The 144,179-nt window shown below is 29.9% G+C and overlaps 14 protein-coding genes, 1 long non-coding RNA gene and 3 pseudogenes across 30 annotated transcripts in view; 10 read left to right on the top strand and 8 right to left on the bottom strand.

The window, feature by feature from the left end:
* The first annotated feature begins 8,368 nt into the window (after positions 1–8,368).
* Positions 8,369–10,865, top strand: LOC149881695 (uncharacterized; annotated as a pseudogene). The gene has a single exon (XR_016445217.1). The product of XR_016445217.1 is annotated as an uncharacterized LOC149881695 (transcript).
* Positions 10,866–14,277: 3,412 nt separating this feature from the next.
* Positions 14,278–16,364, bottom strand: LOC149881696 (uncharacterized). The gene is made up of 2 exons (XM_090067531.1): positions 14,410–16,364; positions 14,278–14,327 (listed from the first exon to the last, which is right to left on the bottom strand). The coding sequence occupies exon 1, from the start codon at positions 16,200–16,202 to the stop codon at positions 14,424–14,426; it is 1,779 nt and encodes a 592-aa protein (XP_089923657.1). The 5' UTR covers positions 16,203–16,364; the 3' UTR covers positions 14,278–14,327; positions 14,410–14,423.
* Positions 16,365–20,641: 4,277 nt separating this feature from the next.
* LOC145191437 (succinate--CoA ligase [ADP-forming] subunit beta, mitochondrial-like) lies at positions 20,642–28,899 on the bottom strand. Its single transcript, XM_090066770.1, has 12 exons — positions 28,767–28,899; positions 28,145–28,328; positions 25,294–25,393; positions 24,643–24,733; positions 23,996–24,067; positions 23,689–23,791; positions 23,367–23,531; positions 23,005–23,166; positions 22,766–22,908; positions 21,442–21,562; positions 21,155–21,243; positions 20,642–21,029 (listed from the first exon to the last, which is right to left on the bottom strand). The coding sequence occupies exons 1-12, from the start codon at positions 28,878–28,880 to the stop codon at positions 20,955–20,957; spliced, it is 1,419 nt and encodes a 472-aa protein (XP_089922896.1). The 5' UTR covers positions 28,881–28,899; the 3' UTR covers positions 20,642–20,954.
* Positions 28,900–29,975: 1,076 nt separating this feature from the next.
* LOC149881697 (uncharacterized) lies at positions 29,976–32,624 on the bottom strand. Of its 2 annotated transcripts, none has more exons than XM_090067027.1 (4): positions 32,174–32,624; positions 31,960–32,089; positions 31,676–31,837; positions 29,976–31,467 (listed from the first exon to the last, which is right to left on the bottom strand). In XM_090067027.1, the coding sequence occupies exons 1-4, from the start codon at positions 32,414–32,416 to the stop codon at positions 30,059–30,061; spliced, it is 1,944 nt and encodes a 647-aa protein (XP_089923153.1). In that variant the 5' UTR covers positions 32,417–32,624; the 3' UTR covers positions 29,976–30,058. The 2 variants fall into 2 exon arrangements, with proteins under 2 accessions (XP_089923153.1, XP_089923154.1); XM_090067028.1 differs by having other exon boundaries at positions 31,676–31,780; positions 32,174–32,623.
* Positions 32,625–34,672: 2,048 nt separating this feature from the next.
* Positions 34,673–37,919, bottom strand: LOC149881698 (uncharacterized). Its single transcript, XM_090067085.1, has 2 exons — positions 35,811–37,919; positions 34,673–34,809 (listed from the first exon to the last, which is right to left on the bottom strand). The coding sequence occupies exon 1, from the start codon at positions 37,664–37,666 to the stop codon at positions 36,668–36,670; it is 999 nt and encodes a 332-aa protein (XP_089923211.1). The 5' UTR covers positions 37,667–37,919; the 3' UTR covers positions 34,673–34,809; positions 35,811–36,667.
* Positions 37,920–38,291: 372 nt separating this feature from the next.
* On the bottom strand, positions 38,292–39,233 carry LOC149881699 (uncharacterized). The gene has a single exon (XM_090065835.1). The coding sequence runs from the start codon at positions 39,231–39,233 to the stop codon at positions 38,292–38,294; it is 942 nt and encodes a 313-aa protein (XP_089921961.1).
* Positions 39,234–40,361: 1,128 nt separating this feature from the next.
* LOC149881700 (uncharacterized) lies at positions 40,362–42,756 on the top strand (annotated as a pseudogene). Its single transcript, XR_016445086.1, has 3 exons — positions 40,362–41,407; positions 41,591–41,844; positions 41,933–42,756. The product of XR_016445086.1 is annotated as an uncharacterized LOC149881700 (transcript).
* A 2,046-nt stretch (positions 42,757–44,802) lies between these two features.
* Positions 44,803–49,726, top strand: LOC149881701 (adenosine receptor A2b-like). 3 transcript variants are annotated; one of them, XM_090067561.1, is made up of 4 exons: positions 45,140–46,410; positions 46,552–46,700; positions 48,185–48,250; positions 48,342–49,726. In XM_090067561.1, exon 4 carries the CDS (start codon positions 48,383–48,385, stop codon positions 49,370–49,372), a length of 990 nt encoding a protein of 329 aa, XP_089923687.1. In that variant the 5' UTR covers positions 45,140–46,410; positions 46,552–46,700; positions 48,185–48,250; positions 48,342–48,382; the 3' UTR covers positions 49,373–49,726. The 3 variants fall into 3 exon arrangements, with proteins under 3 accessions (XP_089923688.1, XP_089923687.1, XP_089923686.1); XM_090067562.1 differs by lacking the exons at positions 45,140–46,410; positions 46,552–46,700 and adding an exon at positions 44,803–45,072; XM_090067560.1 differs by lacking the exon at positions 46,552–46,700 and having other exon boundaries at positions 45,141–46,410.
* Positions 47,223–47,981, bottom strand: LOC149881702 (uncharacterized). Its single transcript, XR_016445228.1, has 2 exons — positions 47,466–47,981; positions 47,223–47,332 (listed from the first exon to the last, which is right to left on the bottom strand). It is a non-coding gene; the product is annotated as an uncharacterized LOC149881702 (long non-coding RNA).
* An 11,321-nt stretch (positions 49,727–61,047) lies between the features above and the next one.
* LOC145199139 (uncharacterized) lies at positions 61,048–65,060 on the bottom strand. The gene is made up of 5 exons (XM_090065836.1): positions 64,292–65,060; positions 64,138–64,193; positions 63,685–64,021; positions 63,112–63,456; positions 61,048–61,069 (listed from the first exon to the last, which is right to left on the bottom strand). Exons 3-5 carry the CDS (start codon positions 63,774–63,776, stop codon positions 61,048–61,050), a joined length of 459 nt encoding a protein of 152 aa, XP_089921962.1. The 5' UTR covers positions 63,777–64,021; positions 64,138–64,193; positions 64,292–65,060.
* Positions 65,061–72,028: 6,968 nt separating this feature from the next.
* On the top strand, positions 72,029–72,942 carry LOC149881703 (receptor-interacting serine/threonine-protein kinase 1-like; annotated as a pseudogene).
* A 115-nt stretch (positions 72,943–73,057) lies between these two features.
* LOC149881704 (uncharacterized) lies at positions 73,058–82,000 on the top strand. Of its 3 annotated transcripts, XR_016445220.1 has the most exons (12): positions 73,058–73,171; positions 73,337–73,605; positions 73,756–73,977; positions 74,112–74,253; positions 74,407–74,466; positions 74,641–74,746; positions 75,040–75,226; positions 75,338–75,382; positions 75,604–75,639; positions 76,815–76,935; positions 81,509–81,674; positions 81,822–82,000. XR_016445220.1 is itself a non-coding variant. In XM_090067549.1 (10 exons), exons 2-10 carry the CDS (start codon positions 73,384–73,386, stop codon positions 76,824–76,826), a joined length of 1,032 nt encoding a protein of 343 aa, XP_089923675.1. In that variant the 5' UTR covers positions 73,058–73,171; positions 73,337–73,383; the 3' UTR covers positions 76,827–77,040. The 3 variants fall into 3 exon arrangements, 1 of the variants encoding a protein (XP_089923675.1); XR_016445221.1 differs by lacking the exons at positions 81,509–81,674; positions 81,822–82,000 and adding an exon at positions 79,280–79,928; XM_090067549.1 differs by lacking the exons at positions 81,509–81,674; positions 81,822–82,000 and having other exon boundaries at positions 76,815–77,040.
* LOC149881705 (polyadenylate-binding protein 1-like) lies at positions 81,989–88,276 on the top strand. Its single transcript, XM_090067550.1, has 8 exons — positions 81,989–82,114; positions 83,839–83,952; positions 84,283–84,382; positions 85,369–85,595; positions 85,928–86,027; positions 87,070–87,302; positions 87,498–87,603; positions 87,953–88,276. The coding sequence occupies exons 2-8, from the start codon at positions 83,918–83,920 to the stop codon at positions 88,100–88,102; spliced, it is 951 nt and encodes a 316-aa protein (XP_089923676.1). The 5' UTR covers positions 81,989–82,114; positions 83,839–83,917; the 3' UTR covers positions 88,103–88,276.
* A 7,420-nt stretch (positions 88,277–95,696) lies between these two features.
* On the top strand, positions 95,697–97,163 carry LOC149881706 (uncharacterized). The gene is made up of 2 exons (XM_090065837.1): positions 95,697–95,855; positions 96,438–97,163. Exons 1-2 carry the CDS (start codon positions 95,697–95,699, stop codon positions 97,161–97,163), a joined length of 885 nt encoding a protein of 294 aa, XP_089921963.1.
* Positions 97,164–97,764: 601 nt separating this feature from the next.
* LOC149881707 (uncharacterized) lies at positions 97,765–98,439 on the top strand. Its single transcript, XM_090065838.1, has one exon. It carries the CDS (start codon positions 97,765–97,767, stop codon positions 98,437–98,439), a length of 675 nt encoding a protein of 224 aa, XP_089921964.1.
* Positions 98,440–111,115: 12,676 nt separating this feature from the next.
* Positions 111,116–113,170, bottom strand: LOC149881708 (uncharacterized). Its single transcript, XM_090067756.1, has 5 exons — positions 112,624–113,170; positions 112,222–112,386; positions 111,939–112,016; positions 111,408–111,709; positions 111,116–111,281 (listed from the first exon to the last, which is right to left on the bottom strand). The coding sequence occupies exons 2-4, from the start codon at positions 112,370–112,372 to the stop codon at positions 111,429–111,431; spliced, it is 510 nt and encodes a 169-aa protein (XP_089923882.1). The 5' UTR covers positions 112,373–112,386; positions 112,624–113,170; the 3' UTR covers positions 111,116–111,281; positions 111,408–111,428.
* Positions 113,171–113,604: 434 nt separating this feature from the next.
* LOC149881709 (uncharacterized) lies at positions 113,605–116,391 on the top strand. Its single transcript, XM_090067032.1, has 3 exons — positions 113,605–113,964; positions 114,182–114,368; positions 114,592–116,391. Exons 1-3 carry the CDS (start codon positions 113,631–113,633, stop codon positions 116,324–116,326), a joined length of 2,256 nt encoding a protein of 751 aa, XP_089923158.1. The 5' UTR covers positions 113,605–113,630; the 3' UTR covers positions 116,327–116,391.
* A 13,800-nt stretch (positions 116,392–130,191) lies between these two features.
* LOC149881710 (polyadenylate-binding protein 5-like) overlaps positions 130,192–144,179 on the top strand; it is a 16,193-nt gene continuing 2,205 nt past the window's right edge. For 2 of the 9 annotated variants that reach the window (XM_090067539.1, XM_090067540.1), the window contains exons 1-7: positions 130,192–130,402; positions 132,432–132,528; positions 136,517–136,731; positions 140,915–141,011; positions 142,937–143,005; positions 143,111–143,337; positions 143,665–143,764. In XM_090067539.1, coding sequence (XP_089923665.1) covers positions 130,221–130,402; positions 132,432–132,528; positions 136,517–136,731; positions 140,915–141,011; positions 142,937–143,005; positions 143,111–143,337; positions 143,665–143,764 — 987 coding nt within the window. In that variant the 5' untranslated portion in view covers positions 130,192–130,220. Of the gene's footprint in view, positions 130,403–130,572; positions 130,818–132,431; positions 132,529–136,516; positions 136,732–139,142; positions 139,394–140,060; positions 140,161–140,914; positions 141,012–142,936; positions 143,006–143,110; positions 143,338–143,664; positions 143,765–144,179 lie in introns of those variants that run through there. The other 7 variants (XM_090067543.1, XM_090067544.1, XM_090067546.1 and 4 more) reach the window with 7 other exon arrangements.

Raw genomic sequence — 144,179 nt, forward strand, 5'->3', positions numbered from 1 at the left:
TAATGCAAATGAATATGATTTTCAGTTATTACACATAAGTGTTTATTAGAAAATGATATAGGGCATATGTGTTGTAAAAAGTCAACACCTTACTAAACATACAAGCAATACATTGTTTCTGTGAAATCTCATTTTTCTTATCTGTCATATCATTTGTTTCAGTCTTACTCAACCTTTTCATAGCCATCTTGCATGTAGGTTGTGGTGTAAATTGGTGAAAAGATTGGGTAGTGGGGATTGTTAGAAACTCATCTTACATATTGCTAAAGTGTTTCTAGCATCATGTATTCTTTCTTTTGAAATATATGTGATAGTATCTTTAAAATGTGATACACAAAATTCAAACACTTGCAAAATTTTCGAATTTTGTATATCTAATGGCCTGTGAAGGCTCTTACCATCTTCACCATCACATAGTGACTTAACATGGATTTAAGATGGATGGTAGCAAAAACAGTCCATTGCGAATACTAACTTCATCCTGATGCATGCATTAGTTTTTAAATATTTGTTTTTGTATTAGGCTGCATAACCAACTGAGAAATACTCTATCTTTATTTGCAGTATTTCAGTTTTGATATTAATTATAATTATATCTTGTACATTGTGGACCATATCAACATTATGTTTCATATCATCAGGAGAGAAAAGAGCTATCAGTTGAAAAAAATGCTAGATAGTTAAAGGATGAGTTGAGACTTTCTTAGCTCTTCCCTTAATTTTCCCTTGCATTCAGTAATCTAAAATTAAAATTTATATATAAACTCTTTTATGGAAGTTTCTTAAAACTTATTTTTCAGCTTCTGATACAAGCAATATTTTTTCTCACTGATATGTTAGGTGTAGTTTAGTTATAAATAGTGAATTTATCATCAATTTCTTATATTAGATTTGTCACTGAAATTATGTTTGATATACTGTCTTCCAATTATGCTATTCTTTTTACAATTTATATTAAAGCTAGTTATAAAAGTTAGGTGAAAAAAAATATTTATTGATAAATGAAATTTCTCATTTAGGTTTTCCCAGATATGTTCAATTAGTTTTTTCTAAAGTCCCTCCAAGTGTAGTTTCTGCTTTTGAAGGATCTTTAACATCTTTGGATTGGGAATTGGCATCTAATGATCTTCAACAACCCCCTCCTTACTATTTGAGTTGGTATTTTAAAGCCAATGATTCGCATATAGCAAGTTTGGAAGTTGCAGCAAGTGGTAAAGCTTACATTAATAAACCAAAAGGTAATTATACTATTACTTTATACTTATACTTATAGTTATTTTTGCACTAAAGTTTAATAAACAGAACAACTAAAAACATATTACAGAGTCAGAAAGCAGATGCTAAAAATGCCTGTTTAATCTACCAACTTCAGTTTAGAAATTTATTGAAAGGTTGAGGTGTATCATTGGTTGAAATTTATTATTGTGTATTAAAGACAGCAAATATTCAAAATTGCATGATTTCTTTGAAATAGCGAAAAAGGATTTGAATGAGGATATGGTGATCTTTGCATCTTGCCAAATGTGAAAGAAAATGTATTAACTACAGCATGAAATATCTAAAGACAGGTCTTCTTGTTTTCTGCTGAGTTTAAGAATTAGGAGTTGAATCCCATCAAAGAACATGATGTTAAAGCCCTAAATATAGTAAAATAAGTTAGAGGAGCAAAAATACTGAAGCGTGGCTTGAGTTAATGATCTATTGAGTTACATTTTATTAGTCTAAACTCTGTATTTTCAATAGCAACCAAGTTTATGCAATTTCAATAGCAACCAATTTTATACATTTTTCTTTTTCAGACAAATTCCTATATGAATATTGAATTGATACTCTGGGTAAAAAAGGTAGACTTAACCAACAAGTTGAAATACGCATTGTAGGATTAAAAAAGTCCAGTAAAAGCAATTATTTTCTCCAAGTATCATAAACATCTTACTATTCATCTCAATATGACAAATATGTGATTCTTTGCCATTCAGTATTATTGGATCCCAAGGAGTTGAAAATTAGTAAATATAAAATGAACTTTATTCATTTCTTAAAACATGTAAGGTAGCAGCCAGAGGTAACACTGACATCCTACTCTAATAAAAAATCTAACTAAAGAGCTACTTTACCTTGGGTCAAATTAACCTTGTTTATCTATTAATCTCTTGGTTGTGAGTACTAGCCTAGAGATTCTTAACACTGAGATAGGAAAATAATCAAATTCTTAATTCTTAACACAGAAAAATTCTTAATACCAGGAAAATAAAAACTATAGCATCAAATTCTTAATTCAGAAACTTGTTATTAAGTAGATTTGAAAGTAGATACAAAATTGTAACACCCAAACAACAATTCAACCAAAATAAAAGTAATAAAAAATGATAATTTTTTAAGATCATTTGTGAAGCAAGTTACTGAGACCTCTAATGCTACTTCTTGTAGTCCTCTGTCATTAACATGCATTGATAATTTAATTGTTTCTTTTATACTGTACTGTACATTTAACAAAGTATCAAAAAAAGTCATTCAAAAATAAGACTATGCAAGTTAAAATCTCTTCATTAAAAAATTTGATAGCTGTCAAGAAACATAAAAGTAATACAATATTGGTTTATACATGCTAATTTATCATTTTTTAATGCTTGTTAAAAATAAGCTTCTAGTAACCATAATATGCAAAATCTACATCACTATAACCTGATTTATTAGTATTTTTAGATAAGTAAGGTATGGAAGTTTTTCTGAAAGTATAGCAAGTTTGATTTAAGTTTTTAAGAGTTTAAAGTTGATAAGAAGTTAATCTGAGTTTTTCTTTAAATTGTACAAGTTATTAAAAAAAGTTTTTATGGTCAATACTAAAAACGGTTTAACTAGTATGTATTTTTAAAAATTTTAAATTTTTAAAAAACAGCCAACTACTCATCAATGCTTTTAAAACCCAATTTTTTTGCTTGCAGCTTTAATCATGGAACTTTTATAAACATCTAGGTTCTTACTTTTTGGGTGTAATTAGCTGATCTGTTTTTTGTCTTCTGCCATTTTCATATGATTTCAAGGAGATTTAACAATCATTGGAATGTTAAAGTGAGTCAGTTAAAGATGAAAGAAAAAGTGACATAATAGAGTTACATGTTGCATTGTATTTTTTCTTATGAAACTACCATTTTAAAGAAATTTTAGTCCTTCAACTCAGTGCTCTTACATTCAAGCTATTGAAGAATGTCTGAATGACAAAAGCTATTAATATTAAAATTTTCAAAAAAAGTCAGGGGCAAATTTACCAGCTGCAACAGAATATGACAAGTAAAACTCTAAATAGTTCTTCATCCATGTGAGATTAAAATCCAGTTTTGTCCATGAAATGTGCTGCACCATTTTTACCTACATTGACTAGACTGATTTTTAAACTGTGTATCTAAAAAAACTTGCCAGTGAGCAGTGGTTTGTACCAGTGTACCAGGTACCAGTGTTGTGGTTTTACCTATTTTTTTATAAAGGCAGTCAAACTAATTCTTTAGACCAAGGTTGGAAAAAAAACAACATTTTTTTAGGATAAAAACTTGGCCCTGTGGGTTTAAATGGGTTTACTTGAGTTTTTATAAATTACACTTACTTTTACCCCTAATTTGATCTTCAGATCTAAAAATGATATTTTCAGATCTTGATGATATCTTGATGATAGAAATGATATCTTCAGATGTTCTAAAAATGATATTTTTAGGTTTTTATTTTTAGCAAATCTTTAAGCAAAAAAAAGAATGCCATTTTAAGGTGGAAGAAAATTGGATTGCAAACTGAAGGAAGTTTCAGAGGTTGCACAGTGGGCCAGAATTCACTTTTACTGGAGAAAATTTTATAACTAATTTAATATTAAGGCTATATTGACTAAAATTAGGATGAGTAATAATATGATGTCTGCACTTCTTATGAAGGTGTTATTTTTTTAATTCGTTGCTATGGATACCTAATTTTGGGTAGCTTTGATCCTCGCTCGCAGAAAGCAAAACTTTTTTCAGTTTAATATGATTAACTAGTGTTATTACACGTGCTATTACATGTTGCTAGATAAACTTGGTTTCCTGTAAAAAAATTATTTTCTAGCTTAGTTAATTAGTTTTTCTAATTAGCAGATTTTACAAGCATCTACGAAATTTTTCAAATTTGTATGGGTATTATTGTACGTCATTCATTCACAATCACCGAAAATCTTTGACAATGTATGCTACAAGTAGTACAAGCTTAGTAAGTGGTAGGTCTATATATTTAAAAATACAAAATAATTATGTACAGTATAATTCAGGCGAAATTACAAAATAAAAGAATGGCTTTCTTTTAAGAGTTGCACAACACTATCTGGAAAATTTTCTTTTAATTTATCGGCATCAATCATAAAACCAGATGACAAAGTACACAGCACAACATATATTCTTTTAATTAAATGCGCATCAACATTGATAATTGCTGCTGTTTTTTCAGCATTTCTGAAGAAACCTCGCGCAGTATTGCCATTATTTGATGATCCAGAACCAACAGATCTAGGGATATCAATCACCAGCCCAACTTCATTTCTGAACCGAGATTGAATTAAATTCTTTTTAGCTTTAACTTTTTCTTTGTCTGCATCTGACCTTGATGCCCATTTCTTCACTTCAGCTTTGTAGCCGACTTTTAACAAACACTCCATGCTACAAATCCTTACATGAAGTTTTGACAAGCCATACTTCAATCCGGTTGGAGTTAATGGCAAATTGCAAACAATATTAAGTTGGTTCATTTGACTTGGTATTGAACTACAAACTGAGCAGCACTACCTTCAATTAGTAACTGTAGATAATGCAGTGGCTACTTTTCCATCTATTATACTAACATCAACTATGTGAAGAACAGTTAAGTAACTTGTGTATAAATGTTTTGCCCAGTTGACCCATCAAAACCTACCTTTGAGCGCAGAATTAGCCTATCAAAAACAAATGAATCGATAACATCATGTTGTACTTCCTACAGCCGCAGCACAATATGATCTACTAATGCTTGGAAATTGATGCCTGCATAGTAATATGTTGTTGTCCATGATTCAGTTCATGATTTTTGCCTCACGTACATCATTGTATGGTGGGTATAAATTACTTTTTTTGCTTTTCGCATTGTTTCTTAAGCGCTGATATTGAGATTTGCTCATCTCATTATCTAACAAAAGAGCCAATGCTTCTTTAGATGAATTATCAGAATGATCTAATTCAGCATCTTTGTTATCAGCCAACTTTATTGCTATCTGAGCATCTTTTCTTCTACCTACTTTCCATAGGTGTGTGCCACTAGCAAACAACAGCTCACAAGAATTTGAAGCTGACAAAGTTGCAACTTTTCTTTTATTTGTTTTTGAAGACGAATCTTCAAATGGTAATGTAGGTCTGCCGAGTTGTTTATTTTTACTCTCCTTCATTAATGTGGTATTAAAATCATTTTCATCCCAAGCTGAATTCTTCCTAATAAACTTTGCATCGGTTCGTTTACTTCGAGTCCATCTTTTACCATATTCAGAAATAAATAAATGAAATTGACTCTCAAAGTTTTTGCCAAATCATGTTCTTTAATAAAGTTGTATACAAGTATACTGTCTTCTTTTTTATGTATTGACAGACTGTTGAGTCTGATAAACTGGTGAATTTCGTTACATTATTATTCAGTACAATATTTAGTATGAGTGAGATCGTATTATATGTTTTCCGCGTTTTTTAAAATTTTGTGCAAATAAAAATTTTTGAGCGCAATTACAGATATTTTGTTAGGTAAGAGATGTTCAAATGTGAAAGAAAACCAAAGTGGCACCTAGTGGCAACCATATTTATGAAATTGTTAAAGAAAACATATATAAGCTTCAAAATATCTAAGTATAAAAGCAAGATGAAGCAATAAAAAAAAATACTTTGTTAAATAAAAGCAAAAGTCATACAATAAAATATAAAATAGTAAGCGTGTTTAAAGTTGCTGGAAATATGTTAATTACATACAAATTTTAGTCAAACAACTTTTAAAATCCAGATAATATATAGTAGTAGGAGAGAATTGCGAATTGACCCGGACAAAAATAGTATAAAGCTGAAACTTTGCACAGAGGAAGTAGACAGTCTCTGGATGAGCGTAAAAAAAAGCCCCGTTGATTGCGCTACGGGAACATCCCTTTTGGGGCAATTTGGGGCAAAAAGTAGGCTAATTTTGACATTACCAAAATATGATTAATTATATATCGTTGAATTGAGAATTTTATGCTGATCAGTATTTATATAAGAACTATGACTTGAAAACAATTATTTTTTAAGTTATTTACGTTTGAAAAGTGTAAAAGTGTTAAAAGTGAATGCCGCGCAAAACTTCATTCTATTTTGTGTTTTCAAAAGAAAATTTTTACTGCGAAAAACTTAATCATTTCTTTTGTTTTCATAACAAAAGTTTTCAATGAAACATTTTGTATGAGTGGATAATTAAGTTTTACTCCGAAAAAAGGTTGCGTCTTATTATATTGAAACTATTATATGGAAAAGTAAAACTTACAAGTTAAACGTTACGTGTAGTAAAAGTTTTTACATTTGAAAAAAAAAAGAATGCTGTTTGTGTATTGTGTAAGCTTGGGTTTGACAAAGAAAGTTATGTCAAAGTATATGGAAAAGGTCTCAAAACATTGATTCGATTAAGCGAAGAACGGAGTATGAATGAACTATGCAGGTTAAAATTTGTTTAAATATACAATCTTATAAAAAAGATTTTTCGCGCAGTTTGTTAAACTAATTAATTAAGTTAAATTAATAGTTCATTAATTTTTCGAATCATTTCAAATTAGGGGCTGCCCATTATTTACGTCAACAAAATAGGGAGGAAGTGGGTCTTACTTTTTTGACAATTGTGACACTGGGGAGGGGGAGGTCAAGTAAAGTTGACATCAACAATGTTTTGTTTTTTTTTTTTTTTTGTTTTTTTTTCAATTTTATTACTCAAACAACATAAAATTAGGTTAAGTTTTAATTCTAAACTCAATTGTAACGTAGCTATAATTTGAGAAAGATTTTTGCATATTTTTAGTTTTCTTAGAGACCAGGGTGCTTATTCACAACTCTTTCGTAAGTCAAAAATTTGCGTAAGTTTTGGCGTAAGTTCAAAGTTACGCAAAGTCATATTCACAAACTTTGCCTAAGCAAAAACTTAAGTTTTTGCGTAAGTTTTTACTTACGCAAAAAGTCTAAAAAACGGTATTCACAACATTTTCCTAAAAAGTGCTCAGCGAAGTTTACGCAAGAAAAGTTACGTCTGCTATTTTCTGACTTACGTTTGGCGTAACTTTAAATCATCTAATATTAAAAAATGGCGTTTTAATTATTGTAAAAGATTTCAGATTTTGTTTGTAACTGCCAATAAATTATATACTTATATTAATATTATACTGCTATACGTAAGTTATTTACTTAAAAAATACAGCTATAACCTTTTTTTTAACAACAACAACAACAATAGAAATATAATATATTGCTATTGTTGTTGTAAAAAAAAAGGTTATAGTTGTATTATTTAAGAAATAACTTAACGTATGTTAATATATGGAAAATATATTATTATATTTACCAAAAATACAGAAGTACTACATAAGCTTGTTTTAAGGTGAAAAAAATATATACATAACATTTTATATAATGGATGGTTCACTCTAAATTGAACCATCTATTAGATGGTTCAATTTAGAGTGAACCATCCATTATATAAAATGTTATGTATATATATATATATATATATATATATATATATATATATATATATATATATATATATATATATATATATATATATATATATATATATATGTATGTATATATATTAATATATAAATATATATATATATATATATATAATATTTTTAGTAGATACCTATCAAAACAAAAGAATTTAGTAATACTAACTACTTATTCTATACAAATAGTTTTTAAATATTTGCGTAAGTTTTTGCGTAAGTTTTGCGTAACTCATGCGCAACCTTAACTTTACGCAAACGCTACGAAAAAGTTGTGAATACCAAATAGTTACGCAAAAAATAGTTTGCGTAAGTTTTTCATAACTTTTGCTCAGCTACGCAAGAGTTACGGAAAAGTTGTGAATAAGCACCCAGTTCCGACAGAACACGCATAATAGTACAATAGTACTAGTCCATCATAGCTGTAGAAGAAAGTTTGTGGATAGTCGTAAAGATCAATCATTATCTGTTCCAAGAAAGAAACTACGATCCTCATTTGAAGAGGTATTTGATTGGAAATCAAAATGTTTTCTTTGTACTAAAAAGGTAGATCACAAACATTCCCTGATTTCTAAAGTTGAGACCATACCATTGATTAAAAAAATGATTGAACGTTCATTGAATCGAGAGGATGATTGGGGAAATGCTGTACATTCTCGTTTGATGTCTTGTTATGATCTTGTAGCGGAAGGAGCTATTTATCATATTTCGTGTATGAACAACTTCAGGCTTAAAACTAAAAGCGACAACCAACGTGGACGCCCATTAGATCTCATTATGTTTGAAAATTTTGAGAAACTCTGTTTCTGGTTAGAAGAAGAAACTGACTGCGAACTTTATACTCTTTCAGATGTGCACATTAAAATGAAAGAACTTAGTAATGGCTATCCGTGTTACTCGAAGAAATCTTTAAAACAAAAATTACTTGAACATTATCGTGATCATATTTTTTTTGGAGAACTCTCTGGTCAATCTAATTTAGTTTGTTTCAGAGATATGGCTTCTTTTGTTATATCAAAATTTCAAAAGAAGAAAGATCACACTAAAAATGATATTATTTCTGCCGCTGCAAGTATAATTAAAAGCGAAATCAGAGAAATGAATGTCGATAAATCTGTATATCCGTCACTAAAGGATATGGGTGATATTGAATATGGACTCAAATGGGTTCCAAAGAGTTTACAGCTTTCTAAGCCATTTAATTTCAGTTGAGCTTCGACAAATTAGTTTAGGACAATGCATTGCTCAAGCTTCGCGACCAAGATCTATGATAGCACCGATTCCATTTGGAATTGGAGTAGATATCGATAAATCTTTTGGAACAAAATGGCTTGTGGATCACCTTTACAAATTTGGATTTTCAATTTCCTCCGATGAAGTTAAGTTGTTCAAGTTATCTGCTGCAGTTAGTAGAGTAAATGCCGCGCAAGAACAAGAGCCGAAATTCCTACATTGGGTCGCTGATAATGTAGATCACAACATTCGAACATTGACCGGAAAGGGAACGTTTCACGGAATGGGTTTAATATCAATATGTTCGTCTTCTAAATGCAATTATGAAAGCATAACACGTTTGAAACACAAGTCTATTAAAAATTTATCTGATATGTCTTTAAAAATAACGCCTTATCACGGATCAAGCTATCAGGGTTTTTTAAATGTAAGTTTTAAACCAATAAAAGATATTGTATCTGAAGTATTCCGTGCGCTCGAAATGAATCTTGATCTTATTTGGCATGTAGCATGGTTTTTTAGTTCAAGAAATAATCCTCGCCCAAACTGGTCAGGTTATATGATGCATACTACATCACAATCAAAAACAGTTAATGAAAAAGCATCCATAAAATTTTTACCTATTACTGACTTAAATTCTTCAGATGAAACATGCATATATTCTACACTATTGTTCATTATTGATGAAGCCAATAAATATAAAATAGTTACTCCCTGCTTTACGTTTGATCAGCCATTATGGCAGAAAGCGTTTGGTGTTATAAAAGATCAGAACCTCAATATAGTATGTCGACTCGGAGGGTTTCACACAATGATGAGCTTTCTCGGAAGCATTGGAAAACTAATGGCAGGGACTGGCCTGGAAGAAGTTTTAGAACAAGTTTACTCTGAAGATACAGTAAAACATATGCTTAAAGGAAAAGCTGTTGCAAGAGCTTTAAGAGGTCACATGTTGGTCCAGAGTGCATTGATGAGTCATATTATAGATATTTTAGTTGATGAATCAAATATATGATATATAAGATATATCCGGACTTAAATGCACTTATAAAATCGCAATGCAAAATGGTATGAATGAGGGAGAGTTAATCAGACTTGGTAATACAGATGCTTTCAAAAATATTGAATGTGCCATATTAACCTATACGGAAAAGAAGTCATATGAATCACGCACTGCAAAACTTTGGATCTTGTACATATACTATATTAGTATCATAAAGGAATTTTTAGTTGCAGAGAGAACTTGTAACTGGTACTTGCATCTTCAAACAATCTCAAAAATGCTAAACTTATTTGCCGCATCAGGGCATTCAAACTATGCCAAGTGCTCCAGGTTATATTTGCAAGAAATGCAATACCTTTCAGAAACGAATCCATGGTTACATCAACAATTTTTAGATGGTCGTCACGCAGTGCGCCGATCTAAAAGGTATTGGGCTGGCCTATCTTCTGATCTTGTAATAGAGCAGACCCTGATGCGGTCTTTAAAATGCAATGGTGGTTTAACTAGAGCTAGAGGATTTGATGAAAATGTACGCAACCTATGGACAATGAGCATCTGTTATTCTGCAAGTGTTCATGAAGCAATGCATAAATTATCTGGATTTGACATCGGAGTTACGGAAAGCAATAAAGAAATGGGTATTAAAAGATTAGTATGTGATTATGAACATTGTAAGTTGTTTTATGACTGGTTTTCTGTAAGAAATCCATTCAATACTGTCGATAGAAATCTATATTCATTATCTACGGGTCTTGTGTCAGTCAATGGTGAAGATCTTGTCAATTGTGACGAGGCTGAGAGCATAGGTGTTCGTCTACAAACATTTCTCAACGGCCTTAAGTTCAATGAAGCAAAGTTTAAAAAGAAGAATACATTTTTTTCTTTAGATGTTTTGACCAATAGCGTAAAACTAGACAAACAAACTGATTGTTGTGTCGATCCAACACTCCTTTTTAATAGACTTGCAGCAATTGCAGAAAGAGAGGATGACGTTGAACTATATTTTGATTATGAACTTACTCATCTCCCACAATCATTATTTAAAAATAACCTAATGCTGAAAGCAAACAAATCATCTTTGCGCAAAGTGATTCTTCCTGACGACGAAATTAAAGCAAGTACAAATGTCAGTTTGTGCAAATATGTCCTTGATGGAGGTTCCTTACTCCACAGAGTTCTTTGGAACAAAGGTATGAGGTTTGTAGAAATTGTTGAGACCTACATCAGCTATATAAGAAAAAATTATGCCACCACTTATATTATATTTGATGGTTATGATAAAAAATCTTCAATTAAATCTAATGAACACATCAGAAGAAAATGCAAAGATTCTTCCCAAAATCTTGTTATAAGAGAAAATAATCAGGTTCCGTACTCACAAGAGCGTTTTCTATCGAATTCACACAACAAGGCACAATTAATTTTACTTTTGTCAGATTACCTTAAACGAGATGGATATGAAGTATATATTTGCAAAGGGGATGCTGACACGAAAATTGTCTCTAAATCGTTGGAAGTTGCAAAGGAAATTTCACCATGCATTGTTGTTGCTGATGATACTGATATAGCAGTTATGCTAATGTATCATTTTTTTATCAAGAAAGAAGGAAAAAACTCTGGAGTATTAAAGACGCTCAATCTCGAGTAACGGATTTTAAAGAACATCTGTTATTTGTTCACGCATGGTCAGGATGTGACTCGACATCTTCAATACTGGGAAAAGGAAAACCTAGTTTTTTAAAATTACTGCAAAAATCCAATAATATACAATCAGTATCTGAAATTATTTCGGATTACTTGGCAACCAAAAAAGAAGTTGGAGAATCTGCAGTAAGGGCTTTCATTGAACTTTTTGGTGGAAATGCAGAATCTTCGTTAAGGAAAATGCGGTTGGTATTTGAAAGTTTAGTTATAATTTTGTGGATTTAAGTCACTCATTTAGATTTAGAAAGTGTCATATTTTCATAGTATTTTTCTTAGGTATTTAAAGTATAAACAAATGGTTTGTGAAGGAATTATTAAGCCAGAAAAGTTACCACCCACAGACCGTGCTGCTTATTTTCATGGTCTTAGAGTTCACCTACAAGTTGTTGAATGGAAAATGGTAGATGAATCTTTTAACTTGGATCCTAAAGAATGGGGATGGAAGTTAGATAATGGTTTTCTTCTTCCAATACCAACAGACAAAGATGTGGCACCACCCAATATATTAAAAGTGATTCGCTGCGATTGTAAAATTCGTCAAGAAATATGTGCGGAACTAATATGTGTTCTTGCAAGAAAAACGGATTAAAATGCATGACTGCATGCGATGGCTGTCATGGGCAAGACTGCAGTAATAAAACGGTAAATTTTATTTTTTAAATATACTCATAATCTTTTTTAAATATTTTTGTTTTTTTTTGGAATACAAATATTTTGCATTTTTAGGATTTTGAAATTGAAGAAGATTCAAGTGATGAAATTGAAAACGAGAGAAATTTATTTGATGATTTGTTTTGAGAAAAGTAAGATATCGGACATCTAATTTCAAAGAAATTTGCATTCAAGCCTTAAAGTTATTTTAAAAGAATATATTATTTACTAATTTTTTCCCATTTAAAATTGCGCACAGACAAAAGTTATATTATTATGTTTTGAAAACAAAAAATATAACATTTTAACGATTTTACACTTTTCAAACGTAAATAACTTAAAAAATAATTGTTTTCAAGTCATAGTTCTTATATAAATATTGATCAGCATAAAATTTTCGATCCAACGATATAAAGTTTATGATATTTTGGTGCTGTCAAAATTGCCCCTTTTTTGTACCCCAAATTGCCCCAAAAGGGATGTTCCCGTAGCGCAATCAACGGGGCTTTTTTTTACGCTCATCCAGAGACTGTCTACTTCCTCTGTGCAAAGTTTCAGCTTTATACCATTTTTGTCCGGGTTCGACCCTATTTTTCGCTAATTCTCTCCTACTATAGTTATATAATATTTTAAAAAGCACAATATTTTATGTAAATTTTTTTTATTTCCATCAATTTTTTAAACATTTTTCTCTTAATTATTTTTTTCTAATTTACATTCGCGTCTACTTCAACTACATCATTAGTATATTCATTAAAATTTTAAGTGTATATAAACGGTTTTAAATTGTTTTATAATATCTATATAATTGTTAAAAACCATTATGACATTAAAATTCTGACTTTGGTTTTTATTCTTTTGTTCAGTCACTGGCCCACTGTGGCACTATGCGTCGCGCTGATAGAAAAAAAGGAAATAGCCTTATAACTAGAGAACTGTTTAACATTTTGAAGTAATTTTTTTAACAAAGCATCAATTATGAGATATTGTTTGTTTTTATATATATTTATAAAAAAAAGTCCGGTCTTTTTTAAAACCGGTTTCATTCCGGTTTTTTAGTTGGTTTATCCGGACTAATTCGATTTTTGATTAAAAAGATATAAAACCGATAGTTTTTTTATATTTAAAACTGATATATCAGTTTTAAGTCTCTATTTAAGTCTGATATATCAGTTTATCTTTTTTAGGGGTTACAGGCATTTTTAGTCTCCATTTATATTTTCATGTTAAATAAAAAAGGAAATAACATAAGTATTTTATTATAAATAAAAGTAAAAAAATTCTCCAGTAGTTCCATTCCCCTCAAATGCAGAATAGAGGTTCTGATGCTAAAATAGGTTTTTAACAATATGTGGCTATGAAAATAGCCGTTTTTTAAAAGTTGCTTATCAACTACAGCTGCATGGTTTAATAATGCTTCCTTGATTTCTTTTCTTAATACGAACCATTACTCTTTATCTTCCCAAAATTATTAAACAACACACATTAAAATTTTAAAAAGTTTTGTTATTGTAATAAATAGTATAGTTTAAGATATAAACTATTTATTTTAGAAATTATCTATCATCAAATTCTAATTCTAATAATTATACATTCAAGAAAAAACTGTATTCACTGTAATAAATAGATACAATTGAAATATAATTAAAATTTTTACTCTAAACGTATCTCAGCAATCCTTATGTGGAGCAACATTTAATATTTACAACAAGCCTTCAAGAATTGCACTATGCATCACTAAATAGAAATAGGACTTTAGACACATCTTTGAGGAAAACAAAAATATGGCAAAATTGAGTCAATTTGAGGCCAATTGATGCAATTTTTCCTCAAACATGAAAGTTTGGGATTCTTATGTTTCAACTTTTCTAATTAGTGTCTTTTTTTTTTTTTTTTTGCAAGCATAAAAAAAACATAGTGTTTGATTATGTAAAAAGACCTCAGAAATATCAGATTGGCTACCACCAGCACCTAAAATGTATCATTAATAAAATTAAACAATAACATTAAATATTTAAATTTAAAGATATACATAGCTTTCTCCAATATTTACCTTAAGAACAGTTATCAGCTTAATCTTCTTGCAGTATAGCTTTTATACCTCTTGCATTTTTTTTTCTTACAGTATAGGTACATGTCAGATGTCATAAATAAATATTTAGCTGTATCCCTAGTATTTTCAGCAAAAGAAGTTAATCGTGCATGACCTACTCGTGCAGTTTTGTTGGCTTTGTTCCTGGCTTCAATGGCACTCTCAGATAAAGAACCTATTGGATACTTAAAATATTTAATAAAAGAAACACCATGAACTACCATTCTATGCAAGGACTGTGACATTGGAATGGCTTTTAAAAACTGATCATTAGAAATGAGACCAAACAGACGTTCAGATTTCTGCTTGAAAATTTTCACATCCGGTCTTGCGGTTGTACTATTTATATCAATGAGCAGGTCCCTAAATAGTTTGATCATAGTGGTATTCAAATTTAAAATTCTTCCAGTCACAGATGGATTATTAAAGAATTTTCGTGCAACATTGCCAGTGTTGTATGTACCACTTCCCTTCCTGACAAAAGATACCCTTATTTTTAATTGTATTTTGAATAAGTGCTGAAATTTTTTTTTGTTTTCAATAAAATCTTGGCTTTTTTTTGCTGGAATTTTTCTTCCTTGTTTCACTGCTGGAAGTTTGCAAGCAGTATTGAAAACCCACTCCATGCTGCATATCCACAAATGAAGACTGCAAATTCCAAGTTTCAATATATTTTTGTCTACATCTTTATCTTTATTCCAAATGGTTTCCAAATTAAACTCCTTAGGACTTGCTTGACATACATGACAGCACTGAGATGCTATATTTTTTTTGAGCATTTTTGATACCACAGCATTAAGTGTTTTACCATCATTCATTGTGGTATAAATAGTTGACAAACTTGAATTTATAACAAAAGTATTGTCATGAAGTGTTAACCTAATATTCTCTAAAGACAAAATTTCATTTTGTAAATGTTCAAACCTCTCTTGAATAAAACTAGTAGTCTCTTTGGCAAAACAAAACATAAGATGACGGGTTGCATCTGGACTATTTGGATTACAATTTTTCCATAGTATCTTTTTTCCACTTCGAATCTCCAACAGTACAAACACTATACTATACACAGTGGAATCATCCACACCTCTCTTCATAGTTGCTGCATTCTGAAATTCAGATTGGTCACTCTGACCATCACCACCCACTTTGCAAATAACATATATGTTATCACGTTCCTCCTGTGCTAAAAATTTAATAGAATTATCTTCATCCTCCAAAAGATACTCAAACACTCTAGAAACTGAATGTTTGATCATATTGAATAGACTACATTTTACTTCAGTTTCTGAATATTTCACTTGCTCTGGATATGTCAATTTTTTGTATTCTTTTAACTTGGTTAAACCTGGAGGAACAAGATGATGCTTTTGTGTAATAATTTTTTTAAGTTCAGCCCATGTTCTGTCTGTTAGTCTCAAATTGCAAAAAGTATGCAATGATAAATTTGGACCATATAAATTAGACCTGGGTGCAGTAGAGGGATTAGATGCAAACCTTTTTACAGCATGTTGAAGTTCTTTCAGTTCTTTTCCCTGAAGATTATCAGTTCTTTTACGTTTCATCCTACTCATAAGTTCTAAAAAAGATTTTCTAGGTTTTGGTGCTTCAGGTGTTCCCATTGTTACAGTATTTCTCCTAAAACATGTATAAAATGTGTGTACAACTTTTAACTTTATATATATCTGTACCTCGGAGGGATACATCACTATGTCCATTTTCACAACTTTACAGGAGAGTCCACACCAAGTCCACATGGTGTTCTATCCCTTTAAATGAAAGTGGACTTGGTGTTGTTTTAAAACATGCTATATCCGGTTCTAACTGGTTTTGGACATAGTGCTCTATTCCTCTAAGAAATATGAGAAAATCTGATTTTAACTCTGTAATAAAGTCAATATGGAAAAAAATGGACATAGTGTTGTATCCCTCCGAGGTACAGATATATAAATATATATATATATATATATATATATATATATATATATATATATATATATATATATACACATATATATAAATACACACATAGCACCTGTTTAACCTCAGTCTAAGACCTTCAAGTATTAACTGGCCCTCCTTCATTTTTTGTTCACCCTGCTGAATCAGCTTTTCACCCTCTTTTAAAATAAGTAGTCCCTCCTCATATTTCCTTATCTGTTGCTCAGGATCTGTTTCTAAGCTACATATATATATATATATATATATATATATATATATATATATATATATATATATATATATATATATATATATATAACATTTTATTTTAGAAGTAATAAAAAACTTACCAGACATATGATTTGTATTCTATTTTTTTATCCAGAAAATCTTTGTATTTAGTGAAGAACAAACTGCTTTTTTTTCCACATTTGTTAAATTTTTTTATCAACTCAAAAGCTAGTCTTCGAAAAATTTTGAAACTAACCATACAACCAGCATTATTTAGTGCAATAAACTTAGACTCCAAAAATTTTGCACAGGCTTTAAAATTTTTTCTTAAAAATATATGCCTTGGGGGAAATGTATGTATTAAAAGTTGACGAAGAGTGAATGTAGCCATTTTGATAGTTAATAAAAATCATCGCAAGGTAAAACTGAATCAAATAAAAACTTACCGGAAGTTATTGAACAACGGAATTTTCATTTACTTCACAGAATTTAGTCGGTTTTTGAATAAAATTCACAGTAGTAAAAATGATTTTTAAGCATGAGGTCACAGAGGTCGCCACAATTTTTTTGCACGGCAGTAAAGTCAATTCGCAGTAGCTATATTTTATTCAAAAAAAAACGAGGCGACCTCAGTGACCACATGCTCAAATCAATCAATGTTTAAGAAATCAAAAAATCAGCAAAAAAATGCTATGCCAAAACCCTTTTTTTCTATTTCTAGTTTTACATTCAATTAAATACATAATTATTTTAATTTCGCATAAAAATAATATAGAAATTTAACACTTATATACTTTCAAAGGATTTTAACAAAAATGCGAGTTTTTTAAAAACTCAAAAAAACCCTTAAGATGTCAAAAGTTTAAAAAAACTTATAATAATTTTTTTTTTATAGAGAGTTAAAAATTAAATTCAAAAAAAAAAAAACTTAAAAAGTTTAAATGTGAAAAATCACTAAAAAATATGTACAAAATCGTATTTCCGCTAAGCGATGCATAGTGTGTGGGTTGATAAGAACACAGTTAAGTGAAACCAATGTGAACTAAAAACCAATAATAAAGTGTGGTGTGTTCGTGCACATCTAGAAAAGTGCAAGATAAGGAAAGCCAACAATTATGAACTAGAATATGTTAGAAGCTCAATGACCAGTAGTAGCGTTAGGCACCGCCGATTCGATTCGTAAAATCCGCAAAAAGCCAATCCGACTTAATTTGCGGATTAAAACAGTCAGTTCGTAAAAATTTTTCGGATTAATAATCCGAAAACTAATTTACGAACCACTAGCAAATTTTTTTTTTTGCGGATTCACTTTGTTGTTCGGATTAATAATCCGAAAAATTTTTACGAATCAATTTAACTTTAATTCGCTTAGCGAATTATACGAATCACAATCCGTTCGCGTCACCATTAAATGGTGTGGTCCAAACAAATTTCATTTTTATTATGTGCGCGTCCTATAAATAGTGGATTTCTTTTTTATTTTCAATCAGTCCTATTTGGAAATCTTAACCTACAACAATTCGTTCAACAGATCAAGCCTACTATTCTTCACTTACATTTATTACGGAAAGCCATTATTATATTATTTTGATTTAAAAATTAAGAATATTTCAAACTGAATTTTTGCGGTTTTTTATGTTTTTTTTTGTGGATCGAATTCCTTTGCGAATTATTTCGCTTTGCGGATTGCTTCAATTAGTGGATCGGCCCGATAAAATTTAAATTGTTATATTTCTTCTACTTAAATATTAACAGAAATAAAAATAGAAATAGAGATAAAAACTAGTTTGAAAAGTTGTTACGTTCATTTCAACAATTAAGGCAAATAACCTTTAAATAATTATTTCTTTTATTGAAAGCTTTATGCATGCCTCAAAATTATCACTTTTTGTTAAGACAAATATAAAGGAAAAACTCAAATAATCTGATTTATTCCATTTTTATGTTATTTCGTTTTTTTTCTTCTTTTCAGATACCTAAGCTATCTAATATTTGAGAATTCTTCAACAAGGTGAAGGAAAACAAGGCAAAATGTAAGGCCTGTGTCAAGCCAAAAACCGAGGTGTCATTAGAGCTTGCTCACTAATTCAATGAAGATCTTAACAAAAGATTCAAAGGGGAGCTGATGAATATTGAATTTTCTATAGCTCTTTTTTTAAATCCTAACAGGAAGGGCATGTGCTTTGTGGGTGAGGGGAGAAAATTTGAAGTAGTCAAAACTGCAGTAAAGAAAGCGATGGAAGAACTGTCAAAAAAATAAATTTTGGCTAGCCAAAGCCCTTCAATGTTGGATGATGAAGATGATGAATACTTTGATTTCACTGAACAACTGAGGAAGAAAGTGTTTGGTGCAGGTTAAGCAACTCAGTAAAATTCAAGACATTGTGTGGCCAGGAAATGAATTTCGAAAATGATTAACTTTCAGTGTGATTTTGACTTTTTTTATTTCTTAACAAGGAAATCATTTCGTTTCATTGTATATTTGAATATTATAAATAAATAAAAATGAATCTTATTTCAAAAGCATTTTTTATTCTGAATCCGTATAAATCCGTAAAAATAATATCGATTCGATACTTTTGGATCGGATTGCAATTCGAAAAATATTTTTCGAATTGCAATACGATCAGAAAGTATCGAATCGGATTGCAATCGGAAAAAATAATCCGAAAAAATTTTAACGAATTTTTTTCCGATACATTTTTTTCGGATCAAATCAATCCGTAATTTCCCAAATTTCTTCCACATTTCTATAAATCTAAAAAAAAATCATTTAGACTCATTGTTTTTTGTTAATGTGCTTTTAAAAAGTTTAACATTTACAAAACAATTAGGTCTGTACATGTAAACAAGTTTTAGTTGGTAAATGTGACTTTCTCATATTACTGTAGTATAAAAAGTAATCATGTTAGAAATTATCTGCGTATTATCCCAACACTTTTAGAACATGTTAAATCAAACTTATATAGTGTGGTCTGTTTTTTTACAGTTTAATTTACAGGTACAGTCTTATAAAAATAAGTTAGCTGTTTCTCTAACTTGTTTTTTCTATTTATGATACACTCATTTTTAATAAATTTGTAAAACAAATAATAGTTAAAAATATTTTTTTTTTTCAAAAAGTATGTTTCAGGCCTTGTGAACAACGTTCTAGAAAACAACAAAGTTGATCAAACTGAGTTATTATTCTCCAATTTCTAAAGTACTCCTACTAAATTGGTATATAACTTTGTTAAACTTGCATCATTACCCAAATTATAGTTAGAATATACATATATTTTTTAATTTCACCTTGTTAGGAAAAAATTTATTACATACTTTGTGTTAAAGTAAGTATTAATATTAAGAAAAGAGATATATTGAAAACATTTAAAAGTATCTATCTTAGGTTGGTCTTTCGTATAAACAATTAGTCAACCCAAAATATAAATTTTTAAATGTTTTCCAAATATTTCTCTCAATTCTTATAAATTTAAATAGCGCAAAAATTCCTATATAAAATTATAAAAAATCCTAAAAGTATTTTTTCTTCAAAAAATAACCGAGTCAGAAACTAAAACCGTTTTCTCTTACTCCATTTTTCCTCTGTAAAATTCAAAAATTTAAACAAATTGCAAATAAAGATTTCTTTTAGTGGTGTAACTCAACCTAAACCCATTTTGAAAAAAATAGATTTAAAATTCCTTTTCTTGTCAACTTCAAACTTCTGCATGATAAGGTCAAAAAAATACCATTTTGTTTTAGAAGTCTATTAGAAACTGTTGTATCCTTTTACAGATTTTGCCTAAACTACTAAAAATGTTCTAAGATAACAGTACCTACAAGTAGGCTTATTATCAACCAAATTATATACCGAAATCAAAATACTGAATTAGTGGAAATGCTTTCTTAAGTACTTCTGCAACTAATGTGTATTGACTATTACTAATAAAGGGGGGGGGGCTTGCTTGATCAAATAGAAAAGTCACCACTATGAAGTATCTCCACTAGCTTTGAAAGATAAAAAAAGGGAAAAAATCTTCGATTTTTCTTTTGAGAATTATTATGAAAAACAGTCGTCTTGAACACATTCAACTGAAATCTATATTTCAGACAGTTTTCGGCACGACAAAATTTAAAGACCATTTTTAAAACATTCGACATGAGCATAAAATTTACAAGAAACCCGAACATATTAAAAAATGTTTGGTTGCGTAATTCGTTAAAATCTACCACATTAAAACTTCGCTTCGAAAAAGTAAAAATACTTGCAGTGAGACCAAGGTTCAATCATATATACATGGAAAGGACGGAACGAATATAAATATAAACAATTCACAAAAAAATTATGCGATAAATTAGATGGGCAGTTCAAAATTTACATGCACATCAGCTTGTTGCGCCATTGTAACGATATCAGATAGTTTCACAACCTATAACGAACAGTAACAAACTGAAACATGAACCAAACTAACAAAAAAAAAAAAATTAAACAGTAGCAAATAACAAAGATCGGCAAAAAACAGGACGCGATTATTTATATATAACACTAATATACCATTCGAGCAGCATCATCCAAATCATCACACGGCAAAATGCGAAGACCACTGTTCGCAATCAATGCTTTCGCATCTTCGACATTGGTTCCTAAACATTGAATAAGTAAGATAAAAGTGTGTTATTCTTGGTCAAGCAACAAAAAAGCAAAACATTGTAAAAGCCGTTTGGTTCTAAAGAAACCCAAATATTCTATAGAAAACCATTCTTTTTAAAGAACACAAATCGTCAGGCGAAATTTTATCAAATGGCAACATGCAGTTTTTTTTTGTTTGTTTGAGTGGTTACCTTGAAGTCGCACGACAAGAGGAATTTTCAAATGAAGAGCTTTAGCAGCTTCAATGATGCCTTCAGCGATAACATCACACTTCATGATTCCGCCAAATATATTGACAAGAATAGCTTTTACCTACATATACATATACAGTATAATATGCTGCATATTACTAATGTTACTAATATACAATTATTGACAAACTTCATATTAACTTAATACATCTGAAAACAGAATAAAATTCTCATTCTTTTAATAGCAAAAATGAACAAACATCTCAGTATTGAAAAAAGCTTTATAACAATTATAGAAAAAATAATACAAAGTTTCAAATTTCCCAGTGATTGACTGCTGCATCTTGTGGCAAAACCTTTGTTTTGCAGCCCAAATAACACGATTTGTTCATTTGTTCCCTCCCCCCCCCTTCATCCCCCCATTCATTTCATTTTATTTACTCGTCTCGCACTTTTAAACAAACCTAATAACAGTTGTCTCTACTTTTGAGAAAAATAGAATTTTCTATTTAAAGACTTTAGAAACATTTCGATAGAACCTGACAACGGTGGTTTTTCGTTTGTGTATTGTGAATAGGTAAGCACAAGTACATGATGAAAAAGGCGCAAACGCAAAAATTTGCTTTTTTTTTTAAAAAAAACTTTATATTTGCTTCAAAATTAGTTCATTAGATTAAACAAAAAAGGTTGCAAGAAAATGGATATGAAATAGCGTGATATAATTTTCATATCCTTTTGGAATATATTTACATCAACACTATGTAGCAAAAGTACAAATAGTACCAGGCGCGGATCCAGGAATTTGTAACTGTGTGGTGATATTTTATTTTCACCGTTGAAATTTCGATAAAAGATCAATATTTTAATATTTTTCCAAAGCATTTATTGATTGAATAAAACGTTGGTAACGTATAAGAACCGTTTTGGCCATGGCAGGAATCTCTATAGCCAAAATCCGTAAATTACGGCAGACAAATTTAAATTTTCAGGGATATTCCTTAAGCGAAAAAACCCAAAACTAATGTGAAAAACCCAAAATCAACGTCTGCCGTTAAATTTAAACTATGTGGCCATTGCTGCAATGGCCACCCCTTAGATCTGCACCTAAATAGTACCTCTGCCCACATAAGTAACAACATCAATTTTTCCTTTTATTTAGGAGCGTGCTAGAGTGCTTTTTATTATGCTTGTTATCGTTTATATCAAATTAAAAATTAGTAAGAAGATTCTGTCTTTATTGCACTTTGAAAGTCTATTTTAAGAAATAATGCTTTTAAAATTAGTTTTTTTTTCTCCATAGGTATTTAAAAGTTACTATACTCACTCGTCTGTCCGAACTTATGATACGAAATGCAGCTGTAACAGCTTCAGCTGTTGCACCTCCACCAACATCTAAAAAATTAGCAGGTGCACCACCATTCAACTTAATGATGTCCATGGTAGCCATAGCTAAACCAGCTCCATTGACTTAAAAAAAATGTTTGAACTTATCATTACTATAAAATTATATCACATTACAATTATGTTTTCAAACCAATATCCTTTTTTTCAATTATTTTTTACCTAAGCAACCAATTGAACCTTCAAGACCAATATAGTTGAGGTTATAGCGTGATGCTTCAACTTCCCTAATATCGTCTTGTGTCCAATCTTTCAAGGCAATTAGCTCTTTGTGTCGAAACAGTGCATTGTCATCAAAAGATAACTTGCAATCCATACAAAGCACTTAAAAAGAATTACCTAATTTATAACTTAAAAAATTTAAAAAATTTCATTCTCATATAAACATTTAACAAAAAAGCAATTTTTTATTTTTTATTTACATTTTTTTGAGGAGATTAAAAACACAAACAGAAAATACAGTAGATAGGACAAACAAAAAATACATTAGATTGGTTAACAAAGTGAAGCAGAACTAAATCTACCTTCCCCATTTGCAAGCTCTGCAAATGGATTTATTTCCAGTAACGTACAATCTTTTTCTATAAAAAGCTTGTACAACTTAACTAAAATACTAGCACAACAAGTTGCTGAATCATTTGTAAACCCTAATCGACCTGCAATTGTCAATGCTGCTGTGTAACTCAAACCTAAATGAGATTTATATATTTTACATAAATATTAAAATTAATTAACTACATTTACACTTTTATAGTTATTTGTAAACTAATCTTGTTAACAAAATTGAAAACAAAAAACAGACAGCCATATTGTTTTTTTGCACAAAAAAAATGCAAACAAAGCAACCTTCATATATATCAATTGGGTGTTTAATAATGGCATCAGGATTCTCTCTTGCCACATCTTCTATACTCATGCCACCTTGAGAACTTGCAATTAATAATGGACCCTGCAAAAAAATATCTTTAAATTGCACTGGTTATTCAATACAACTGCATTTGTTAGGTATGTTATTGAATGCTAGTTTGAAACAAACCAAAAATTTATCTCTTACATAACAAACATGAGTCTTGAACTTTAAACACAAGTTAAAATGTACTTAAAATGATATATGAAGGAAGAATTTATTTCACTTAAATTTGTTGTAAATTACCTTTGCTTTTCTATCAAGAGTTATAGCAATATAATATTCACGCCGAGGATATAACCGTTCAACTATAAGAACCTATAAATATGTAAAAACAATTAAAAAAACACTATAAGCCATCAACAGCAAGGGGTAAAAAAGAAACTACTTTAAGCTTCAAATTTTTTAACTTCAAATCAGGTTTTTATGAAAATAAAGGTTACTTATTTGAAAAACCTTACAATTATTTAAAGTAATAAGTAAATTGTAATTGTTAACAAAATCCTTTTATTAGAATTTTTTGCTATCATACTCAACAGAGGGAGCTGAGTATGAGTTTATTTAGAACACAAATCAAACACTTTGGATTTAAAAGAACAAGTTCAAAAAAAAAAAGATTTTGAAGTTTAAATAAATCTCATTGAACTTTTATTATAATATCGAACAATTTTTATTCTTAATTATTGATTAAAGGTAATAAACTTGTACTTTGAATCACATTCAGCATGTAGCTAAGTTCATTATGTTCCTTTCTTATTATTTCAACTAAAAACAGTATTAATTGACAGATAGTATTAATTTTTTTTTTTCTCGTTTAGAATCTTCTTCAGGCACCATAAACACAAAAATACACTAAGCAAAACACGTTTGAAAAACTACAAAGAGATCTTAACCTCATTGCATGGTCTACCATCACTTCCAGTTTGCAAAGTATATAGTTTCTGGCCCAACATTTTATCTGCAATATCTGCAACTTCTTTTGCACTAAACATTAAAGAAAGATTATGCTAGAATTAGCAGCTTGTGCAAATTTTTTGGAATGAAAGTTAATTAATAGTGAGAAATTCTGAAAATTTTTTCTAGACCTAAAAAATGATATTATGTAACTTGAAACGAAACTAGAAACAATTACTACCAAAGTTTAACAAAAACATTACAAAATAAAAGAATCAGCTGCTGTCTCTCAGCTAAATAACAGCTTTTAGAAACTACAAATAAAATACTGATGAAGTTTTAATATTAGACTCATTTATCTCAACTCAAGTTTTTAATTGTTTCATTATTACATGGCAAAAACTGAATTGAAAAAAGTTGATTTCCATTGGAGATAACAATACTGTGACAAAATCTGGCCTGGAATGTCAGTTTTTCCTCCAAATATTATCATAACAAACAAAATACCTTATTTATAATTTTATAACAGATTTCATCACTTGACATCAAGGCTTATACTTACAATGCAACTTGAAATAAAAATTATATGAAAATAAGAAGTCAAATGCTAAAAAGAGTTCATCATTATATTATTTAAAAAAATAACATACGAGTATGCAATTTTAACTCCTCCCTTCAAGCCACTATTAAAATGACCTTTCCCACGACCACCTGCAAGTACTTGGGCTTTTATGACAAAGTCATGTGTGCCTAAAGAAAACAGTGAAATATCAATAAAAAAAAAAAAAAATTAAAAAAAGTAAAATTGAAGAAACCAGAGTTTTAATCTAAATATATAACAAACAACAACTTTTTAAATAGTTAAAGTTCAAATGGATGAGACACTTAAGTACAGACTACTTCAATTCAGTGCCAAATTTGAATAATTTTGTTTTGCTAAGTGAAAATAAATCTATGCAATAAATCTATGCAAATTGATATTAAAAGTAAAGTAAAGATATATTATGAAAAAATTATAACATTTAATGAAGATGAAGTGAATTAAATTCTCATTTAGGTATATCAAAGACAATACACCCCAAATGTATGTGTTCTGTAATTTGTAATATGGTCATTTCTTTTTATGCAATAAAATTATTTTGAAAATCTTATAACAATCCTCTATTCCTGATTATGCAGCTTTAAATATTGAATGTGATAAAATAGATTTAATTTCAGATACCAATACTTTAAAATAGAGATCAGTAAAATACTTTAAAATATCAGACAGCTTGCAGTTTCAGAATTCAGGTATACTAACTCAAATTAAACTTGGGTCTGATGTCCTTAATTATCTTTCAAGTTTTTACCAATTGTTTACTAAAAAAAAGTATTTCCTGAAATATTAAGTTTTACAGCTTAATCTTAACTTTAAGTGTTTGCAAAATTTCCATTTGTTATATTTCTTATATCTTCATAAGGAACATTACTTCAAAAGATCTTTATTTTAAGTCTCAGTAAAGCTATTTCCCAAATATGGATTACAAATTCTAAATCAGTTATGATAAAATACAATAAATTAAGTTTAATTTATTTAGTTTTTTACTTGTAAACCGAAATGTCACACTAGGAAGTCCAGAAAGTTCTTTTAGTACTGGGATAGTTATTATATTTATAATCTAATATTGTAGTTATTATTATGTAAGTTATCCATACTGGGAGCATATGATAACTGTCCAGGGAAAGAAATTTTGAACAATGATAATGAAATTGATGAAGTCAGTTTTTACTTGATGATAATGAAATTGATGAAGTCAGTTTTTATCAGCAGCAAATGTCAATTTTACAATGTACTTTAGCCCCAGGAACTTTTCCTTTATATGATTTTAATGAAATAGCAGAGTCAAGTTGCCTATATGCAACATTTAAAAACCAACCTAAAATAAAAGCAAGCTTTATTTTTCTTTGACTTAGCAAAAAACTATAGTTTTTTAACACAAGTTGCTGAACAATCCATAGGAATAACAGCCATTGCATTCCTTTATTCAATTTCGGAAAGATGAAAAACATAAGTGCTAAAATTATTGTGTTTACCAGACATTTGAATCATGGAACTAATACTGTCAATTGCTTTATCACTAATCTTATTGATAAACTTAAATATTTAGGAATGTTTGAACACTTGACCTACTTCAGTGATAGAGCTGCATTGCACCAAAAAATTACAAAACTATAATATAAAAAAAAACTCTTTCAAAATCATTTTTAGGTCCAAAACAAAAAACCTATTCATGCTGTTATAAAAAAGATTTAAACACTACTGCTGAGTGCCATTTTTTTTTAAAAATGCTCATGACTAAAATCCATGTGTTATTGGGACTGTGAAATGCTATGTGAATGCTTCTACTTTATTAGATGATAGTGATGAAATAACATGGTATAACACAATAAGTTATGCACCTAACGCATACATCATCTGACAGCAAATCACTTAAAGAAAGCAGACAAAATATATTTGTTATTTAGCGAAATTTAAGAAATTTACTACGTTACATCTTTTAATAAATAATTCATGAATGTTTTTTGTTTAACAAAACTGAAATTTGAAAATCATTTAAAAAATTTTCTAAAAATGCAGTACTTGACTTGTATGTTGTATCGCAATATTTAGAATAAAATTTATCTTTAATTTTTAAAAGACTTTAATATTGATGCTGTAACAATTTATTATAACCTTTTATTTTTGAATATTTAGTTTTACAATTTATGTAATTTATTGTTCTTTGCTAAGATTTATGATTTTCAAACTATATTTTTATTCTTTTTTGAAAATATAACCTGACTTCTACAATCTTTGAGGGAGTTATAAATGAATCCCCACTTATTTTTTGACCATTTTTGATAGAAACCATTTAGATTCAAAAAATTTCAAAAATAAATTGATGTAACAATAGGTAATGAACATTTTGAGTCTGAAATATAACTTTTAAAAAACTGGACAGGGCACATTTTTGATAACTCATAACTTTTGAATAGAGAGCTTTCTAGTTACCTAAATTTATCCAAAATGTCTATCCAACATGCGTAGCTAAAAATATAATTTAATTTGCAGTTTTTTAAACTTAGTTTTTAAGAATGAACTCAAAATCATAAACTTTCTACAATTTAACGAAGAAAATTTTAAGATTAACCTGCCTTTGGTTTTCGGTCATCTCAAAGTATCCACATAGTACTTAGTAGATTAGAAAATTTGAGGTATATAAACAATTTTTGAGGTATATAAAAACAAAATTTGAGGTATATAAAAAATTTGTTTAAATGTTATTTACCTCAAAAAATGAAAAGCAGTATTTAGTTGAAGGGGGAGATTTCATGCAAAATGGCAAATTCAGATTTCATAAAAAGTTTCATTCATTTGATATGAAATAACCCATTTCTGGTTTCCTAGTTTAATTTTTCTACCAAAAAACATCAAAAATTACAAAACAAAATATTAAATAGAGTACAATAAAACAAATTTACCTATGATTTTAGCAACATTCAAAGCTTCGTCACGAGTTCGAGCCACATCTCCTCTAGGAACTTTAATATCTGCTTTACGAAGCATATCAATAGCGATGTATTCATGTACTGAAAGTTTTCTGAGCTGCTGTTGTGAAGGAAATTTGTTGCCATACTGGTATGGTAGTTTAGACAAAGATGATGCCTTAAAAAGGAAATACATTTTAACAAGATGCATATTGTAATAAAGTAGCAACAAGTTCTTTCATATAACTTTTACCAATATAAAATCCAGTAGCAAAAAAATTATCTGCTATTTTTGGATTACATGTTTACTTTTCCATCTTTACATAATATGCAGCTAAACTGCAAAATTCAGTGTTTAAATTAGTTAGATATAAGCTGCTTAATGATCAGTCAAGCAATTGATTGTATATTATCAAGGAGCGGATGGCAAGCTTATGTTCCACTGCTATGGTCTGAAATTGGGTAACTATTATTGTGATCAAAAAAATAATCAGCATTTACGGTAGCTATGGATAGGGTTTTATAGCCGGTATGTGGAGCGGCTGCCACTAAAAACAGATTATTTAAGACTCATATCTCTATATATTAACATAAATCATATCAAATTTAGGATTACCCGTGCATTTGCAGATATAAGAGGAGTTTGCAAAGACGATAACGCTCTAACCCATTTTGGAAAAGAGCGACCTTGCAAAGCTGCCATTTTGGAACTAGTTTGTTTTAAATTCATAAATATCGAAAAGTTGGTAATTCTGTCAAATATTAACGTTTCATCACAGATAGTAGTTAAAACGGGCGAAGAGTTTAATTCACATATATTGTAAGATTACAATATAGAAACGAAACTAAAAGTTGATTTTTTCATCTACAATTATTTTGCGTAAAATATTTTTCAGATTAAAAAAAGAAGTATTTTATGATTACTATGGGGAAATTTTTTATTCCAGAATATTAGTGAGATTTTTAAATGTTTAGATTCAAATAGAGACTAAACAGAGAGTTCTATCGAATCAAGCTCCCTGACCTAAAGTTTTTTCAACGTGCAATGCGTCTGTGTGACATTTGCCATGTAAGGAATCGCTCTATTTCACACAGAAGTAGAACAGCTTCAAAACTGGCCATTTGACGAAAGTAATAATGGGGCATTTCGAAATAATTTTTGGTGTTAATGTATAAAAGAAATTCTGATCCTTTTTTATCACTTGTTTTGGTTAGCTTAGGGTTGACCATTATAGAACCAATTAATCAGCGCAAACCGTTTAGAAAAAACTTGCGCAATCGAGTCCTTTGAGCACGCTTCACTGAGAGAAATTAAAATAAATAATAAACTTAAAAATCCAAAAATCTTAAAAATCTAAAAAAAGTTAAACCTATTCTGCTCACCATTTAAACATATATAAGTAATAATTGTCAATATGTAGGTAATATTTATCAATTATGTGCATTAACATTTTGATAAATTCACAAAAAAAGTATTTGTTGTTTGCAACATTTTAGTGAGCATTCATCAGCTTGTTTTCACTGTGAGCCATAAAGACCGCCAGGTTCAACTTTTCCCCACCTCTAACTTTTTTTCATATTAGGATAAGTACTGGTTAGATATTATATTTTTTTGTATTGGACAAATCTAAAGTCGATCGGAAGTCACATAAAAACTTACTTTTTTACCCTATTTACCCCCCTTCAAGTGATAAAGTTACCCCCTTTATGATGATATTACCTCCTTTCAAAAAAAAAATTTTTTTTTTGATTAATATTTCATTATCCTCCTTAAAACAATCCTTACTTTTTCTTACTAATCTTAAATTGAAGCGATTTAAACTCCTTTTGCACCATTATAGCAATAATTAAAAGAAAAAATACAATAAATGCAACAAAAATAACACAACTACTTTTATATTACAATATTTACATCTTATCTAAACAAAAAGTGGCAGTAGCAGATTTCAATCGTTTAGCATAATCTTTATGTTCGATCCTTCGCTTGTATTGAGACCAACTTGGTTTGAAGGCACTATGAACAGCTTCTCCAGTCTGTTCAGCATATGATCCCAGAGAACAACAATTAAACTTCACAAATGGGAGAATATGACAAACAACTATATGGACTTTCCAGGTAACCTTCAGTTCTGTATTTAAATGTATCTTTGCATACTGCTGTAGGTCACAAAATGATACTTTGAACTCTTCAATAACTGAAGAAGCATTGCTGCCTAATTCGTATCCAAAGGTGCACTCTTTAACCTTTGCAAACTTTCTGAGGCAATGAACTATAGGCAATAAATTAGTTTGAGATGCTAACACATCTCTCTCTAAAATATCTACCTTTTCCAGAAGTTTATTGGAATTGTTCCCATCAAAGCCTATCCCATGATAACCTCGAAGTAAGATATAATGTTCTTTTAGCCAGTTTTTAAAAAGAGGCCAATGATCTAAAAGTAGTCTACCAAGTAATGTCACGATCCCTATAAGAAGATGTAACTCTGGTGGAGGAACTAAGTGATTAATTTCATCTTCAGCATTTTTATCTAAATAAATGAGTCGAGGACTAATAACATTTTTAAAATCTTTCATCTCTAAGCGCTTTGCCCCATTTTCAACAAATAAGTTGTACCAATGATCAAAAGAACCTAATGTTCTCGGAGTACCACTTTCTAGGGAACATTCGCCTTCACACCACAAGCAGGCATATTTACCTGAATGAGAAGACAAACCAAAGATGCTGTTAGCACATTTTAAGTCAAATGCAAGGTGATATGTAACATCATCCAGATTTAATCTACTCAAGATTTTCTGCAAATTTCCATTGTCTTCACAAACATCTTCAACAATAGCAAGAATAAAACACCTTTTAACTCCACTGTCAATGTAAATCTCATTTTTATTGGTTTTATCAAAGACATTTACAATTACTTTAAGAAATCCTTGACCTCCATCAATTGATATACGTACCATACTGGAGAGAGGATCCAATCCTCTTTCCATTAAAATACTAAGAATAAATTCAGAAGTGTCATGGATAAATACTACATGTCTTGTTACAATTTCATCATTCCAAATAAAGTTATCTTGTTCTATATTATACTTAGATTCAATTTCTTCTTGTAATGATGTCATCATACTAATTACATTATTCTCCACAACAGTAGATGATCCCAGATTCTTACGGAGACTTGATATCAGTTTTTTTGTTTTATTTTTTGTCAATTCCAGTACAGAAGTTAATTCCATCACTGCTTGAAATGATATCTGATTAAAAAACTTTCTAGAAGATTTATTGTCTTTAGTTCCAACAGTTAAAGTTAACGAATTTCCACCTTAAAAATAAAGTATAATTAATTATATGTATCTTTAACCTACCCCTACTTTAAATTTACAATGCAAACATTTTGAAAAAGTTATTAGCAATCTATACAATTGCTTAGTTAAAAGCCTCTACTGAGTGTTCTATATGTGCATTTAAGTTTTATCTGAACATATAAACTGTTTTTAATTATTTAAAAATGAAAATAAAAACTTACACACCTGTAGATATTTTAAAGGACTGGCCTCTCTCAATGCCTTCTCGTTCCATCTTGTTTTTTATTATGCCTGAAGCAACTTGCTCACATGATGTGGGATCAAGAGTTTCTGACAAATTAATCAAATTCAAAACAGCCTGACTAGAACAATAGTTGTTATGACATCCTGAAGAATAAAATTTACTCTTAAATTAATATACACCTAAAGGTTTTTTTATTGAAGTTTATAAATGATTATTTGATAACTTTTAATTTACTTATCAAGTAACTTATTATTTATTCTTTAACCTCTTGCAAGGAGAGTAAAGCAGCAGCTGCACATATTTTTTTTCAGAGATTCAACATCTTTTGTATTAATATGAGATGATTGTACAATATCACTAAGCTCAGTACTACGTCTAATTCTTGGTCGGTCAACCTAATTCAAAGATGGTACTTTATAAAAAATCTATATCTTTATATGTATTTATCATTTAACTTAAATAAGTTTTAAATCATATACTTGAGAAACTTTACTTATCCAGTTTGAAAGATAAGTGCTTTTTCCCTTTTCCAGCAAAAAGATGTTTCTTCTACAACTTGAACAAATTACATCCGGGCAGACATTAAACTCTGCATTGTACTCAGGCCAAATATACTCCTTGATTTTACTTGCTACAGATGGTCGTACTTTTACTAAAGATTTTGAATATTTACCTTTTTTTTCCAAACAAACTGCACAAACAGACTGTTTTAAATCAGCCATCTTTACCGTATGATGTTTTTTACTTAAATCATTTCAAAACTATTAAAGAAAAAGAAGCCAAAGTGGCGGATTGGATTATTTTTGAAGCTTAATTTTTTGGTTTTTCTAATTTTTAAAACTTAAAATACTAACTCTTCTGATCGACTTTAGATTTGTTCTGTACTTGAAAAAGACTTACAAAAACTGCATTTACTTTTTTAAAAAATAAAATTAGAGGTGGGGAGAAGTTGAACCTGGCGGTCTTTATGGCTCACAGTGTTTTACAAATTAATAAGTATTTACTAAACTACTTAAGAAACTACCAAGAGAACTTAATAAAGATGAAACATCATTTAAAATCGAGTTTAAAGTGGCAAAAATGTAACTATAAACTCTAAGAGCAATTTGGATGGGGCAAATAAACCACCACAGTTTATATGATTCTATGAATTCCTTAGTTTGATTGTTAAATAAATGGTCAGTAAACAATTTTTAATCCAATAAAATTTGTTTTCTAGAAAGGTTATGGAGTTTTTAATTAAGAAACAACACTACAAATTTCTTTCATTACTTAAAACATTTTTCAACTTTCAAGAAATCCGCCTCCACTTCATCGTCCCTGTAAAAAACGACTCTGAATAAGTTCACTCTTTTAGCGGGCTTTCATCAATTAGTTATACCCATCATTTAAGAGTTCATCAAAAGACTTGCGGAGACAACGCATTACAAATACTAAGACAGATTGAGTTGTCACGGTAAACGCAGGTGATTGACACAGGTAATCAATCCACTTAGTGGTCTGTTGAATATCATTTTTGAGTTGGAAAATAGCTATTTAAATCAGCAATAACTGTTTTATGCAAAACTGCTATCGCTAGCAATACATTTTTTTTATTATTTCAAGGTTATAATATTTCATTTGTTTTCATACCTTTAAGAACATTTCTAAATTCCTAAACTTGTATGTTATAAAACTATTTCCAGCAACCAGTTCTGTTAGTTCGTTGTTTTCAGAATTGAGAATTGTATTTTATTTAACATGATCAAACTTTTTATGAACATCATACTCCAGCAGTCTTTGCGAAACTCTTCTCTAATCTTCAGTAGATATCACCAATATCTTCCAGAGTTACAATCACGTGATTCGTAACCACAAGTTGCAGAGTCAATATACCATATATAGTCAATCGAAATCTCGTATACTACCTAAAAGATGGGTTACATTTACGTTTTGATTTTAATGAGCTCGAGCTTTTACACCAATAAAACTTTTCAAAAACCAAGGAATAAATACGATGGTTTTAAAAGTACCCGCATCCCTTACTTGAATTCTTTCTACTTTATTCATGAAAATATGGATGACTTCAGCCATGTGCAAAGTTAGGATATTGATAACATCAGCTAAAAATACCGGCCATGTCATAGAGATCCACTTCATCGAGAACAGAGCCAACCTATTGCTTTCAGCCCTCCCTTGTTTAATTTTTCTCCCGATTTTTTCTTAAAACAAGTTGCCAGAATTTAAAATTTATTACACAATTTGCAATAAAATACAAAACGGGAGAACACAAAATGAGCGCTAAAAATAACAATTAAAATAAGTTGCAGTTAAAATTTACACCCTGATACAATAAATTTTATGTCGGTAAATTATTAAGAAGAACTTTTTAAAAATTATTATAAGAAATAGTTTATAACAAATTTCATGTGTACTGTACATCGTCAATTAAAATATGTAATTAATAACGTTTCTCTATAATTTACAATAATCACTTGTAATCGTCACAGAGACATTCAATTTTTTTAATTCCTGATCCTCAAGAGCTTTATCATTTTTTTTTGATTACATCGTTTTTTGAATGCTTAAAGTTGATAGATTAACTCTTGAATTGTCATGGAGACATACAATTTTCAATTATTGATCCTCGAGGCTAGGCAGTTTTTGGGATTAAATAGTTTTTTATTCATAAGTTTTAAGTTCTGCGCTGTAATTTGCATAGTTTAATGATTCTACCGTTAGATAACACTTTGTGCATGAAGCGATGTGTATTTTTGAGAAAGACACCTGGTGTTTACGTGTTTCCAGCAATATTTTTAAACTGTTGTTTATACCAAGTAGATTTTAGGGTAAGATGTTATATATATATATATATATATATATATATATATATATATATATATATATATATATATATATATATATATATATAATATATATATATATATAATATATAAGTTAAATTATTAACAAGTTTATATATTGTTAATAGGTTTATATATTAGTGTATAGTTTGCGTATTCTACTATATATTTGTTTATTTAAATACTTAACCGAAAGACTTTTTTTTGTAACATGGTGCTTGTGCTTTGAGACATTACATAGCATGCACTTCTGGACTGTCCAACGCTACAACCTTTGAAATAAAATAATTAAAATTTGAAGTAATTTTAAAAAAATTTTTGACGCCAAGAACATATCTAATGCTGTACTTTCGTTAAGTACCAAAGCGAATGAATAGAAATATTTATTTTTTTTTTAAATTTTTTTTTTAAATTGAAGTGTAATTTTTATAGTTGAGTAATGGTTGTCTCGATGTCCCGAAGTCTTCCCCCAAATAATTTCATTCAACAAGTTTTATTGCCTGTTTTTATTACGCGTTTTTTAGTTCAATAAATCCGTTTACTTTTGATACTAAAAAACTTGTTAAAAATTAATAGAAGCAACATTTTTAATTTTTCAAAGACGTCCCTGATCATAAATATTTATATTTGTGTTTTTATCAAGAAATTGTTGTTGAAAATTACTTTTTCGCAAATTTAACATTTTTTATATCACTATTAAAAAACTCGATCAAGCCTCCCTCTAAAAATCCCCCAAATAAAATTCCTTTTTGTAATAACAGTTATAGTAACAGTAATACTTTGTAAATAATGTTTAGAATTTTGTTGCAGAAGATACAACAAAAATCAAACTGTTTACGGAAGCCGATTAGACTCCAGGGAAATAAGTTTACGGAAGCCGATAAGTATTCAGGGAAATAAGTGAAGAAAATAAACAGAGTTATTTATGAAAAGAATGCTTAACGTAGAAGGCAAATAAGTGAATTCTTTAGCCTAATATAAGTCTCTAAACATTTTTCGGGATGTTTTTCTTTTATAATTGCTGTTCATGAGTTGCGTAATAACAAATTTGCAAAATTTAAAATTGCGATCGTTAACAGAACTGCTTATTGTAAAATATCGCAAAGTTGTTCATAACCATATCTCGTAAAGGCCGAAATCCGCATTAAAATATATTCTTTTATTAGAATAATTCCGAAAGTAAAAAGGGAAAAAAAAAACAAAAAAAAAAACGGACTAAAGCATAAAATTGTCTCATTACTGTTAATACTATTATTATTAAAATGTTTCTTACTTTAAACAATACACCACTTTACAAGACCAGTCAATAGCGTCTGTAAATCTAAAAAATGTACAAATATTTCTTTTCAAACCTCAATTGTTAACTTGTTTTTTATTCTTTGTCTCCTCAATAAAGGTTGCATTTTTTACATATTTGTTTTAGCCGACCCAAGTAATATCGCAAAAGGAAATTAAGTATGAACTAATATCCGTTTTGAATATGATTTATAAATCTGTTCGTGACAATTTTATTAACATTTCCTTTCTTAACTTTTGCTTTAAGCATCTTGTTTGTTGTTTTCAAGTTTTTATATATTCTTCTCTTCAAAAGGTTAAGGTGGCTTCACAGGAAATGTTTTTTTTTTAGCAAAATAACTTAAATCTGTTCTAAAATCAGTTTTATAAATTCAATTTAATGAAAATAACAATAAAATATAAATGCTTATTGAAAAAAAAAAAAAAAGAGGACTTTATTTATAAAAAACGCATAAAAAAGCATATATTTATTTATTTTTCAAAACACGATTAAAACAGAATGGCTAATTAAAACAACTCGCAACTTTGCAATATTATTATCTGATATATGAGCTAGAGGATGAACTAAGATCAATATATAAAAACAAAAACATTTCTTTTAAGTCCCTAAAAACTGAAAATTGACTAATTTTTAGGGGGTAGGGTTCAAAAAAAGACTTAGCAATCAATTCAATTATCAAGATTCTAGTTCATTCTCTACATATATATGTATTGGACAATTAGGGAAAATTTGAAGGTCTAAGCATTTTTTAATGTTGAGATATCGTGTTTTGAGTTTATAAATTATGTTAAAATCTTCATTTTTAGATATAAGGCAAATAAGTTAAAAAAGTTTTAAAAACATCCCTTTTTGTAGCTATTTTTTGATAATTGTTCTTGATCTTTATCAATCCAACCTTTCCTAATTCCTCTCAACTCTTTTCTTCTTTTTTTTTTTTTTGGTTGTCCTTTTTTCACCATATTCTGTAACCGCTTTCGGTCTTTTTTTACTGAACTGGTTATTGTATTTTTTCCAAAGTCTAGATTTAAATGTTTAAATACACGATAAATACCAGATGAACCTTCATTAAAAGAAAGAACTGCCGAGTTTACTCCCATTTCAAGAACATCTGTCTTTACATAAACATTTTTAGGACATCGGGACCAGATGATATTATTTAGTCCTTCATTACAATTTTGAGTTTGCCCATGAAGACATTTTTTCAATAAACTGTCATTACTCAATTCATCAAAGTCTTTCTTAATAATTTCATAAATCCATTCAGGCAAGTTTAATTTACGAGAATAGTTTTCATCTGCATCTGCATTACTACTTATATTGTCAAAAGCATTTACAGTTAAACATGACATGTTCATAAGTCGTGAAAAATTAACCATTGGTTGGTGTCCTCTTCCAATTTCACGGAATCCAATTACCATTCTCAGGTTAACATCAAACATGTTTCTACCTTTTTTATCATTTTTCACAATGTTTGAAGTAAAATTACTGTATGTAAAAGAACATTGTGCATTTGTACATGTTAAAATAAGTTTATGGGAGAAACCCATTCTGCTAGAATAATCATCTGTGATGTTAACTTTACTTTTACAATCAGGACATGCACTAACCAAATCAAATAACTGTTTGATAAAAATAAAATTAACAAGAAGAAAATAATCATTTGTGTTGGCATTACTTGTATCTTCGACATCAAACTTTAACTTTTTAGAACTGATACATGAAACATTTTCAGACAAGTTACCAGTTACATTCGTATCTTTAATACATTTGGTGTGCTTGTTACCACTAAATTTTCTCTTCTTAGATCTTGAAGTATTCTTATAATTACCCATTATATATTTAATTTATTGGCGCTACTGCAGTTTCTCCCCCCCCTTTTTTTATGATTGATTATGATAGAGAATTTTATGCTGATTCAGAAAAATATAAAAACATGGACCTGAAAATCAACGGAAAGTACTCTAATTCGAAGTCAAAGTTGTAAAAAATCACACTAAAATCCCTAATATTCGCCATTTTGAGAGTAAAAAGTGAATAATGTTTTAACCGGACGTGGACAACATGGTTTTTACGTTGAAAAGTCGTTAAAGTACGTTTATCTTGCGCAATTTGCGCAAGTTAAACCTGCAGTATTTAAACCAGCGGTTATTGCAATCAAAATTTAATTATGATTTATGTTATATATAGTACGTATTAACAACGATGAATTTGTAGGCTAAATGCCTGACTTAGAAATTGATTTTAACTGTTTTTTTTAACTAACTTAGAAACTGCCAGCAGGTAATACGAGTGGTAAATATTAAAAACTGTCCAACTTCACCCTCCCTAACCTAAGTTCTTTGAAAAAATGTTTTAAACAAATTTGTGGCTATGAAAATAGCCGTTTTTTTGGTTTACTAGAGCATAAATTGTAAATGCAAGTAATGTTCTCTATGCACACAATAAGAATCATGCTGATCACACAGGATATGTTGTTGCAACTTGGTCCCAAAAATGAAAAAAACGATGTTCGTTAAACCTTTGTGCCCACATAAATTCTGATAGGTAGTCTCCAATCATCTCGCGATTACTTGAACCCATCATAGATTTAAATTTCGCTTTAGCTCTAGACCACATAGCTTCCACGTGATTTGTGGTCACTCCGGTCTGCGGATCTACGAAGTTGTAGGAGTGGTTAACTGTGCCGTGTTGATATAAAGGCCCCTGCAAACCATTATAAGCTGCCCACATATCGCTCCAGATAGTAGTGCCAGGAAGGATCCACTGTTGAATAATTGGAAGCAATGTTGCAGCATCGCGATTTTGCACTGGAATTAAGAAACCTTTCTTGGTTGCAGGTTCGTAACCTCCAAATATCCACTGCTGCGGAATTATGCGACCAACGTGGTTCTTTCTTTTACAAAAAACGGATTCATCAATTTCAACAATGCACCCAGGCCCGCCTATTGGGTCAGGGTTATTGATGAAATATTCAACGCAAGTGTCTCTGCAATATTGATTCCAATCAACAATGGTGTGATCAGATTCAATGCTGAGTTCTTGCCTGATATCGTTTAATGAGAACCCTCGACTTTTACCTGCGCCTCTACTCCAAACGTATGTCAAGCCTAAAACCTGCCATAAATGCAAATGCGATTTCTCGAAGAAACTGCCTTTTCTAATACTAATAGTTCTTTTACAGCGCTTAACGGGACATCTCCAAATTACTAAATCGATCGTGCTGTTTTTTACTTGCTGTGTGCACGGAACGCCACATACACTACAGTTCATGCTTTCGGCCAGTAAACCATGAGTTCTGCACCAGCGAATAGTACCTTCTAAGTTATACTTAAATCTTGCTCCAATTTCTGTTAGAGAAAGAGAATCAAATTCGTTCATTATCGGTCTTCGAAGAGCCATGTTGCTTAGTACTTTATCACTCTTTGAAAGTGTTAATTTTATGTCGGTATTTGCGTATTATATATATATATATATATATTAAAACAGGGGTTATATAAAAATGTAAATAAAAAAAACAACTTTCAAAGAAGAAGTTTACAGTTTTAAATAAATTTTTTTTAAATTAAAAAATTTTGTTGCTTAATTTTTTCCTAATAGAAAAATTTTCAAAATTTAATTCTTAAAGGGTTTTCAAATTTAAAGTTTTAAAAATACAACCCTTACGCCGTCTTAACCATTTTATGATACGATCATTATTTACCGATTTGTCTACATTCTCACGTTCTAAATTCGATCTTTCTTTGAAATTTTCAATTGATTCAATTTCATTGTAACATTTTAAAATGCTGATAAAAACCAGGTCCATTTATTGCGCAAAGCAACGGTAATTAATTTTCGTTAACAATCTTGAAAAATGGCGAATATTAGGGATTTTAGTGTGATTTTTTACAACTTTGACTTCGAATTAGAGTACTTTCCGTTGATTTTCAGGTCCATGTTTTTATATTTTTCTGAATCAGCATAAAATTCTCTATCATAATCAATCATAAAAAAAGGGGGGGGAGAAACTGCAGTAGCGCCTAATTTATTAATCTAAAAAAATATTTCAAGTAAACATTGTATCAACACAACTTGTGTTAGTATAATGGTTTTGTCACAAGAAGTAATTAAATGATCGTGAAATGATGCAATTTTAATAAGTGGAACGGTTTTATTTTTAAAACTGAACATGGTTAGCCTCTAAACTAAATCTTTTATAATTGCAGAACACGAAAACATACCAAAAGAGTGGTTAAACAAAAGTTTTCATACTACTTTTTTCTGTTGCTATAGGCGTTGCTAAGGAAGCTACTTTATATCATACCTGCAAAATGCAAAATTGTTGCTTAAAAAATTAAAATTATTAAAAAATAATTGTACCATCATTTTCAGCATTGTTAAAAGTCTCAAAAATCATGTTTTTCAATTTTTTTTTTTTTTTTTGATTTTACACCTTTTATTTCCTGTGAAGCCACCTTAAAAGTAAGTTTTTATTCATTCCCCATTTTATCACTCAAAACTTTGTTAGTTTACTGGTTATTCTGTACACTAGGGTACAGTGAGATTTATATGTTTTTGAAAAAAATAAATTTCAAGCTTAAGAAAAGGTGTATTCCTATGTAAAATTAAATTTCAAGGTAGGTTTGTTATGGACCACTTTTTGATAAGAAAACGTCTTGATACCCAAATTTTCATATTTACAGATTATTAAAATGAAAAAAATTTAAATTATTATAAAGTAAACAAAATCCGTTTTTATGTAATAAACTCTCCTAATAAGCGCAGCGCCGAATTAATTTTAAAAGATATTTTTACTTGGCTCTCCGCTGTATAAAAGCTTTATACAAGATCGAAGTTTGTTACTATTTTATTCATTATTAGTTATTTAATTGAGATATTCATAAATGTCAAAAGTTAAGACTAGATCATCCACCACTGCAATTTCAGATTTTATTGGACCTGGAAAAGATTTTATTCCTAGTGAGCTGCCTACAAACAGAGCAGTTATTCAAAAAGGGATTTTACTAAAAGAACAAAAAAGCATGACATGCAATCTACACCATAACAAATATTCTAACAAAGATCTTGCTAGCGATCTGATTCCATTTGTTCTTGCTCAATGGAGAAAAGCAAATGATAAATTTCAACAGCCAGTTATTATTGGTGAGAAATCACTTTATTATAGAATTAAAACCCTTTGGGAGAAAGTAGAAAACGTTGCATGGGGAAGAACTAAGGCAAAAGTAAAAGAAGAACTTATATTGAAGTTAGATAAGCTAATGGACCTCATAAAATGTCCTCATAAGATTCTTCTGTGTGAACATGATATGTCTGGGTGTTCTTCCCCCCAAAATTGTAAAAGTAAAGCACATATAAATTGCACCTGTATTTTTTCTAAAAAAATTCCAACTATGGAGCTCAGGTGGTTATACAGTCAAAGAAATAAGACAGGTGAAAAGTCTGACATGCAAATGGGACATGCTGATAAAATTGAGACAACGAAACTTAGAAAAAAATATAAGAGAAAAATCAGTGACGAAAAAGCTTATGAGAAAAGAATGAAAAAGCTACAAGATGATCAAGCATCCTTTGAGGTAAATATAATTTCATAATAGTAAATATTTTCTTTGTTTATATAGCAAATTATATACACACACACACACACACACACACACACACACACACACACACACACACACACACACACACACACACACACACACACACACACACACACATATAAAACAAAAATAATATTTGTAAAAGTTTGGTTTTAGGTCACAGAAAAACAAGATATAGAATTATATGAAGAATATCAAAAAAGTATTTCTCCTGATATTTCACTCAATGACAACTATAATCCAGTTAATGTTAACTTTACTTTAAAACAAGACAATGAAATTAAATTGTTGGTTGAAAGGCTTCTAAAGGATAAATTAGGTGTCTATGCTTTCCTTGTAACACGATTTTTAGAAAAGAAGTCAAGAAAAAACACTATGTCAATAAAAAACACAGCAATGGCTAGTATAAGGTAATCATATAGATTATTATTTTGTTGAGCAGCAAAAGTTCGGATAATGAATTAATAAAAATAAATATAAACTAGTTTTATTTTATAGGTTTGGGATTTCACCTGCCGCAACTGCAGCAATTGCTACAAGTTATCTGCAAGATTTAGTTGAAGCAGGATTTCTCACCCCTGAATACTCTTACCTTGCTTGTGATCCTTCTAAGTTGACGAGAGCAAGAAAAAAAATCATGGTAGTAGCAAAGAATAATGACAATTTTAATCTTCCAAAAGCAGATAATATTGGCATTTACTTTGATGGAAGAAAAGATTGAACAAGAGCGATGATAAATGATTCAAATGGACAACTACATCCTATTATTATCAAAGAGCAACACATTACTGTGACTATAGAACCTGGTGGTCGATATCTTGGTCATTTTACTCCAAATGCACATACTCATTCAGATAAGCCAGCTAAAAAGATTGCTGAAGGTGTTTATAATTTGCTGCAACAATATAATCTTACTGAATCATGTTTAGTACTTGGAGCTGATAGTACTTCAATTAACACTGGCTGGAAAGGTGGTGCTATAACACATCTTGAAAAGATGTTAGGTCACAAATGCCACTGGGCCATATGCATGCTTCATTCAAATGAGTTATTTTTGCGTCACCTAATAGAAGGAATTGATGGACTAACATCATGTAGTACTGGCTTTGTAGGTCCTGTGGGAAATTGTCTTGCTGATTTTAATAAAATGGAGTACAATCCTCAATTTAAAGCTCTTCCAGAGGGAGAGAGCTTTGTTGACATTCCAGAAACAATACTAAAAAATACGTCAACAGATCAAAAACAAACCTACAAGTTATGTAAAGCAGTTAAGATCAGTGTATTGCCACCTAATCTTAGAGAAATTCAATGTGGCCCCTTAAGTCATGCCAGATGGCTCACTACTGGCATGAGAATAGTCTTTATGTGGACAAGGAAACATGACTTAACTGATCAGAATTTGAAAAATCTTGAGTTACTTGTATTATTTTGTTTACAATTTTACTTTAAACTTTTTTTTGACATTAAAGTTAAAGACAGACTTGAAGATGCTTCCAATCACATTCTGACTCAATTGAGAATTCTTAGAAATCAACCTGTTATAGTAAGAGAAATTGTGACTCCCTACATCCAGTTAGGCGCTTGGTATGCGAACCATGAAAGTTTATTAATCTCTTCATTATCTAGTAATAATGCAGAAGACCGCAACTTTGCAGTTGACCGAATTTTGGAACAAAGGGGTAATAATATCCTTGGAGACATGCGAATCAGACCAAGAAAAATACCTAAACTGAACTTTGAAGCAACTACTCTTCAAGAGCTAGTCAAATGGGAAAATGGTGTAGTACAAGAACCGGTTTTTACTTGTTCGCTCACTAAAGATAAGTTGGTATTGCTAAGATTGACACCTCTAATAACTCCTTCTGCTAAAATTCATACTCAAAGTACCGAGCGTGCTGTAAAACAAGTGACAGTAGCATCCATGTCAGTAGTTGGACCAGATGCAAGAGATGGATATATTAGAGCTAGAGCTCAACATAGAGAGTTGCTACCTGTTTTTAAAACAAAGAAAGAAATTTTAATAAATTTTCAATATCAATAGATTTGAAAGATATGTTGTTTTATTTATTGTTTTTTTAATAGTGTTATAGTAGTGTTATCAAATTATTATTTGATTAAGATGGGATAGACCTCCTGTTTTTTGGGGAAACCGCATCACTGGCACCACCTTTGTTTCTAATGAAACAAAAAAAACAACTGTTATAAGCAAATTTGTTAATCATTGAAACCTCATTGAAAATTGAAGACCCTCTCCCCTGAAATGTCCAGAATCTGCATTGCTGGTAGGATTCATGCAAGATAATGACTTTGAAACAAGTATCAAAAAAGCTTGCAATTGGTCTAGAAACATTATTTGCATTTAATATTTCATCGCAATGAAAAAGAAGGACATGTAAAGCATAATAAAGGACAAATGTGACAAATAAGATTTTACTAAATTTTGCAATTTCTAAAAGTGAAAATTTGGGTATCAAAACTTTTTCCGATCAAAGATTTTTTTTAAGGAAACCCTATTTAAAATTTGATTTTACATAAGAATACACCTTTTCTTAAGCTTTTAGAAGAAAAAAAAATTCTCGCTGTACCCTACTGTACACATCTTAATTGATGACGTGTTTGATTTACTGTGTGCTAAGTACTCTACGAATTGTTTTACGAAAGAGTATTTTTTCAATTTATTTTTGAGAGGATTGAGGGAGGGTAAAATCAAGGAAATCTTAACATAAACAAACTGACTAGTCCAAAGGTTTTGTTTTTGTAAACCGCTTTTTTGGCTGATAATTGCCGTAAGACGGCAAATCTTAAGTGCTATTTAAAATAGCATTTCAAATTGTTTTTCTTTTTGTATAATTTCCCACACAACTAGTCACTGTAATTATGCTCTTCAACTGCGTTTGGTACCTCTCCTTGATCGTAATTGGAGAAAATCCTACAGTTAGTGTCTTATGAAAGTTGTGCAATATGAAAGATACTCCTGCACATCAAATTGCACGTTTTTTATTCAAAACTGGAAAGAAATAAAAAATTAACAACAAAAATATCAAATATCGATATAATAGTATTATTTCATTTCGTGTTTTGGGGGTTTTACTAATCATTATTAAATTAAAAAAATAATTATAGAATTCCAAATAAAAATTAACGCTTTATTTCAACCAACTCTGCGCTTTTAATCAGAAACAATAGTTTTCTTTCTTAGAACAACCTTTCCTTTTTTTTTTTTTTTTAACGAAAAAAACGCTTTTTCATGTTTTTAGCCCGTCATTTGGAAAAATATTTTGGTAGCTTGTATATTATTTATAGGAAATTTCTAAAACAACTTGATAATACATAAAAAAACTGAGATGTGAATATTAAATCATAATCAACAAAAAGAATTTGTAAAAACAAGATAAAATAGAATTAAATACCCTAATTAAAATATTATTCACACGAGTTGTTAACTCCTTTGAAAACGTTTTTTGAAAAGAAATACTGTAAATTTTTCTTAAAATTTTATTTAAAATGAGTTGATAAAAATTTATGTTTATTTTTGATTTTTTAGCACAAAAAAATGAAATCAAATAAACTTTCAATGCATTTTTTAAAATTTTTGCACTAAAGGGAAAAAATGATCACTGTGTGGTTAAACTTTGAAGGTATTTTGTTCCATTTTTGTTTTAAGCACGCAGCTTCAATTTTTGCCATGTATATGAAGGAATTTTTGCAAAAACGTTACCAATTCTGAACAAAAAATATAAATATTCTCGTTAGTTTTATAATTTACAACGTTTTGTTGAAATATTGACGCATATTCAATTGCTGGTCTATATTAATGTTTTAAGTGGTCTATTTTTGGTTGAACGTAACCGTACTTGGTTGAGGTGGTTAATGTTTAAATCACGGGTTCAAATGTAGGAAATTAAAGTACATCTATTCTTTCTTTTTCGAAATATTTACGTTAGCAGTTTTTTAAATAATCTTTGATTAAAATTTTCAGCGGCATAAATCAATAATATAACTTTTAGATTAGAAATCATCTATACTGCTGCCAAAATATTACAAATGATATATCTTGATGCCAAATCATTGATTACGACAAACTCAAAGAAAAGTTCAAATAATGTGAACCAGGTCTTGATGGTTGTGACGTTATAATGTGAGATTGACGTTTTTATGATTTCGCACACCTCAAGTAAACAATTTTATTAGCAAATTCATTTTGATATCTACTAACTTTCTGCCCCTTTTGATGGACTCCAGTGCATCAAATAATTTACTTTCAGATTTGAGATGACAGCCTTGGTATCGATTGCTGAATTGTTTTGCACTATTACTTTTACGATTCTAACGTGTTTATCGTTACCTTCCGTTATACTTTTTACTGGCCGATCTCCCCTGGGTGTATTTTTGGAGAAATTACTACAAACTATCGCATTTCCTTAAGAAAATTATTTGTACTTTGAATATCGTCTAGGAATATATGCATCCATCTTATCAGTCTAATTAACTTTTCCCAACCATTCATTTTTAACTGTCAGTTTGTGTTTTAGGTGGAAAACATAACGTGTTAGTGCAGGTTTTTTCTTTCAACAGATTGTATTGAAATGAAAGTTTTTCTGTCATTTAATTACGGTCGGTGGGCCGTTTTTAATTCAGAGAGTTTTAGAATGCTGCCATGTTTTGTTACTTGCCGAATCTTTAATTGCTATTCATCTAGTTCATAAATCAACTACTTTAATATGTGTTGCTACGGCGATTCTATCAGCTGTCTTTAATTGAATTGATCAAATGCGGTTAGCAAAAAATGGCTTCAATTCTAATCAACCATAGAACATTTAGTAAAGTTACATCTTTTAGCTCAATCTTCAAGACTTTATTTACCTTTTCTATATGAAGCAAAGAATCGGCAGCTCCAAATAACTTAAGTCTTGGACTTCAACGGACTTAGATAAAATGGTTCAGCATGTCACCTCTGTCGTATAAACACATTGCTGGTAAGCAAACATTATAAAACGGTTAACTAGATGCATCTATAAAAATTTGTTAGCGGATTTATTTTTAATGGTTGCATCTATGAAAATTTTATCATAGGGATTCTTCTTGTTCTCAAAGCCATTTTTAACTCGTTTTTCTAGAGTTTTATCATCTCACTCCAGCCCATTAATTCAAAACTATTGCGAAATACTTTGATGCAAAGGATGTAGGGTGAGACAAATGCTAACTGGTTAAATAACGCTGCCATTTTCTTCAAGAAAAATTGTTTTCTATTGATTACGTTTAGATGGTAAATAAATTTGGCTTCGCATTTCAAAAAGTTTTAAGTCTCTCTCTATAATTTAAACTGATTTATTCCTCACAATCAGTTTGCATTTTAACTTTTAAAACTTCTATTAAGTTTGATAGCAAATTTATTCCTTACATCCCAGCTGATTACCACAGAATTAATAATTTCTTTTATAAATGAGCCACTCTCTTTTCATCAACAATAAAACTCTTTGTGTCGTTCATCGAAATCAATTCAAGAACTTCTTCTGACGCTATTGGATACTCCTTTAAGTTCTTTTTTAGTGCTCTTGTATTAAAAGTTGTGCATGAATGGCGGTGGGTTAATCCCAAAAGTCATTCCATTAAATTGGAACATTTATTGATTCTGCAACTCAATCCACATACCGCCAAAAGTCCATTGATAACTTTGATCATCCTATACTTTCGAGATTAATTAGCTCCTTGGGACAAGTGGTACTGTTCTTTGAGATATGTTCCTCACAGAATACTTTGAATGTTTTTGACGTATGAAACTTAATTCTTTCTTTTGCCAGGTTTCTCCAGTTACTACCAGTAAATCTTAAAGTAGTATCTTGAAAAGCGTGAAGTGTTTCAATTGCTACTAAGTAAAAATGCCGCTTTAATGATGACCTTTAAAAGTAAATGAAAAAAAAAAAAAGATTTTCTTTTATTTCATTTTCATATACTCAACTTTTAAATCGTGCAAAACCTAAAAACTGCTTTTAAAATTTGTAATACAAGCCTGTTGTGTTGTGATACAAACCTGTTCCGTCTCCAAGCACTTCAGATTTTTAATTTCTAACCGATTGGTCACGGCAACGTTAGACAAATCGAGATCTCTTTTTTAGTATTGTTGGAGATCTTTTTATTGAATGAAGCTTTCCATTTTTAAGAGATTTTTTAATGCGATTGAATTTTTCAAATTTTATCAGATTCTTCATCGGAATTTTGATAGATCATTTTTTTAGAACAATGTTATGGTATGTAGATCTAATTGACTGTTTATATCTTTTATTCTCACCCATCGGAGTTCACAACGGCCATCTACGTTATAATGATCTTCGAAATAGTTAATCCTTTTTCGGGAATCTTTATCGATTTGACTGCTTGATCATTGATAACACTGCTAATTTGTAGTTTAATTCGCTTGTCTATTTTTTTGTTCTAACCATTATTGTTTAAAATCAGCCTTAGCAACTGTTGTTAACAAACTTTCGCTCCTTCAACTTTTTGCAACCTTTCTTTTTTCTTTATCGTTCCTATTTCAACCTCATTCCATTTTAAATCTTTTCGGACTTCATTCTTAGTAATTAGTTTTGGTTATTTTAGATAATTATTTGATATTTGACTTTTAGCTTTATAGGTTTTCAGTTTTTTCAAGCTTTTCTATTCATAATTTTTTAAAATATTAAAATTAGAATAAAGACTTTTTTGTGGAAATTAAATTGTTCTTTAAAGAAATGTATGCTGTCATTATAATAGCTGTTGCTGTTGGTGATAATCGCATTTGTGATATTGGTGCTTTTACGATGATTCGATTCACCGCAAGTAAATTGTTTTTATATGCAAGTTTGTTTTAATCTCTTCTGATCAATTAAAATATAATTGGTACTTAAAGTTAAAAAACGTTTTCTTTCAGGAACAGAAATTTTAATTTAGTTCAATTTGCAGAACGTTAAAATGATTGACAGTTCAAAAGCGTGGTTTGTTTCATCTGTCATCTGTATATTTTTCACTGTATTCAACATCTTTACAATTATTGTAATACTATGCACAAAAAGCCTAAGAAAGAAGGTCACCATTTATCTTATACTTTACTTTCTAACCGCCTCAGCAGTTCAAGGTTTCATCGCATTTCCTCTGTATGTTTTTAAAAAGCTAGCTTACAACTATGATGTACCAATGTGGTTATGTGATGCATCCCGCTTTACCTACATGCACTCCGGTCATGTTATAGAAATCAGCTTGCTGCTAGTAAGTTTTGACAGATTATTTGCTGTAAAATACCCATTCAGGTATTATGTTGTTTCTTCTCGACTCAACATGGCAGCCGTTATCCTAATTACTTGGCTTATAACCGTTGTCGTAGACTCGATGCCTTTCTTAAATAGAAACGAAAGTTTAGAATCTTGTCGTTACGTTCCCACGCATATTTGGGGACTATGTGTAATTGTTTGCTACGATCTTTTACCACTTTTTTTAATGACAGTAAACTATATAGCAATATGGAGCGTTGCTGCTCGATTAAACCTTGCAGATAATCTTCTCAAAGTTGATTTAAATCATAAATTTAAAAGTTGCCAAACAACTCCAGATATGCAAGTAAAGTCAAAAACAGCAATGCTTCTCGAGATGAAAGCTACAAAGACCTGTCTTCTACTCATGCTTGTGTATATTATTTGTTGGGCGCCTTTAGGTGTGTTTTACATGTATGATCACTTTTGTAAAAATTGTTTATCTACGAGAGAAGATTTGGAAGGGACGAGAGCTGCTATAAAAATCCTTTCTTCTACTTCAAGTTTATTCGCTCCTGCAATTTATTGCTGGTGGAACGAAGAGTTTCGCCAAGCAGCAGAAACTCTTCTTCGAAAATGGGGATGTAAATTTTTCCTCTGTAAAAAAAATAAGAGAGTAGACTTTGTTCACCGATTCTCCTCTAGCAACTCCTGATCAAATTTAATGATGGCACCAAACTCGTGATCAAATTTAATGATGGCACCAAAGTGTAGCAAATGTATTTTTGCATCGTTTTGAGAATGCTGTAAATGTGTTGAGAATTAAAACTTCAGAACATATATATTGTTTCAATAAAATTGATAATAATTTTATTTGATATAAATATATGTTCGGCAGTTTTCTTATCTGTTTACATCTTTATGAGAATATTGTTATTCGCATTGCCGAAAAAGAGAAAATATTCTATAAAAATAAAGTTATTAAATCTCGGTGAGCGGTTTTTTATAATACGAAGGTTTTTTTTTTAAGTAGAATTTTTTGTAGTATTAGAATGAGATTCTAGTTAAGTATTGAAAAGTTTTATATTCTATTTTAGTCAATTATTTTTATAATTTTGGATATATGGTGATAATAAGGTCAAGGTAAAAAAAAATCTAATAGTTATTAATTTTTTAAAAAGAATTTTCTAAAAAAGAGTTAACACAAATATAATGACGTCATCATTCGCCATTGTTCTAGGTCCTAAAATCTAACTGAAACGGTCGTTTGTTTACGTGAACGCTTTAAATTAGGGCCGCGCTACTAAACCTCAGCTGGATTAGTTGTTAAAACGACTTTAAATACGGCATTAAATCTTATAAAAGTTATAGAACATTACCATAGTGTTACCACAGCAACCTTAAGACAAAAAGCTCTCCCCATGACGCCGCACTAGTTGACCGCTTGCTTTCTCATCACAAAATGCACAAAACTATGATTGTAGAATTTTATTTCATTTATAACACATACATGTTTTACATACATGTTTCACATACCAATATTTCATTTATAACACATACATGTTTCCTTTATTGCTGTACATATTTTCTTCACATAACTACATAAGATACGAGAAACCTTATCAAAGCATTCCTAGTTTTAACACTTTACTTAAAGTTTCGACATTTGTTTTTTTAAATGAATACTGTATTTTTTTTACAAACAAAACAAAAGAATTTTAAACTTAATGTGGCATTGAAAATAATACCCAGTTCATATAAACAATAAAACATGGCTTAATCATCGTATCTCAAACTCGTTATATAATTTGCAAACCGAACGAGTTTAATTTTATCAATAACGTTAAAATGTTAATAACGTTAGAAACAGTCAAACTAAAACAACGATATTTTTTAACTTTGTTTTTTAAGAAAACTGATATTAAAACGCTAGAAGAAATCTGAGAAATGAAAGTTACAACTAAAAATAGAAAGAAATTCACACATATGGGTGGAGAAATATTAAAAAAGCAAAAAAAATGATCGGATAATTCAAAAACGAAAAAAAAAAAAAAAAAAAAAATTAAATCGTTTTATATGAATCCATGTTCGCACATAGTAAGGGCATTTAAATAAAACCGTAAAACAAGCTTTATTTAAAACATTTAGTGTAAACGAGGTAAAGTTTAAAGCGTTAAGAGACAAATTTTTTATACTTAAAAATTTAAATATTGATACAGTAATAAATTGTTTCTAAAAGAACCTACAATTGATAAGATAATGTTTAATTTTTTCCTGAGTTTTTTTCCATTTTGGAGCAAAATGGACATACGGAATACTTAGAAAGCATAAAGCAGTTAACACCCAAAAGGTTCCTGCATGACTGATCTTTTAAAACAGGCTATGTAACAACTAACTTAGAGATCTAATTGCACCCACCAAGAAGTCCATATCTCGAGGTGATTCATAACTATAGTTCCAAGAAGTATATTTTAACCGTAAATTGTATTTACCAAGCTACAAAAATATAATAGGTCACTTCCAGTCATAAGAAGCTATTTATGGGGCAGCTTGTCTTAATAATGAAGTGCTCCATTATTCTAAATAATGGTTGTAAACCAAAGCAAGTTTACAAAATTCCTTTATTGGCTCTCTTACCATTTAGATTTTATGATCGCATCTTTGATTGCTTATTAATTAGTAGTAAGTTATAAGATTTTTAGAGCTGAATTGCTAAATAAGAGAAATCCACAAAAATAAATCCAAAAAATGCTGCAACCATCGAAATAACTTTTATTTCAATCAAACCAACTCACAAAAAAACTAAAAACAAACTAAATCAAACGACATATTGAGTTACAACACATACATAAAGATCACTTCCAGTCATAAGAAGCGGCTTGATGGTATTTCTTGGTAAAATGCTTGTTCCTCTCAATTTTCACTTCTTCTACACAAGCTTTATATAGATTTTTACATTAAAAGGAACTCTCATTATAAAGATTAAAACAATCGTTTTAAGGCACGTCATAATTATCACCTAATAGCAATTTGAAGCTATTAAAGGTTTGTTTTAACATCACAGGTTTTTTTCTTTCCTTTCCTTGAAAAGCGTTGAAAGAAAAACAAGCCAGAGATTAAGCACCAGGTTTAATGCTAGTAATCGCAGCATGTATTCCTTTGGCATATATAGATCTACTGTAACACACTATTCATCATATGGGGGAAGAGAAAGAGATAGCGAATTAAAAAATCAGAAAATTATTAACACTGGAATCAGAAAATTATTAACACTGAGAGAAACATTTTTAAAAGTTTTAAATTCATGACAATATCATAGAATATATTATTTATAAAAATGTTTACACAAAGAGATAGAATTATCAACTATTTAAAAAATATATATATTTTTGAATATACCGGCAAAATGTTGATAAAAATTAAAGTTGGAACTTATCTTATGTGAGAAGATGCTAAAAATCTCATACTTTTTCTGGATTGTTGCAGATGCCAGAAACTACTGTTTAAATATATCTACCAAAATAAAGCACTTTAACTTTTGTTAAATCGTTTCTTCTTAATTTGTAAAAATGTATTTATCTTTTTAAAAAATTTTGTTTTTTTTTACTATTGTATTTTTGTTTATAAATGCTTATAAGGATTTGTAAATGTTTATGACACTTTCTAAATATTTTTAAGGGTTTATAAATATTCTTGAGGCTATTGTAATAACCACAAGAGAATGGCAAGGAGTAATAAACCTTTTTTGAAAATGTAAGAATACCTTGATGCATGGATAAGTTATGTAAAATGTTTAATCAAACCACTTTTCTCTTTGATCAATAAATTCAGTCTATTTGAAAATTGTTCAATAACCGACGCCGATACGGCAAAGTCTTGATGAAGGTTTTGCCAGTAACGGAGTATAGCAGTCTTCAAATGTCTCACTGATGTGTATTTTATGGTATACATATCATACTTTATGAATGGTATTTTATGATGATATTTTCGAAACACTCGAGCTGCTCCAACAAACCCCATTGAAAAAAATCATAGGGAACAAAGTCTGGAGATAAAGCTGGCAATTCTTCCTTAGAAACAAAATCATGGAAATTTTAGCTTTTCAATGAAAGGCTTCTTGGAGCAAGTAGTACTTGTTTTAAAGAAATATTGAAACTGTTAGCAAACAGCCTCAATTACTAATACCTTTTAAATCAAAATTGATAATAAAAAATCTTAAAACCAAAGTTATCGACTCACATTATTATGAAATAAATTAAAGGAGAAGAAAAATTTCAAAATTTTAACCAAGATTAAGCGGAATTTTTTTTCACACAATAATTCACACAACAATTCACACAATAGTTCCAAAAGGAGATGCCAACAATCACAGAGGAAGCCTTTTTTTCTCTGAACTTCATGTCAACAGAGACTAAATCTCTCGTGTTTTCTCAGAAGGTAGGTTTGTTGCAAATATGTGGCATACCCTTTCCAGTAATTATCAAGCAAACAGAGCATCTTTTTTCAACTTTTGTTAGCAGATCAGCTGAAGATGCTTGAGATAATGCTAGATGTCTCATATAGCTCCAGATAGCCAAATATGCAGATAAGACAATCACATCCTTGGACTTTTTATGGAGGACGAATTTTGATAGAGAAAAAGTTGTAATGAGATGGTAGAGAGACATTTTCTCCATTGTACTTTTAAAGGCAATTTCTGCAATAGTTACGTACTCCAACTGGTACTCTTGATAAAGTTGATTTTAAAAGAAATGAATTCTTTAACACGGTCTATCAAAAAAGATTGAGCAGTCTAGAACACTTTAGCCGGCAGAGAAAACTAACAGTTTTTCTGCAGTCATGGTGAGTTTTAGGACAAACAAGCTTTTTTTTTAAAAAAAAAGAAAACCAAGATAGTAAAATTTGGCAAATGTCTTTTCCAAGAAAGTAGCATTTTTTTTGTTTTGTTCTTTAACTTGCACGATATAAAACCCTTTCCTGGAAAAAAAGCAAACAATTCTTTGACACATAATGGAAATTTATAAAAATACTTTTAAATTGAGTGAGAGCTATCTTACATTTCATTTAGGTTGATGGATTAACGTAGAAAAACTTCACTTGCGCTGTAAAAATTCCAAACTTTTCATGCAATTATAACAATATTTTCTACTAAGAAAAGAAATTTTCAAACTAAATTTTCTTTCTTGGACGAAATAGCTGGATTTCAAAGTTTAGATTTTTTGAATCAGGAATGTGTATATATTAATCCCTCCAGAGTGTTTTTTCAGAAATTTAAGTTGAGGTTTTTTTCCATTTTGGCTTAATATGATATGACAGTTGAAAGTTGATTTCTTTTACAAACAAACCAAAAATTGCGAAACAAATGTCTCTTTCATTTATCGCTACAGACTGAGAAAAAGAGAATAAAGAAAATGTGACTGCAACTAATCTCTTTTTACTTGGGTGATATTTTAGTTATTAAATGATTACGATATGCATATGTATTTCCTAAACATAACATATTACGCTGGGGTAAATTTAGCTGAATCACCTTTGTAAATGTTTATACACATTTTGGTAATATTGGAACTTATAAATTACCAATCAAAAAAGTTTTGATTGGTAATTTATAAGTTCCAATATTACCAAAGTTTCTTTTGGGAAAAAACAGTCCTAGATCCTCATCATATTATTTTAAACAATTAATTTTTGAAATCAATTTATTTATTAAGTTTATTCACTTATGAAACCGATAAATTTGTAAAACCAATAATTTAAAGTAGCTTTGAATCTAAAAATAAAAAGTGCAATTTTTTTTTTGCATAAGAAGCTCCTGGTTTTTTTTTAAAAAAAAACATTCATTCGCACTGAAAACTGCCGCTGCGAAAGGTGCATCATTATTGGTGTTGAGTTGCGTCAGCTCTTGCTTTATACTGGTATAGTTGCATCACGTGGCACAGTTATTCATGAAATCTGCACATTGTTTATATTATTTTAATTTGCAATATCCGTTCTGTTGTCAGAATATGACCATCTGTTGAATTCTAAGACGATCGGTTAACATTATGATTGTTTTTTGTCGTAATTTCACAATCTCTTTATTTAAAAAAAGCAGAGGTAGTGAATATTACGACAAAAGTGATTCTTACATTTTGATCACTACGGAATAATGGTTTTATAAGAAGGGTACTTATAAACAAAAAGATTATTGTGCAGGCCCGTCGCGGATGCTTTTGATGTACGCGATATTCATTGTTCAATCCAGGGCGATAAAGCACCAAAGGTTACGCCCGAGCCGGCATAAAGCCGCGCAGTGTGTACTTTGGCAAAGCTAACTTATCATCACTTAACAACTTCTTCCCTAAAAAGTATCAGCAATTTATTGCTTGGTTTTATTTTTAACTTGAAAAAAAGTTTGGGTAGTTCTTTTAAAAAGTGTGAAAAAGTTTTTGTTAAAATGTCACCTGGATTTGTATATAAAATAAAAGGAAAATAATCTGTAAAGCATCGCTATTTCTCATTTTACTTTTTATCGTATCGTTTAAAGAAAAAATTTTTTTTTCTCGGTTTAAACGTTCCGAGACACAGATACTAATGATCTGTGCACATTCAATCTATTGAAAACACGCAGATGCGAGCAAAGAAGTCGAGTTGTCAACAAAAGACCAGTGGGCCACTTCTTCAATCAATAGCTGGATTTCTATTGCGGCAGAGATTCGCCGAGAACAAGTGTTGTTCAGATATTTATGTTTTATTTTGCTTTTATTATGTATTTTAAAAGTTTCATTTACTTTCTAAAAAATAAAAATAGCAATTATAAAATAAAATAGCATATGTAAAATAAAACGATTTGGAAAACCATTAAATGATATCTAAATTAACGAAAACTTTTGTAGTGTACTTTTCTAGGGGGATTGCGATGAGATTTTCAAAACATATTCTACCCATATATATATATATATATATATATATATATATATATATATATATATATATATATATATATATATATATATATATGCAAACACTTTGTATTTTCAATAACCTCTAAGTTAAGAAAAAGGGTTTCAGCTTCTAGAAATGAGATTTGAAAAAACTTATATGTGTTTTTGTTACATCAGTTATATTTTGAGTGTTCGCGCCGAAATCTTCAGTTAAATTTTGAAAACATGGTTTTTCAAGTTGGTATCAATGATTCCGCTGGAAAAGATACGTGAAATCAAAATATTCTGGCGCTTTTTCGCCAGTGTTCATTTGTGTAATGCATCCTTTTAACGTTTTTCTTCAATTTGATCGACTGTATTTAAGTTAATCACTGAATCTTATTCTGTAAAACACTGAATCCAAAGGAAGCAATTATCTTTTTTGGATTTTATATCAAAATTCAAGGAAAAGAAGTTACTGATGTTGTCGGAGCAGCAGTCAAGCCTAACCACACGCAACTAAGTCAGAACGAAAACTATAGAGAGCTGGTGCTGAGACTTTTTCAAAATTTCTTGATTAGTATGAAGTGAGTGCTTTGTGGTTATTTAAAAATGATAGTTCAACGTAATATCGACAAAATCATCACGACATCCAAAAAGTTGAATAACATTTTAAAAACCATTACTCTCGTATTACCAATGGTTTTGTCCAATTCTACTGCCCATTGTAGCAATTTTGAAAAAGTGTAGCAATTTTCTCAATGGTGCTGTCCAATACTGCTGTTCTGGAAAAAAGTTTTGAGTTAAAAAAAAAAATTATGCATGAAGAGGAGCGCCATTAACTGGTTATTGAATAAAACATAAATAACTTTTGCTATCTAAAGTTCTTAAAACAAAAATGACTCGTAATTAAATTTGTAAAGGTTAAACAATTTACACTGAAGATCAATTGCGATTTGCAGTGGAACAAATCAAATAAGTTGAAACACCACTCACTAATGCTTCTGAGGTATACAACATACCAAGGCGTGTATCACTACTGTATGCATAACAAAGTCCAATCACATGTTAAAGGTACAAAAATTGTGCTACATACAACGTTTGAAATAGATTTTGTTTCAGTCCTTATCAGTTTAGTCGATTGGGCATTCGACAGAACGTTCACAAATTTTACCGCAGTAATTGGGGGTAAACTCCCTTTAAAGTTGGTTACAACGTTTTCAGTTCATAGTTTACAAATCAATATCACGTCTATACAAGGATTGATGTCCGAGGGGACCACCAAGCACCGGATAAACAAAGTTCAAGTTGGGGTTGAACGGAAGCGAAACAATGTCTTTAACGGCTCACTAAAGTATTCATAGCAGCAATCAAGTTGAACTTTTTAAACTTTTTAGTCTAAATAATTAGTTTGATCAAACGGTCACATTATGAAATTGGGTGGTTTAATCAATTAGTGCTTTTTTCAAATATAGGTATTCACATTTGTTACTTACGATGTTTCACCTATTTGCATTTAAAATAGCATCAGACTGATATGTTTACCTGCTCATTCGTCCAATATACTTCAATCGTTAGACGTAGATGTTATTGCCACGTTAAACAAGTTTGGCGCAAATTGATTAAAGAATTTTATGCAGCTATAATTGTCAACAATTTAGTAAAAGAAATTTTCATTCCATTACATGCGAAACTTTTTAGGACTAGTGACGTATTTGCAAGAACACAAATAATCGGTAGATTTCAAAACTTTGGCTCGTTTCCATTTTATGTTAACAAAATTAACAAATCAAAGTTAAAAACTATTAAAAATTGCTGAAATATTTCAAGTATCATCTCAGCCTGCATCATGATATTCATCCAAGCTTGCCTTATTATCCTCATCCCAGCCTACATCATCATCTGACATCAGGCAGCATCAAACTTCAACGATTTGCGAACTTCATAATTTAACAACAACACCAGTGACTCCAGCTCAAACGCATCAAATGTAGCAATGCTTCACAGAAAGACTCGAATGCAATTTGAAAGATGTTTTGCAGCTCCACCATATTGTTACACACACACACACACACACACACACACACACACACACACACACACACACACACACACACACACACACACACACTCACACACACACACACAAAATAAATTAAAAGACAAACTAAACCAAGACAATGACCCCAAAAAGTCAAAGCAGTTAAAGAAACGCAAGATTGATTTCAGTAAAGCTTCAGATGAAACTCAGCAAGTACAAAATTGAAAAGAGCCGAGACAAGACAAAGATATTAAGAGGTACAAAAAGTGTTACAGATTTTGGGAATAGGCATTCCAACTCAAAACAACATGTGGTACCAATATGAAGCTTCTAACTGCAAGTCTAGAGTTGGCCGTGTATACTCAAAAAATACAAATTTGGTGAAGAGTTGATTTACACGAAAAATACCGTCGACCTGCTGCTGTCTATAAAACTAATTAATAGTTTTTTATGTATATTTATTTGTAATAAGATTAGTTTTCATTTTATTTTAAAAAAGTTTAGCTTAATTTTTATAACATCTTAAAAAATTGTTATCAAAATTTAACAAGAATATTTTTCCCAATTATAATAGGAAAAAAAACTTTTTTTCTTTCATTAAGTAAATTTTCTAAAATGCTTTCAAAATATTTTACGCATTTGATGAATTCCACGAAAATCGTAATCTTAACTTGATTTTATAAACTAATTTTTTACAGTATATTTATGGCGTAATTAGCTTTAATATGTATCTAATCACAAGAAAATATTAAATAAATGAATAAATAAGTTCGCTAATTAATGTTTATGGTAATTAGTGAAACCGAGGTATGTTTACAAATTGCCTGGGAATTTTTTGTGAAAAATGCAACAACAATATATCTTTAATTATTTAATGTTATAAAATACATCAACAGGTAAGAATGGTATCATTTTAAAGAAGAAATGTTGTACAGTAAATATGTAAAATTAGTTTTTAGAAACTATTAGGTAAATTTAATAATTTAATTGAATTTAAATCGATATTGTATTTCATTGATTTTCTGTGATTCCGTCACGAAATAATTACAAAACTTTATTTTATTACTGTTTCTGGCAAACATCAAAGTAAATAACTACACATTATCTTAATATTTAAAATTTGGAATAAATTGTATGAATATTGGATATATTGTTTATGCGAATAAATGTTTAATGTGCGTGACGGAATCACACAATATCGTGACGGAATCACGCAATATCGTGACGGAATCACACACTTTTAATTTCAATTTTACATGCTTAATTTGTACGGAGCTTTCTAATGTTTTACCTTTATACTATTTGCCAATAAATATATCTACTATTAGGATTGTTCTTTACAACTATGCTGCATCAATTTTCTATTGTAGATATAATTTATTAATTATTAATTAAAACATTATGCCACCAAAGAGTGCTGTCGAAAGACAGCGAATACACCGTGCAAAAGTTAAAGAAAACTCTGCTATGCTCAAAGCCGCTAGAGCAAAGGATTGTTTACGAAAGAAGAGACGGCGCTCAGAAATGGACGACGAAAAGGCAGCTGATTTTAAAAAGCGAGCAAAGCTGGCCACTCGTAAATGGCGTGTTAATAAATCTCGTTCCTTGGCTACACCTTTTACTGCAATCGAAAATGAACTTCCTTACAAATCGTTATCGTCCTTTGGAAAAGCAAGAAGGAGAGTGGAAAACGCTCTTCCCAAAAGTCCTCGAAAAAAAGCAGCCGTTGTTCGAAAATTGGCCAGTGATATTTTGAATATTGAAGTAAAGGGTCCTTCATTAGTGACAACAGCAGATTACTCATGCGTTACTAACTTTTATAATAATGATAGTATATCACGAGTAATGCCCGGAAAGGCAGACGTCGTTACAGTTTATTCAAATAGCGGCAAAATTAAAATGCAAAAACGTCATCTTGTAATGACTGTTGCTGAAGCATACCAGACTTTTAAATCTGAATTTCCAAATTACATTATCAAAAAATCCAAGTTTGTCTCGATGCGTCCAAAGAACGTACTTTTAACCAGTGATATGCCACAAAACGTATGCGGATGCAAATACCATAGCAACATTATTTTGTTACTGGACTGTTTACATCGTCAATATCCACAAATATTTCTGACGTATTCAAATGAATTTGTATCAAATTGTGTATGTAATTCACAGCAAGAAGCTTGCATGTTTAACAAATGCGGTATGTGCAAAGATTTTCGACTTTTTACTGAAAATTTCACCAGTAAACTTGAGAATACTGATGATTCAGTGACCTGGTATCAGTGGAATCAGGACAATGATAGTTATTTAGTAAAAGAGTTGCAGGAAGGTAGTGTTCAAGATGCAATTGATTTGATCTCATCTCAGCTTATTGCCTTTCTACAACATGTTTACATAAAACGTCAACAAGCGATATCTTACGAATCACAGAAAGCTGACGCACAGTTGCCTGACAGTACATCTTGTATCTTGCAGATGGATTTCGTAGAAAACTATACTGCGACTTTTCAGGACGAGATCCAGTCAGTACACTGGAAACAAAAACAAATAACTGTATACACGATTATGATTTGGCATCGCTCTGAAATAATTTCAAAAATATTTGTCTCAGACTGTCGTGATCATGAAAAACATTCCGTCGCCGCATATACTGCGAAAATTCTCGAGTTTATCAAGCTGTCTTTACCCACAGTTGATACTGTGCAGATATGGACCGATGGACCAAGTAGTCAGTACAAAAGTAAATTTGTATTTATTCTGTCTATAAAATTGAAGGAAGTTTCTGATCTACAGCTACAGTGGAATTACTTTGCAACCAGTCATGGCAAAGGGCCAAATGATGCGCTAGGTGGCAATGCGAAGCGAATTGCCCATCGTCAAGTGTTATCCAGAAAGTTCGTAATACGAGATGCTTTATCATTTTCTGCTGCTGTTAAATCTGTACAGAGCAATATAAATGTTACTGTCATTTCACCTAATGAAATTGAAACCAAATGCAATGAGCTGAATGCTGATATTTTGTGGAGTGATGTACCGGCTGTTCCAGGTACACAAACTGTTCATTGTGTTATTCCGCAACAGAACAGCGTTAAGTGTAAGATGTACACAAATGCTGTGAATGTAAAACAGCATGTTATGATTAAAACTACAACAGAAACTATCACTCCAGCTTTAACTTCTATAACACCTAGCATGGGTTTTATTTCTACGCCACCGACTGTGGATGCTGGTTCTACGCCACCGACTGTGGATGCTGTCAGTATTATTCCTAAAGCTTAAATAGTTAATAAATAAAATAGTTAATTAATTAATTGAATGAATGCTAATTGTCTAATTTGATTAAGAATGGTTAACTGTTCTGTAGTCATGTTATTGACTCGCCTTTTGAAATATTACAGTGAGTAGACAGTAGGTGTTTGTTAGTATGGCTAATAGGTGATTCCGTCACACCATTTATGTGATTCCGTCACACATACTTTAATATAAATATAGTATTATCTATTAAATAATTTATAATTGTTTCTAATTATTTGCAAATGGTATGTATTTTAACACACACATACACTTGTGAAGTTAAGCAAATTTACACACATACTTTAATATAAATATAGTATTATCTATTAAATAATTTATAATTGTTTCTAATTATTTGCAAATGGTATGCATTTTAACACACACATACACTTGTGAAGTTAAGCAAATTTAAATAGGAGAGCAGAAATGTGTTACTATAATAATATACCATAAAATGCTTGTCCATAAATTGGTGATTCCGTCACGCATATTATTATATTAATATTATATGATTATTATGCATTTATAGTTTTTTGGTATTAGAAGTATTTCAGGCCAATGTGTGACAAACACATATATCATATAGAATAACAATATGCACATTACAGTTTTTTTATTTTTATAACATAAATGTGGAAAATAAGCTCAAATCGGTGATTCCGTCACGATGGAATTCATGATTTACATAATGCTAAAAATGTAATGTTGAAAGAGGTTAAAAAAAAAAAAAAATAAAAGTGTTTTTTCTTTAAAAAAATATTTTAACTTGAAGCTAAACCGTTTAGATTACCCCAATTTAATCTTTTCGACAAACTAAATTTTTATTCCATCCCATCAATAAACTTCGGAGAAATCTCATTCCAACTGCTTTTTCCCTGAAATATCGCGTGACGTTAACAAATATCGCGATCACGTGAAGTAAAGGTGAGTTTCCACTCCTCCGTTTTCGCTACGGGAAAGGGAAAGGGATGGCTCAGGTGATTTAAGGCCAGTCTGAGAAAGTTTCGTTTTTTTTTCGTGTTATTTTCGTTTGAACGCGTGTGACGTGTTTTCACCTCGCGGGATTGATCACATTAAGAATTTGACGTAAAGAATACCGTTTTCAAAGGCCGACATTATTTTTGAAGAAACAGCTGATAATAGATAAAAATATACAGGTAAATATAAAAATTCATATTTAACAAAAATAGTACTTTATTTTTATTAAATATAAATGATTTTACTTACCTATTTAAAGTGTATATTCTTATTGAACTTGAGGTTCCAAAATATTACATGCTTTTTGAGAATGCTGCTCAGAAATGCCTTTAATCACCGATAGGAGATTTTCAAATTAAAATCTCTGAAAGATTTTATTTTGAAAATCTCCTATCGGTGCAAAAGGTTATCAGTTCTATGCTGTGCGAAATGCTAGCTATAATATATTGGTATAAATTTTTTACTGACTTGACTTTTGGTCTGTAATTTATTTATGACACCATTGCCATATAACTGTAACATTATCGCAAGCTTAATGAATACGTAGTTTTGTTGCTCCTTTTCAATATTAATAATGCTTTTATAAATGTTCAAGTTAACAAAACAAAATCACATTTTCTGTTTTAAGTTGCAATTACTTACATTACCTTTAAAACGTTGGGATAGCGAAGAACATTCGGAACCTAACGATCATTTTTTGTTTTTTCTGAATTTGAATATTTAGTAACAAGTTTTATGTTTCTTAGTTCTTATCACCAAGTAAAAGAACGGTAGGGTAAAGATGAATTTTTTTTTAATATTTAAAAAGTAATCGTCTAGTTACTTTTACATTAAAATTGCAATGTTTAAGCAAAATAAGTTGTATCCTAATGACTTGCCGACATTTATTGAACGTTTATTTAAATCTACTAAATAAGTTTCCTGCATATTCCCGAAGTATTGGGTAGATTCAAAAAAGAGAAAGAAACTAAGTTTATGTAACATTTTATTAAAGTAAATAAATAAACCATTAGGCATTGCAAAATATACTTTTTTAAATGAAGACAATTCAAAGACTTGTCATTATTTAATTAAGTGTTTATTAACAGTCCGCTGCATTTAAAAACTAAGACGAAATACTAGAATTAATTCAAAAAGGTTTACAGAACTTCGGAAAGAAAGATTTCTTTAAATGTAAAATATTTAAATAAAATTAAAAATACACCAAACTAAGTGCAGGCTGTTGCGTTCTTAAACCGAACAAACCTGCACTTAGCTATGATTTTTTGAAAAATTTCTTTCCAAAGTTTTGTTTTATTTTCATTTTCAATTGGCGGTTTGATGATGAAAACAACCTCTTTGAGTTGATTAATTTTATTGTCGTCTAAAAGTTTAAATGCAGCACTTTTTTTGTTATAACAAGTCTGTGACATTTCTTCATTTGTAAAAAATATATTTAGTAATGCCAGTGCAAGTACATGTCTTGAAGATGCTTTTGAAACTTGCCCCAAAATTTCATCTTTTATTTTTTCTGGGTAATCTTTTATATATTCATCAAGCAAACTGCTTGCAGCTACATTTTCACTAGTTTTCGTCAACTGTGAAATTAATCTAAACAAACAAAAAAGTCTGTTAAGTAAAGCTGTAATAAGGTAAGTTTCTCTCTCTCTCTGTCTCTCTCTTTTAAAGTTAATGCAAATTATTTTTTTTAAGTTTTTGTTTTTTAAAAAATGAAATCTAGGTTTTTTGATTTTTAAATCTAGTAATTTTTCAAGCCAAAATTTTTTTGTTTGAAAAATTGAAAAAATGTAAAAAGCAAATAATTTTTAGAATGCTCACACGTCAAGTTTTTTCTCAAGACTTGTTATTTTGTTGTTTGCCTCCTCCAACTTTTTGGTGGCATCCTCAAGTTTTTTTGTGACATCATCCATCTTTTGGGAGCAAAAGCACTTCTATAAAAACCAAAGTGATTTAATCTTTAAAAGTGTAAAAGAAAGAAGAACCGGTTTGAAAAATTGGTTTAAAATAACAATTGTATGAGTACATTTTATTTACCTCAGCAGCTGTGGTTGAGGACTTACAAAGAGAATTCTGTTTTGGTGTTTGTATGAAAGAAGATTGAAATAAAGGGGACAAAGAAAAGTGAGGCTCTGTTCGTCTGGAGATTCCAACAGATCTGTAAATTTGTTGTTGCATAAAATTATACTGTATTGTATTTTAGTATTAGAAAAATTTTAAATTTAATTCAAATATAAGAATTGTGTTTTTTTACTTAATTATTTTACTAAATACCTGTGTTAATTGAGGAGAATAGTCTTTTGACAGGTGTTTTATGAATACCATTCATTCTAAAAGATGGAGATAGTAAAAGATGACTTCAATTTACTTTACAAGCACTATTATGTTGTTTTATGAAAATTACATTAAATGAAAAGTAATTACCAACCTTGAGTTTTTAGAAATTTTTATTGCAGCTTTTTTTTGCGAAGTAACTATGAGTGAAATTATTTCAAATTCATTGTAGCTTTTATACTATGACCAACTCGAAACTTCACGTGAATTTGTTTCTTATGGTGGTTTCCACATACAAGTTTAATACAAATGTAAAAGAAAAAAATCTCTCAGTTGTTTGCTAATTGTTCGTAGCTTTTTTTAAAAAATCATTAGTTTATATTGTATATTATTTAAATACAGTTTTTTGAAGTACTACTTCAATTGTTTTATATAGCGTTATATATAATCCAAAATCTTGAAAGAATAGAAACCACATCAAGTTGCATGTAATTTTTGCGGTGTGGCCAAATTCGAAGATTCGAACAATAAAATTTATGTAGCAATAAAACTTATGTAGCAAGCTAATGCCATTGTAATCTCATCTTATAATTTTAAAGTGTACGTTTAATACGTGAAAATAATCCAAAATATCGAAATTATATAGCTGCGTATAAGAGTTTTAAAACGAATTTAATCAGATATTGTTTGCACGGTGCCTAGGCCTAAAGTAAAGATCGCCGTGGTAAACCCCCTATTCTCTATTCCCTGCTTCAAAAAAAATTGTGCCTAATAATTTTGTTTTCTTTAATTACGAAACAGCAAGTGGTTTAATATTTTTAAAATCGACCCTGTATCAGATTATTTTTTTCCTAATTAAATTGGGTTTAACTTTCAGCTCGCAACTTTACATATTTCCTAAAATATTCCTTGTCAAAACTTGGGCGTTTTGGAAAGCTGTTGAAAACCGCCAAAGTGGACTTCAACTATTTCAAATGAAATACTATTGTTAAATCATTGAGTTTTAGTTGAAAATTCTAAAAAAGACATTGAAGTATTAAAAAACCCAGAATCGCTAAGGTTTCTTCAGGACTGTGCCTATCCGTGTGATTAAGCTCTGATATAGTGAACGTTTTGTGCCTTGTCACTCTGTACTAACTGTTCACGACTAAAGTTTTAAGCTGTGAAATCGCAGCTTAAAACTTTAGTCGTGAACAGTTAGTCTACATAACAGTTCTGCGATTGACTAGTAAACATTTTAATTTCTAAAAATGTTTACTAGTCAATCGCAGAACTGTTATGTAGAAAGTATTGAGCACACGACTCAAAAAGTCTACAAATAAGTTAACCATTTTTGAAGATTACAGGTATTGTCACTTATTGACTTTCGGTTTTCGATATGTCCTGCTTCTTAAGTTTTTAAAGTTTTCCTAACTATTTAAAGTAAATTGACCTACTCGACAGTTCTAAATTGCCTATTACGCTGGTCAACAGGAATTTTGAGTCAAAGTTTAGCATATCTGATTGTTATTTCTTCCACATTACAATCTTGAAAAAGAAAGTTCACACCCAAGTTTTTTTTATACCCTCCAAAGAATGTAATACTGAAACTTTTATTTCTTGATTATAAACTTGAAGTTTTTTTACAAGAGTACTATTTAACACAAACAATTGTTGTAAAAAAAATAAATATATGTAAAAAAAGTTCAGAAATTTATGTTTTTTTTTTATTTTCCCTGTAATTGTATGGGCTTTCAAGTATTATCCTCCAAGTATAGTCTCCCACCTTGCTCTCAGTGTATTATACCTGATAATGACGTTCAATACATCTTGATAAAAATGTTTACCACTGTTTAACTACTTTTTAATCTCAAATAGTTAACTAAAGTAATACAAGTAAAACAGTTTGCTTTAAATCAAGAAGTGAATATTTATTAAGGGAAGAAGTTACAAAAATCGCATACTTTAAAAACAAGAAGCTGTTGCGAGAAACGCATCCTATAAAACAAGAAGCTTCTACAAATAGTTCGTTGCATTAATAAAAAATGCAACAAACACCATTTTTCCGAATAGACACCCATGCTATCTTTAAATTTTTCCATGCATGTAACATGCACTTAAGGTATTTTTTATGTATTGAAACGTTTCAGACATTAAAAACTTGCTTCATCAATACATGCTGAAGCGAAGAATCATCAATACGTCCCATATCACTGCTCAAGTATTTTCATGTTTTAGTACTTTTTTTGAATGTGTTGTACTACTGCAATGTATGGACATTCTGTTTATGAACAATAAAAGTGAAACGTTATTTACTTTCCATCCCATTTTCCATCCTTAATAAAACACGCTTCTCCTTATTTAGTCATAAAAAGAAAGTAAGATGAAAAGATTGTCGTAAAGAATCAAAGTTTGTCAAGAAAATGGTTTTAGCTATTTTTTTGTAAAAAGAATCAGAAAATATTCATTAAAAGAAACACTTGAAAAGAAATAATTTTTCAGCTGATCACTGCTATTCTTAGGATATTACTTTTGGGATCTTAGTTCTAAGTGGCTAGTTAACTTTGATACTGGGGGAACATATTGAGTGTGCATCTGTACCTATCACCACTAATCAAATTTTAAAGTAGTCCATGGGAAGATGGAGCACTTTCCTATTCGAGATGTATTTTTACAAAAAACATTTGCATTAGGTCAAAATGAGAGGGATATGGATGGGGAACTTCCCTTCCCCCATTGAGAAAACTCCTTTGCATTTTAAATTTTTTCAACTGTTACGTTATGCATCCGCCCTTTTATAAAAATTTTGTAGTTGTTCATGAATATTATTTTAAAAAAATCTTTTAACTTTTTCTATCTGATATTTTAAATATGCACAGGTATTAAGGAATTGGAGAACTGTGTAGAAGCCCAATTAACTAACTTAAACCAGTTGCCACACACTCATAAAAAGGCTAATCAGTGAGTGGGTGGCAACTGATATAGCAACTAACTTTTCATCTCACTTAAATGACTATATTCATTTAAAAAAATGATAACACTGCATTTTGAAGGTGGTAACATCCCCCTCCGCCTTCCCATATCCTACAATTTAGAATGATGGAAAAATAAATTAAATGAATAAGATGAATATAAAAGTCTCATAACAGCTATCTATGGATTAACTTCTCATTTCTACATAGCCAAAAGTCATGCAAGTTATTTGAAAGATTTAAAGAACGCGCTTGAGAATAATGAATGCATTATTCTTGGTAACTTTGCAGAGAATTTCATTTGAAAAGAATTTTAAGGATTTCCTTGTATCACAAATCCTTTACTTACATTCTTAGAGGATTTGTTTTTCAATAGAACCCATTTTATTAACAATATTGAGAGTCCATGATACCAATTTTAAGAATGATCCTAAAGAAGTTTAATCTTTGACAAAAGATATTTCCGAAGGTATTGGGAGTTGAGAGAAATTTTTTGAGTAGTTCTAACTCAAATGTTTGAGCGACTAGTACCAATATTAAAAATAGTGTGACATATAGTTTCTTTATTATAAAAGTTTAGTCGTTTTGATGGGAAATGATTCATGTTCGTAACATAATTATTCCTAAGTCATTTTCAAAGAAAATTGTTTAAATTCGTTATTCATTTCAGTCGGGATAGTAAATGAAATACTTGGTAAAGTTGATTTAAAAAAGTTTGAGCGAAAATAACTTTTATATTCCTATTTTTCGTTTTGAAACGGTTTTGAAACGGTTTTGAAATGCTCAATCGAATTTCGAATTTTGCTAAATTTAAAAACGTAATAATATTTGCTTATCGCTTGAAACTGGTTTGCAACGCGTTTCAAATCCGTTTCACAACGGCTCGCAGTGAAAACATTCCACTGTTAAAGTAAAAAATATATTTTTGAGCAATTCATAAGTATCACAGAAAAATAAATTTTTTTAGATATGAAACTGGTTGATTGATAAATGAAACACCAAACGTGAAAAAAACGTCTTTTTCGTCGCTATCGAAGTGTTTTGTCACACCAAACCTTTTATTGGAGAGAAAATAGTTTTGTCTAAAATGTGTTTTTGTAACATTCATATTAACACGAAATATATATTGATAAAGTTAATCGAGAGTTGTTAAAAGTAGACAATATATAAGTAGAGTCCATAAATCCCCAAATTATTATCAACTAAATTTCAAACTGAAAATATCTACAAGTTTTCTAAGTCTTTTTAAATTTAAAGTAAAGTTGAAAGCGCATTTTATTAATTACAACTGCATTAATTTACTAAGTTTACACGTTTTTTTTATAAGAAACATGTTTATAAGAAACTAGTACTAGAAATCCAAAAATCTTAAGAAACTTATTAGTACTGAGTTACTTTTCGATAATAACCTTATTTTGTTAAGAGGAATTTTCATAATTTTTCACCCAAATATCAACATAACACGAAGTTAAAACAAATATTATCTACAATGGAGAACAACAATTCAACAAGTAATTAATTTTTACGCGCAATCGAAAAATTCGAAATTAAAGAAAAAAGAAAAAGTTTTGAAACCCTTAAGAAACTCTTATAAAACTTTTAGTGATAGAATTGAAAAAAAGTACCCTTAAAATAAGAAACTTGCTAGTACTAGCCCATTTGCTTGGTTTCTTATTAAAAAAAAACAACGTGTAACTTTATTGTATAAAGTTTTCTTTACAATCTAGTGGTGTGTAACCTTGTGATTTTAAACTTATTTCACTTTTTAAGTGAAATAAGTTTAAAAGAAATGGAGTAATCATATTATGTAAAACTTTCTTAAGTAAGATATTGTTCAATCTTACTGCAAGCAAAACTCGGGACAATAAAAGATTTAGAATTAGCTGAAAGTTCTTTGTTTTTAAGTCACAAATTTCTATTTTCTTAAAATTTCTTAAATCTAGAAACAAATTTATGATGGTTTTACTCAGTTATGATCAAACTTTGTAACTACTTTTTGTTCATATGTAGTTATAAACAGACTCTTAAAAAAACAACTTTTTTTTTGCTTGCGAGTTTATTCCCACAAAATGTTACTTCATTAAAGGTTCCAATGCAGAAGTCACCTAATGCCTGCATAATTTATATAAAATCGATTTTTATTTATTTATAGATCTCTCTTACTCTGTATTGAATTTGAAAATTGTGCAAAATAGATTAATTTTTTTATTTTAAATGTTTTTTTGTTGCTTCTCCTCCGTAAATCGAGGAATTTATATCATTATCCCCTGGACAATCATACCCAATTTTTGAGGAATGAATTAATTCCTGGCCTCAATGTCCAAAGAGGGTTAATTTTCTCGGGGATAATTTCCCCCTCTATCCCAAGAAAATTAACTCCATTTTGGAATTTATGTCTAGGGTGTCAATATCATCGGCCATAGAAAAACATGAAAACTCGATTTTTGAATTTTGCGATAACTTGATGATATTTTGTTTTTAATATACAATTGTTTATTTTTTCATGATTTTTTGATAACAGAGAATAAACTAGAAAAAAGGAGAAAATACGTATACTGAATTTTACTAATTTTTTCATTTTTAGGACTGATTTTGATTGTTTATTATCTTTCGCCAATACTAACGATGGGGATATGTGGATCCTCTTCTGGCTGCCATTGAAAATTTACATCCGTATTTTTAATTCACATTTAAGAACATTTTTCCCTCAATCTTGGGATATTAACATTTCATAAAATCTAGATATTTTGTTATTTTAATTTAGGTTAAAACAAAAAAATATTTAAATAAAATAAAAATCCGCGCGCATTTACACTGCTGGGCACCATCAGCAAATAAATGTTATATTTTTTATCAAATACAATTTTCTAAATTTTATAGTAACATTTTTAAAACAACTATTTTGTAGTTTCTTTCTCTTAACTATATTTTCTTAAATATGAGTGACTTGATGCAATTAACTGTAATTATGGTGCGACTAATTGTAACATGAAAAAAAGGAATGGAGCTCTCATGTGTGCCCGTCCTTGGCCTATACTAGCTGTTTTTTTCTCTTTATACCAAAGATTAACTAACTGTATTACTGATCTTTTTTTATGGAAATTTAATATTTAAAATGTAACATACTAACTTTATTACGAAAACTATATTTCATTTCTCCTAAAAACATGAACTTTAGAATAAATGGCTGAAAAACTTTATCTAGTGATATAACTCGGTGTTGTGATAAGTGAGAAATTTTCATTCAAAACACACTTAAATGATCTTATTCTCAAATTAAGCCAACGGAATGTTAGCATAAGATCGACTTAAAGTTAAATATAAAACGTTACTATTCATATAACACTCATTCCATTTACAATATGTTTGTCAAGTTTGGGGACATCTAAAACCGCATGCTTTTCTAAAACCGTTACATTTCAAAATAGGACAGTACGAATTTATGCACAATAATTTTCGTAATGACATCCTAAGTTTTTCCCTTTTTAACTTAAATCAGTTTTTAAATTGTTCGTTTCTCTGGGAACAAATACACGATATCCTTCCAACCTTTTTTCAGAACTGTTTTAATAATATGATAACGAGTCGAGATAACCTAAGGTCAGTCACTTAACTATATTTTTTGGAATACCCTCCCGAACGTCCTAACAACAGGTTTTATCCGTAAGTCCAAGAATCTGTTTTTAAGGGACTTCACCATTTCTTCCTGAATAGTTCTGGTTAATATCATTCTTTAACCTCTATATATTTTTCTTTGTGAATATATTATTTATTTTACCTAAAAATTTTTAAATTAAAAATTCTGATTTAACTGTTATAATATAAATTTTGTGAAACTCTAATTTCATATTGTGATTAATTTATTTCTAATGATATTCTTGTATTTTATTAGTAAATCATTATTTGCTGTGAACTGAGTATTGTAACATTATTCTTTATAAGAATTTTTATTTTGTTTTATCCAAATTATCCGTTATTATCTAAATTACGATTTATTGCCATCTTTATCGTTGCTATCTAACTATTATATATTATCTATTTTATTATTATAATATATTATCTATTTATCATTATTGTTATAATCTAAATTTACGAATTATATAAAATGGGTTTCCAACGCGTTGCAAACGGGTTTAAAAACGCAATGCAAGCTATTTCATTCTTAAGATTAGAAAATTCGAAACGTGACATACTAAGCGTTTTAGAACCGTTTCAAAACGAAAAACAACAATATATAAAAAAAAAAATTTTTTTTTTCTTCTTTAATCGGTTTGTAACCCTATGAAATTGAATCTCCATTATTTTTAAATCAAAGACGAAAATATTACCCAGGTAAGATATTATACCATTATTGATTACAGGCATTAATTGAAAGATGTTTCACAAAAATAAGGAAACTTTAGAATTTCTGTAAGCTCATTTTGTTACAAATATGTTCTTAATATATTGATAATTTCACGAATTCATTACAGTACAGTTTTGTTATTTTTAAGTTAGTTCACAACGAGTGAAGTTTTAGCGAAATTTGATAATTATGCTTTTTGGCTTTGCCACTCATCGAAGTAATTATCGACTTAATCACAACCGTATTCTTGATTTAGTTATATTTGGGCGAACCAATAAAGAAGCAGAAACATGTCATTTTAGCGGTGGTTTTTTAAAACGAACTTTACAAAACAAAATAAATCGTCATAGAGCATAAATAAATAGTTGCCCACATTCATTTTATACAGATTCGTAAAAATAGTAAAAAGATAGAGTTGAGGAGTTTTTAGAAATTTTAATTTATTATGTATTAATAATTTCTGTACGAAACTCGTTTTTAAAAATAACTATATTTACTAAACGATAATAGTTTCTGAACATATTTTCGAGATTTTAAAAAAATTTAAGATTTTTAAGAACTTATAATATCACTTTACTCTAATTTACAGCTAAACATGGCATCATTTGTACCCTTGTCAATAAAAAAGCTGGAAGAAGAAATAGCTCATCTTAATGTATACGATTTGCCATTAAATCCATCAATGATAGTAGGCGAAGGCGCATCCGCAATCGTATACATTCACAATTTAAGAAAAAATACAGTTGCTGTGAAAGCGTTTAAGAGGCAAGTTTCGAAAAAAAAGATCATGGATATCGCTCATGTATTAAGAAAACTGGAAAATGATAACGTAGTAAAGTTCTGCGGTTTTAGTACAAAACCGTCAGCGCTACTCTTTGAATATTGCCGCGTTAATGTTACGGGGAAAAAGTACACAACCTGTCATCACTTTTATCAATATTTAATGACAATACTTATTTCAACTTTAAAGAGAGATTAAACTATATATTCCAAGCCACCAAAGGATTGATTTATTTACACAACAATGGAGTTGTCCATCGTGACTTTAAACCGAGCAACTTACTTGTATCCGGAAGTTTAAATGAAATATCAGTTAAGGTAGCTGATTTTGATGGAATGTTGCTCCTAAAAGAAACTATAACTGCAACCGCAACTTCTTTTCCGACAAAAGGAATGACTTTATCGTATACTGCACCAGAAATCTGTTCTGGTTACGTAAAAACTCCATCGAAGAAAACCGATATATTTTCTTGGGCTATTTCTGCTTACGAAATTTTATCAGATCTGTCATCACCTTGGCAAAACGTACTTCGATCTTTAAAGGATCACTTACTAACTGAAGCTTTATGCAAAGGCATCAGACCAATATTGGATGATGTAAAAAATCTCTACCAAACAAAATCAGTAGATGCAACAATTGCAATTTCATTTATTCATTCTGCATGGAGCGGAGAACCATCGGAACGACCTGAATTAGAAAAGGTAACTGAACAATATACTAATTATTAACGTAACATATGTCCGTAAAAGTAAATTTATTCCGAATAAAATGAAAATACATTTTTTAAATTTATTCTTAATAAAGTTAAAAAAAAAGTTTTTTTGTGCAAATTTTTTCGGTTTTAACTCCTAAGCAATATTTTATTTGCAGTTTATTGAATCCATGGAGAACACCTTGTCATCCAAGCAAAAGGAAGCTCTGATATTGGAAATTGAAAAACTGCAACCAAATTCTCAGGTAAAATAAGTTAAATCCAAAATTTCAAAACTTTTCTTATTACTAAAAACAATTTTGTGTTTTCAAAATTTTGAATTACTGTCATACATTTGAAAAATGTGTAACTATTTACTAAGACAATAGTGAGACTCCAAAAAACCTTTTTAAAAATTTCGTTCTTATTAGAACCAAGAATTGTTAATGATGGAGTATCCAATGATGAGGTATCCAAGATGACATTAAATTGCAAGAATTCTTTTACAAGTGAAGAGGCTAAGAAAAAAAAAATAACCTCATTTGAAGAATCAGAAATACATAATAAGAAACTTGACCTAGCAACTAGTTCCCAGGACAAGCTCCTTGAAAGTGTTTTTTTTAAAGATAATTTAATTGATAACTTTAACAAGGACAATGTTCTAGGGACTAGTTTGCAATCATGTAGTGAGCTCAAGAAGGTAAAGAAAAAAAAAAACTAACAACTTTTTAAATTTTCTTAAACTTTTTAAATTTATTAAACTATCAAATTTGCATTTTTATTTATTTATGATTTGTAAAGTTTTCACATTTTATAAGTTTTTAATGGTATATTGCTTATATCTTGCTAGAATATTGAATTTATGGACTTCACAGTTAATACGTTTTCTTGTAAAATCAAAGAAACCCAACCTGAAGAAAATAGTATAGGGTTTAAAGAAAACTCACAATGGTTAAATGAACCTAATTCCCAGGGCCTTCTCCTTGAAAGTCTGGTTATGGGACAATGTTATCCCAATAACACAGAAAATCAAGAGAATGCCCAGGTTTTAAGGTTAAATTTGAACAACAAGGTATATACTAATAATTTTTCTTTACATTTGTTGTGAAATTTTTCTTTTTACTCACATACTTTTACCAAACTATTTATCTGACAATAATCAACTAAAAAAAATTTTTATTGCAATTTTTATCAAAATCCTTATAGATTAAACTGAGTGAAACAGCTGAGAAACGAACACGCTCTAATGTTCAAAGAGGGATATCTTTTGAGGAGGAAGCTAAGATTTGGATTGCCAAAAAATCAGACAAACCAAATTTGACAAAATTGTTTATTAACAATGATATTGGTAATTCTCTTAATATTTTACAATTTTTCTTTCAAAAGAAAACATTCAAATTTCACAATATTTTAAAACTTGCTTAAAACATCAAACTCAAATACATCTAATAAAAAACAATTTGTTATTGCTAATCTTATTTTCTTGTGTTTTCCTTCATAGGATGGGGAGTTTTCACAACTGTGCCTATCAGTAAAGGAGAATTTATTGTGGAATATGATGGTGAATTTAAAAATATTTTCAACAGATTTGGATATATTTAGTTCAATAATTCTTTTGAATATTTTTTAAATAACATTTTTTAAATAAAAAATAAATTAGTTTTCTAATGAATTGTTTAATTTAAAATAATGATTTTATAACTTTTACATTATTCAAAAAATTCTAATAAAATAGGTGATCTGACAGAAAAAGAAGAAGGTTGTAACAGAGAGGAAAAGTATGATGAAGAAAAAGAAGGCTCTTACTTGTATTTTTTTAAGTACCAAGGAAAAGAACTCTGGTAATTAGTTCACATATTTAAAAAAAAAACTTTTAGTGAAACATGCATAATGAAAAGTTAACAAGAAATTGTTTAACTGTTTAGAAACTCACTAAAAAGTAATTGAAACAAGAACTAGAAATTATTCACTCATAAACTCACAACAGAGTTTATGAGTGGATAATTTCAAGTGCTTATTTCTGATAAGTTCATCTGGAGTTGTAAAAACACACTAATAATTTCATCTAATAATTTGTTAGTGTATTTTTAGAACTCTTTTATTAACATCTAATAATTTTAATTATTATTCATAGTATCGATGCTACATTTAACAACCGATTAGGGAAACTAATAAACGATTCATCAACACCAAACTGTGCAATAAAGATAGTTGAAATTAACAGTGTTCCTCATTTGTGCCTTCAGGCTCTGCATAATATAGAAAAAGGGAAAGAGCTCAGATACAACTATGGAGTCACAGGATTATGGTGGAGAGGAAAGGTATATTTGATACTTAAAAAATAGATAGCTTTTTTCGCTGACTGGGAAGCACACACAGCAAAAAATTTGGATAAAGCTGATTAAGATTTGATGAGTTATAATTATTTTTAGAAAGAATACAAAATACCCCTGGACATTGAAACAGTTTTAAAAAAGGTTCAGTTATTTGTTTATTTATCATTATATAGAAACTTAGTTGGTTGATATTTCATATAAAGCAAATTAGTTACCTAGCATGACTTCTTTTTTTTTCTTTACATCATCCAATATGAATATTTCATAGCTCTTTTAAAGTATTTAATTTACCTAATGAATAAATAAATGATTCGCTAATAATATTATTCCAAATTGTAAAAAAATTTTGATTTCAATTCTAGAAAATCTCTGAAGACAATGAAAGGGAAAAAAAAGAGGTTGGTTTTTTAGTTCACAAGTAATCATTAATTTTATGACTTCTAATAATTGAATGTAAATAAAGTTTTAATGAAAATCTACAATTTATAAGGAATTAAAACTAACTCTTTTTTACTGAAAATATTGTGATGTCATAAAATATTTTACTTTCAATCTAAATCAGCAATGCCAATTTTTGGCATTGTTTAGGCGTAATGGCATCCCAAGCAGCTTTTATTTTGATCCAAAGTTGGTCTAAATTTGTTGCAGTTGACCAGTTTATGTTTCTATCAACTTCCTCCCATAAATTTTCTATCTGATTTATGTCTGGTGACTGTGCGGGCTACTCCAAAACATCAATCTTGTTAGCATTAAACCACATTTTTTACACTTTTGACAGTGTGCTTAGGGCCATTGTCTTGTTGGAATTTTTAAACCAAAGAGAGATTTTAGTTTTTAAGAATAATAAACTGACCAGTGCTTTAAATGTGATGTTAAATAAATTAAAGAGTGTCCAGATATCATAAGAAATGAATAGAATTGAATAAATTTTAGAAATTAATTCACTGTTAGTGTAAATTTATTGAACTTTACAGTTTGTACATTTGATAATGATTTTGAAAACAAAGCACTAAGGAAATTTAAGGCATTTTTAGCTGATTTTATGTATGAAAAGGGTTTTTCAACACACAACACATGTTGACCAGTTGAAAATCACATGCAAAAGGTTTTCAACACGTTTCTTTGCTTTGCTCACAAATCCTCAGGGCTAAATCCATATGTAGAATAAGCGCAAAGTTACAAGAGTAAAAAATGTCAAGATTTTTCATAATTTTCATCAAAAAATCTGTAAAAATGTCTCAACTAACTTCTAAGGTAGTGGTTTAGTTAAAAGAATGCTTATGGGACACTAATAGCACTGTCATATAATGTTTTATATAGAAAAAGGTGCATATACGGTAAATAGGGCTCAATCAAGAACAACAGTTTTGACCCCCCGAAACCAAAAATTTTGGTAAGAACATGAAAATCCCTATTTTATAATGTTGTCGGTATATTCAACTAGAGCACATGTGTTACCCACATTATGGCCTGGGGGCTTGTAATAGGCCATAATCAGAAAAGTTTTGCACTGTAAGTGAAAAAATCAACAAAAATCAATACTAAAACTACCTTAACTTTTGTTATACTGCAGGGATTGGGATGAAACTTTACCCAAATCTTGGTATTGGCATAGGCTACATTGCCACCAAATTTTATTGGTCCATGACTTATGGTATGGATTTTATAGCAGTTTTGCTATGTCAAAAAAGAAGGTAAATTTTTTTCATTTTTGTAACTTCAAAGTCATTTTTTTCCCGCAGGCGTACCTAAAAGATTTTAAAATTTGCACTAGGTGACCCTGGGATGTGTACACTATCACCCCATATAAGTGGCATTCTTGGGTCAGCTAGGTTGGCAATATTGGATTTCATGATAATTGTGTTATAATATATATGTCGCCTGGACTACAAATACTTGTTAGTAATTAAATTACTTCAAGTATTAGTAGTTAAAATGAAAAGTAATTAAATTATTGTTAGTGTTAGCAATTGAATTATTAACAACTACCAAAAATATGTTGTTGCTATGCTATGCTAAGTAAGGTATCCATAGTAACCAAAAAAAATTAACCTCATAAGAATTGTAAATCTCATTTTAATTCATACCCCCAATATTGTGTACTTAGTGCAAGTAAAATACTGTTAAAACAACATTATTGTAAAAATATGTCGTTGCTATGCAAAATTTAGTACTATAGCAACCAAGTTAAAACATATAAAATCTGAACAAGGATTTAAGGGGACGAGCAATCAATTAAAATTCGATTGAAATGTCATATAGCTCAAATAAATATTAGACAAAAGATGGCAAATTGTGGTAATTATAAGTTATTGTGTGGCAAAAAATAAATTTCTTAAGGAATTTTTTTTTTTAATCTGTGATTTTCAAAGTATAACTGAGATAACATGCTATGACAAATTTATTTCACATATTGGTTTTTCTTATCTCTAAATACTCTAGAATAACATGTACTAATTTTTTGTTTCAAAATTGTAGATGTAATTGAAATATAACGCAATGTTAATGTCACCGTTAATTACTTATTTATAAATATTTTTTTTTTTTCTTTAATTTCAATATTCAAATGCTTAAAGTCCTGGTAACTAAGGGGTTTAATATAAATAAATTATCAATAAATTTCTCCTATTATATATAGATACTAAAATTAAATAAGTTTTCAAGATTAGACAACTAAAATTTTTCCCATTTTGTCCACCTACTGGCCCACTGCGGTATGCCGGTATGAAACTTTAGGTACCAACAATTTCGTCATCCTTCGCTGTATTTTCAATGTAATTGCTCTTGCCACCGGGCTATTGTGCACTCTTGAGTGAAGAAGTCTTTTACTAATCACACTCATATATATATATATATATATATATATATATATATATATATATATATATATATATATATATATATATATATATATATATATATATATATATATATATATATATTGATTAAAAGGTGTTTACCATTTAAATACATTTTACTAAATAGAATGAAAAGATGTTTTCATGTTTCTTCTTGCAGTATAACCAAAAAATTAAAATAATAAAAGCTAGGGCATAAAAATGAAAAAGCTTTTAATGGATTCAACTAAAGAAGACCACATTTACAATTTTCTTAAATCAGAATAATAATTGATGTACTTCTTAGAACTTTTAATGAATTTAATGAATAAATTAATGGTGAGTTAAGCCTAGTAATAGTTATAACATTTATCTTTTGTTATTTCTTTGATAAAAATAAGAAAGTAACTTACAGTTTTCATTTTTATATTTGGTTTTTCCTAACACATAAAAGAGAATAAAATATAGAAAAAAACAACTAACTAATGTTAAGTCGTTGTATTGTCAACCAAATGCAATGTATTATATTTATAATTTTAACTATGGTGCAATATGAAATGCGTATGGCAATCTTTTTACCTCTATGTAAATGTAAATTTGAGTTAGTTTAACATTTTCTTGTTAATTAAAAGTTGACAATAGTAAATAAAGTATAAAAATAATGTTTAAAAATAATAATTAAAAAAACAACAATAAAAATACAGAAAAGCTGGTATTTGAATCTTTTAATATAGATATTCAATATTAAAAGTAGTTGACCTGTATCCCATCTTTTTCTACAAAGTGTCTTGGTGTGATATCCTAAAACTAAAGTTTTTGCAATAGCATGTTTTCTTCAGGATAATTTTGAGTTCCTTCATTTGTTTTGACTGATACCTTTGGACTCCTAAGTAACCTTTAAAATATCCCCCTCCCCCCTAATTCTTTAACAACCCTTGCAGTTCTAGGAGACACTCAAGCATTTAAATGTGCTCAACCATCTAGTCATGTTATCAATAACTTCCACCTGAAGTAAAGAATGTTTTTGAAATGATTGCTTTATTTAAAAAATAGATAAGAAGCACCATTTTGAAGATCTATTTATAACAATCTCTTTTCTTGAATTCTGTATTGGAGATTGTGCTAGTAATCTTTTTGAAAAAGCTATCAAAGTTTGTATATTCTTTCTGTCTGTCATCTGATGATGTGTCTCACTTTTCAGGTGAACTGACTGCCAAAATATTTGCTGATTTTCTTTTGATACCTTCTTGCTCCTGGATGATTTTCTGGTAAAGCATTCTTTTTCATTCATTTTTGATAATGTTCACATTGTTATTTAATAACTGTCATTATGGTGATCTTCAGTAAACAAGAAGTTTGTATTTTCATGATAAAAAGCATTTACTGCAAGTAAAACATGAGTTAGTTCTAATCTCTTCTGATCAAGGCAGTTCCAATAGTATAAAAGCAAAGGTTTGTACTCTGCAGTTTGTATGATAGCAGTGATTTTACCAGGATTGTATATTATTGTTAATAAATGAGTTGTGAGTTACTGATGAGCCACTGATTTTATGTATGATCAAATAGAAATACTTTGAAGTTTAGAATATTAATGATTAAATAAGGAAGTTGTATAAACTTTTTAAAGGCACAACTCTGAACTACTAATACCATTAATAGAAATGTTAAAGCATGTCAAATAGTCAAATATTAAATTGAACTTTAAAAAACTTTAAAAAACTTTAAAAATAAATTTAAAAAAAAACAACCAAAAAAAATCAGAAATTTAAAATTTTTGCTTAAATTTGTCTGTTAAAAAAAAAATCTCTACATTTTTAAAATTTTTTGAGAGCTATAGCAGCCAGTTTTTCTTGGCTCTGGCTAGAACTAGTGGCTCCATGGCTCCAGCTCCTTTGCTTTTGTATAAAAGGCTCACTTTTAAGCACTATAGGCTCTTAAACCAAATGAATACAATGGTTGTTTAATTGTCTATTTAGACAGATCCTGATTCAGCAATTCTTTGATTATTCTTGTTAATGATAGTCTGTTTTTTTTGAAATTCTCAGGCCATCAGTTGGTTTTTTTGTGAGATATTATTAGATTACAGTTTTGAGTTTTCTCTTTTTTTCTTTTTTTTAATCAATGTCTCTTATCTAGCTTTGACTAGAAGCATCTTGCAATTTTCTGATAATGTCCTTTTGATCCTGTCCAAAATATTCTTGTCATCAAGTATTGATACTTCCCTGTATTACGTTTTAATTTTATTGCAAAAACAAGTAGATCTGAGGATTAGATCTACTTGCTTTTACATGCTTGCAATCATGTTACAGTGTTGACTCAAGTGGATATTCTACTTGTATCTACATCATCTTGGATGAAGTGGATCTTTTTTTTCATCATAGTCATTAGTTACTTGCTGGCAACTAATGGCTGTGATGAAAGCTTTGAAGTTATTGATAGATCTATAGAGAATAATAATAATAAAGAAAATATTCTGTAGCTCTCTGAGTTTTTCTAGGTAATCAGAACAGCTATAAACTCAATCATAAACATTCTCTATAGGTTTATCAATAATGTTAAAAAGAAATCAACTCTGAAGACCAACCTTACAGAATGAGACAACTATCAAAGTTAAGGGCTTTTAAAGGAGGACCACATCTGTTTAGATGTGATCCTCCTCCTGTTATGCATGCTACAACACAGTGAGCCATAAAGACTGCCAGGTTCAACTTTTCCCCACCTCTATTTTTTTTTTCATATTAAGATAAGTGCTGGTTAGATATGTTATTTTTTTGTATTGGGCAAATCTGAAATCAATCAGGAGTAACATAAGAGCTTATTTTTTTACCCTATTTACCTCCCTTCAAGTGATAAAGTTACCCCCTTTATGATGATATTACCTCCTCTCTAAAAGTCGTTGTTAAAACAATCCTTACTTTTTTTTACCAATCTTAAATTAAAGTGATTTAAACTCCTTTTACACCATTACAATAATAATGGTGTAAAAGGCCTAAAAGTTTTTTATTGAAGTTTATAAATGAATATTTCATAACTTTAAATTTACTTATCAAGTATTTTATTATTTATTCTTTAACCTCTTGCAAGAAGAGTAAAGCAGCAGCTGCACATATTTTTTTCAGAGATTTAACATCTTTTGTATTAACATGAGATGATCATATAATATCACTAAGCTCAGTACTATGTCTAATTCTTGGTCTGTCAACCTAATTTGAAAATAGTACTTTATAAAAAATCTATATCTTTATATGTATTAATTGTTTAGCTAAAATAAGTTTTAAGTCATATACTTGAGAAACTTTACTTATCCAGTTTGAATAAGCGTCGAAACAACACTAGTGTTAAAATTGTCACGTCATCAAAAAGAAATTTAAATCTGTCTACAACATTTATAATTTATTTATATTTTATAAGTGTTTGATCCTTTTTCCAGCAAAAAGATGTTTCTTCTGCAACTTGAACAAATTACATCTGGACAGACATTAAACTCTGCATTGTTCTCAGGCCAGATATACTCATTGATTATATTTGCTACAAATGGTCATACTTTTACTAAAGATTTTGCACAAACACACTGTTTTAAATCAGCCATCTTTACCGTATGTTGTTTTTTACTTAAATCAATTCAAAACTGTTAAAGAAAAAGATGCCAAGAATGGCGAATTACATTATTTTTGAGACTTAATTTTTTAGGTTTTTCTAATCTTTAAAACTTAAAAAATACTAACTCTTCTGATCAACTTTAGATTTGTTCTGCACTTGAAGAAGACTTATACAAACTGCATTTACTTATTTAAAAAATAAAATTAGAGGTGTGGAGGAGTCGAACCTGGTGGTCTTTATAGCTCACAGTGACTACTGCTAATATTGGCTTTTTTTTTGCAAAGAGTTTCTGATTGATTGATAGATTTCTGGTTGATCAATTTTTTAATCTAATATCTCTAGAGTTATGAATGGATATATGCTTCATTCCAAGAAGTTATATGTAGCGTCCATGGAAAGTAATACTACAATTGAAACAGAACAATTTAACTTTAAGGTTGTTTTGCTTTCTTTATTGTTATGGTTCTTTAGTTGTTGTTTATTTATAAAACAGTTTTTTTTGTTTATATTGTTTGTTAAGTACAAAGATAAAGTAGAAAAATTATGATGTAGTATGTCAAAGAATTTCAACGGGTATATATTAACTCTATACTTAAGTCTATTATATATTAATGCTTTGTTAGTAAACTTTAAAAAAAAAAAAGAAATGAAACCCTGGATAAACTTTTATTTTTCCAATTTTAACTGAACAACTTTTTAAAACATTTTGATTCTATGTAAGTAGTTAAAAACAACTGGGTATTTAAAAGTGGTTACTTTATCAAAACAGAACTTTTTATTTATTGTTGCATTCTTAACATAATGCTAGATTTTGCATGGATTAAAACATTAAAAGCTAAGCAATTTAGTTTTAATAATCAATTATTTGATGCAGGAAGTGTTTTCCTATCAAAATAGATATGCAGGATTTCATCACTATTTGTTCCTCTGTTATTGTCATTATCACAACCCAGATGGTGCTGTAGAAATATGCTAAACACTTAAAACAGGGATCAGTATAATAATGCTTTTAACATACTTTAGTTAAATTGTGATTTATCATTAGAGTAAAAGGTCTACCAATAACAGAAGCCAGCAAACCTTTTTTACATTCTGTACTGACTTATATCTGCTCTTGTACATGTAGGACTGAGTACAATTGAATAGAGATGAGCTGAGAACTGAATATAGCTGTACTGAATTATATTTGTTCTTCCACATGAATTACCTAGTATTGATAATGTTTTATCCTTGAATCATGAGTAGTGTTATTTTGCAACTGGACAAGCTTGATTGTTGTTACCCATTTGTTCTAATTCATTTTCAGGAAACTATGCTGTCAAAATAGCCTTAATGTTTCTGTTAGCATTTTTAATAGAACCTTAACCCTGAGTATGATGAGACTTGATGTACCTGAGGAAGGAAAATTCAATTCTTGCTGTACTAAAATCAAAACAGGTTGAGTTGAAGCTTACTCATCTCAGGCAGAAAGAATGATGAATAAAAGTTAGCCTTGCTTTAATATATAGAGAACCTGGTGACAGTTCATTAGTGCTAGTAATGTTGGTTGATTGTGGCAGAGTTGATCCAAATATTCTAAGCTTTATAATGAACAGTGACTTAGAAAAAGATAGGTGAAAGATTTCTATCAAAGCTTGGAATTGAGCAAAAAACCTTTCTAGAAAATAATTTGACTTATGTCATATAAACTGCCATCTAATGAGGATGTCTGTATGGACAACCATGTGTCTTTGCAAACAAGGATTATAGCTCAGTCTTGAATATCATTAATGGTTTTATAAATAGATGCATTTACTCAAATCAAAAGACTTAAGAGTAAATTTTTGATTTTCCTATCCCTTGAGTTCAGGAAATACCAGAATTTCCTGGAAATAATAAAAATTCCTCAACAAAACAACAAGTTTTCAAATTCACTGAAATTGCTTGGGAGTTTGAAAATTAACTGTTTCTAATAATTTATTGTAATATTTGATAATGAATGAAAATAAGTGTCTCAATAAACTTAAATCATAACTGAAATTTATTTTGAAACATTTTTTGCTTCTTTGTTAGACATGTTGAAAACAACTAAGCTTCTATCATTTCTAAATTTTCAATAGTTTTGGTTAGTTAGATCTTTTTTTTATAAAAATAAAAGTTATATTGCTTTTTTTCATTCAGTACAAATATAGTTCTCAAATGAATTTGGCATCGGCATTGCAGAAATTACCCCAACTTAAATTATTTGTTGGAAATTTGGATGAGGAACTTGATACTAGTACTGAATGCCATCAGGTAAAATTGATATCAAGTTTATTTGATTTTGTGTTGCTTTTTAATGAGTGAGTGTTTTTACATTAAGAACTAAAAATCCAAATTTTGCTTGTAATGCATTAATCCAAGAATTTTTGTCTTTAATGAATTTGTTCAGTTATCAAGATAATTATACCTAAATGCTGAAAAATAAGTAAATCATTGTATATTTTGAGTCAATATTTCAAAAAGGAAATATTTTTTTATTTTTTTTTTTTTTTTTAATAATGAAGTTGTAGTTTGAACCTAAAATATAAAACAAGTTCAAACTGCAAAAAAATTAAACTTTTTTCTGAAAGATTTTTTTTTTAGATCAATGAATGGATTTAAGTATCATTCCAAACAGCTCCTTGTAGATTTTCATAAACCTAAAGTTGAAAAGAAAAATGAATCATCTGTTGCAAATTTGAATGTAAGAAAATTTTTTTCCTATAAAAGTAAAAACTTCTGTAGGAGAATATGATAATATCTATAGTTCTAAACAGTCAATCAATCAATATCAATATATTTTGTGTTAAGGATGTTACAAAAAACATAGGTCATTGCAAATAGTAATTCACTAATAAAATGCAATGACCTAAATAATATAAAGAAAAGTCAAGAGAAAAGCATAAGAAATAAACTAGTCACATAGTAAAAGTAGAACTTTACAAAAATTTATGAGTAATACTTATAAAATAGACTTTTAAAAGAGTTAAAATATAGGTCAAGTAGTTATTATAATGTATTCACATATACATACATGTATAAACATACACAAGTAAGAAATTATAAAATATACATAAACATAAAGAAAAAAGTTATAGAGGTAAAGAATAAAGTTAAGCGTAACTTTTTAGGTAAAAATGATGGAGTTACTTTAAGAACAGATTCTTGGATCTAAGAATAAAATCTGTTTTTAGGGTGTACGGAAGGGTGTCCTAAGAAAGGATATACTGATATGTAATGGAATTTATTCCATGTTTAGTTGTCCGTTTTTGTGGGATGGTTAAGTTGTTAAAAGTGACTGATCTTAGGTTATGCCCACATGTTGTCCTACTATTAAAATAGTTACGAAATATGGAAGGAAAGAGACTGTGTTGTTGATCCCAGATAAATGAACAATTTAGAAACTGGATTAAATCATAGAAACGAAGAACTTTGGATTTAAGATACAGGATGTTAGTAGGGAAGTCTCTTGGACAGAAATAAATTATTCGTATTGCTCTATTTTAAAGCAAAACGATTTTAGAAAGGCAGATGGTTTTAGATTGTCCCCATACTTGGCATGCATATTGTAAATGTGAACCAAAAATTGCATAATATATAGATAGCAATGTTTCAAAATTTTCAGTAGTTTTGTTCTGTTAGATTTTTCATTACAAAAATAAAAAATATTGTTGCTTTTTTTTCATTCAGCACAAATATAGTTCTCAAATGAATTTGGCATTGGAATCGCAGAAATTACCCCAACTTAAATTATTTGTTGGAAATTTGGATGAGGAACTTGATTCTAGTACACTGCGGAGTTTATTCACTCCTTATGGAACTATAACATCTTGTAATATACTAGAAAAAAATGGTAAAAGTAAAGGATATGGCTTTGTTTCCTTTTCTACAGAAGAAGAAGCTCTGAATGCCATCAGGTAAAATTGATATCAAGTTTATTTGATTTTGTGTTGCTTTTTAATGAGTGAGTGTTTTTACATTAAGAACTAAAAATCCAAATTTTGCTTCTAATGCATTAATCCAAAAATTTTTGTCTTTAATGAATTTGTTCAGTTATCAAGATAATTATACCTAAATGCTGAAAAATAAGTAAATCATTGTATATTTTGAGTCAATATTTCACAAAGGAAATATTTATTTATTTTTTTTTTTTTTTTTAATAATGAAGTTGTAGTTTGAACCTAAAATATAAAACAAGTTCAAACTGCAAAAAAATTAAACTTTTTTCTGAAAGATTTTTTTTTTTTAGATCAATGAATGGATTTAAGTATCATTCCAAACAGCTCCTTGTAGATTTTCATAAACCTAAAGTTGAAAAGAAAAATGAATCATCTGTTACAAATTTGAATGTAAGAAAATTTTTTTCCTATAAAAGTAAAAACCTCTGTAGGAGAATGTGATAATACCTATAGTACTAATTAGTTTTGTGTTTGAAAATTTTTTCATGATCAAAAAATCATGTGTTCTTCTGACTCTGAATAAAATGGGCTTCTACAGATTCTATGTTGTGTAAGATAGACAAATATAACCATAAACAACCAGCAACTTTGAAGCATCAGAAAAACTTTTTCAGGCATTAGTTTCACATAATTTTAAATATTTAAATTATATTTAAAAATTGTGTTTATTTTAAATATGTTGTGTAAGACTGAGTATAAATTTACTTAGTGAACTTGCAATTTATACTAAATTTATACAATTTATACTAAATTAACACAATTTATGCTAGATTAACACAATTTATACTAAATTAACACAATTTACACTAAATTAATACATTTTATACTAAATTGATACAACTTATACTAAATACATTTTATACTAAATTATTACAGTTAATAATAAATGAATACAACATGTACTAAATTAATACAGTTTATACTAAATTAATACAATTTATACTAAATTAATAGAATTTATACTAAATTAATACAATTTATACTAAAAGTTATAGTAAAGGAAATTTTACATATCCATCATTTTGAAGCTCCATGAACAATTTCTGTGAACAAAGAGAAACCAGTACTATGTTTAAGTTCTTTTTTAAAAATATTTTTAAATACATGTTTTGTATAATAAATACATTTCGTACTCTGAGCAGTATAAAAGATAACTAAAATATATACTTGGCGTGCTCAACACCCGCAGATATAAAACTTTATTCTATTGTTTTGTAAACATTCTTTTATGATGCTGCTGCAATTTAAAAGCTCTAGGAAAATAAAATCCTTCTACTCATGATTGTTTATAGCAAAATTACTGCATCGAAAACAAAAATGCAAAAAGATTTGTGATTAAAAAACTAAAGGAAACAAAAGAATAATGACTGACATTTACTAAATTATATTTTTGTTTCTAACTCACTAAAAGTTATTGATGGTTAATTTTTAGAATAAGTTAAAGTTCCATGCTTCAACTTCAAGCCTAAATAAACCAGAAAGCAGACAAAACAAGTTATGCATAGGCAATTTAGATGAAGATGTTGATGATGATGGACTTAAGCGCTTATTTGAAAGCTTTGGAAAAATTATATCAGCGAAGGTCATGACCAATAAATGGGGAAAAAGTAAAGGGTATGGATATGTATGCTTTGAAACTGAGGAAGAGGCTAACCAAGCAATCAGGTAAAGCATGCAATTTTATACTATATTTATTTCACTCTACATTTAAACTAAAAAAAAATTGATTGAGCAAGTTGTTGAGACATTCTCATTCGATGTCATAGTTGAGCCAATTTAAAGTTTTTTGAAATTAACCTTTAGTTGTTTGTTTTTTTTGTAACATTTTAATGAAATTGAAATTTTTATCATACCATTTAGAGTAATGAATGGTATGAAGCTTCCTAAAAATACAATCACTGTTGCGCATGAGCAAAAGAGAAAAGCTTGTACACCAGTTGCAAGTCACCAAGAAACAGCTGAAAAGGTTTCATTTTATTTTTCAACCAGCTTTAGTCTCATCGTACGTGTATTATGCATAATTTTAGAATTATCCTTGCAAGTTTGAAACTGTTATCCGCCTTTTATAGCCTTAGTTCTAACTTCTAAATTCTTTATTATGTTATGTTAAGCAATTAGCTTGAAATATGAACGCCAGCATCTACTTTTTGCAATCGTCAAAACATAGAGATAAAAAGTCAGTGAATATTAGAATTTAAATTAGAATTTAAATGACATAAAATTTTTATCTTTAAAAGGTATCAAGCCAGTAATTATTTGTATGAGTTTCTTATATTTAAGATTTAAAAGCAAAAAGCTCTATCTTCTTAATTTAGGAATGCTGCATTTGTTATGAACATCTAACTACCCAAATTGCATTTGATCCGTGTGGCCACACTTGCGTCTGCGAGAATTGTGCTACTAGAATAAAGGAATGTCCAATATGCCGATCGGAGTTCGTCAAATACTTTAAAATCTTTACGTAAAACATCTTTCTAATTGCAAGTTCACAATGTAGTAGAAATGCGAACTGCCTATATACACACTAAGGGTGTTGTGATTAATCATTTTGAGAAATTTTTGATTAACGATTAATTGGTTTTAAAAAAAAAACGATTAATCGATTATTAATCGATTAATTTATGAAAAATAAAAATAAAGTTTTTCTTTAATTACACAATAAACAGTATTATTTGAGTTTTTTTTAATATAAGTTAATTTTTTTTCAAAGTAATAAAGTATTCCACTCTAATAAGAATGGTTATAATATTACAATGGTTGAAAGAGGCAAAGAATTTTAATTTAGATAGTTGTTGAAAACATAAGTTTTACAGCTTATTCGTAATACATTTGTGAAAAACGTTTCAGAAGTTCAAATATAAGTTTTATAATATATTTTATATTTTGATATTTTATAATAGAAATTTTTAATATGAGAAATTTTTAATACAGTTAAAAGTTCAAATATAAGTTTTATAATATATTTTATATTTTGATATATTTTGTAATAGAAATTTTTAATATGACTAAATTTAAATTACGTTTATTTCATGTCATTTTTGTTTCTGTAAAAGATATGAGTGAAGAAAGCATAACGAATCAATAGTTTCATTTAATGATGTTCTCAATTTAGTTACAAAAAGCCCTGCCGCATTAAAACATCTTTCAGTTTCGACCGACGATGGTTGAATAGTTAACAAAGCATTGTATATTTGTTCAAATAAATGACTTCCACTTCTTTTGTTAATTTTTTCAAAAATGCTCATTTCTTTTTTAATAGATGAAACGTTATTTTGAAAATTTACTACAGTTGAAACATTGGTGTTTTTCTTTGACAAAATGCGATTCAATTCTTCTTTTTTTATTATGTTTTCAGTACATTCATATGTGGCCTCGCCTTCTAAATTTAAAATATTTTCATTAACATTCTCATCAATGAGAAATAAACGATGAACAATTTCTTTAATTGCTAGAGTAATTTCGTTTCTTGTTGATCGTTTTAATATTACATTTTTTTGTGTAAGTGCTTTAAGGTAAGTGTTGGGATCATCTAAATATTCTAATAAGCCTTTTACATTAATAATTCTACGTTCAAATATTCTTTTACTTACTGCTTCATAGAATTTCATACCAGTTTCACTTGATTGAGTTTTCAATTTAGAAAGTATAAATTCAAATGTTTTTAAAGCATCAATTATATTGCAATCTCGCCTTCCCAATGCAAGTGAACTTACCTCAATTATTTCTAATGATTCTACAATTTCCTCAACCTGCTTAATTTCACAATTTGTTGGATATAAATGGATAACTGAAAAATTTATTAGTACTTATTACTACTATAAAAAGCGGGTTCTGGCTCATTTCCATTTTCTATAGAAAAAATGTCATATCAGGTTCTGGCTCATTGACATTTTTGCGCAGACTCATTGACATTTTTGCGCATTTTCATAATGAGATGACATTATGAAAAAAAGGATGTGAATGACTTAATTTATTCTTTGTAGTAGTTCAAGTATGGAAAAAGATGTTTATATTTTTCTCTTCGCGTTTCTCTAATTCTTTTCGCATGTTGTTTTTGTCGTTGTTCTTCAAATCCATGTTTTAGTAAGAGTTTAGTATTGGTATGAATGGGTAAGGTATTTAATTTTTTAATTTTATTAATATAATTTTCATCAATTCTTTTTTTGTGATTATCATCGTGGAATTGTATGGCCATTCTGTGTAATTCTGGATCAAAAGTGTTTATTTCCTGTAGTTCGCTGTAAAGGAATTCCTCAAATTCTTCTTGTTCTGTAATACTCATTTTTATAACAAGAAAAAATTTATTTAAGTCATTTTAAAAAAAGTTTTTTTTCACTGTATAATTTACAAAATTAAATTTAAAAAAGGGATGCTTGAGAATGGAGAGTTTGGTCCGAGAAGCAAACCAGCTCCGATAGATTCATATCCTCTTCCGCTTTTAACGTAAACTCCGTCTTTGAATGATCCTCCTTTAGGCCAGGGTGTTAAAAATAATCCGTTTCCTCTGTGCGTTCCCATTTTCATTCCATTTCCATTCTTTTTCAAATAAACGATACCTCTTCCTGCAATTTTATCAACCATAGCAGAACCTGCAGAAGATCCTACACCTGCTAACAATCCGGTGGCAAGAGCTGGAACTACTCTTGTTGCAAGTGTACTACCCAACATACCCAATAAAGGTAGAAGAGCTCCAATAAATCCTCCTTTCACATTTGCGTTATGTTCCAATTGGGTTTTGCTCATTTTAATGGTGACTCCAACTCCTCGATGGAGAGCGTCCAAAAGTTTTCGATGTTGATTTTGTGTTACAAGTAAAACGTCGTTTCCGTTAAAATCATCTTTTGAAATACGGATGCTCACAGGTTTACCTGCTATCATTGATTTTTTTATTTTTTCAATCTGTCCCTGAGACACATTTAATTTAACACTAACATATTTGCTCATTTTTAAATGTGAGAAAAAATATTTATTTCACTTCTCGAATGTGATAACGGATCGTAATCTCCTCTCCACGAAAATCAACCAAATTTCCATTTTGATCGACAACGCGAGTGATCATTGTGGAAATTTCTGGGACTTTGATAGGGAGGTAAGTCAAATGAGTTGGTCTTTCGATGATTTTAAAACCAGGACCAACAGCTGGATAAAAAGAGTAGATGCAATTGAGTTGGGATCCGTTGACGTAAGCAGACCCGATGACGTTGTTGAGGATTCTGATCGTGTTGATGCTTGAAATTCTAACAATATCGTCAGACTCATATTCGGAATTAGGATCCAATTGTCTTTTTGTAAATCCTAAAACTGAGGCGATGCTGTTTTCCACATTCAAATCCATCAAATAATTCATTCCAAGTGTGATGGTTGATTTTAAAGTGTTTAAATTGGGTCCGATTTTTATGTTATCGGGAGAGTAGCTGATTTTATTTGCTGTGACGTAGCTAGCGCTTTGAGACGCATAATTTTTTATTGTGTTTGAGACGACCTTTTGTAAATAATTGTTGATGTCTTTAATGTCGTAGCTCCCGTCTGGAATGGTGACATTTTCCCAATTCCTTCCGTTGTTCATGCTATACCGGAAAGAATTGTTTTTGCTGATGATGTTTGGAAAGCTGTTGTACGTCTCAAGCCCTAGAAAAGCCATTTCATAAGTTTTTCCTTTGTCAAAAACGATTTTGTCTAAAAATTCTGTTATGATTACGTTGGAATTTCCGTCCACGTCGATGGTTATGCCTGACATTTTTTTATTATGTAACATTTTTTTTAAATCCTTCGGATTCATGGAATTTCACAAGTGAAATTTTAGATTCTTTGAATCCATGGAAATCTACGATTTCTTAAATGGTTTCTTTTGGAAAATAAAAAGTGTCAAATCCGCTTCGATATTTTCCATTGTCCTTTTTTGACGACAAATCAATCACCGCAAATCCGTGAGGTTCAGACCAACAATGCCTACAAAACTTTTCAAACTCTTTTTTTCCCATATCACTCGAAACGTGATCTTGATAAATGTGGTTAATGTTTTTTAAGTCTTGAGGAAAGAGACAGATAAAATTGGTGTTTTCTCTGATCGTTTGTCTTGGGAGCATGAAATAATTTTGAGCGAGGTAAAAGCAGTCGACGTTAGAGTGTCTTCCTCGGATGTAATATTTTTCACATTTGTTTTGTTTGGTAAGTTGCAAATCGTCAAAGATCATTAAATTGTTTTTGGATGAATCAAGATCTTCAGGATTAGGCACATCGTCAGCCGTTTCAAAAAATTCACACTCCATACCCTCGGTTTCGGAAAAATTTTTTGAAAGATCGTTGATAACACATTCAGGGTCTAGTTTCAATTTTTCAATTTCGGTTTGCACCTTGAACAAGTCGAGAATTATTTTTTTTGGTAATTTTTTTTCGAACGAACTTTTTAGTATTTTGTACTCGGGTTGGAAAAGAGATTTTCCAAAAACTTGCAAATGGTTATAATCCAACCATCCAGGTCTGAGCAATAAATTGAGAAGCAACGTTGTTTTTCCACATCCGGATTTCCCAACGATGATTCCTCGAATGCTTCTCGGTAAAAGCTTGTTGTTGTTTCTTTTGATTTTTCCAATATTCCATGACAAATCAGACACTTCCATTTTTTAGTTTAAAAATATTTTTTTAAAATAAAATGTACTGTGTTAAATGTAAAAGGAAAACAGAAACGAATCATTTGAGAAACGAAATCACAAAAAACAACCGGCATATGGTTAAAGGGGTTTGCAACGTTTGCGGAACAACCAAATGTAAGTTTGTTTCTTCGCATGCGTTCAAAGGATCATCTTCGCATACGGCAAAAGGAGGAGACTTGGTGGAAACGATTAACAATTTTTCAAAAAAAATAAAGCTTCCATGGGCAAAATTTCCAGGAAAAATGCACATTCCAGGAATGAATTTTGCAGGACCTGGCACAAACTTGGACAAAAGACTCACATCCACAGACATGTATCAAGAGTGGAGCAAACCGGTAGATCGAGTGGACAATGCAGCATACCATCATGATTTAGCTTATAAATATTTAAACGACGTTCAAAGCAGAAATTTAGCAGATCAAATGATGCTTGAAGAAATGAACTCTATACAAAATCCCACTCAGAGAGAAATAAACGAAAGAAAACTGATCACTCCCATCATCAAAGCCAAAGCTAAATTCGGATTAGGTGTATCTGTTAAAAAAAACCACCGGAGAACCTGAAATGGACGGATCAACTTGCAAACGAGCTTCATAAACCAGCCATTCGTCATTTTAAAAGAAGAAAAGTGTTTGTGAACGACATGGATGAAATATGGGCCGCAGATTTGGTTGACATGCAATCGTTTTCAAAATTCAACAACGGCGTAAAATATTTGCTCATGGTGATCGACGTGTTTTCAAAGTATGGATGGATCGTTCCGTTAAAGAGTAAAACTGGAGTTGATGTAGCTAACGCTCTAAGCAAAATATTTGAGGAGAGAAGGTGTACAAAGATGTGGGTGGACAAAGGTAAAGAGTTTTATAACAAGCATGTACAAGCGTTGGGAGTGCAATTGTATTCCACTGAAAACGAGGAAAAAAGTTCTGTTGTCGAGCGATGGAATAGAACGATGAAAGAGAGAATGTTTAAATATTTTTCAGCCAACAATACCAATAAATACATTGACGTATTAGATGAAATGGTGAAAAATTACAACAACGCCAAACACTCTTCTATCAAAATGACTCCAGTGGAAGCCAGGGATAAAAAGAATAAATATAGGGTTTGGATGAACCTGAATGGAAAGACGCAAACAGAAAGAGCAGAACCAAAATTTTCAATGGGAGACAAAGTGAGGATCGTAAAAAAGAAGTCTCATTTTGAAAAAGGGTATACGCCGAGATGGACTGAAGAGGTTTTTACAGTGTCAAATGTTCAGCATACGAATCCACCCACGTATAAAATCGCTGATGCTAACGGTGAAGAAATTAAAGGTACGTTTTATGAACAGGAGATGCAAAAGTCAACTCAAGACATATTCAGAATTGAAAAAGTCATTCGAAAGCAAAAGAACAGATCTTTAGTCAAATGGTTTGGATATCCAGATTCATTCAACTCTTGGGTGAATAATGAAGAATTGATACGTTTGCAAAAATAGTCTCGTCGTTTTGTATGGCAAGAAAAAAAGAAATTTTTGATTTTGAGTTAAATAAAAATCTTGTATATAGAAAAGAAATGAATAAGATGATTGAATTAATAAATGTGTCTGAAATTGCTATGTATAAGCGCATGAGAGATAATGATTTGTATATGTTCATGTCTAGGTATCAATTGTTGTTGAATGAATTACGTTGTAGTATGTATGAAGCAGAGAATTTAGATGATATGAATGATATCCTTAAAAAGATGTATTATTTAGGAGAAAAATTGGCTGATGATTTTTTAGAAGTACAAGATGAATATCGTTGGGATAGAGAAAATATGAAATTGAGAACAACCAAGAATAACTTGAAGTTTTGCTATCGTAAAATGAGTGAAATAGTTCAAATGATGATAAAGTTAATTCCTTAGTCAAAGGGTTAGGATAATAAAGAAGTGAAAAAATTTTTATTTTGAGTTAAATAAAAATCTTGTATATAGAAAAGAAATGAATTTTATTACAATGGAAAATTTTGATGAGAGCAAATTATCAGTTGGAGAAATTTACGCAGCAACAAAACCAGTAGTCTATCAAAAAGTGCCAGTAAAATATTCTTATCCAACTGGAGATGGTCCTCTTGTATTACGAACACCTACATTATTTTCGTATGGTGTGTGTGAAAATAAAGATCCGGTAACACAAAAATTGACTGGATATTCCATGTCCTTTGTTTGCTTTGATGCTAAAAAGGGTAAAAGTGAAGAAGAAGAAAAGTTTATTAGCACAATGGAAAAGATTACTTTGTTTATTAGAGGTAAAGTAGATAAATTGTCATCCAAACTTAAAAAGGGAGGAAGAAGAAAGCAAATTAATTCAGACGAATTGAGTATTTTAAAATATAAAGCTAACCATGCTGATGCAGCGCCAGTGTTTTATGCTAAAATGTATATAACTAAAGGATCTAAAAATGAAGACGAAATATTCATTACTTCTACATTTCATAGAAAGAAAACAGCTCTTGATATAAAAAATGGAGTCAAAGGAGAACATCATAATAAAAATTTGGTCTTATCTTCTGGTCATGATTTTATCAATCAACGATGTTATGCTATTGGAGGACTTAGAATTGAGGGGGTGTATATTGGCCCTTCGATTGTGTCTATTCAAGTTAAACTGTCCGAAGCCATCATCGTAAAAAATGCATCTTTACCTCATAGCATCATGATGTGTGAAAACTTGGATTTGAGAGAAATGGATTCTGACGAGGAAATGTAAAAGCACAAAAAACTGAAAATAAAACATTTAATTTAAACTTAAAACATTTTATTTTCATATTAAAAAATGCATGCCCCACACAAGTTGCTTAAAAACAGCGCCTCAGCAGAGATTTACAATTTTAATTTCCAACTGAGTCATTTAGAGGATAGAATCAAAGAGTTGGAACGAAAAAATATGAAAAACATTATTGTAACAAAGAAAAAGTTGGATTATCCCACCTATTTCAACACCTACAGACAGCACGAGATTTTTGCTCAACAAGACATTAAATTTCCTCCTGTATCTCACAAGCAGATATCGTTGTCTGTAGGTTTACAATTAGACAAAGGAATTGCTGTCGTCACTTTGATGGATAAAATAAGCAACCAATTGAATTATTTCAAAAACGATGCTATTTTTTCCGAGTCTGTGGATGACATAGTTATGACCATACACAATTATAACAACCAGGAAGTCATAGTTAAAAAAGGTGAAAAGCTTTGTAAAATAAACTACATCGATTCGAATTAAAAAAAATGTGTCTTTGTTAAAAAGATGGAGATAATCAAAAACACTGAAAAAATTTATCCAGTTCTTCCAACGGCACCATTAGATGGAGGACATATTTACCGGCTTCAAAAAATAAGCGAGATCCAAAAAGAAATAGAGGATGAAAAAGTGAAACGAATGGCTTTGAGTAAAAAATACCATCGAGCGGCAAAAATAATTCGTTTCACCGACGACGGATTACAAACGGTATGCATTGGTTTAGGGGTTACAGGTATTGCACTTTTATCAACCGTTGTTGCCACTCCAGTTTCGATTGCGTGTGAAGGGGTTGCTGTTGTATTGGGAGCTTTATCCATTTTCGGAAATCATCAGAACAAAAAAATGATGCTAAAGGCTGAAAAGCATAAAAAAAATTGAAAGTTCTTTCCGAGACAAAATTGAATACGATTAGTGACCACATTTCAAAATCTCTTATGGATGGATTTGTGAGTGATTCCGAGTACGAACTCATTCTCAGCGAGCTTCAAAAATTCAAAGCCATGAGTGAAGAAATCCGAACCAAGACAAAAAGCGTCATTGACGAATTGACTAAAGAGTCGTTGATCCAAAAAGGAAGAGAAGACGCGATAAAAGCATTCAACAACTTGTTTAAGAAATCATCATGATTTTCCATTCATCCGCAAACGGATCTAAGAAAAATTAAAGAATCAAAAAAGAAATCGTAAACGCAATCGAGTTTTTGTTTTAAGTTTTTTTCTCCGTATTCTAAAAATGTCTTTTTTTAGAATACAAGATCCTGAAAAGCGAGATGAGATTTTGAGAGAATATAGAGCTAATAGAGAAAAGCTTTACAATGAAAGTCTCAACACCAACATTTCAGATGCAAATTATCAGACTGATTTGAGCAAGTTTTTTAAGCCTCTGATTGAGAGCAATGAAAATATAAAAAACGAATTAAAAAGCATTGCATACAGAGAGGTTGAAAACACTCCACTGGCTTTGACTTATCCAGAAAGCGAACCGTCTTTTGAAAGTCCAAAAAGTGATAAAACTTTTGGAAAAATGAATGTTGGAAATATTGCTTTGGAATATTTATCCAAATATGCAGCCAAAAAATTTTATGCAGACAGAGTGTTTGGAATTCACGCAAAAGAACGCGGAAAAATGTTTATTGGAGACAAAGAAATTTTTATCGACAATAACGACGTTATTATTGATGGAGAAAAGTATGAGGGGACGACAGGTCTTTGGGAGTTGATCACAAGATCTGTACCTGATACAACAAAGGTAACAGACGAAGACATGAAAAATTATGAAAAAATACTGGTTGAAACACATGCAATGGAGAAACCAGGTCAACCAACCAAGCCAAAAGCTTTGGGAGGTTATAAGTGGAAAGAGATTGTTTCAAAAATTTGGAAAAAAAATTACACACTAACGAGTGGAAAAAAAGGTCGAGGAGTGATCATTCTTCCGAGCGATCCGAATGTGCTTATGCAAAGGCTTAACTTGAGCATCGCTGCAGGACATGCTGGAAATATAGCATCGAGAAACGAAGCCGTTGCCATTTGTGACGAGCTTTTGAGACAGGGGGAAATTAACAAAGAGGAATACAGAGCGATTCAAAAATACATCGAGTCGTGAGAACGGATTTAAGAAATCGTAGATTTCAATGAATCCAAAGGATTTAAAAAAATATTTTCTCATTTTAAAAAATGCTCATTGTGAACAACAGAAGATATTTTAAAAAGAACGTCGTTGGAGGTGGGGGAATCATGGACGCGATTAAAAATTTTTTGAGGAGAATGGCAGCCACAAATGCTTCACGATCGTCTCTTCATTTATTGAGAAAAGCAGCAGCAAGCGAAATTGGAAGAGAAGCAATCACAGCCGCCAAATCAGCTGGAAAAGAATTAGCCTCTTCAGCTATATCCACTGCTAAAGACGTTGCCATCGACAAAGGAAAAAAAGCGCTTGAAAAAGTTTACGCCAAGACAGGTACGGCGAATCCAAACCAATTACTCACCACGATTGTAAACGAAGCGGTAAAGACTGATCCGTATATTAATCCAATGGAAGAGCTGCATAAAAAAATGTTTGGTTCTTCCATTCAAGTGAAAAAGAAAATGACGAAAAAGAATGCGGCTAGAATCCAAGATCTCGTTAAAATGGGGAGCGGGCTTTTGATTGCTTGATTATTTTAACAAATCAAAAATGACATAAATTTTTTTTTCTCATTTTAAAAATGATAAACACCGATAGATTAAGAGTTGATGAAATGCCAGAGTATGACACTGGAATTGAAAAAGTTGATTTTTTCGAGTACCACCCAACAAACCTCGATTTAAATTCTTCAGCAGAGATCATTTTTGAAATTGATTGTCAATCTGTGCAAACAGTTCCGTCTGAGGCTTACATCCTCGTTGAAGGGGTTCTCAAAAAAGCAGATGGAACTGCATACACAGCAACAGACAACATTGCTCTGATAAACAACGCCATCATGTATTTGTTCAGCGATGTCACCTATGATTTAACAGGACAACAAGTGGAAAGGGTTATGTATCCAGGTCAAGGAACAACCATACTTGGATTGTTGAAATACCCTTTTGGTTTTCAGCTTGCAGATGGTTTGAAGCAAATGTGGTATAAAGACACTTCAAACGCCACCGGAAATTCAGGGTTTGTTGTAAGACGAGACCACTTGTTTGCAGACACGACATCCATTGGTGCATTTTCGTTCAAGATACCATTAAAACACATTTTTGGTTTTTGCGAAACTTACGACAAAGTTGTCTATGGATTCAGACACAAAATTACCTTTTCAAAAAAAGAATACGACGACGCCATTTACAGAGCCGAGACTGTTGCCGCAGGAATGATCGACCTTAAAAAATTCAGACTTTTTATGCCTAGAATTTAGTTGGATGTTTCGAAGAAATCCGAATTCTTGAAATTAATGGCGAGTAAAATTTCCGTCCCAGTAGCTTATAAGTCAAACAGAGTCGAAAGACAGGTCATTCCTGCTGGTCTAACAGAATTCACTTGGACCCTAGGAAGAATCACAGACAAAAGCGTTCCGAGATATATCGTGCTTGGACTTCAGACAAACAAGAATTCCAGTCAAATTATAAATCCAGCCATTTTCAACCATTGTGATGTCAGCAATTTTTTCGTAACCGTCAATGGAATAAAATATCCAAATTACAATTACGATTTGAATTTTGGAGAAAAGAAAATTACCATGGCTCATTCTGATACGTTCTCTTTTGACGATAAATATTATGGTACAAACGAACTTGTTTGTCAATCTGGTTTGTCTCTGCTTGAATATAAAAATTTGTTTCCGTTGTTTTTTGTAGACATTAGCAAGCAAAAAGAAAGAGTTGTTTCTGAAACGGCAGAATTGGTGGTCAACCTCAAATTTCGAACAGCAGTACCAGAAAACACCGTTATTTTTGCAGTGATCATTTCAGACAGATTGATCAAATTCGATTCCGACGGAACCAACATGAACGTTGTTTATTAGGTTTGAAAGTTCGTCATGAGATTCTTAACAAAAATGATCTAAATAAATTTTTTTCTTTTTAAAAATAAAACATGAGATATACAAAAAATTATCTGAAAAATTTGCTTATGGAAAATGGAATCACATTAACCTCAAACAAATTGTTGCCTTTGATGATGATTGCGATTGATAATAATCTAATAAGTAAAGATTCGCTTTTGAAAGGTGTAAAAGAACACAGGTCAGTGGGTCGACCAAAAAAAGAAATAAAAATGAAAAATGAGAAAACGGAAAAAAAACCGATCGATCCAAAATATGAGAGGCTTGCTTCAATTCGAAATAAACCTGTGTCTGTGAAAACAACCAATATGGAAACCGGGGAAGTGGTTGAATACAAATCCCTTTACAAAGCAATGAAAAAGACAGGACATGGATGGAGATATTTAGAACGTCGAAATGGAAAAGTGGAAGATGGAATAAAGATTGAAATTTTAAATTCGGAAAAGCTTGAAAGAAAAAGTCCGTGAGAAATGTAAAAAATTTTTTCAATTCTCTGAAGAATTGAAAAGAAATAAAAATATTAGAAAAATGATTTTGGGTTAAATAAATTTCTTGCTATAATAAAAATGGAAAACAAAACGTTGAAAGAATTAAAAGAAATTGCTAAAAGACAAAAAATAAGAGGGTATTCTAAAATGAGAAAGGGGGAACTTATAATGGCTTTGCAACCTCCTAGAGTTGTCTCTGCTCCTGCTTCTCTTCGTAGGCGAACGACTGAGGCAAGACCTTTGCCTGTTAATGCTACCGTGGTGAGGTTTGTTAGGCCAGCTGTAAAAGTTTCAATAAAACCGGCAAAAGTTTCAATAAAGCCAACAAAAGTAAGGATTGTTCCTTCTGCAGTGATAAAACCTCCTATTGCTCCGAAACCAGCAATCATTCCACCAAGACCTGTGGTAAAACCTCCTATTGCTCCAAAACCAATTCATTTGCAAAAACACATCCTTGATGAACCGGTTTTAGATTTAACACCTGCCATAACACCAAAACCAGTCATTCCACCGAGACCTTCACTTTTTTCAAGTCTGAAGGCAGCTGCAAAAAGTGTGGCGTCGTATGTTAAAACTAAGTTTGATGATGTTAAAGATTGGATAGAACCCTACGTTCCTGAAGTAGTCAAGGAGAAGGTAAACGAATCAGCGGAACAAATCGATAAAAAGATACAGTCTATCAAATCACTTGTATTAAAAACAGTGTATAAACATCCCGTGCCAAAGCCTTATAAAATAAAATTCAAGTTGACTGAACTCGCGTTGGGTAGTACTGTTAGGTTATATTCTTACGAGCCTTCTTCTCAATATCAAGACATTGCATCCTTTTTTAATTTGGTAAGAGAGTCTGCCATTCAAACCATGGAGGGAGAAAGGAATACAAAAGTAAGAATTATTTTAACGTGCGAAATGAAATCTGTAAGCATCATGACCGGTGAAGAAGTGACTCGGGAAGCAAGCTTTTCATCCAGCTCGGAAATTATTCGAGCAGCTACAGATGTAAGAGAACTCATGGGTGAAATGGAAGAAAAAGTCTTGGAAAGTAGTGCCAAATACAATGCTTTAGGTTCTAATAGCATCCTATCTAAGATTTTAAGAATGGATATAAACTTTATCGATTACACACCTCTCAGCGGTGGATCCTACATTGAGCTGACTGATGATCTAAAAGACAAAAAGGCAATCATCAACATGAAAAACAACGACAATCAATGCTTTAAATGGTCAGTTACCAGAGCGTTGAATCTGAAAAATAAAAACAACGAAAGAATTGATGAAGACTTGATTGAAAAGTCAAAAGAGCTGAATTGGGAAGGAATGGAGTTTCCTGTGAATTACCATAATATTGTCAAGTTTGAAAAAAATAATCCAACTATTAGCATCAGCGTTTTTGAGTATGAAAATAAAAAACCCAACCCTTTGAAAGTATCTGACTTTCTCGATCGAAAGCATAATGTTGATTTGCTGTATATTAAAAACGAAGACACAGAACATTACTGTCTCATTAATAGTTTCAGTCGATTTGCTGGCTCCTCAGCATCAAAAGGTAAAAGAAAACAACATTTTTGCAGAAGGTGTCTTCAATGTTATGATCAAGAAGAAAAGCTTCAAAAACATCGAGAAGATTGTTATAAAAACGCGTCAATGAGAATTGAACTTCCTAAAAAGGGTGCAACTCTTCAGTTTAAAGGCATCGGAAAGTCAATGAGGGTTCCATTTATCGTATATGCTGACTTTGAAAGCTTTATCAAGCCGATAGACACGTGCGCTCCCAACTCAAACCAGTCTTACACAAAAAAGTTTCAAAGACACATTCCAAGTTCCTTTTCCTATTACATTAAATGTTTTGATGAAACCGTTTATGATGCTGAACCATCCATTTCCGTATCGTCAAACGAGAACCAAGACGTGGCTCAATTTTTTGTCGAAAGTTTGGAAAAAGAAATAAAAGAAATTTTCGGAAAAATCGAGAAAAAAAAGATGGTTTTGACAAAAGAGGACGAAAATAATTTCAAATCCGCAACAGTTTGCCACATTTGCAATAAAAATCTCAAAGACGACAAAGTACGCGATCACTGTCATTTTACTGGAAAATATCGAGGAGCGGCTCACGACGATTGCAATAAAAAATTTCAAGTTCCAAAATTCATCCCAGTCGTTTTTCATAACTTGTCTGGTTACGACGCTCATTTGATCATCAAGAAATTAGGTGGAAAGATCACTTGTATACCCAACAATGAAGAAAAATATATCAGCTTCTCGAAAAAAATCAAAGTGGGAGAGTACATTGGAAAAGATGGAAAACCAAAAAACAAAAAAATTGAATTGAGGTTCATCGACAGCTTTAAATTCCTTTCCTTCAAATTGGATACTTTGTCTAAAAATTTAAAGCCAGAGCAGTTTAAAAGCCTTGCATTACATTTTGAAGGTGAAAAATTTAATTTGCTTTGTAAAAAAGGTGTATACCCTTACGATTGGGTGGACGGATTCGATAAATTTCAAGAAACGCAATTACCACCAAAAGAAGCGTTTTTCTCAAAACTTAGACACGAGGGAATAAGCGACGAAGAATATGCGCATGCGCAAAAGGTTTGGAACACGTTTCAATGCAAAACGTTCAGAGATTATCACGATTTGTACAACGTGTCGGATGTGCTGATACTGGCAGATGTCTTTGAAACTTTTAGAGACACTTGTATGGAACATTACAGTCTTGATCCTGCTTGGTATTACACCTCCCCTGGTTTGTCTTGGGATGCTCTGCTAAAGATAACTGAAGTTGTAATAGAGCTTATAACCGATATTGATATGCTCAACATGATTCGAAAAGGAATACGCGGTGGAATCTGCATGATCTCCAATCGACATGGAACTGCTAACAACAAATACATGGGTAAAGATTATAATCCTTCAGAACCTTCAAAATTCCTTCAGTATTCAGACGCCAATAATCTTTATGGATGGGCTATGTGCAAACCTCTTCCCGTTAGAGGATTTAGATGGATGACTGAGGATGAACTTTTAAATTGGAAATCCATGCCTTGCATTCTCGAAGTTGATTTAGATTATCCTGAAAGTCTTCACGATTTACACAATGATTACCCTTTAGCTCCTGAAAGAATGCTCGTTGGAAAAGTGGAAAAGTTAGTTCCCAATTTAAACAACAAAGAAAAATATGTCATTCACCATGAAAACCTAAAACTCTATGAACGAATGGGATTGATCACTACTAAAATTCATCGAGGTATCACCTTTGAAGAAGAACCTTTCATGAAAAAGTACATTGATCTCAACACCGAATTGAGAACAAAAGCCACCAGCGAGTTTGAGAAGGAATTTTTCAAGCTGATGAACAATTCGGTGTTTGGAAAAACCATGGAGAATATTCTAAAACGCGTTGATGTTAGACTCATTACCACGAGAAAAGAAGCTATAAAATTATCTAAAAAAATTAAATATAAACGAAACACCATTTTTGATGAAAACTTAATCGCGGTTCACATGGAAAAGACATTTGTTTTTTACGACAAACCTGTTTTCTTGGGAATGAGCATCCTAGACATCAGCAAAACACTCATGTATGAACATCACTACGACTACATGAAACCTAAATACGAGGATAAGCTGAAATTACTCATGACTGATACTGATTCGCTCTTTTATGAAATAGAAACGGAAGACTTTTACAAAGACATTGCTGATGACGTTGAAAGCAAGTTTGACACGAGCGACTTTCCTAAAGATCATCCTGCCATTCAAAACTTTGGATTTGACGTTGGGTTTAAAAATAAAAAGGTTATCGGCAAGTTTAAGGATGAAACAGGTGGTAAGCAAATTAAAGAGTTTGTTGGGCTTCGTCCTAAGCTCTACTCTTATGAGGTCTTTAATGAAGAAAAAGAACACAAAAAATGCAAAGGAATTCAGAAATGTGTTGTTGAAAAGCACATCACTCATCAAGATTATAAAGAATGCTTAATGACTAAAGAAGAACAGCTCAGAAAAATGAACGTCTTACGATCTCATCATCACAATATTTTCACTGAAGAAATCAACAAAGTCGCACTCAGCGCTAACGATGACAAAAGAGTCATTTTGGAAGATGGAATACACACGTTGGCTTATGGACACTACAAATTAAAAAAGGTAAGTGATAAAGACGAGTAACAAAAATGAAAGATTTAAAAAAATAACAAAATAAAAAAATGAGAAACAAAAAAATAAATGTGGAGGGAATTGTTTTACCAAACGAGGCTTTATCCACTATTCAGTTGATGGAAGCAGCAAAAAAACTAAAAATAAAAAACTTTAGAGGAGTTTTTGTCAGAGACGCGTTGCCAAAAAAGCCAAGAAAAAAAGAATATGGAATTGTTAACACAGGGGATTCGAGCACAGATGGGTTTCATTGGGTGTGTTGGTTCAAAGACGGTGATAAAAAATTCAGCTTTGACTCTTACGCTCAGCCACCTCTCGTCGAGCTCGTTGACTATTTGAAAAGTCCTGTCTTTTACAACAGTGAAAGGGTACAATTTGGAAACACGTCTTATTGTGGACACTTGTGTCTTTACGTCTTGAAAAAATGCGAAGAGGGAGACAGCTTTCAAGACGTTGTCAATACCCTTTGGTGATTTTTTAAAAGTTTTACTCATTTAAAAAATTCGAAGAATTTTCAACAGATCTAAAAGATCTAAAAAAATTTTTACCCCATTAAAAAATGATTGACAAATTCAACAGAAGCGAATTCAGTGCTTATTTTGATAATCTTGCATCAGACTCAGCCAGCAACGTTTATATTAAAACGGACGGATCGAGCACCATCACTGCAGATTTGGATTACAACTCTCATAAAATCATCAACCTGGGTGAACCCACCAACGCACACGATGCCGCTACGAAAAATTACGTAGACAATCACGTGACAGGTGGTACTGGAACTGTAGTGGGAACTGCAGATTTGGATTTAAATTTTCACAAAGCCATCAATTTGAACGAACCAACTAATCTTCATGACGCCGCCACTAAAAATTATGTCGATGTGAGTTCGAGTCTATGTGTTAAAACAGATGGATCCAGCACGATCACAGGGATCATCGACATGAACTCACACAAGTTGATCAACGTTTCCGACCCCACCGCTTTAAAAGACGCAGCGACAAAAGGGTATGTAGACACCAAAGTCTCTTACAACACTATTTCATACACCGACATTAACATGACGTCGCACAAATTGACTAATTTAGCTGAACCTACATCAGCTTCGGATTCAGCTACTAAAAATTATGTGGACACACATGCTTCAGGTGGAACAACTGTAGGTGTAGCAGATTTGGATTTGAATTCACACAAATTGATCAACGTGACTGATCCAACCAACTCACAGGATGGATCAACAAAGAATTATGTAGACTTGTTGTTGCAAAAATCGAGTTTGACCAGTGTCGTTCCAGGATCCAGTTTTACCAGTTTAGGGTTTAAGTCTCAGACGGTTGCGGCGCTAACCACTTCTCCTGTGTTTGCGTTTTCTGGAAAATCCGGAGTGCTGAGAAGATTGTGGTTGGCTTTATACGGCTCCTCTGGTACGAATATTCCAGGTCAAGTTTTTATTCGAATCTTTACTGATGGAGAAATCAATGTAGGGAATTATGCAGAAGTGACTGACGGAATTGGAGTGGATCAAACAGGACTTGCTACTGATTTGCTTTTTTCACCATTGGGAGGAGCTTTTTACGCCAATTCTTTGCAGGGATGTAACATGTATAACACCACTTCCTTGGGAGGATATTTCACGTTGGACATGCCTTTCAGAAACGACATCTCCATTCAACTGGTCAACAGAAATGCTACTGCTATCACGTATTGGATTCAACCATTCATTTCCACTCTTACCTCCATTCCTGCAACCATCCCTCTTTACAAGCTATACTGCAGAACGTTTCGATATTTGAATACCACTTACGGCAGTGAATACGTTTTGATGAACACCAACGGAAAAGGAAATGGTGTGTCGTTGAAATACATAAAGATGCACATCATTGGCGCCTCTGGAAACTGGTGGGAATCTAGAGTCAGAATGTACGATGGGAATTTACCTCCAGGTAACGGCGCTGTTCTCACTCCTTGGACACCGTACAACACCAACAATTACACGTATTTTCCAGGATATGACGGTGACAGTACATGCTTCTTTTCCTCATCCGGACTGGAAGATTTTTATTTGTCGTCATGGAACGGCTCAAATTTGACTTCCTTCAACAACAAATCGACTGGACTTTTGTATCAATCCACTTCATCCATCGGTTCCACCACCACCATCTCTTTTTACAGAAATTTTGGAGAAGCAGATTCTATGCCTACGGTTGCAGCTGGTAGAAGACTCGTTGTCACGCTCAACTCTGGTGATGCCCAAGTCGGTCAATCCGGAAGCTTTTACCTTCTTCTAGGACAAGTCTATTATTACGCTTAAAAATTCATCATGATTTTCCATGAATCCGCAAACGGATTTAAAAATTCAAAGAATTTCCATGGATCCTTTGGATCTAATGTACAGATGAAAAAAAATTGAAAATGACTTAAATAAATTCTTTCTTGTTATCAAATAATGAATTCTCGACGAGAAACAATAATTACAAGAACCCGTGTAACTGAAGATGTTGAAATTGTAGAAAGCGATCCTGAAGATTTACGTTATTTTTTTTATTACGATGAAATGATAGAACGGCAATATGAGCTTTTAAACCGACGAGAAAATTATGAAACGAGAGCAAACATAATACGCGATGAGAGAGAAAGAAACCAAGAACATGATATTATTGAGCGACGTCGAAGAATTGAAAGACCTCCGTCTGAAATAATTATAACAGAACCCACTGAACCTGGTGGAAAAATTAAAGTTAAACTTATTATAAGAAGACCATCTGTACTTGAAATTACATTAGAAGAAAAATTAACTCTTAAAAAACAAAAACGATATGAAATAATTGAAAGAGGACCAACAGTAATACTTAATGGACGTAGACAATAGTTTGAAGAACCACTACAAAGAATAAATTAAGTCATTCACAACCTTTTTTTCATAATGTCATCTCATTATGAAAATGCGCAAAAATGTCAATGAGTCTGCGCAAAAATGTCAATGAGCCAGAACCTGATATGACATTTTTTCTATAGAAAATGGAAATGAGCCAGAACCCGCTTTTTATAGTAGTCTTATTCTATTATTTCTTTCAACTCCAAGAACCGCTTTAACATTGGCAACTTTGAGTTCCAGCGTGTACTTACATCAATTATCATCATTTTTTCCTTTCTCAGTTTTTCTTGACACTCTTTGCAGAAAATCATTTTTTAAAGGTAATTTTCTAAAAAAACGAGCAAATTTACTTATTGCTGAAGAAAAACCTTGAACAAATTCGATTTCATAATTGGCAGGAGCTACTTCAACCCAACTTTGTCCTTCGCTTTTTTCAAAATTTCCTCATCATCATCATTACATTTGTCACTTATTGAAGAGTTATCAAGTTCTGTTTCAAAATATTCGTCATCAGTTTCTACTAAATTTGTATGATTAGCATATAAAACATCTACCACAGCCAAATGTATGCCATGGCTAAGACAAATTTGATGATAAATACCCATCAATCGTCCCATTTTTTTCATTATAGAAGGTCCATTTGTTATAACAGCGATTATGTAGTTTTTGAGCTGCAAACCGAACTCGCCTATTTTTTTTAATAACAATCTCAACTGGCTTGGTAGCTGGTATTGTGTCTTTTACTCTTATCATACCAATACTAATCACATTTCTGTTTTTCATATGGATATTCATACACATATAACGTCTGTTTTTTTTCGAGCTCCAATCGTCTAATGATAATGAAAATCTCTCATCATCTTCTATTCTCTTTTTTAAATCACTTTTTAATTTCTCTCTAATTTGTTCAGCATACTCAAGTGTAATACTTTTATTTCCTTGTCTTGTTAATGTCATTTTTAAACCTTGAGCTTTCCATCCTTTTATAATTTCTTCACTATTTGTTAAAGTTGAAAACGGTATTTTATCTAAAGCTATTAACTTTGCAAGAATTAACCCAGGACAAGAATTTTGTCTTTGAAAATAGGATGAAACTATCTTTTGAGAATTACTTTGTGCAACTAATGAGCTTCCTGAAGCAGGTTCTAATAGAAGGTCGTGTTTGTGTTGCATGCGGTACGTTATGGATATAGTTGATAAATGCGATTTAAATTTGGTGTCACAGTGCTTGCATTTTAAAGTTCGTGAATCGTTTATATTTTCTTATAAATGAACCCAAACCTTAGACTTTCTTTTTTTTTGGCTGCACCCATATTGGTGTTGCATATATTGTGTGAGAAATCCTAAAATTATAATATAATTTACAAAAATCTTTGCAGGTACACTATAATTCAAAACAGAACACACATTCCCACGAAAATACATTCAAAAAGATTATTATTATCAACATACCATTATGAAGTAAAACACTAGGATTAAGGTTTTTCTAAAAGTAATAAATGTAAATATTCAAGATGTTCTTGGAAATTATGGCTTATTCAGTTAGTTCCGCGGTTTAACATGAAACAATTACAAAATCCAGTGTCGACGATCCGGTGTATAAAGACGGAAAAACTCTATATAGAGTTTTTCCGTCTATAATATTTATATAAAAATAAGTACTATATAGTACTTATTTTTATATAAAACCTAATCCTATTATAAAACGTCGATTAATCGTTCTTATTTTTCGAATAACCGATTAATTAATCAAATCAAAAAATAAACGATTAATCGATTAATCAATAACACCCCTAATACACACACGTGCACAAACATTTAATTGTAATATTCTCGCGCATTATAGATGTCGCAAACATTTACATGAAGTTCTTATATTTAAAAATAAACTGTTTTTCTTTGGGGGCATCCATAAAGTACGTACGCAGGTATGGGGGGAGGGGGGGGGGTTACCAAAAAACGTACAAATGCGTACAAGGGGAGGGGGGGTTTCAAGACAGCGAGTACGTACGCGGTTTGACTATCTTTCTCTGGAGATGTTTTTAAAACTTGATCTGGGGCCAATGCTATAAACAATTCGAAGTTTTTTTCGAGAAAAACAATCTTTCGTAAAAACGCAATTTTTCACGTACGAAAAAAAGTTCGTAATCTCGAAGAATTTATCGCTGTTTGTATTTTTTTCGCCCATTGCTATAAAGCATAAAACGTAAACGTCACTAAAATTCACGAACTTTTTTTATCCGTAATATATAGTAGTAATATAATAGTAATTTTTATTGTAACTTTTATTTATTAGGCCTACTTAATGAATTTAATTAGTCATTATGTATGCTGTGCTGTCTATTCTATTTTTATGAATATTTTTAAATTCTAGTATTTGGTGTTTAAAAAATCTGTGTAAAATTAAAGTAGAAACATGAATTTAATTTTTTCGGATGAAGACTTAGATTTCGAAGTTGCAGAAAATGAGCTTCGCCACCGATTGCCTCGAGAGGTTGGTGTTTAAAACATTACTTAAAATTACTATATATATATATTTTTTTAATGATTTTTTATCGAACAAAATCAGAAATCATACTAAATATGCGCAGAAATTATATTTTTGTTTTGTTTTTCAATTTCATTTTAGTTTAATGGTCGCTTTTTTAACGAAGATGTTTCTGACAACGTTTTTCGAGAACAGTATCGAGTACCAAGAGCTGTATTAGATTTTTTAGAAACTAGGCTTAAAGATGATTTGCAACATTATACTAAGCGAAATAAAAGCATTTCAGTACGTTTCCAGATAATGGTATTTCTTCATTTTATTGGCACAAATGTTTTTTTTCATGTTCTCAGAGACTGTCATGGAATCTCTACCAACACAATTTATCGTATTATACACAGTGTAGGAGAAGCTATTTTCAATGTTAGTGTATTAAGTTAATAAAACTATTGAAAGTTTTACAATGTCATATAAAGTTGCTTATTATTTTTATTTTAGTGTGAAAATTAAAAACTAAGTTTAGTAAAGAGAAAAATTGTTATCTTATAAGATTAGATTCGACAAGAGATCATAAAATGGCCGAATGATTGCTCCACTCTTCCACAAAAGTTTATGGAAATCGGAGGTTTTCCGTTCGTATGTGGTGTTCTGGATGGGTCTCATATACTCCTTTCTAACCCTCCTCAAGCAGATGAAGATTCTCTAATCAATCGCCATCATGTCCATAGCATAAATGCAATGGCAGTATGTGGACCCGACACGTCCATATTTTATGCATCGACCAACAGTTCAGGAAGGTGGCATGATGCACATGTAAGCCTGTCACTAAGTTATATTTTACAACTGTTAGTTCACTAATGCTGGGTATTCAACTAGTACGTGACATTCTTCGGTATGTTCATATTGAACATACTATTTGAACTATTATGATTGCTAATTAAAATGTAACTTAGACTAACTAATATAATGTATTATAATGTAACTTACAGTAAATTTAAATATTGTGATTTTACTACTATTAGGTTCTAAGAAATTGTAACCTATGGAACAAGTTTGAAATTGGAGAGCTTCCATTTAATGGAGCTGTAATTTTGGCTGACTCTGCGTACCCATGTCGAGAATGGTTAATTCCACCTTTTCCTGGTGATCCAGACGGAGCTCAAAAACGTTTCAACAAAGCACAGAGAAAAACTAGAAACATAATTGAGCGATGTTTTGGCATTGTCAAAAACAGGTTTTATGCTTTGAAAACTGGAATTCGTTTGCATAAGGTCGAAGATGCCTCTAAGCTTATCATGTGTGGATTTGTTATCCATAACTTGTGTATTCAACATGGAGACAACGGTAATGACTTTGAAGAACGCGAAGAAGAACAAGCTGATGAAAATCTAGCTCAAGAAAATCAGAATGATGGAGCTTTGAATAGACGATTACAGCTACTTAACTACTTTACTTAAAAGTATTGTTTAAAAATTCATATACAATTTGCTCTAGAGCATAGGATCTATCAAAATAGTTTGGACATGGATCATAGATTTGTGCCTAAATTAGTTGAATTAAAATTGGAAAAAAATTCACACAATGACTTTTTAATAAATGCAAGAAATTTTTATAAAATATTAGACCATAAAAATATATGTTTATATCTGTTTTTATATAGTATGTGTATTTTGTTTTTTTATAGAACACGCTTAAAAAAAAATTAGGAGATTTGTTAGCTTTTGTTGTTAGGAGCAATTCTTATTAAGAGTATTTTAAAAAGGTAAAAAATGCTTAATAGCATAAAATTAAGATATGATCGTATTAATATTAAATTAGATTACAAAATAAATTTAAAATATGAAAGATATTGTTTTGTTTAAATTTTAAAATCAACCACTAGCCAATGCAATACCTTATATATATTTATATATAGTTGTGATGCTTGTATCTATTTCACATCGCAACAGCATTGGTCTTAATGTTTGTGTGAAGTTTTACAGAACTTATTACTGTAAGGTAATGGTGATAAAAAAAATGAAATAACAAGAACAATTTCAGGTTGAAGTTATATTTTTATTGTTACTAAAAAATGTAATTGGTCATGGCTTTACAGTTAAATACCTTCAAGGTGAATGTTTAAATATAGTTATACAACATTTTTCGAAATTTAACATAAAATTATGATGTAGCTCTTCTCTTAATGCTCAAGAATTTCCTCCTAAAACAAAAAAAATTTGTTAATGATAAAGTTATACTAAATACAAGCTACAAGTTATACTAAATACAAAAAATTTGTTAATGATAAAGTCATACTAAATATTATTACAAATTAATTTTAAAATACCGTTTCTGTATTTACAAAATGTTACTGGTTTGAAGGTTGCAATTTCTCATTCATTAGCTTTGTTGCTGTTGTGTAATATATTGTTAAAGCCTTTTCTTTTCGAATTTGCTGTTGTCTGAGAGCAACGTCCAATTTCAGAAGTTTTACTCTTAATTCTTGTTCTTTTTTTAATCTTTCTTTTTCTAACCGTAAAACACTTACTTTCAATTTTTTAAAACTTCCATCTACCAGGAGACTTTCTCTAGCTTGTTTTCTTTTTAATTTTTTTAATGCCCCCCTTGATGGTTTATTTTGAATTGAATCTAAAATTTAATTCTAGGTGTCAAAACAAGATCAGTTAACTAAAATAATAAGAAAGGTGGTTTAGATTCCTTTAAAAATAAGAAGTTTTTAATGGTTTTGGAAATACTAGTTGTGTAAAAATTAAGCACAAATTGATGATGTCTGTTATATAATTATAAGTCTAAAACCTACAATTAACTAAATTAAACAACTGAGATTTAAAAAAAATTAATTTATAAATTGCATTACCTTGAAGTATCTGACAACTGTCACTAACAAGAGTGGTATTGTCTAAACTAGGGGAGGACATACAATCAAATCTTGCATCTAATATAAACAATCAATTAACTCTATAAACTATAGAAATAGAAATATATATATATATATATATATATATTTAATTTTATATATATATATATATATATATATATATATATATATATATATATATATATATATATATATATATATATATATATATATACACACACACAGACATATATAAATATATATATATATAACAAAACTATACCTGTTTTTAGTCTCTTAGCAAAATTTTGCATTGTAGCTCTTCGCAAATAATCCCACTCTCTACTACGTAGCTGGTTGATATCTTCAATTTTTGCCCCTAAACTATTTAAATGTGACATTATGTCTTCCCAAATTCTATTTCTATGCCTCATAGTAATAGATGGACCTAAAAGTAGATGAAATAAATAATCAATATATAGTATAATATAGTCTTATATAGTAAAATACTAAATATTCTATAATAATATATTATTTTATAATAGGAATCATACCTAAAAAAGCTTACCTATATATATATATATATATATATATATATATATATATATATATATATATATATATATATATAAAATAATGCAATTATACATATTTTTATTTAAATAGTTTGCTAATTAAAACATACCAAGCTTCCAAGAAGAACCTCTTTGTTTTCTCTAATCTTTATTGCTAGTATCATTTTAAGTTCTTTAGACAGCATTTTATTTTGTTGTGTATTTGTGTATTATTTTGTTGTGTATTTGTGTATTATATGGCATATTTGTTGACTATTTATACTTTTCTTTAGTCAAACATTATGAAAAATTTGTTTAACCAAAATTACTATCGAAAACCTAACAAGGAAAAACAACAAGGAACTGAATAATCGATTAAATGCAGATTTTAAGTAATTAGTTTATTATGGAGTTACCAAAATCCTTTTCAGTTTTATCTATAAAATATCTACATAAAAACACAAACAAAGAATGTTCAATAATTTTGAAGCGCTAACGTTGTTCCAGCAATGGCCGCCAAAAATCACGAAGAAAATATCTAAAATTGAGATCAAAAATCTATCTGAAGTTTTTTTTCGAAAAAACGCATTTTTTATCTGAAAAGGCGATTCCCTTGTTCGTTTATAGCATTGGATTTAAAAACGAAGTTTTTATCTTAAAAACGGAATTTTTTGAATGTTTATAGCAATGGACTTTTTTTTTCTTCGCTTTTTACGGTAAAAACTTCGTGTTTTACGGAAAAAACTTCGTTTTTTATGTTTATAGCATTGGCCCCTGTACAAAAAGCAATGAACTTTTCGAATGTAAAAAATCTTTTTTTTTATATACGCAACCTGGTTTTTATCTTTTCAATTAAAACGTTACAACAAGTTAATTTTTTATTATTTTGAATTAATATTTTATTATTAACTTTTTATTAACAATGTACTACTTCAAATTTTAATGCTAATAGAAACCAACACCTTTTATTGCAAAATGTGACTGCAATTAATTTGGGTCAGGTTTTTTTTTTACGTTCTTCGCTTTAACGACACTGAATCTTATGTTTAAATCGTTTATTTCCAAATAAACAAAAACTTTTATCTTTCCATTCAAATAACTGAATACGTTGCAACAAAAAAAACTGCTTATTTCCAAGATGTCGAACGAATTTGTTGGGAACGAGAAAAAGTATCTTCAGCTCCTTGAGTTATATAAGAAAGCATATTCAACACTTGAAAAACAAAAGCAGTATCAGCACGCACAGGAATTGTGGAAAATAGTAAAATATGATCAGTCTTTGTATGAAAAAAAAGTAAACGAATTAAAAGTGAAAGCAACAAAGTCAAAAGGATCAATCATGTCATTCTGGGGAAATACTTTATCACCGCCTAGCAAAAAGAAAAAAGATATTCATCCAGTGCCGTCTTCGTCAAATAAAATACAAAGTTTTCCGAACGCAACTACGGCAGAACCTGAAAGAATTGAACTTAGTAAGCCATTTTTTGTGATAATTTACAAACTTTTTCTCTCGTGATTTTTTATATATTGAAATCAACCGAATTGGTAATTTAACTACCTTGTACGACTATATTGCAATCGCATAGTTTTATTGATTATAATTGGACAACTTGACCAATTTCTCTACATCCAATCTCTATAACTGTCAAGAATTTATAATAGTTTATTTTTGGGTATTTCCTAATTTAGATTTAACATCAAACGAGAAGGAAAGAGCAAATCCGGCGCAAGTTAAAAGTCGGAAGAAAATCTCAGATCTTGAATCACAGCTTTCATCCTTGATAATCTTACGCGATTCTGGTTTGTCTACCGTAACTAGGAAACAATTAGACAATGTGAAAGAAAGCATAAGAAGAGAAAAAAAAAACTTGGACAGGTAAATGTTAAGAGATATATCGAATAGAGCTTAGAAGTATAGAAAGACGTCTTGGCCATAAAAACCAAACTTTTAAGCAGGCAGCAACTTTCAAAATTTTGTTTTTCAAATTGTCAATAAGAATTTCTAATTGAGGATTTACAAAGTTCGTAGAATCCAGGTAACCTTAAGTATAGAAGGTTTTATAACGGAATCAAAGACTTGTGTAATATTTTGTTTTCAGATTGATTCGTGAATCGGCACGACAAAGAAAACGGAGACAAAAACTTAAAGAGGGCATCGAAACAGTTTGTCAAAACAACCCTGAAGTATCAAGTGCTTTGAAAAAGTTTATGCAAAACCATCCTGGACGACCACGGCTCGAAATTGATCAACCAGAACTTTTATCAACAATCATAAAAGTTGTGCAAAGTTCATCAGCAGCAGACGAGCGTCGAAGAACAGAATGTCTTCGCAGTGTCTCCACTTTGGATGATCTTCAGAAAGAGCTGACGAAAATAGGCTTCAACTTGAGTAGAAGGGGTTTGTACCTTCGTCTTTCACCACGACGTGAAAACACTTCTGAAGGAAAAAAGCATGTAAACACAGTTCCTGTGAAGCTACCACGTCCAGAAAATTCACTGCGAAAAAGAAATGATGATAGAATGTTTGCCAAATCTTTTATTGATGACATGTTTGAAGTTTGCAAATTGTTTGGACCAAAAGCTGTGCTTTTCATGTCCAATGATGATAAAGCCAGGGTACCGTTGGGTCTTACTGCTGCAAGCCTTCAAGCTCCGTTGCTGATGCATATGGAATACAAGGTCAAACTTATGGATCATGACTTTGTCGTTGGCCCACAGCACAAGTTAATCCCATCGGTGTATGGCATATGCGAAGTTAACAATAATGGAAATGTATCCTACAGTGGAGACACTTTCATACGCATAAGAAGTGGGAAACACGATACATCGAATGCTTTTACACATGCTTTTGATGTTAGGGAGCTTTTTGAAACCAAGTTGGTTAGACGTAAACCAATTATGTTAATGGAGACTGATGGAGCTCAAGATGAGACACCACTCTTCCCTAAAACGTTAGCAACTGCTGTTGATCTCTTCCGCTTGCTGGATTTAGATGTCTTGCTTCATGGTGTGAATGCAGCTGGGCTTTCAGCCTTCAACCCCATTGAAAGAAGAATGGCACCTCTTTCTCGTGATTTCGCTGGAATAGTTCTTCCCCATGATTATTTTGGCAATCACCTTGATTCTTCTGGGAAGACAATCAACCAAGAACTGGAGGTAGAAAATTTTCAAAAAGCGGCTGACGTTTTATCCCAAGTTTTGGAGAAAACCGTCATCGACGGTTACCATGTTAATTGCCGGGCAGTACCAGTTGGAAAAGCATATAAACCGCCGAATCCTGATCCTGTTTGGGTAGAGAAACATTGCCAGCAATCGCGATATTGTCTACAAATTGTGAAATGCCAGGACAAGTTATGTTGTTCATCGTTTGAAACAAATTGGCTGAATACCATCCCCCAACGTTTCATTCCATTTCCGGCCATCTACGAGTACTGCGAGAATGGTTACAAAGCGATGGAACCATCTCGATATTTTAAAAACGTATCAAACCATTCAAACTTTGCACCTCTGACGCATAGGCTTTTGCTACAAGACATACCTACAGAAGGCTTAAAGTACAAAATTATACCATTTGATCTGTATTGTCCATCATTGGAAAAAAAGTTTTTAAACGAAATTTGCGACAAATGCAATAAATACTGGCCGAGCGAGGCAGCAATGAAACGGCACAAGGAAGCACACAAAAAACAAAAGATAAAGATTGATATGGAGAGTGATTTAAGTGAAAGTGAAGAAGTCAGTGAGAAGATTACTAATGAAAGATTAGAAGCAGAGTTCATGCCTGTTTTCCATAACATTTTCAATTTATTTAAGTCACCATTTGTGGAAATATAAATAGCTAAATTTAAAATACTCGCAACACGAATCCTTTCTAAATCATTTTTTTTTCCTTTCGTTAATAACTGCCCATTTTTTAGTTAAGTACAGAAAAATCTCTAACTAAAAATGTTGATCTTTTTTGTATTTAATGTTTTGAAAACTTTTTTTTTTTTGGGTGGGTGGGTGGGTGGGGAGGTCATACTTTTTTAATAAATAACGCCTACGTACGCAGAGGGGGAGGGGGTGGTTAAAAGCGTACAAGTGCGTACAAGGGGGGAGGGGGGTCCAAAAGCATTAGTTTTACTGCGTACGTAATTTATGGACGTCCCCTTTGGTCAATCTTTTTATGTTAGTTATGTCAAATTTATGGCTCGAATTCAAATTACGATTTTTAAGATGAATGATTTTTATAAGTGAAATTTTGTTTAAGTTTTTTTTTTATATTTTATCAAATTTTACTTTAAAAAGTCATTATGATAATCTTGATTTTTTTAAGTCACTCGATTGCATAATTCTTCGCATTCTCTTACAAAGAAGAAAGTGTTATATTACTTAAATAAGATATAATGAAATTTAAATTTCACTTTAATTTATATATCTTATATTTTTATATATTATAATTTTAATAATAACGTACTATAATTTAATATTTTACTTATATTTAACAACGCGTGCTAAGAACTGTCTTTAATTTTGTAAAAAGAAAAAAGAGAAGCAAAATTCTCGTTTTTTACAACAAAAAGGAAGCGTAAGAGGCTTGATTGACTGCGCGAATGCGCGCAACATTCCCCACCCTATATTAATTTTTAACTAAAAGCCCGAACTGCTGCTGCTCGAATTTGCTTGTCATGTGACCTGATCGATTTCTGCACTATTCCAGTTTTCCATAATCCGTGTTTAGCATTTGGGTCATGGATTAATACAAAATCAATTATTGGAATTTGCCTTGTGGCATTTCTTTTTGTGTATTTATGATATTCTCAAAGTTCGGTGATGTATTCTTTTCGCCAGCGCTTCAAATAATGATTTAGAACGCTCTTGATATACAGCTATTCACGAAAGTTTAAACGATTGCAGAATTTTCAAATCTAATCTTCGGTTTTTCTTGAATAAAAAATCTAACGGAAATAGATATCAAAATAATTATTTTTCCAATTAGGTAAATAGGTTATTTGTTAATAGAATAAAAAAAAAGTAGGTTTTGACTCATTATCGTTTACTCAGAAATTTCATTAAAAGGTAGGTGATACAAATTAAGAGGTTTCACAAAAGTTTAAACGATTTTATTTAGGATCAATTATTTGCTAATTAATTGATAAATCCGCTGCGAAATTTTTTTTCGCAGCGAATTTATCAATTAATTAGCAAATAATTGAGTAGTTTTTCAATCAAAAAATTCATCACAACATCATCAGGCAGCTTTTAATTCATTAAAAATCAACTTAAAGTATTGTGAATTTCAAATTAATTTCAATTGCGTGCAAATGGGTCGAAAATCAGTTTCTAGTGACATCAAATGGCAAGTTATTGGTATAGCGCGGACAAAAAATCACACAAACGTTCAAATAGGCAAAATATCTAACATTTCTGAATATTGCGTTAGAAAAACCATCAAAACCTGGGAACTTACCTAGGACGTCTCCGACATGCCGCGTACTGGGAGACCATCCAAACTCAGCAAAAATGGTATATTCAGAATGAGCAGAGAAAACCCCAGACTCAGCTACGAAAAGCTAGCACAAATCTTCAATGAGTCAAAAAATAATCCAAAAGTTAGCGGAGAGCTCGTGAGACGAACGTTGTCGGACAAAGGTATTGGAACGTACATAGCTGCTAAAAAACCTATTTTTTCAATCACGGATAAACGTAAACGACAAGTGTGGTCCAAAGAAAGGCTGGACTAGTCTGTAGAACAGTGGGCAAAAGTTATTTGGAGTGATGAAGCTAACTTTCAAGTTGTAAACCGCAAGGGAAGAATCTATGTCAAAAGATTTGCAACTGAGAAATATTCAGACAGGTTTTTGCAACATCGTCGACAAGGCGGTGGAGGTTCGGTTGGCATCTGGGGATGTTTTTCTCACAAAGGTGTAGACTTCTGTGAGCTGTATGAAGGCCGAATTAATCAATACACCTACAAGAGCACATTGGAAACGTGTTTAGTTCCATCAATCAGACACTTGTATGGCAGAAGCAAGCAATTCATCTTTCAACAAGACGGTGCTTCAGCTCATACAGCACACTCAATCAAAGAATATTTTTTGAAAAAAAAGTTCAATGTGATGCCCAGGTGCCTTAGATCACCAGATCTCAACCCAATCGAAAATATTTGATCTTGGATCGACAATCAACTGACATACCATGAAATTCAATCAACTCAGCATTTAAAGCAACTTTTGAATGAGTACTAGCTGAAGGTACCTCGCGTGATGTGCATGAACTTAGTTGAATCAATGCATAAACGAGTTTGTCTTTGCCATAAAAACAAAGGAGGACACTTTAAATATTAATTTCGCTTTTTTTTTCATTTTTTGTTCGAATGTTGCTATTCGTTTAAACTTTTGTGCTTTTTATTTTTCCTATAAGATTTTTTGTAATAGCTTTTTTCTAACTAAACATTAAAATTTTTATAACATGTTCATATTCATTTTAAAGCTAATTACTTTTTCTTTAATAAATAAAAAAAATTAAGTCGATGTCATTTTACAGTTTTTCTTTATTAAACAAAAACCAAACATACTTGATAAAAATTCTGCAATCGTTTAAACTTTCGTGAATAGCTGTATGTACAACGTGTATTTAACTTGCACTCTATTATGTCTTCCTAAATTGCTTTGAAGTTAATTGTTCTACCATATAACATGATGTTAATGGAGTGTCTCCAGGCATTTCCTATGTAAATGTAATCTGGCAATTATTATAAATGGTTTCAACTTTGGCTAATATGGTCAGAAGTTCTTCGTATGTAAGGCGGAAATTTGCTGTTACTTTGTGGAGGCAACTTTTGGTTGAAGCAACAAGTCTTTCGAAGAATCCTCCCCACCAGAGGCAGCGGCAGTGTTGAAATGTTGTGACAAACTATAAGATGAAATAAAGTCTTGAGTAATTTTAGATATGAATTGTGAGCTGTTATTGCTATAAAATGATATTTCTGCCCTCATATATATTCTTAAAGTATAATGGGCCTGCGTAGTCAACACCTGTTAATTGAAAAGAGTGATCATCTTAAAGCCTGCTTAAAAACTGCAGTTAAAAATAGATTTAAAATTTCAATATTTTGTATTTTTCTTCAGCTGATTTTGGTGTGGCTGGTCAATTGACTGTAAGTTCCTCTTCAATTTATTTTATTTTTAAATATATTTTCATTTTATTGATTTTCATATATTTTAGTCATATTTTTGGGTTTCTATTTTGATGCAAAAAGAGGTTTTCATGTTTAAATTTGATTTAATTTCATTTGATAAAAACAGATTATACTTTGGTAGTGCTGAGAGGCTGAAAGTTTTGTTTATTTATTAAATTCTCTAATTCTTTACAGTTTGGTTCAAATTTTTGTATATTGAAACCTGCATCTTGGAGACAACATTTGGCTTTTTGATAAAATTTAAGTCCTGTATTTATACGACCAGCTCCTGTAACGAGATCATGTACGAGTAATGAGCTTATTAGTTTGTGAAAAAAATTTGAATCGTTGTCTATGTATTGTTCAACATGTGTGATTAGTGTTGCTGAAAGGAAAAATGAAGATGATGTAACTCCGAATAGTATCCTTACAAAGTCTGTACAAACTAATTTCTTTCATATGAATGTTCATTAATGTCGTAATAATGTCGTCGAGATCTTTGAACCATAAAATCCTGACATAATCACAATCTAGGGGAGATAATGCTATTGGTAGAAAGGCTTTTTCAATCTTTTGGCCTCAGAAACGTAATAAGACGCTATAGAGGGGTGTTGTCAATGATGATTCTGCATACAGACATTCGTTTAATGATGGACCATCGGCTGAACTATTTGCATCAAAAACGATTCTTATCTTGCTTGCAATTTTATCCTCACTCAAAACAGGTAGGTGGAGTATGAGTGTACCAGGCCTAGATCTTTAGCATTTTCGATTACTGGCTCGATAAAGCCTAGTAAAAATTGATCTTTTAAAATCTTATTGTATAATTGGAGAAGAGCCTCATCTTTAATTAGTTTCTTCTGCTCTCAAATTTTTTTACACAAGTCATAATCGTCACAAATCGGACGGAGATCTAATTTATTAGGTAATCTAATACCCCATTCACACTAACAAAATCGAGTTTTAATAACACTTGCTTTTAAAACGGTGTTCAGTTTAAGCATTTTTTAAATATTATCCTTGTCACACCAGAATAAATCAGGTTTTATAAAACCGGTTTTTACGAAACCGAAAAAAACTTAAATGTGCTAACTCAAGTAAAAAATTTTTTAAGTAATACTTCACTCACGTCGACTTTGAAGTATCTTTTAAAAAAAAAACAAAATGGAATAATTTACTAAATGAAGAGATATCAATTTTCGAAGATATTCGAAGAAAAAGTTGTTATTTGAACACAAATTATACTTTTAATACACATAAATATATGCTTAAATGTATCATATATGACGTAAGAGAGATAAAAAGAGAGAATATTAATATAATGCGTATATAAGTAACTTCTTTCGATTATATATTATTATTATTATTATTATTATTATTATTATTATTATTATTATTATTATTATTATTATTACTATTATTATTATTATTATTATTATTATTATTATTATTTATTATCATTATTATTATTATTATTATTATTATTATTATTATTATTATTATTATTATTATTATTATTATTGTTATTATTATTATTATCATTGTTATTATCATTATTATTATCATTATTATCATTATTATTATCATTATTATTATCATTATTATTATTATTATTATTATTATTATTATTATTATTATTATTATTATTATTATTATTATTATTATCACTATTATTATTATTATTACTATTATTATTATTATTGTTATTATTATTATTATTATTATTACTATTATTATTATTATTATTATTATTATTGTTATTATTGTTATTATTATTATTATCATTGTTATTATCATTATTATTATCATTATTATTATTATTATTATTATCATTATTATTATTATTATTATTATTATTATTATTATTATTATTATTATTATTATTATTATTATTATTATTATTATTATTGTTATTATTATTATTATTATTATTATTATTATTATTATTATTATTATTATTATTATTATTATTATTATCAATTTTTTAATTACATCTTTTTTTTCATGGAGATTTTCATGGACACTTTCACTAAAGAGAAGAAAGAGATGATTCTACTAACATGACATGTACCGTGTTAACGCAACTACCGGACTCACTATTTTCAAATACCTTTTTAACTAAACCTTGTTTAGATTTTAAAGCAATTGGATCATTGTGGTAACCTCTAATGATTGCATTCTCGACAAATGGCTAATTAAAGTCAGCTCCAATCAGAACATCTACTTTCATCAACAATTTCTTAAATTACTGTCTGCAAACTTAAGATTATGTAATGTTTACCATTTTCTCTAGCAAGATTTATATATTGCCCGTTAAGAAGAGAACATGTCTTTTACTTAGCAAACTATTCGCATTGTGCGGCCGAGTAGACATTTAATTTGTAGCTTAACTTTTTCCTAAATTTTTGTTATATTATTGTTACCAAATGCTTCTATACTTATTTCCTTTGCACCTTATATTTTGACTTTTAACTTTGAAAGTAACTTGGCCGATATATAACTTAACTGGGAGCAATTGTCGAAAAGTATTCTGCAATCATGTAAATTGGCATTGCTGTCCAAGACTTGAGTTGATGCAGTTTGCGACAAAACAGATTGTTGACCTCCAGATAAAGCTTCTGCAACTGAAGTCAATTGTCCTTCAGATTAATTATGATGAGATAAATGATGAGATTATAATAAGTTATGATGAGATTTATTTTTTAGATTAGAATTCTGTACACCAATACATAATGCAACATGATGATGACGTCCACATTTAAAACATTTTATTTGATTTTTTATATGTCCACTTCGTAAGCATTTGAATCAAGATTATTTATTACTAATGGTTTTCTTTCTTGATTGAATATTTTTAACTGAACGACATTATTGTGATTTATGTTGCTGTTCACAAAATAAACATTTATTTAGTTTTTGGAGACCTCTTAAATTGTTCCTTTCAAAAATTAGAAGCTTGACTTGTATTATTTAGATATGAGTTGTACCGATGTGGCATCCTGTTAAATGAATTAGATTAATGAACTTGATTTGACTCTCTGTTATTTGCTTTAGTGTGATATGTGTGATCTGCACTAATAAACCTGCCTGATTTGTCAAATGAGTTAGTTAATGCCTGTTCTCGCACGCACAATTCAGTCTTTAGAAGATCAACAACTGATTTAATATTTCAGTTGTCATTGTTACTAAACTGACGGTTGAGAATTAATGTTAGTTCTTCTGATATCTTTTCCAAAATTTCTGGGATTAGGAGAGGTCTGTACATATCGCTACTAATACAAAACTTCTCAAGACTTCTTACTTGTATTTCTAAGCTGTCAAAAAAATATTGTTATCATTATTATTAAAAATTAATATTATTATTCGTATTACCGAAAAAGAGAAAATATTCTATGAAACTCTATGAAACACTATGAAATAAATGTTGTTAAGGGTAGAATGCAAGAACCGAACTTCAAATTTGAAGTTGAACTTCAAACCTAAGTTACGACTTAAGCTAATGCATAAAGCGAACTTCAACTTAAGTCAGACTTGAAAACCGCCAAAAATTGACCGCTTTTCAAGTCCGACTTCAAACTAGACTTGAGAAAGCAAAAGTTCTTTCCAAATGCAAAAATCGGACTTGAAAGTTCAAGTTCAAACTTCAGATTTGAAGTCTGACTTGAACGGAATGCAAGAAGCAAACTTGAACTGAAATCACTCTTAAAAAACGAGAATTTTTGAAATTTCGAGTCAGTTTTTCAAGTCTGGTTCAGACCAATCTTGAAACCAAACTTGAAAAAAAAAAAACGAAAACAAGCAAACCGCCATTATCATTAAATATGATCATTGGGAAGGCAATGAAGTGTAAAATAGCGATGAAGATGGCGCTGAAGCATTCACAAGAGATAATTTTTGGAGAAACAAAGAGAAATCAAATTTTTTTAAAAAAAATTGTTTATGGATAAAAGTCTAATAGCAATAAAATTGTTTGCAAATATTTATACTGCATATTATTTCAAAGAATTGAATTTTATTTTTCAAATTACTATATATAAAAAAACAATTTCACTAAAAAATAGAGTGATAAATTAAAACATTCTAAAAAAAAGAACACACTAGATCTGATATTGTTTGAAAATAATAATCCTCAAATAGAATAATTCAGTTGTATCATTTTTTAAAAACTTATAGCTGTGAAAATTTTTTTAAGCTTTATATGGATTTTTATATCAAAAGGAACTCTCATCATGAACATTAAAACGATCATTTAAGGCACGTCATAGTTATCACCTAATAGCAGTTTATTATCAGAGATTTTTTTTTACATCACAGGTATTTTCTTTCCTTTCCTATTGGAAAAGCGTTGAAAGAAAACAGGCTTGAGATTAAGCACCAGGTTTAATGCTAGTAATCGGAGCATGTATTCCTTTGGCATATATCGATCTACTGCTACACTCTGGTCAGCATATGGGGGTAGAGAAAGAGATTTTAAATTCATTACAATATCATAGAATATATTATTTATAAAAATGTTTATATAAAAAGAGTTTATATAAAAAAGAATATATGATTTATAAAAATGTTTTTATAAAAAGAATTATCAACTGCTTTTTTTTCTAACAAAGATTTTTGAAAATATCCGCAAAATGTTATTAAAAATTAAAGTTGAAGTGTATCTTTTGTGTAAAGATGGTAAAGATCTCTTACTTTTTCAATCTGGATTGCTGGTGGTGCTAGAAGCTACTTTTTAAATTTTTCCAAAATAAAACGCTTTAACTTCTTTGGTTAAAATTGTTTTTTCTTAATTTATGAAAATATATTTATCATTTTAAAAAATGTTTTTTTTTTTTTTTTACTAATTGCATTTTTGTTTGTAAGTGCTTATGAGGATTTATAAATGTTTATAACGTTTTTTAAATATTTTTAAGGGTTTATAAATATTTTTCAGGCTATTATAATAACCACAAGAGAATGGCAAAGGAGTAATAAACCTTTTTTGAAAATGTAAGAATACCTTGATGCATGGATAAGTTATGTAAAATGTTCAATCAAACCGCTTTTCTCTTTAATCAATAAATTCAGTCTATTTGAAAATGAGTCAATAACCGACGCCGATACGGCAAAGTCTTGATCAAGGTTTTGCCAGTAACGGAGTATTGCAGTCTTCAAATGTCTCACTGATGATATTTTATAGTATATACCCAGCGGGCACACGACGTTGAAACAACGTTAAAATAACGTTGATCGACGTTGATCAACGTTATTTCAACGTTGATTAAATGTTAGTATGCCCACAATTATATTTTATGGTATATATATTATATTTTATGGTATATATATTATATTTTATGGTATATATATTATATTTTATGGTATATATATTATATTTTATGGTATATATATTATATTTTATGGTATATATATTATATTTTATGGTATATATATTATATTTTATGGTATATATATTATATTTTATGGCATTTTATGATGATACTTTTTAAGCACACGAGCTGCTCCAACCAACCCCATTGAAAAAAATCACAGGGAACAATGTCTGGAGATAAAACTGGCCATTCTTCCTTAGAAACAAAATCATGGAAATTTTAGCTTTTCAATGAAAAGCTTCTTGGAGCAAGCAGTACATGTTTCAAAGAATTATTGAAATTGTTAGCAAACAGCCTCAATTACTGATACCTTTTAAATCAAAATTGATAATAAAAATCTTAAAACCTAAGTTATTGAATCACATTATTGTGAAGGTGGGGATTTTATTTAAGATATATATTATTACTATGCTGTGTGCTCAGAGTATTGTAGAGTGATGCAAAAGTGTGGGACAGCGATAATGGCAACAGAGATGATAATGGCAACAGAGATGTGAGTGCGAGAGTGGGGATTTTGTTGATTTTAATTAATTATTGCTATGATCGTGTTCTTACTATTCTTAGGTGATATATATGTGTAGCGTAAGTGTACGGCGCAGATATGACAGAGCGGTTGTAATGGTATCGCAAATATAGAGTGTGATGCAATGTGAGGTAGGACTGTCAGTGTGTAACGCAGATATTGTAGAAGCGCGATAGGAGCATCAGACTTTTTAATAACAATTTTTAACGCATAAAGCAGTAATAAAAATATTAATGATAATAATATTGCCTTACTCAAAATGCAAACAAAAATAAAATACTTACGACTGATTTTTCTTCTCTTAAATATTTTTCTTAATCAACATTCTCAAGTATTTCTCATCAATATATATGTTCTCTTAATATTAACTCATACAAATAACAATACATTAATACTTATAATAACGCATATTGAAAGTTACTCAAATACATTTCCTTACCAAATCCTTCTCATAAGTTCCTCTCTAATTTGTCCATAAATTCTTTTCATTAAATTCTCTGTAAATCTTCAAAAATCCTTTTCTCATAAAATCCTCTTTTAAAATCTCTTAAACTCTTTTCTCATAAAATCCTCTTTTAAAATCTCTTAAACTCTTTTCTCATAAAATCCTCTTTCAAAATCTCTTAAAATTCTTTCCTAGAAAACGAGATATCACTGGGCTAATGTACTCTGAAAGAAACAGTTTACCTGATGAGTTCGAAAACTTCAAAAAAATGGACGCTATTCAATCTAATCAAATTGTAAAAAATTTGAAGTCAATGATAAATGACTGTGAAGAAAAATTTTATTTTGTTGAAAAAGAAAAAAATATATCTTTAATATCATATGAACATTGTGGACCAGTACCTAAATTTTCAATATATTTAACTTTAGAAGATTCTGGAGATAATTATTTTACTGGATATAGCCAACTTTTACAAATTAAACAAAGGAATTATTAAATATTATTATCAACTGGAGAATGCTGTTAGTTATGTTATTAATAATGAAACAGATTCTAAGTGAGCAAGTTATACTAGGCATCAAGTTGCTTTATTAAGTAAACAGAAACAGTAAAGCAAAAGGTCTGGATATTAGATTAAATGATATTCGAAGAAAGTCTATTACTTCAGTCAATGATTGGCAAATAGATTTCTTAAAGAACTATATTTCTTACATTGCTGAAAATTTGAAATGCATAAATTCAAAATTAAGAGAGAAAAAATTAACAATGGATACTGCGAGTGCTTTGCAAAAAACTTCTAAAAGATTAGCAACTTGTGCCAAGTATTTGTTGAATTGCGGTGTATCTTATGTATTGTTAGGACATATGCATTCAGATGCACTAGAAAAACAGTTTGGGAAATATCAGCAAGGGTCAGGTGGCACATATCTGATAACTGTGCAAAATGTTATTCAGAAATTTAGAATCGACAAAACTGGACAGTTGCTAGATGAGCAAGTAGATTTTACAATATTTCCTCCTGCTAACCACTACTGTGGTAAGTGTAAACTTGATGTGGAGTTTGATATGTCAATAAGTGAAAATTGTGAGGTTCAGTTACCAAATGAATGCAAACAAGGGCTTTTATATATTGAAGGCTTTATTGCTTACAAACTTCCAGAATTACATTCAATTTTAGATATGTTTGATATGTTTCAAAAGTATGGAACTTTGATCAGTTCTTTGAACAGGGGAAGACTAAGAGAACCTTCTGATAATTTAGTCTATTTTGTTATTTATTGTTTTTTTATATTTGAAGTGACACTTGTGAATAAAGTTTCACCATTGCTGTGCAAGAGAGGATTAATTGACATTTTTATTAACTGCAATAGTAAATTTTAATTGCTTGTTCGAAGTGTTAAAAAAGTTTGCTGCATTTTGGCAAACATTTTTTTAAACAGTTATTGTAAAAAACACTCTGCAAATTTTGGGAAGGAATGCTTAATAAAACAAGCAAAACTTTCAACTTCAAAATAAAATACTTTGAGTCAAAAAAGTCAAAATAATTTTTATAAAATAAAGTCAACATATTTGTTTGTTATATCAAAAAATTTATTATTTGTGTTACAAGTGTTAAACAGCTAAAAAAAGCATATAGTTATAAAAATGAGATTTAGTAATTTTTAGCGAAGCTCTTTAAATTTTTATTGTAATTAACTTATTTATAAACGCAAAAAAAATTCCTAGAATATTTGCTTCCGAAATTTAATCAAAACGTTTTGTCTTAATGGAGTTCTTTATTTGTTTCTGAAGTTTGTTTACAAAAGCAATGATAAAAAGTAATTTTAACCGTAAAAAAGTCGGCCTTCGCTAATTTTATAGAAAATGAGCTGTCGCAGCCTGTTTAAGAAGGCCTTCTTCATTACTCTTTCTTAATACATCTTCAAAACTCACTTTAAAACACTTCATCAAAATCTTCCCGAAAACATCTCTCCAAAGAGAGGGCCCAAAAGAAATCTCCCTAAAAAAATCTAAAAGGTTTTCTCAACCGTTCCTTTTCTATCTGTCCGCAGTTGTTATTTTGAATTAGACAATAGATTTCTTTTTCTTCAAATTCGTTCAGTACTTTTTGTTTCAACTTCTGAGTCATGGTATTCTTTAAAATAAGGTTTACTAGTTTTCTTTTTATTTGTCTTTACATAAGAATGGCTACAGAACTTTCTAGAACTTTATTAATAAAAATCATTTCATTGTGTTTCAAGTCGTGTTGTCCCACAAAATGATAAGTCATTTCAATACACTTCTAAAACAGCTTCTAGAAGCAAATATCAGCAATAACATTCCACGCGATGCTTCAGGTTATCTAAGAATGTCGCATATAATTTGCAGGTGTGGTGCTAAACTCCCTTTAAAGTTGGAAACAACGTTGCCAATTCATAGTTTACAAATCAATACCACGTCTTTACAAAGATCGGTGTGCAGGGGGACCACCAAGCACTTTATTTACAAGTTGGGCTGAACGGAAGCGAAACAATTTCTTCAACGGCTCACTTAAGTATTCATAGCAGCAATCAAGTTGATTCTAAATAATTAGTTTGATCAAACGGTCACATTATGAAATTGGGTGGTTTAATCAATTAGTGCTTTTTTCAAATATAGGTATTCACATTTGTTACTTACGATGTTTCACCTATTTGCATTTAAAATAGCATCAGACTGATATGTTTACCTGCTCATTCGTCCTGTAAACTTCAACCGTTAGACGTAGATGTTATTGCCACGTTAAACAAGTTTGGCGCAAATTGATTAAAGAATTTTATTCAGCTGTAAATGTCAACAATTTAGTAAAAGAAATTTTCATTCCATTACATGGGAAACTTTTTAGGTCCAGTGACGTATTTGCAAGAACACAAATAATCGGTAGATTTCAAAACTTTGGCTCGTTTCCATTTTATGTTAACAAAATTAACAAATCAAAGTTCAAAATCATTATAAATTGCTGAAATATTTCAAGTATCATCTCAGCCTGCATCATGATATTCATCCAAGCTTGCCTTATTATCCTCATCCCAGCCTACATCATCATCTGACATCAGACAGCATCAAACTTCAACGATTTGCGAACTTCATAATTTAACAACACAAGTGACTCCAGCTCAAACGCATCAAATGCAGCAATGCTTCACAGAAAGACTCAAATGCAATTTGAATGATGTTTTGCAGCGCCACTATATTGATACACACATACAAATAAAATAAATTAAAAGAAAAACTAAACCAAGACAATGACCCCAAAAAGTCAAAGCAATTAAAGAAACGCAAGATTGATTTCAGTAAAGCTTCAGATGAAACTCAGCAAGTACAACATTGAAAAAAACCGAGATGAGACAAAGATATTGAGAGGTACAAAAAGTGTTACAGATTTTGGGAATAGGCATTCCAACTCAAAACAACATGTGGTACCAATATGAAGCTTCTAACTGCAAGTCTAGAGTTGGTCGTGTATACTCAAAAAATACAAATTCGGTGAAGAGTTATTTTACACAAAAAAATACCGCCGACCTGCTGCTGACTATGAAACTAATTAATAGTTTTTTATGTATATTTAATTTGTTATATATTTAATTTGTAATAAGATTAGTTTTCATTTTATTTTAAAAAATTTTAGCTTAATTTTCATAACATCTTAATTGTTAATAATAAATTGTTGAAAATTTAACAAGAATATTTTTCCCAATTATAATAGGAAAAAAAAACTTTTTTTCTTTCGTTTAGTAAATTTTCTAAATGGTTTCAAAATATTTTTTTCTCAACTTTTACGCATTTACATAATGTTAAAAATTTAATATTAAAACATGTTAAAAAAAAACAAAAAAAAAAAACTAAAAGTATTTTTTCTTTAAAAAAATATTTCAATTTGAAGTCAAACCGTTTAGATTACCCCAGTTTAATCTTTTCGACATCCTAAAATTTTATTCCATCCCATCAATAAACTTCGGAGAAATTTCATTCCAACTGCTTTTTCCCAGAAATATCGCATGACGTTAACAAATATTGCGATCACGTGATGTAAGTTTTACTGCACACCCACTAATTTAATCAAATAAAATTTGTTTATGGGCCACAATAAATCAAATAAAAACAGCATATATATATATATATATATATATATATATATATATATATATATATATATATATATATATATATATATATACACACACACACATTTAAATTGTTTCATACGCAGATTTAAAATGTCAAAAAACAACTTGTATGTGAAGAACTTTGTAAATCTTGATGATGAGGATTTAAAGTTTTTATTTTCTGGATATGGAAAAATAACTTCTGTAAAAGTACCCAAAAATGACTCAGGACTTTGCAAAGGCTATGGATTTGTTTGTTTTGAGACTGAAAAGCAAGCAGAGACTGCATTAAGGTTTGTTTAGCAATATTTGTTCCTAATTTGGGGGAAAACTATTTTTGAGTAAATATAATTAATGCTAATGAATGTGTTAGTTGTTGAGTGATTTTATTTAAATTGTATTATTAATTGTATTCTTACATTTGCTTGATAAGATCAATGCAAAGAAAATGAATGTCTAAACTTTTTTTTAGTTGTTTAAAAAAAAAAGAAAAAAGAGAAAAGGAGTAATTGGTAGAAATTTATCAGGCAAGATGTTTTCAAGTCATCAACTCATAATAAAGGAATCAAATTTGAAAGCATCCAGTTTCAATTTAAACCAAAATTTTAAAATTCAATAGTTTTTGCATCTTTACAAGGGCTCAATAAATTTCAATCAGCTGATGGCTTCAATTCTTGTACTGTCAACTTCTGGACCGTAAATCTTAATGTAATTTATTTAATTCTGTGTCACTTTTTCACAAATATCTTGAGTGTTATAAATTCTCTAATGAATTTAAGAACTTTTGAATATTTTATAGTGGTTATGGAAAGAGAAAGATTTTAGTGCTGTGCAATGCATTGCACATCAGAAGTGAAGCTGTCCAGAATATGTTAATTACAAAAATTTACTTAAATGTAATTTAAATTTATGGTAATTTTTTTAGAAAAAATTATTAAGAAAAGTGTTTTTAAAAATTTTTCTGAATCAAAAGTAACTGATGGAAATTTATATTTCTTTTAAACAAACTTGGTGATTTTTTAAAAAGTATTTTTCTAACTGTTCATGAAACCAAAAAATAATTAGGATGTTTCCATCAGAAATAACTATTAAACTCTTTTTAGTGTCTTTTTCTGTGATACAAAAACACTAAATTCTCACTCATCAAATAAGATAAAGTTTATTTTTTTGCCACATACACCAATATAAAATAAGAAAGTTTTATTTAAAGTCAAAGTCATCAAAGTCATAGATTTGTTTAGAACTTATTAAGGCCACTGGAATTGACAATTCGATGTGAATATTTTTGTGGCTAAAATTTCTTTAATCAGTCACAAGAGTGCAAATCTTTAAATCTTAAATTTAGATTACATTTTAAATGCTAAAACTCTAATATCAATGCCACTGATTTCAAACTTGCCATTCAGGTATGATAAATTGCTTTACAGGTATGATAAACTTATTAGTTAAATTAGGTGCTGACTCCAAACCTGGCTTATCTATTTCTAACAAATTTACTCACATTTTCTATTAGATATTGGTGTCATTTCATATGACAGTTTTCTGGAATGATCTATTGGAGAGCTTTGATACATGCAACAAAAGTTTACAATCATCTCAGGAAGATTGTAATTTTTGCTCTATAGGAATTCCTAATTGTTTTTTTAATTACTATAGTTTTAACTTTGAAAGTATTGAAGGAGGAACAAAAAAGATTTTTCTTATATGCATTGACAATCTGTAAGTTTTGCAAAAAGTACGATTCATGAATCCTCTAAACATTAGCAACAAGTTTGAGTTCCTTTGACATTTGGCAAAATTGCTCCTTGGTGGCATAACATGCTAAACTATACAGGTTGTCCTTCCAAATCCATTGGTTTGTAAACAAAAGCTCTAAATACATCATTACAATTCTTAAAAGAAATTGTTTTTTTTTTTTAAATCAAGAATAAGTTAAGAATTAGCTTGTGTGATACTAGTCTCACTCTCTGCAAATAATTGAGAATTATCTACTGACAGAATTATCTAACCAAAGCAATTTGTATTTTACTCTTTCAAAAAGTTATATAAAACTTTTTATGTGTTTGTCATTTTGTGAGGTTTCATGTTTTTGTGAGGTGGCACATAAATGAAGTGACACATAAATAAAGTAACAAATGAACTCAGTAACACATGAAATTAGTCTTGAGCCGCATTAAAAAAGTTTTTGCAGTTGCACTGCTTTTATTAAAAGATGAAATGTTTATTTATTTATGATAAGTGCACCAAAATTCAGTAAATTGTTGCCATTATATAATTAGTAATTATCAAAGTAGAAAATAAAACAAAGTTCTTTCCATTTAGAGAAATGAATGGTTACATGATGGGTACAAAGCAACTTTATGTTTCATATCATGAACCAAAGGAATTAAGAAAGAATAAGCAGTTGTATGATGACAAAGTAAGTGCTTTTTACTACTTTATTGTTATCAGCAAAAAAAGGTCCTCTTACATTAAATGTGAAAGGTGAGTTTAATTCATAAATTTCACCGTTTTATGCATCAATCAATATACAGTTGCTCAAAATAATATCTAAATATTGGGTTTTCTCAATCAAAGAATTTTAGTACACATTTCACTTCATAAATTTATAGCTTCCTAAGAGTTTTGATTATGTTGAAAAATAATTTAAAATGGAGTGAAGTTGGAAAAACTTTATTCTTTTAAATGTTCTGTACTTCAAACAGTCCTGTTTTTGTATTAACTGTTGCTTTACATAAAAGTGACATTCTCCCCTTAATTTCTCTTAGGCTTCAATGCTAATTTCATTCTATGAGCCTTTTGAAATTATGTAAACATGAGATTTTGATCATATCAGATGTATTCCTTTATCTAAATGATTGCGCAGGAACACAAATGGCTTTAAATGTAGCAAATGAAATGACCAGTCCATAAAATTAAACATAAGCAACATTCTTTCTTTTTCACTGTTCATTTCTTTAACACTTGTCTCCAAATTGAAAAAATGAAAATACAAAAAAAGATTTCCTCATAAAGCAAATGATATTTCTTGAATACTATCTGCTTTTTTAGTAGTTAACATTTTGATCATAAATCTGAATCAGACTACAATTATTTAATTTTCTCAATATCTGTTATTAATGTAAAAATTACTATGCAATGATATAATGCAATCTTAAAAAAATGGTAATACAAACAATGAAGTACATTAATTTCTCATAAGCATCTCATTAGTATTTTGAAAATAACAGACAGTAAAATGCTCTGTTGATTTTATTTTGATTATAAAGGTGTAAACTCTACAGAAAGCAAGTAGTTAAATGATTGAGATATTAAAATGTATATATATATAGCCTGAGTACAAAGAAGGAACTTTGTATTTGCCCTACAATTATTGGGCATTATCTTTTCATTTTGGAAAAAAAATCAAACAATATTTTCTTGAAGTACAAAGGGTATAATTTCAAATATAATTTGTAGAGTTTTTTTTTTTTTTTTTTTTGTGATTTGTAGAGTTTTTTTTTTTTTTTTTAGTTAGAAAAGGAAATGAGTTAGTAAGAGTTCACTTCTATCATTATCATTAAAGTAATTATCATTAAAGTAATTATCAGTAAAGTAATCGTTATCATTAGTGATATTATTACAAATGATATTATTGATGTTATTACATTATATAATATAATAATATTATATATTAATATTATATATTAATATTATAATATTATGACATTATAATATTATGACATTATAATATTATTTATAATATATATATTATATTATTAGTTTATATATATTATTATATATATATTATATTATAGTATTGTATAATTATATTATAATATTATTAATAGTATTATAGTATTAGTAATATCATTATAATTAAAATAATAATACTTACAGAGTTAGTATAATCATAAAATATGAATATATTAGTTAGTAAGTTAGTCAGAGGAGCAAGTATTAGTGAGATTTAGTCAGAGTAGCAAGTGTTAGTGAGAGTTAGTCAAAGTAACAAAAGTAAGTAAGAGTTAGTCAGAGTTAGCTTCTATCATAAATTATTAATATACTAGTAGCAGTTCAAATTATATACCAAAATTAATCATGATTTTATATTTTTATTTTTACATGTTAAAGATTTAGCTTAAACAAACAGGACAAAATTGTTTGCATAAACTTGTTAATAAAAAATTTTGGGAAATCCTTAGCAAGAAAATTTGGTTGTTCATTGCGTTTTATTAAGTTCCTGGTGACTTCAGAATTCATTTTGTCACAGGCTTCTGAAATTCCCCTTTTGAGGTCATCTTTATTCTTTGAAATTTTTTTAGTGTTTAATAGAATCCCAACAATGATCAATAGGATTCAAATTGGGAGATTGAGGTGGCCTGTCAAGTCTGTTTATTATTTTTTTTACAATAGTTATTTTTTTTCGTATATTATTTTTTAATGATCACTGCAGTATGTTTTAGATCATTATTCTGTTAAAAGATGATTTGTTTTCATAGTCCCAATTTTTTTGCTGAATATTATAGGTTTCTTTGCAAAATCCCAAGATATACTTTTTGTTGATAAACACAAAGATACCAAGACCCAGTTTAAGGCATGGAACCCCTGGCCATAACTGCTCTATCACTGTGTTTTACCACAGAGTTTAGGTTTTTTAACTTCAGAGCTTCTCCTTTCTTTTCCATACTTACAGGTCAGATCAAGATTGCCATCAGATCAAAATGGAACTTAGACTCATCTGACCATAGGACATTTGTCCATAAAAGTTCTGGCTTATTAACATGGTCCTTTGGAAACTTCAACTGTTTTTTCTGATTATTCTCGCTGATGTATGGTTTCTCTACAGCATAAAAATTCTTTAAAATTTACTTTTTTGGTATTCTTGCAATTCTAAACATTATACTTAATAATATTCAAAATTCATTTTTGATTTCAGTTTGGATTTTAATGTTCTTATTGAGGGATCTATTATTATTTTTTTTAGTATTTGTCTTTCTTCAAGATTGATGAAAATTTTCTTATAATTTTTTATGATGCTATACACTGAATTTTTTGAAGTTTCCTATTTTATCTTCATCTTGGATAATGGGTGCTTAAATTTAAGTTAACATTTACTTTAAATACAAAATTTTCCTGAATGAATTTTTTCACCAATATTTAATTATGTGATTTATTTTGAAAAATGAATCATGTAATTTAATTTTAAAATACTGCGCTGAAGCTTTGCAACAATGTTTTTATAATTGTCATTTAAAATAAGTTCTGCACTGCACTTAATGCTCTACCAAAAGATACATATCCAATTTTAAAACCATATGTAAGTGCATACTGTCCATTTGAATAATTTTGAAGCATACTGTAAGTATCATTAAGTTAATAATACTTACAGTGTGCTTCAAAATTAATATATATGTATGTATATTTATATATAGAAAAACCTCATAATTGTTGTAAAAGTCAGTTGTGAAACAGGTGGCTTCAAATATTGTCAAGACTTACAGTTAAAAATAAAATTCAATGCAAAGGATAGCATTCAATTAATCAAAAGGTGAGAACCAAATTCAGATAAGAAATCAGAAATCTGCAAATATGATGCCTTTTCAGATGCTGACACTACTGACTGGTTTAGAAAACCTAAAGCAGGAACCCAAGTCTTAGTTTCCTGTCTACAGGGTTCATTTGGACCAAATTGTATTACTAAAGTTATGTTTGGGAAACTTGAAGAGCAATCTAAGAATGAGATATCTGGTGAGTTGTGTGGCTAATGCTCTTTTGACCAATATATTGGCAGGTTATTCTGGAACCAATTTGAAGACTACTTTAAAGTGTGAGCAGAAACTCTGTCCTGCTGGAATACAACTTTGGCTCTAGAGTGTATAAGCCAACTATCAAAGGCTTGACACAGTTTTCTAGGATTGAAATATACTCATTGGAGTCAAATTGCAGACAAACATTAATGAAAACCAATTGCCCTATTGAAGATGTCTGAAGAAACCAGTCAAAGTACCATACAGATACTAAGTGTTTGAACTTAATTACTTTGATTTATCAAACGTTTTTTTTACTGAAACACTGAGAGATAATGTGTTTCTTTGTCCTTCATGAAGAAATAAGTTATCCCCTGCACCCAGACATTACCAAGACTCTTTAAGTATCTTGGAAAATGTCTTTGAGTTTAGTTCTAATCATGGAAAGGTCAATGCTTTGCTGATTTTTAATATTCAATTTGGTACATCCTTTGCATGTTAGAAAAAATTTTAATGACTTTTTAACTTTCTTGAATATATATATCGTCCTTTTTATTATTATAGAACTTTTTATTATTATTTAGCTTAATGCATATGAAACATATCTAGTTTTCTTCACTTCAGAATATAATACATTTACTTTTTTTTTCAGAATATAATACATTTACTTTTCTATAGCTCCCATTTCAAAAGTCGGAAATTCACAAGAGTTCATCAAATAAAATTATTGTCAAGAATTTAAGTGAAAAAGTTGATGATGACAATTTGCATTATTTATTCAAACGCTTTGGAAATATAATATCATCAGAGGTTAAAAAATCAAGAAACGGCCATAGTATGGGGTGTGGATTAGTTTGTTTTTCAACTGAATATGAAGCTAATTCAGCTATCAGGTAAATACTGATATCTTTAGTTAAAAAAATCATTTCTTGCTTACCTTGTTGATTTTTACATCAACTTTGTATGGGTGTTTGTTATAAAAACAGTGATTTAGCATTCCCATTTATCACACTTGGATAAATTTAATGAATGTTTATTGCTTTTTAATGATAAGGCAGATTGGATTTTAAGTTAAATAAAACTCTTGGCATGATTGATTGGTTTATGAAATTTTACTTATTCAAACATAAACAATGTTTTCTAAGTAATAACTAAAAAAGGATTTTTGAGCAATACTTCAAGTTATTTTATTATCAAATAATGAGTAACCCCTAATATTAAACTGATATTTTTTAAAGCTATTTAATTTATCATTGAAACCATCAAAAATGGGAGTTTAAACCAAGGAATGGTTGCAAGCTTAGCACAAATTAGTTGTTGACAAATTAGTTGATACAAGAAGTGACTGGAATGGCATTAGGAACCCTTAGGGACTTGGTTAAAAAGATCATGAGCAAAGAGCAAAATGACACCCAAAATTGATTGAAAAATTGTAAAGATTGTGCAGGAAAACTGATTTTTATCAGCACCAAATGCGTCAAACTTTCTTGAAAAGAAACGTGAATGAATTTAAAGCAAGAAACTATTCCTTTCAAAAGCCCCTTGAAAGTGAAAACTTTCTTCCAAAATGATAGCAGTATGTTTTCATATTGGTTAGCATTTGCATAGCATTATGTAGACATCTTGTTATCACTTTGGAATAAAGTTTTGTGAGTTGATAAATCAAAATCTAATCTTTTGAAGTCTGATGGAGCTCAAAAAGTATAGAGAAAGGAAGGCAAAGCATTCAAGCACAGTTGCAATTGAGGAACAGCAAACTTTTATGGAGGCAATGCTATGGTGTGGGGATAACTTTTGGGCAAAGAAAGTTAATTAATATAATTTTATTTTTGTTATCTAAAATCTTGATTAAATTTGCTTTCAGAATAATCTTAAAAGTTTTCTTTAAAAACTTATTATTTTTCTGAAATTACTTGCTAAAATTTATAATTCACAATTTTTTTGTTTGGATACTAATCTCTCTAGCTGTATGTATGTATATATATATGTATGTATGTATATATATATATATATATATATATATATATATATATATATATATATATATATATATATATATATATATATATATATATATATATATATTTATTATATATATTATTATCTAGCTGTATGTATGTATATATAAAATTGAAATATATTTTTGTAACTAAAATCAGTTTATTTAAATTACCAATGATTTTCTAAATAAATATTACAAAAATAATATTGATTAAAAGGTTTTTACCATTTAAATACATTTTACTAAATAGGAATGAAAAGATGTTTTCATGTTTCTTCTTACAGTATAACCAAAAAATTAAAATGGTAGAAGCTAGGGCATAAGAATGAAAAAGCTTTTAATGGATTCAACTAAAGAAGGCCATATTTACAATTTTTTTAAAAAAGAATAATAATTGATGTACTTCTTAGGACTTTTAATGAATTTAATGAAAAAATATATGATGAGTTAAACCTAGTTATAATTGTAATATTCATCTTTTGTTATGTCTTTGATAAAAGTAAGAAAGTAACCTACAGTTTTCATTTTTATATTTGGTTTTTTCTTACATATAAAAGAGAATAAAATATAGGAAAAAACAACTAATTAATGTTAAGTCTTTGTATTGTCAACCAAATCCAAAATGCAATCTATTATATTTATAATTTTAATTACAGTGCAATGTGAAATGCATATAGCAATCTTTTTACCTCTATATAAATGTAAATTTGAGTTAGTTTAACATTTTCTTGTTAATTAATAGTTGAGAAAAGTAAATATAGTATAAAAATGTTTAAAAATAATGATTGAAAAAACAGCAATTAAAATACAGAAAAACTGGTATTTGAACCTTTTTATATAGATATTCAATATCAAAAAAATTTGACCTGTATCCCATCCTTTTCTACAAAGTGTCTTGGTGTCCTAAAAAGAGAATTTTTGCAATAGCATGTTTCTCCAGGATAATTTTGAGTTCCTTCATTTGTTTTGACTGATACCTTTGGACTCCTAAGTAACCTTTAAAATATCCCCCTCCCCCCTAATTCTTTAACAACCCTTGCAGTTCTAGGAGACACTCAAGCATTTAAATGTGCTCAACCATCTAGTCATGTTATCAATAACTTCCACCTGAAGTAAAGAATGTTTTTGAAATGATTGCTTTATTTAAAAAATAGATAAGAAGCACCATTTTGAAGATCTATTTATAACAATCTCTTTTCTTGAATTCTGTATTGGAGATTGTGCTAGTAATCTTTTTGAAAAAGCTATCAAAGTTTGTATATTCTTTCTGTCTGTCATCTGATGATGTGTCTCACTTTTCAGGTGAACTGACTGCCAAAATATTTGCTGATTTTCTTTTGATACCTTCTTGCTCCTGGATGATTTTCTGGTAAAGCATTCTTTTTCATTCATTTTTGATAATGTTCACATTGTTATTTAATAACTGTCATTATGGTGATCTTCAGTAAACAAGAAGTTTGTATTTTCATGATAAAAAGCATTTACTGCAAGTAAAACATGAGTTAGTTCTAATCTCTTCTGATCAAGGCAGTTCCAATAGTATAAAAGCAAAGGTTTGTACTCTGCAGTTTGTATGATAGCAGTGATTTTACCAGGATTGTATATTATTGTTAATAAATGAGTTGTGAGTTACTGATGAGCCACTGATTTTATGTATGATCAAATAGAAATACTTTGAAGTTTAGAATATTAATGATTAAATAAGGAAGTTGTATAAACTTTTTAAAGGCACAACTCTGAACTACTAATACCATTAATAGAAATGTTAAAGCATGTCAAATAGTCAAATATTAAATTGAACTTTAAAAAACTTTAAAAAACTTTAAAAATAAATTTAAAAAAAAACAACCAAAAAAAATCAGAAATTTAAAATTTTTGCTTAAATTTGTCTGTTAAAAAAAAAATCTCTACATTTTTAAAATTTTTTGAGAGCTATAGCAGCCAGTTTTTCTTGGCTCTGGCTAGAACTAGTGGCTCCATGGCTCCAGCTCCTTTGCTTTTGTATAAAGGGCTCACTTTTAAGCACTATAGGTTCTTAAACCAAATGAATACAATGGTTGTTTAATTGTCTATTTAGACAGATCCTGATTCAGCAATTCTTTGATTACTCTTGTTAATGATAGTCTGTTTTTTTTGAAATTCTCAGGCCATCAGTTGGTTTTTTTTGTGAGATATTATTAGATTACAGTTTTGAGTTTTCTCTTTTTTTCTTTTTTTTAGTCAATGTCTCTTGTCTGGCTTTGAATAGAAGCATCTTACAATGTTCTGACAATGTCCTTTTGATCCAATATGTTCCTGTCCAAAATATTCTTATCATCAAGTATTGATACTTCCCTGTATTACATTTTAATTTTGTAAATGATCCTTTCAAACTAAATTTTGTATCTGCTGTATATTTATAAATAAACTTTGTGTGACTAAAGTTAAGTTGATATCCTCAATATCATTACACTCTATTTAAAAAAAAAAGGAAAGATTAAAAACTTTAATGATCAAAAACAAGTAGATCTGAGGATTAGATGCTTTTATTATTATTATTAGATCTACTTGCTTTTACATTCTTGCAATCATGTTGCAGTGTTGACTCAAGTGGATATTCTACTTGTATCTACATCATCTTGGATGAAGTGGATCTTTTTTTTCATCATAGTCATTAGTTACTTGCTGGCAACTAATGGCTGTGATGAAAACTTTGAAGTTATTGATAAATCTATAGAGAATAATAGTGAAAAAAAAAACATTCTGTAGCTCACTGAGTTTTTCTAGGTAATCAGAACAGCTATAAACCCAATCATAAACATTCTCTATAGGTTTATCAATAATGTTAAAAAGAAATCAACACTTAAGACCAACCAAGTTCTTACAGAATGAGACAACTATCAAAGTTAAGAGTTTTTAAATGAGGACCACATCTGTTTAGATGTGATCCTCCTCTTGTTGTCATGCATGCTACTACACATGCTACTACTGTAATATTGGGTTGTGCATTCTAGATAATGTACTTTTTTTGCAAAGAGTTTATGATTGATTGATAGATTTCTGGTTGATCAAGTTTTTAATTTAATATTCTCTAGAGTTATGAATGGATATATGCTTCATTCCAAGAAGTTATATGTGGCGTCCATGGAAAGTAATACCACTAGGATGGAAACAGAGCAATTTAACTTTAAGGTTGTTTTGCTTTCCTAATTCTTTAGATTCTTTAGTTGTTGTTTTCTTAATAAACAGTTTTATTTGTTGATATTGTTTGTTAAGTACGAAGATAAAGTAGAAAAAAATGTGGTATGTCAAATAATTTCAAAGGGTATATTTTAACTCTATATTTAAGTCTGATATATGTTAATATTTTATTAGTAAACTTTAAAAAAAAAAAAGAAACGCTAGATAAAATTTCATTATACCAATTTTAACTGAACAACTTTTTAAAGCATTTTGATTCTGTGTTGTTAGTTAAAATCAACTGGGTATTTAAAAGTGGTTACTTTGTCAAAACAGAACTTTTTATTTATTGATGCAGTACTGTTTTGGTACATTCTTTATAAACTTTTGTTATTCAAATGTTTATGTTTAATTAAATAAAAATATAAAACATATTAATATATAAAATAAAGTAATAAAACATAAAGCAATACAATAAATGAAATACATTATGCTAAAATAATATAAAGTAATGCCATAAGATAATATATCAACAATATAATGTCAGATTTTACATGAATTAAAACATTAAAAGCTAAGTAATTAAGTTTTAATAATCAATTATTTGAATCAAGAAGTGTCCTATCAAAATAAATTTTCATGAATTTCATCAATATTTGTTCCTCTGTTATTGTCATTATCACAACCCAGATGGTGCTGTAGAAATATGCTAAACACTTAAAACAGGGATCAGTATAATAATGCTTTTAACATACTTTAGTTAAATTGTGATTTATCATTAGAGTAAAAGGTCTACCAATAACAGAAGCCAGCAAACCTTTTTTACATTCTGTACTGACTTATATCTGCTCTTGTACATGTAGGACTGAGTACAATTGAATAGAGATGAGCTGAAAACTGAATATAGCTGTACTGAATTATATTTGTTCTTGGACAAGCTTAATTGTTGTTACCCATTTGTTCTTATTCATTTTCAGGAAACTATGCTGTCAAAATAGCCTTAATGTTTCTGTTAGCATTTTTAATAAAACCTTAACCCTGAGTATGATGAGACTTGATGTACCTGAGGAAGAAAAATTCAATTCTTGCTGTACTAAAATCAAAACAGGTTGGGTTGAAGCTTACTCATCTCAGGCAGAAAGAATGATGAGTAAAAGTTAGCCTTGCTTTAATATATAGAGAACCTGGTGACAGTTCATTAGTGCTAGAACTGTTGGTTGATTGCACCAGAGTTGATCAAAATTTTTTAATCTTTATAATGAACAGTGACTTTTCTAGAAAATATTTTGACTTATGTTTTATAAACTGCCATCTAATGAGGATGTCTGTATGGACAACCATGTGTCTTTGCAAACAAGGATTATAGCTCAGTCTTGAATATTATTAATGGTTTTATAAATAGATGCATTTACTTAAATCAAAAGACTCAACTGTAAATTTTCAATTTTCCTACCCCTTGAGGGTAAAGGATTTTTATTATTTTTGAGGATTTTTATTATTTCCAGGAAATACTAGAATTTCCTGGAAATAATAAAAATCCATCAACTAAACAACAAGTTTTTGAATTCACTGAAATTGGTAGGGAGTTTGAAAATTAACTGTTTCTAATAATTTGTTGTAACATTTGATAATGAATATAAATATGTAAAATGACAATAAATGAAAATAAATGTCTCAATAAACTTAAATCATAACTGAAATTTATTTTTGCTTCTTTGAAAACAACTAAGCTATTTATATATATTATATTATATATATATATATATATATATATATATATATATATATATATATATATATATATATATATATATATATATATATATATATATATATATATATATATATATATATTATCATTTCTAAATTTTCAATAGTTTTGGTTAGTTAGATCTTTTTTTTATAAAAATGGAAAATTATTACTTTTTTTCATTCAGTACAAATATGGTTCTCAAATGAATTTGGCATCAGAATCGCAGATATCACCCCAAGATCTTTTAAAATTGGTAGCAACATAAAATTCTCGTTATGGTTTAAAATTTTCAGCAGTTTTGTTCTGTTAGATTTTTCATTATAAAAATAAAAGTTATTGTTGCTTTTTTTTCATTCAGCACAAATATAGTTCTCAAATGAATTTGGCATCGGAATTGCAGAAATCACCCCAAGTTAAATTGTTTGTTGGAAATTTGGATGAGGAACTTGATTCTAGTACACTGCGCAGTTTATTCACTCGATATGGAACTATAACATCTTGTAATATACTAGAAAAAAATGGTAAAAGTAAAGGATGTGGCTTTGTTTCCTTTTCTACAGAAGAAGAAGCTCGGAATGCCATCAGGTAAAATTGATATCAAGTTTATTTGATTATGTGTTGCTTTTTAATGAGTGAGTTTTTTACATTTAAGAACTAAAAATCCAAATTTTGCTTCAATGCATTAATCCAAAAATATTTGTCTTTAATGAATTTGTTCAGTTTTTAAGATAATTACCTAAATGGTGAAGAATAAGTAAATCATTGTATATTTTGAGTCAATATTTCACAAAGGAAATATTTTTTTATTTTTTTTTTTTTTTTTAATAATGAAGTTGTAGTTTGAACCTAAAATATAAAACAAGATCAAACTGCAAAAAAATTAAACTTTTTTCTGAAAGATTTTTTTTTTAGATCAATGAATGGATTTAAGTATCATTCCAAACAGCTCCTTGTAGATTTTTATAAAAATAAAGTTGAAAAGAAAAATGAATCATCTATTGCAAGTTTTAATGTAAGAAAATTTTTTTCCTATAAAGTAAAAACTTCTGTAGGAGAATATGATAATATCTATAGTACTAAACAGTTTTGTGTTTGAAAATTTTTTCATGATCAAAAAATCATGTCTTCTTCAGACTCTGAATAAAATGGGCTTCTACAGATTCTATGTAGTGTAAGATAGAATATTGTGTTTATTTTAAATATGTTGTGTAAGACTGAGAATAAGTTTACTCAGTGAACTTGCAATTTATACTAAAAGTTATAGTAAAGGAAATTTTACATATCCATCATTTTGAAGCTCCGTGAACAAATTTCTGTGAACAAAGAGAAACCAGAACGATGTTTAATTTCTTTTTTAAAAATGTTTTTAAATACATGCTTTATATGATAAATAGATTTTGTGCTCTGTGCAATATAAAAGATATTTA

The sequence above is a fragment of the Hydra viridissima genome, unplaced genomic scaffold (genome assembly GCF_058129835.1).
Source record: "Hydra viridissima isolate aposymbiotic clone 2 unplaced genomic scaffold, HvirCarnegie_v1 scaffold_11, whole genome shotgun sequence".
In the NCBI taxonomy this organism is placed as follows: domain Eukaryota; kingdom Metazoa; phylum Cnidaria; class Hydrozoa; order Anthoathecata; family Hydridae; genus Hydra; species Hydra viridissima.

Excerpts from the sequence above, each read along its gene's own strand:
- LOC149881696 (XM_090067531.1), bottom strand. The coding sequence starts at position 16,202 with ATGTGGACTTGGTGTGGACTCTCCTGTAAAGTTGTGAAAATGGACATA.
- LOC145191437 (XM_090066770.1), bottom strand. The coding sequence starts at position 28,880 with ATGAATTTAAAACAAACTAGTTCCAAAATGGCAGCTTTGCAAGGTCGC. Across the intron at positions 21,563-22,765 it reads TCATAAGTTCGGACAGACGA|GTAAAAGCTATTCTTGTCAA; the intron begins GTGAGTATAGTA and ends ATGTATATGTAG. Across the intron at positions 21,030-21,154 it reads TGGATGATGCTGCTCGAATG|GTTGTGAAACTATCTGATAT; the intron begins GTATATTAGTGT and ends TGTTCGTTATAG.
- LOC149881697 (XM_090067027.1), bottom strand. The coding sequence starts at position 32,416 with ATGGCTGATTTAAAACAGTCTGTTTGTGCAGTTTGTTTGGAAAAAAAA. Across the intron at positions 32,090-32,173 it reads GGATAAGTAAAGTTTCTCAA|GTTGACCGACCAAGAATTAG; the intron begins GTATATGATTTA and ends TCTTTGAATTAG. Across the intron at positions 31,468-31,675 it reads GTCCTTTAAAATATCTACAG|GTGGAAATTCGTTAACTTTA; the intron begins GTGTGTAAGTTT and ends TTTATTTTTAAG.
- LOC149881698 (XM_090067085.1), bottom strand. The coding sequence starts at position 37,666 with ATGGGTAATTATAAGAATACTTCAAGATCTAAGAAGAGAAAATTTAGT.
- LOC149881699 (XM_090065835.1), bottom strand. The coding sequence starts at position 39,233 with ATGGCTCTTCGAAGACCGATAATGAACGAATTTGATTCTCTTTCTCTA.
- LOC149881701 (XM_090067562.1), top strand. The coding sequence starts at position 48,383 with ATGATTGACAGTTCAAAAGCGTGGTTTGTTTCATCTGTCATCTGTATA.
- LOC145199139 (XM_090065836.1), bottom strand. The coding sequence starts at position 63,776 with ATGGATGATGTCACAAAAAAACTTGAGGATGCCACCAAAAAGTTGGAG. Across the intron at positions 63,457-63,684 it reads CTTGAGAAAAAACTTGACGT|ATTAATTTCACAGTTGACGA; the intron begins GTGAGCATTCTA and ends TTGTTTGTTTAG. Across the intron at positions 61,070-63,111 it reads AAAATCATAGCTAAGTGCAG|TATGTGTGACGGAATCACAT; the intron begins GTTTGTTCGGTT and ends TTTATATTAAAG.
- LOC149881704 (XM_090067549.1), top strand. The coding sequence starts at position 73,384 with ATGACATTAAATTGCAAGAATTCTTTTACAAGTGAAGAGGCTAAGAAA. Across the intron at positions 75,227-75,337 it reads GATTATGGTGGAGAGGAAAG|AAAGAATACAAAATACCCCT; the intron begins GTATATTTGATA and ends AATTATTTTTAG. Across the intron at positions 75,383-75,603 it reads TTGAAACAGTTTTAAAAAAG|AAAATCTCTGAAGACAATGA; the intron begins GTTCAGTTATTT and ends TTTCAATTCTAG.
- LOC149881705 (XM_090067550.1), top strand. The coding sequence starts at position 83,918 with ATGAGGAACTTGATACTAGTACTGAATGCCATCAG. Across the intron at positions 85,596-85,927 it reads GAAGCTCTGAATGCCATCAG|ATCAATGAATGGATTTAAGT; the intron begins GTAAAATTGATA and ends TTTTTTTTTTAG. Across the intron at positions 87,604-87,952 it reads ACCAAGAAACAGCTGAAAAG|GAATGCTGCATTTGTTATGA; the intron begins GTTTCATTTTAT and ends TTCTTAATTTAG.
- LOC149881706 (XM_090065837.1), top strand. The coding sequence starts at position 95,697 with ATGGCTTTGAGTAAAAAATACCATCGAGCGGCAAAAATAATTCGTTTC. Across the intron at positions 95,856-96,437 it reads CGTGTGAAGGGGTTGCTGTT|CCTCTGATTGAGAGCAATGA; the intron begins GTATTGGGAGCT and ends AAGTTTTTTAAG.
- LOC149881707 (XM_090065838.1), top strand. The coding sequence starts at position 97,765 with ATGATAAACACCGATAGATTAAGAGTTGATGAAATGCCAGAGTATGAC.
- LOC149881708 (XM_090067756.1), bottom strand. The coding sequence starts at position 112,372 with ATGAGGCATAGAAATAGAATTTGGGAAGACATAATGTCACATTTAAAT. Across the intron at positions 112,017-112,221 it reads TGCTAAGAGACTAAAAACAG|ATGCAAGATTTGATTGTATG; the intron begins GTATAGTTTTGT and ends TGTTTATATTAG. Across the intron at positions 111,710-111,938 it reads CAGTTGTCAGATACTTCAAG|ATTCAATTCAAAATAAACCA; the intron begins GTAATGCAATTT and ends ATTAAATTTTAG.
- LOC149881709 (XM_090067032.1), top strand. The coding sequence starts at position 113,631 with ATGTCGAACGAATTTGTTGGGAACGAGAAAAAGTATCTTCAGCTCCTT. Across the intron at positions 113,965-114,181 it reads ACCTGAAAGAATTGAACTTA|ATTTAACATCAAACGAGAAG; the intron begins GTAAGCCATTTT and ends TTCCTAATTTAG. Across the intron at positions 114,369-114,591 it reads GAAAAAAAAAACTTGGACAG|ATTGATTCGTGAATCGGCAC; the intron begins GTAAATGTTAAG and ends TTTTGTTTTCAG.